Below are 111,186 nucleotides of genomic sequence, written 5' to 3' on the forward strand. Positions count from 1 at the left end.
CATAATGCATTCCTTTATGACATGTGATCGCATTAGCCAATCAGCAGCCAGCACTGTGTAATGGTCAAGCTATAAATGGCGGCCATTTTAGAATTCTCCATTTGCCTCCAGTCATTCAAGAGAGGCAGACCGCTCTGTATTAGGGACAGAGTTAGGGCCACAGAATCGTTACTCAGGGACAGAGAATCGTTACTCAGGGACAGACAGAATCGTTGAATTAAAGAGTATGTCAGACAACATGCAGAGGAGTGGCAGAGGAGGCAATGTTTTAGGAGCGAGCAGACGTGGCAGCAGAGGAAGGGGTCGAGGCAGCACTATTCGCAGCCAGAGGCCAGTGCTCCCGGTGTCATCCAGCGGTCGTGTCTCCACCGACAACCCTGCCGTCATCAATTGGTTGGCTCGGTCGTCTTCCTCTTCCCAGGTCACCTCTGACACCTACAGCCAACGGTCGGTGGGTACGTCAGACACAACCGTTAGTTGGCATGGCCCGGGAGCAAGCCCACTGAAATCACGTGTCCTCTACCTGCCCCTGTCCTTTGCTGTTCCCTCACCAAGCAAAGTATCGCATGCTGTGGGCTCAGCCCCACTGTACAGTGAGGAAGAGCTAACAGAGGGCGGTCAGGAACGGGGGGAGACATCCGCCTTTTCAGCAGCCAGGCGAAGAAGTACTGGCGAGGAGAGTGGCTCGGTAGCCGGTCTAGAGACAGGTCTGTCTCCTGACCCAGACGCAGCCGAGGGGGCTAGTAGTGAGGCGGAGACCCTACTTGATGAGGAGGTTGATCGCACTTGGCAGCCTCATCGTCATCAGGTAATTTCTTCCGCATCATCAGGAGAAGAGGGTGCCAGCTTGGCAGCGAGCGAAACAGTCGGTGGGTTGCCCAGGAGGCAGCAGGGTCGCAGCAGTGTCAGTGGAGCCAAACGGCCACGGAGTAGAGCACCAGCTCCACTGCAGCCTACCACCACGGCCAGTAGTGGTGCCGGTGTGCACGGAGGAAGTAGCAGTCAGCCAGTGAGTAGCGGGGGCAAAGTTTCCTACTCGGTGGTGTGGCAATTTTTCGTCAAGCTGCCCGAGGAAGTAAACGTAGCCGTATGTCGACTATGTGGCCAGAAAGTCAAGCGTGGCCAGGGGGCCCATGTTGGGACTACAGCGTTGCGTCAGCATATGCAGCGTCACCATTCGGTGGCCTGGGAAAACCGTGATAAAGATACGGCGGTTCTGCCTGCCCCAGCCCCCGCTCCGTTACTTGCTCCGTCACCCGACGTCAATCGCCCTCTATCAGCCAGTCAAGGCTCCAACACCTCTGCTGAGGGGAGTTGTCGCTCGTTGGCATCTTCCGCTCGTTCAGATGCTCCTTCTCCTGCTACTCCTCTTCTCGGATTCCGTCAGCAGTCTTTCTTGGAATCCGTTTCCAAGAGACAACAGTTTGCGAGCACGCACCCGACGGTGCAAAAGCTGAACGTCCTCTTGTCCAAGTTGCTGGTGCTGCAGTCCCTCCCTTTCCAAGTGGTGGACTCAGCACCTTTCCGAGAAATGATGGCTTGTGCCGCGCCGCAGTGGAGAGTGCCAAGCCGTCATTTCTTCACCCAAAAGGCAGTGCCAGCCCTGCATTCACATGTAGAAGAGATGGTGGGCCAGTCTTTGAGCATGTCGGTCTCTGCCAAAGTGCACGGCAGCGCCGACGTGTGGAGCTGTAACTACGGTCAGGGACAGTACATGTCATTTACGGCCCACTGGGTGAACGTGGTGCCGGCACAGCCGCACCAGCAACTTGGACAGGTCATGACGCTTTTGCCTCCACGTTTGCACGTCCTTGGTCCAGCAAACATGTCCGCCTCTACCACCTCTTCTTCCGCCGTGTCCTCAGCCGCCACCCCTGTGCCAAGTCCCATTACCTGACCGGCATATCACATGTGCAGGGCGCAACGGTGTCACGCTGTGCTGCACCTGGTATGCCTTGGCGAACGTAGTCACACAGGGGAGGAACCTGAGTGTAATGAACAGAGAAATTGACAGATGGCTGTCTCCGTGCAAACTAAAAATCGGAACCATGTTGACCGACAACGGAAAGAACATGGTGTCTGCTCTGCGTCAAGGAAGGTTGTGCCATGCGCCATGCATGGCTCACGTGTTCAATCTGGTTGTCAAGCGGTTCCTAAAATCCACCATCCCACTGCAAGACATCCTTAAAATGTCACGTAAACTTTGCATGCATTTCAGCCATTCCTACACCGCAAAGCACACCCTCCTTGAGCTGCAGCGGCAGAACGGAATTCCACAGCATCGCCTGATCTGCGACGTTGCAACAAGGTGGAATTCAACCCTACACATGTTAGACCGCCTTTACGAGCAGCGAAAGGCCATCACCGATTTCCTGATGTTACAAGCAGATAAAGGTACTCCCCTGTGTAACTTCGATGTCAGCCATTGGCAGCTCATGCGTGACACCTGCCGCTTGCTCAGGCCCTTTGAGGAGGCCACGCTATTCGTGAGTCGGCAGGACTATGGGATGAACGACGTCATTCCTCTGTTGCACGTCCTGGAACAAATGCTGTTAACAATGGCTGGTCAGGGTGCGGTAGACGTGGCGCACAGATCTCAACGCCACATGACCCCTGTGGGGGCAGGACAGGAAGAAGAGGAGGAGGTAGAGGACATTTGCGCTCAGGAATTATTGAGTGAAATGGGTGGTTTTTCCACTCAGCGGACAGGAGTGGAGGAGCAGGAGCATCTGGGAGAGGAGGAGGAGACAGAGGACCCAGACGCACCGTGGCAGTATGCTGTGGAGATGGAGGCAGGGAGTCCCTCGCATTCCTTGGCACAAATGGCCCATAGCATGCTCGCTTTCTTGCGTAGCGACAGCCGAATAATAACCATCAGACAGAGGGATGACTTTTGGCTGTCCACCTTGTTGGACCCTCGCTACCGTTCAAAAATGGTGGCCTTTCACACCTGCTGAGAGGGAGGCCAAAATAACGTACTATAAAAACCACCCATGTAGTCAGCTGGTCTCTGCCTTTCTGCGCCAACGTCCATCCTCAGACACTGTGGGCCCTGTGCGCTCGCGTTCCGCTGCCATGGCAGCAGGGGAGGGGTGGGGTGGTAGGAGCAGTGGCAGCTCCACCAGCAGCGGCTGCCTCAGTCTGCAGTCGATGATGAGTAGCTTTCTTCACCAGCGCAGTGAGGAAACTACTAACCAGCCGCAGCAGCAGCATCAGGTGGACCTGGAGCAGGACCTCAAACAGGCTTGGGCCAACTTGGACAGCACCCTGCCAACCGAGGTAGACAATCCCCTTGACTACTGGGCAACGAAACTTGACCTTTGGCCCCAACTAGCTGAATTTGCCCTTGAAAGGCTGTCATGCCCGGCCAGTAGCGTGGCATCGGAGCGCGTGTTTAGTGCGGCAGGAGGTATTGTAACTCCGGAGGACACGACTGTCCACCCAAAGTGTGGAGAGCCTCACGTTTGTGAAAATGAATCAGGCGTGGATTAGTCTGGATTTCAAACCACCAGTTCCTGACACAACTGACTAAATCCGCCATGAATCATGCCCCAAACATGTGCCACTTTCAGGTCTCCTCACACTCCTGCGGTTTTCCATTTTGTCATAGTTTGCTGGCAGATTACAGGCCTCCCATAGGTGCTGCCAGGCCCCAAATCTGCCATGGGCCCCCGTACCGCCTGGTCACGCTGCTGCTGGGCCCACAGTGTGACCTGGGTCCCTGTACCGCCTCCCATTGCTCCCACTCTGCCATGTGCCACTTTGAGGTCTCCTCACACTCCTGCTGGTTTCCATTTTGTCATAGGTTGCTGTATGGCCTCCCATTGCTGCTGCCTCCACCGCCACACTGTGGCTCCAAACACTGGTTTTGGCCCCGTGACTGGCCAAATGAGTGAAGTGTGCGGTGATTCTAAGATCGACGGCACTCATCTGCATGTCATACTGCCTGACAGTATTATTTCTCTTCCCCAGCAGACTCCAAGGGCATTTAAATTAAAGGTACAGTGTTCTGCACTAATATTAAGTCTCTCTGAAGCCTAGAAACACCCTTTTTTAAGTTAAATTCACAGCGAATATATTCGACTCGAATCGAATATTTTCCACGAATTTGCCGAATCAGTCGAATCGAATTTTTGAATACTTCGCTCATCTCTAGTTAATAGCTTGGATGGGGTTGAGGGGTGTGGTGCCCAAGGGAACTGTAAACATGAGAACTCAGAGCAACCACGTACAAAAATGTGGATAAAAATAGTATCTTCTCTAAATGCATGAAAAGCTCTCTGGTGTACCTCCTCAGACCCCAGATGAATCCTCCTCTTCACCCAGCTGCCTGAGCGTGTCAAGGGGGCCCAGAAGCTGCCAATTTAAAACTAGCAATCCCAGATGAGAAGCTAGTTGGGCTTTCCACCTGACCGCCCTCTCCCCTTATCTGGTCCACAGGGTTTGAGAATACTCACACTGTCCTTTCCTGTAAGCTTAAAGGGTTAGCAGCAGCTTTCAGGCCTTTTGCTGGGTGGTTTCTTCCACGCTGTATTGGCTTTCCTCCGATTGAGGCGCTGAGGCAGTGGAGATCTTCTCATCCAGCACCAGCCCGTAGGTAGCCACCTCCTCCTTCCTGGGCCCCCCTCCCAGGCTCCACACTCCAGTCTTCCATAGTCCATCTTCCACCCAACAAAGCACACCTCCCCCCATTTGAGGGTTGCCCTGGTCACCATGCCTATCCACCTGCCAGGGAATTAGCAAGGTTCCCTCAAACTTGCAGATATAGACTTCCTCCCCTCCTCCAGAAGGCTCTCAGGTTTCTGGAGAGGAGAGGTGGGAGGGCTCCAGAAGCCCTGACAGAACCTCCCAACCTGTCCTGAGGTAATCTCACTACCTCTTCCCAGGCTGCTACTTACTCAGCCTCTAACAGAAAGCTACCCAACTAACCTAGAAGGCATTACAAAAGGGAACAAAAAAAGGGATGTATTGCTCTTGGACAGGAAAGGAAGCCAATGAGCAACAAAACCCAGGGAGAACACTAGGAAGCACCAGGTCCCCAGTGTTTATGCTGCAGAGGAACATTATGGCAGCAAGGACAGACTTTCAGTCAGTCACTCAGCATCAGATCATACAGTCTGTTGTCCCTAAATTAGGTTCTCCCAGCTCTTCGGGATCACTGTAGCCAAGTCCCCTAGATCAGCCTCTCAATCAGGGTGCCCAGGCAACCTTGGGTGCCTTGAGGTTTCTGCAGGGGTGCCTTGGCAAAATGTCAAAAACTGGCCAAAAGTTGTATACAAGCCAGCAGGCGGAACAAGCCTGCCTTTTAGCTATACAAAGCCACAGGTTTTCATTGTGCACTTTTACAACTTCTAGCCACCAGCATCCTGATAACCGTTGAAATAATCCGATAAGGAGGATTTCAGCTGCCTGCACGGATCCTAGTTGGACCCTCCCCTGCCCCTCTCCATCAGTGCTGGAGTCACATTAGCTCAGTGATAGATCAAAACTGAGGGAGAAGAGAAACACTGGAATACTACTCAGTACCATTGTGCAAAAGTGTATTTGCTTTTGGAAGAATAAATCACCTCTAATATTGGGTGTACTACATCTGTGGATGTTGCTGCATTATATAAAACTATTAGAATAGTTTCACATTTTAGAATGTGTAACATAGCGGTTACAACTATTATCACTGTAACAGCAAAGTGTAAAAAAAAAAATGAACCACCAAACAGATCAACCCCCCCCCCCCTCTGATGAAAGTATGTTAAAAAGATTAGTAAAAAAAATTAAAATTGAATAAAATTTTTTTTTAAACATTGTCATCAGTGTTCCTGATTAGCACCACACCAGCCATATGGCTACGCTGTACTGCACAGGTGACAGTATGTAAAAAACAATTGTGAAAAAAAATGTAATGTCAAAAAAAAAAAATAACTGGTACAAAAATTACAAATAAAAAAAAAAAACTCACCATGCTTTTTACTATTACACAGTATTTATTACTGTATAATAACTAATTAACTCAGACTGTCGACATGCCCAATAGGGGCCATTAGTGGGGTAATTGTACGGTTCTAAAATTTTAAGGGCTTTAAGAAATATGATCGGCTGTCAGGATTGATCAGTTTTCAAATATACCGGATATCGGGGCGGACTGACAACTCATGGGGCCCCTGGGCAATAGGGGATCATGGGGCCACTGTGTCCTTGCCCAAACTCAAAAAAGCCTATAAAAAAGGTACCAGGGGCATCTCATGGGGCCCCCTACTGACCCCGGGCCCTCGGGCAGTGCCCGAGTTTCCAAATTGTCAGTCCGCCCCTGCCGTATATACGGTTTGTAGATGCTATAACTTTCACACAAACATGATCACATGACACAACTTTTTAACCTTATAAAACAGGTAAGAGTTTTCTGAAAGTTCTTAAACTAAGCAAAAGCAGTTATGGTGCTGGCATAGCTATAACTGGATGTCTATAATATTGTATGTTCATACAGCAGGGGCTCTCCAAAGGGCTGAAACAGGACTAGGAGAGCCAACACAAAATATGATGTCATATCAAACTCCTTCCTCAGAGTGCCCTGGGCTTAAAACCATGTCATTGGTGGGAACCCCCTCATGTTTACAACTAGAGTTTAAACAGTAAGTATGCAATTAATGTGATCGCTCATCTGGATCCTGCCACTGGAGTATTACTCACCACAAAATCACCACCACTAGACGTATTTCTATTTCACTAATGGGGCGGCACTGATGAGATACACTGGGCACTGATGGGGCTGCACTGATGATCAGTGCCCTGATTATCTGTGTAAACAAAGCGCTGATAGCCTTGACAGGTATCGGCTGTCTATTCCTCAAAGAGAGTGTGTGAGGGAAGACTGCCGATAACCGGTGATTGGCCACAGCTGATCACATGGTAAAGGGCTGCTCTGATTGGCCCTTTAGACACAGCTGATCACAGGTCATGGTAAAGGAGGCACGTTCTAGGACTTCTACAAATGCCCTCCCAGAATGAGAGAACTGCACTGTAGCTGTCTTTCTGCTATAGCGTGGTACTAAAGTGTTTGTGGAAATACAGTGTTGGACACTTTCTAATACAATGATTGCTGTGCAGACACCATAAATGCTTTGCTTAGTTTCAGAAATTATTTTTACAAGGTCAAAGTTCTGTCACATGACCATGCATCTCTTCTTCCTGATAGGAGGGGGAGGTTTTACAGGTTTTTAGTTGCGATCCCATTGACTTCGTTAGATTGCTAATTTTTGCTGCATTTTCTGAAAGCACACCAAATATGTGGTATGCAAGACTTGATGCACTTTCCGAAAATGTGGCACACAACCTGATAGAAGCCAATGGGCTTGCAGCTAAATACACATGTAAATCACACCTAAACTGTGCATACACCGGCTCTGTGGCCAAAATACAACGCACCAGTGTGATGGCGGCTTAACACTGCACGGTGCATTTATTTACCCTTTGCATTTGCGGGGGGCAGATGAATGACACAAACCCTCCTTGCTGACACCCTTTTCAGCACAATATTAGTTACAAATATCTAAAGTGAGTTTCAGGTGAAGGTAAGATTAAAACCTTTTCAAATGCGGAAAGTTCCAATTTTCTAATGGTTAGTGAGGTCACATTGACGATTGGTTTAAACCATCGTGACACATTTTTCATGAATGAACTAAAAAACTTGTCCAAGAGACTAAATTGGGGTCCCAATCTACTTGTCCTGATACAAAAAATTAATTTTAACCAAAACTGAGCTGCTTTTAGGAATGCCTGGGGCTTTTAAAAATGAGCCGGTAATCAGCATTCCTCAGAGGGGCCATCTATACTGATCATCAGTGCCCTGATGATCAGTGTAGCCCCATACCAGTGCACATCAATGTCACATATCAGTGCTCATCAGAGCTGCCGATCGCTGACCACAAGTGCCGCCGACGTGTGCTGCTTTTCAGTGCTCATCAGTGATGCCTGTCAGTGCTTATCAGTGCCTCCTCATCAATGCCGCCTATCCGTGCCCATCATTGCAGCCTCATTAGCGCACATCAGTGATGGAGAAAGATTCCTCCATACAGCCGGATTGAGGAGCATCTGGGGTTGGAGAGGTACATTGGGAGATCTTGGCTAGCTCTTCAGAAGAGGATTTCTGTGTAAAGACTTGTAATATAGTTCAAGAAGTTTGTCCTCAGTTGCCATTCACTTGGGCATCCCATACACCCCTTCTCCTATCCAAGTTTTAAACCCCTAATAAAACTTCAAAACAAAGTTAAAGGACTGGTTGCTGTCTCCTGGTACAAGTCTGAATGGAAAGTGTGTATTGCCTGCCTGTGCAGGACTATAGGGGGACCCAAAACTCAGCAAGGGGGAAGTGCTGCAAAAGAAAAAAAAATAATTGTGGCAAAACTGGGCTTGTAGTTTAGAGAATGCTTGTGGCCCCAGTGGACAATGGACATTCCCTATGTGAGAGCCTGCAGCAGTAGATCCCTCGCTTACATGAGGGGGAAAGACGACGAGACAGACTTTGCAGATTCCCCCCTCCTTTTTCCTGTGTGTGAGAAACAGGACATTTTTCACCATCCATGAAATGTGTATAACGTATATGTTTAAGTGTGGGTTTTTATAAGATAAGAGGAAATGTTGAAATTTTTTGCAAAATAAAAACCTGATTGAAATTGTTAATTTTTATTATGCAACTCATCAGAAAATTTGAAACAAATAAAAGAAAATGGCTGATTGAGGTTGACGCCTTTTATATGCTGGAAAGCAGCCATTATAATAATTTAAATGTTTAGCTCTCCATTTCAGCCTACTGGGCATAGAAAGGGAAGAAGGCACCTCCCACTGATAAAATTAATGTCACACCCATGTCATTTTCACAAAGTGCTACTAAAAGGTGGATTTTTTCTTAATTAAAAAACAAAACTATTATGCTCACCTGATCTGTGCAGTGGTATTGCACAGAGCGGCCCTGATCCTCCTCTTCTTGGGTCCCCCCACTAAAAATCCTGGCTCCTCTTTTTGTGTCCTCATAGCAAGCCATTTGCTCTGGACATACTACATACTTGCTCCTGACCTGTGTGTCTACAAAGCTGTGCTCTATAGACACAGTGGGACTTAGCCCCACGCCACCCCCACACCCTCTCTACCACATTTGATTGACAGCAGCAAGAGCCAATGGCTCCTGCTGCTGTTTGAGTCCCTTGTGAAGAGGAAGCGAGGGGAGAAAAGATGCAAACCAGCACACGCTGATCTCTTCTCCCCTCTCCTCCCCTTTACATAGGGAAGAGGGAGCACAGGGAAACTAATGCAAACAATGTATATTTAGTATCACTTTAAGTCAGCTAGTAAAGACCAAACTAAGTATTTTGCTTAATAGCATATGATGGGACAATAGTGAATGATCACACTAAAGATGAACATGTATATCAACTTCTAGAATATAAAACTAATGATTTTTAAGTTCTTGTTAATACAGAAGGAACCAGATCTGTTCCTAGACATTAGAATGTTTCCAAGAACTGTGGAAAAAAAAACCCACACAAAAAAAAACAAAACTGTATAAACGTGAAAATATAAATCTCCACAGTCTCTAACACTTGAGGGATCGCAGACTCATAAATCCAATGGTGAAAATAAATATGTGAATCCCTTGATAGGGATAAGATACTATGTATAGGTGATCAGTGCCACACACTTAACCACATAAATAAAAGTCCTCATTAAAAAAATATATTAATTAAATCATGAACACACAAATAAATGATGAACAGTATTGCAAAAGTCCAAATACTTCAAATATAAGCTCGTGCTCCAACTTCAAAATCATGCAGGTAACGTGTAAACGTAGTCACAACAACGGTGTGTATCAGGATACCCTGATGAAGTCACGTGACTAGCATGACATAACACGTTGGTACATGGGGAGGAACTTCCGTTATGTGGTGATGTCGTTTCCGGCGTGGGCGCCATCTTTGTGCACCTTTTCAACCCATACAAGTACACCCATAATATGTGGTGAAAAGTGAATATTTAACATTGTACATGTGAGTGGGCATTTTTTATTTTGGTATTTTGGCTTAAAATAAACAGGTTTACACTATGGAGGATCTTTATGCTTTATTATGAGCCTATTTGGAGAGTGAGCAGTACTACTGGCCAGAGGAGACCTTAAGGAGAGGAGTGAGTCACTATTAATTATATCGAGTGAGGGGATTGACCTGTGACTTAATACCTGTGAGGATCGTGGTGTGATCCTAAAAGCGAGCTGGCCCGTGTTTTCACTGTGAGGGGATGAGAGTGCATTTTGCCCACTTGAGGATTTGCACCTGTGTTGTGACCACGTTGACACGTTAATCACCTTCATTATTGATACTGTTAATCATTTGTGTGTTCATGACTTATTTAATATATTTTTATTTATGTGGTTAAGTGTGTGGCACTGATCACCTATACACAGTATCTTATCCATATCAAGGGATTCACATATTTATTTGCACCATTGGATTTAGGAGTCGGTTATCCCTCAAGTGTTAATTAGAGGGACTGTGGAGATTTATATTTTCACGTGTATACAGTTTTTTTCACTGTCACCATTATTCACTTAAAGATCCATGTAGGCTCTTTGCACTTATTAGTTTCTTTATGTAGTTTTATTATATAGCACTACACTATATTGTATTTTGTTTAGTCACCTATATCTTGGTTTTAGGTTTAAGTGTCAGCAGCTTCGGGTTAGGGAGATTCTTATATGCGCAGGAGGACCCAATACCATTAATTTCCAAGAACTGTATAGCTGAGATTGAACTAGAGGCTGAGATAGAAAAATTGTTATGGATGATGTATAATCTTTGTGCACAAATGTGACGAACAGTATAAATTATCTTGAATGTCATTTCAACCATGGTGAGTTAATGACAACTTTTAATGGACATCATTTAATGAAAATATATGTGGTGATAACTAATAAATGGATATGAGCTCATTAAATATTGTAATAGAGTACACTCACGAGTCAACAAAATAATGGCCATATGTTTTGTACAAAATGTTGTGCAATGTATGTTACGTATGTATTGTGCTATTCGTTTGGTAATTGTAATAATATCACACTAAGACCTTTCATTTGTTTAGTTCCTTGAAAGTACTAAATCGCATCAATCCACATGTCTGGTATGGTTTGATGTCCAAGAACTAAAGTCGAAGATTACAGCCTCCATGGATAATTTGTTTGTTATTTTTATGCAATATGTGAATGTAATGAGAGGTTCTGGTAGAACTGTTCTGGACATTAACCACTTGTTCTCCAGACAATTTACCCCTCTTCCTGACCAGGCCATTTTTTGTGATATGGCACTGCGTTAACTGACAGTTGCACGGTCATGCAACTCCGCACCCAAATTAAATTTATGTCCTTTTTTCACCACAAATAGAGCTCTCTTGTGGTGCCATTTGATCACCATAACAAAAAATTATAAACTAAAAAAAAAAAAGTTTGACTTTTTGCTATAGAACCAGTCAAAAAAAAAAAAAAAAAAAAAAAAAAAAAAATTTAGTCATACATTTAGGCTAAAATGTATTCTGCTACATATATTTGCTAAAAAAAAAAAAAACGCAGTTATTTACCTGTTAACTGTATTTCCAGGAATCTTCTAGGACAGCTCACTTGAGAGATAGGGCTCCTCCCAGGAAACACCTGCTCCACCTTTTTTTTTTCCCTTTATAGGCGTCCTCTCTCCCATTGGCCCCCAGTATAAGAATATGACCGAAGGCCTAGGAGAAAAACAAAGAAGAAAACCAGTAATAAAGATATCCCTCATAGGTTCGCAACATACCTGCACATAATTGTGTGATCAAACAGTAATCGGGGGGGAGTTACGCTGTCCTAGAAGATTCCTGGAAATACAGTTAACAGGTAAATAACTGCGTTTTCCCGAGTCATCTTCTAGGACAGCTCACTTGAGAGGAGTAGAATAGAAATACGTACATTAGGGCGGGCACCCTGCTTGTAGGACCTTCCTGCCAAATGCCTGGTCCTTGCTGCCGATCAGATCCAGCCTGTAATGCTTAGTGAAGGTGGCAAAACTGGACCACGTCGCGGCTCTGCAGATCTGTCCGGGGGAGGCCCCCCCTTTTTCCGCCCAGGAGGCCGCAGTGGCCCTTGTGAAGTGGGCTTTTAGGCCGGGCGGTGGTGACAGGCCTGCCGACTTGTAACCTTCCGAAACTGCCTCCCTGATCCATCTGGCGATGGTGCCCTTGGAGGCACCGTCCCCCTTCCTTGGTCCCTGGAATAGGACGAAAAGCTGGGACGAGTGTCTCCATGTCTTTGTGCGTTCGATGTACGTGATCAAACACCGTCTTACGTCTAACCTGCTACAGTCCTCCGCGCTGCCCAGATCGGCCTCCAGGGAAGGTATTACTATTTCCTGAGATCTATGGAAGTGTGACGCGACCTTAGGTAGGAAGGCCGCGTCCGTGCGGAGGATGATTCTATCCAATAAGATGGTGCAGTACGGCTCGATCACTGAAAGGGCATGCAACTCGCTGACCCTGCGGGCAGAAACTAGTGCCGTGAGGAGGATGGTTTTAAGAGTCAAAGATCTGAGCGAACATTCATCCAGCGGTTCGAAAGGCCCCCGCTGAAAGCTCTTCAGGACTGTGCCCAGGTCCCATGATGGAAGTTTTGGCAAGGACGGGGCACGGCGCCTGGAGATAGCCTTCAGGAATCTGATTACTAATGGGTCTGCCGCCAACCTCAGCTCGAGAAAGTTCGACAGAGCCGCTACCTGTACTTTGAGGGTATTGGCGGCCAGACTCTTATCCGCCCCGGCTTGAAGGAATTCAAGAACTGTATGCAAAATGGGCGTGCCCGGTGCTTCGTTTCTGCCCTTCCAGGCGGAAAACTTCTTCCAGACCTTGTCGTACAAGGCGTTCGTCGACCCCTTCCGGCCATCCAAAAGGGTGGCGACCACTCTTGCCGAGAGCCCCTTTTCCGCTAGCCTGTCCCGCTCAGAAGCCACGCCGCTAAGGACAGCCTTTCTGGATGAGGATGCATCACCCTCCCTTGGTTGAGTAAATCGCGTGTGGGTGGTATCATCCAAGGGTCTGCTAAACTGAGCTCCTTCAACCGGGAGAACCAAGATCTCTTGGGCCAGAATGGCGCAATCAGAATAACTTTGGCTTGAGACACCCGGATCTTCTGAATCACCTTTGGCAGTAGTCTGAATGGAGGGAAGGCATAAAGGAGGTCTCCTTCCCACTGCTGGGCTAGCGCATCTATCCCCTCGCTTTTGGGGTCCTTCTGCAGGCAGAAGTACCTTTCCCGCTTTGTGTTCTGGCCGTTGGCAAATAGATCGATAGAGGGGGAGCCCCACCTGGCGCAAATCTGATCGAACGCTGACTGGCTGAGGCACCATTCTGTCTGGATGACCTCTCTTCGGCTCAGCTGATCCGCCAACTGGTTCAGGTCCCCTTTCAGATGTACTGCCGTGATGAACTCCAGGTTTTCCTCCGCCCAGCTCAGGAGGGATCCGGCCAACTCCATCAGCCTTGGGGACCTTGTGCCTCCCTGCCTGTTCAAATACGCCACTGCAGTGGTATTGTCGGAGAGAATCTGGACACCTCTCCCCCTTATCTTTTCCTGAAAGGTCGTAAGTGCCTTGAAAACTGCCAACAGCTCCCTGTAATTTGATGACCTGCTGGAGTCTACTGCACTCCACGTGCCCTGGGCCAGGCAGTCTTCCATATGGGCGCCCCAACCAGTCATGCTTGCATCCGTGGTGATCCGCAGTGGGTTGGCCAGCCTCCAACTTCTTCCTCGTTCCAAGGTGAGGCTGCTTCCCCACCACCTTAGCGATTCCTTCACTTCGTGCGTGATGCGGATCCTGGAACTCACACCTGCTCGGCTGCCGTCCCAGTGGGAAAGGGTGCGATTTTGCAGCACCCTGGAGTGAAGTTGCGCCCATTGCACCCCTGGTATTGCCGCTGTCATCCGCCCGATTATTCTCATCGCGGTCCTGACCGTGCAGGTCGACATCCTCCGGAGGGCCCTTGTGTCCTGCCGCAGGTTGAGGGCTTTTTCTGATGTTAGGTATGATCGGGCCTGTGCGGAGTCTAGGACGTACCCCAAGTACGTAATCCTCTTGGAGGGGGTTAGCTGTGACTTCTCCTTGTTGATAAGCCACCCCAAACTTTCCAGAAAAGATATCGTACGTTCGATGTGCGATCTCAGGCCTCCCTCTGTGTCCGCAAATAAAAGCAGGTCGTCCAAATAGGGGATAATGTTTATCCCTTCCAGTCTCAAAACTCTTAAAGGCTCCGCTAAAATCTTGGTGAATATCCTCGGGGCCGACGACAGGCCAAAGGGGAGTGTGTTGAACTGAAATAGCACCGGACCCTTTTCTCCTTCCAGCGCAAACCTCAGGAATCTCCTGGAATCCTCTCTTATCGGGACATGTAGGTATGCGTCTTGCAGATCTATCGAGGCCATGAACACCCCAGGTGAAAGGAGTTCCTTCACCGTGTATATGGATTCCATACGGAATTTGCTGGGCCTCACGAACTCGTTCACCTTCCGCAGATTCAATATCATCCTGTAAGTACCTGACGGTTTTTTCCTTAGAAAGAAATGGGAGAAGAATCCACTTCCCCTTTCCTCTTCTCTTAACTGGCAGAGAACGTTCTGACTGAGCATATTTTGTAGGAGGTCCACCAGCGCATCCGCCATAGCCCTGTCCTTTGGCAGGGGTGTTGCAAAGAATCTGAGGGGGGGCCCTTGTGAACTCTATTCTGTACCCCCTGTGGATGGCCTCCAGAATGTAGGTGTTCTGGGTTATCCTTAGCCATTGTGCGTGGAAGCGCCCCAGTCTCGCTCCCACCTGGCCTCTCCAGTCACTTCGGCTGGGTTTTGGGTCTATTCTGGCCGGGGTTGAAAAGGAAACCTCCCCTGCCTCTCGGCTCGTTCCTGCCTCTTCTTGCGCCCCAGCCTGGGCGCTGGGTTTGGAACCTAGCTTCCCTTGACGCGTATCGCCTGGATGGGCGAAACCCCTTCCGTCCAACCTGCCTGCTGGGGACCGGGAAGCTCTTTTTCCTGTCGGCCGACCTTTCCAGGACTGAATTCAGCTCCGGGCCGAAAAGGAGTTTACCTTCAAACGGCAGGCCACAGAGTTTAGATTTGGAGGCCAGATCCCCCTGCCACGATTTCAGCCAGATAGCCCTCCTTGCCGTGTTTATGAGCGCTGTAGATCTAGCAGAGAGTCTGATGGTCTCTGCTGATGCGTCCGCGATGAAGGCTACCGCTTTCTCCAGCACCGGAAGGGACTTCAGAATCTCTTCCCCCGGAGTGCCTTGTTCCAGATGCGAACGGAGCTGCCCCAACCACACATCCAGGGTTCTGGACACACAGGTCGTTGCCACTGCAGGTTTAAAATTCACTGCGGACGCTTCCCATGCCCTCTTCAGGAAGGCTTCCGCTTTCCGATCCATCGGGTCTTTTAGGGACCCACCGTCTTCAAAGGACAGATCCGTGTCCTTCGAGATCCTCGAGAGAGGGGCGTCTGGCTTTGGGCAAGTCTCCCAAACCGAGGCATCTTCCTCCTTAAAGGGGAAACGTCTCTTGAGGTTCTTGGGAAGGAAAGCCTTCTTCTCTGGCTCTTCCCATTCTCTCCTGATCGTGGACCATAGGGCAGGGTGTACTGGGAATGTACGGCTGCTTTTTGCCTGTAGCCCTGCGTACAGTTGGTCGTGGAGGGAGAGGTCCTGCTGTTCTTCCTCCAGATCCAGGGTCTCAGATCACCTTTAACAGGTCCTCCGTGTCTTCCACCTGAAAAAGGAACCTGTCTGCCTTTGGGCCCTGAGCCTCAATCTCACCCTCCTCCGAGTCTGAGGTGTCCGACTGTTCGTCCTCCCAGTCCCTTACCGGCGCTACCAGCTTCCTCTTTTTCCCCCCTTGGGTGCCAGAAGTGCCCGGTTGGGGCTCATCCTGGGCCGGTCCCGGCTTCTGTTCTCTGAAGCTTTGAAATGTCTTGGACATCTCTTGTGTCATATTCTGTAGGAAGTCTTTAAAAAGAGATCCAGACTCCTTGATGAGCTTGTCTATGCACCCCTGGCAGAGCTGCTTCCTCCAGGAGCTCGCCAGTTTCTTCCTACAAGTGGCACACTTCTTTTTCTGCTCACAAGGAGCTTCTTTCTCCCCTCTATCCTCCTCCTGTGGGCCCATCTGGGGACAAGGAGATACACGCGTTCATGCGTCTAACAGCAACGCCTCCCCCCCCTGTGCCACTGTGAAAGCTCCAGCTGTGGGCCTGGGGGGGGGGGGGGGGGGGGAGAGGGGGGCTGTGTGTGCGTGGGGGGTACCCAATCATCCCGGGGAGGGGGGGGGAGGGGGGGGAGGGGGGGGGGGGGGAGGGGGGTAAAAACAAAAGAAAGTTGCCAAACAAAGGCCCTTACCTTACTGCAGGCCTCCCCCGCTCCTGACAGATCTGCCTCCATGCCGCCGCAGACTCTGCCTCGGTGCGACGGTTTTTCAGGGGCTGGTGGGCTCCGCCCCCCCCTGCGATCCCCCCTCGCCGACCCCCCTCTCACGGCCGCCGGTGGAGAAGCGGCCGTGGCATGGGTTCTTTCCACGGCCCGCCGCCCATTTCCAAGATGGCGGCGGCCGTTCCCTGCTCCTGCGCCGGAAGTGACGACACCCGGCGCCCGGAAGTGACGCGATCGCAGCGTCCAGACCCACCGCAGCCGAGCCTCCTGGCCATGCTGCCGGGATCCAGGAGCAGGTAAGACTTACCTGAAACCCCCAGGGAAAGGCACCAATGCCTCGGTCGGCGGAGCAGGCTCTACCCCCCTGGAGAGCCCCGCTGCGACCATCTGGGGCCGACGCCCCCACCCCACAACGGGCATCCCTAGTGAAACTGGCTGAAAGGTCCTGCTTGGAGGAAGGGGGGGGCCCCAGCCAGGGACCCTCTGTACTCCGCCAGAGAGCCCAGATAAAAAATAAAAAACGGGCGTAGCTCCTTCCTGGCCGGAGGAAACACTAAAAACTGGGGGCCAATGGGAGAGAGGACGCCTATAAAGGGGAAAAAGAAAAAAAAAAAAAAAAAAAAAAAAAAAAAAAAAAGGTGGAGCGGGTGTTTCCTGGGAGGAGTCCAATCTCTCAAGTGAGCTGTCCTAGAAGATGACTCGGGAAAATCCCAATACATGTAAAATAGTTTGTTTACATGAACATTATACCATCTACAAATGGCAGTATGTATACTGGAATTCTATTTATTTAATACTTGTAATGGCGGCGATCAGCAACTTATATTGGGACTGCAGCTGGCATTCTGACACTGGGGGGGGCTGATTAACTGCCACTGACATCCCCAGTGACACCAATATAGTGATCAGTGCTAAAAGCAATGACATTGTACTGTCAGTGGGCAGTAATGGGTTAACATCTGGGGCGATCAAATGGTTATTTGTTAGCGGTTTTACTGTGTGCATTTTACTAGGGAAACATGCCGCTTTGTATTGCTCTGCGGAAATGCGAAATCACGTATATATACACACCTGATTTTGCGCAGCTCTGCCGCCCTGTAGCAGTACTTCTGCTATAGAGTGGTCGATAAGCAGTTAATACTGAACATTTTATAGATAGGCAACTCCTATCCTCATATTGATTAGGGGTTCCAAATGAACACCTACTGCAGTAGGGAACACATAAAAAGATACAATCAGCATCTTTCCAAATCACTGTTCTGTTTATTCAGAACAGTTGAAAGTCTTTTATACACATATATACGTAGGTATCACATTAATATTACAATTGTACTTTTATGGTAACAAGGCGCGTTACTTAGGCAGGCTAATTTCTAATCAGAACTTGAAGGAATGCAAACTTAAAACATTAGTGCCATGTGCACAAGGAGTGCTTGGTACAATACATTATTTTATTTATTTCAAGTACTTATACAGGTACTCCTCGCTTAACGACCGAGTTCCGTTTCAACGACTTGGTCGTTAAGCAAATTGGTCGTTAAGTGAGGAACTGCATGTACTGTATACAGTAGTACAATATATGCATAGTATTTGACAACACACTATTCTGAATAAGTAAAACAAGAAAGATCAAACTGAAAACTTCCACTTGTCTTAATTTGCATAGGTTGTGTAATTTACACACAGAACTGGAATGTTGTATTACAGAACATAAAGTTAGCAAAGTACGGTCGTAATGGTGAAGAGATGGTCGTAAGTGCGAGCGGTCGCTAAACAAGTAGGTCGTTAAGCGAGGAGTGTCTGTATAGCGCTGTCAATTTAAGCAGCGCTTTACATATATATTGTACATTCACATCAGTCCCCAACCCTCAAGGGGTGTACAATCCAAGGTCCCTAACTCACATTCATACATATACATAATAGGGCCAATTTGGACAGGAATCAATTCACCTACCAGCATGTCTGGAGTGTGGGAGGAAACCGGAGTACCCAGTGGAAACCCACGAAAGCACAGGGAGAACATGCAAACTCCATGCAGGAGGTGCCATGGTTGGGAATCGAACCCATGACCCATTTATTGCAAGGCAGATGTGCTAACCATTACACCACTGTTCCACCCACATAGGCAAAGCATACAAAATAGAATACAGTTTTATACAGAATTCACAAATTTCCTTTGCAGAACTGATTGTAAAACAGCAACTAATAATCTTGATACAGCATGATGGTTATTTGAGAGTTCTCTGATTAAGTTAAATTTGAAACAAAGAGAAAAACTAGGTGTTTGATTAGCAGACTGTTTTCACATCTGGGAGGGGTTTTATTATTTTTAATAAACATTTAAATTAAAAGTGTTGTTGTATATTTTCCTATATTGTCCTTCCCTGTGTATATTTAAAGTGAAGTTCCAGCTTAAAAAAAAAAAAAAAAAAAGTAAAAGTCAGCAGCTACAAAAACAGCTGCTGACTATTAATACAGACACTTACCTGTCCCTCGGTCCAGTGGTGTCCTCACCATGGCTGGTTTCACTGGATGTCTTCTCTCCCTGGCGCCGCCATCTTCAATGTGGCCACCTGGCTGGGACAGCTTGCAGCTTCACAGTAGGGTGCCCACTGCACATGTGTGAGAAACGCTGCGCTTTGTGAACAGCCCCATAGTCTTCTAGGACCTGTCATGTGTCCCAGAAGACTAGGGGGAGAGGGAAGGAAGAGGGAGAGGACAATTTCCACTTCCAATTGCCTAGGCGATCACAGCGGAAGTGGGAGCGGGTACCTGTCAAATTCAGGTACCCACTCCCCAAAAGGTGCCAATCCTTAATGGGGAGCGGGGTATAGAGGCTTAAAGCAGAACTTCCCCTTTTGGGTGGACCTCTGCTTTAAGTTAGATTATGGCAGCCAATGTACTTTGGTACATTCTGCCATAGTCATTGTAGTGGAACTGAAATGCAGAACCACTGGCAGAGTGAAAAACAGAATCCACAGGATGTACACAGTACAGGGAGAGAGAGCGATACGAAAAGTTTCAATCATGGTAAATCATGAAATAGGTTCCCAGGTTTTTCCCAAACCTTCCATGATTGCTTGGGTGTGGGACTGTCATGTAGAGTATGGTGACACACATGCATGGGCAATTTGTACATACATACTGGGCTCAGTGTAGACAAGAGCCTGTTAGCCTGCCATAATGTCTTTACAGTGTGGGAGGAAACACACATTTGAAGTTGGGCCTGTAGTTTAAGACAGTTTAGATTAGATACAGAGTAGTGTAGAGTTCAGGTGGTAGGTGGGTAAGTGTCCCTGTAACAATGCTTTACCTAGTGATATAACAGGCTAAGTTTTTCCTTTATTGTTAGGCCAGGCCACTAGTGATGATTGATTTACTAGTTCAGAAATCTATAATAGGCTATATGGGCATTGTTGTGAAGTATGGAATGTTGGATCATTAGTCTTGATAACACATGCTTTGATATCAACCAGAGGCATGCTGAGGAGACAAATGCTTCAGACAGCAGCAACCATCTACAAAGACTTTGCCATTTATCAGCAGCTGAACTGTTTGTGCAAGTTCTACCTGTTAGGTCTGTCAAATACCTGAACTGTTCTATCTCCTATGATGGTCAAGTACTCGCTGTACAAATAAACTCAAGTTCCATCAGCCATGGTGGTTAAATGCCTCACATCTATGACTTGTAAATAGCAATAGTCCAGAGCATAAAATGGCCTTTGTAGGCTACAGTTCTGCAGCTGCAATCTGATCATCAGATGTCTTATCTACTATCCATTGTCACAAATTAGCTTGCAGCCTCTTGTGTGTTTGCTCTTACCTCCTTGCTGTTTGTGTTTCCTTCACAGGTGCGTCTCTGCTCAACTATGGGTGTTGTCTGCTATTCCCTGGGTTTTATGGTCTTCCCTTTCATCACTTCCTGGCCCGCCTCCTTGTCTGCCTGTCTATTTAAGACCTGTTCAGTCTGTCCCACATTGCCTGAAAAAGGTGGTTGTCTGTGCTCTCCTGTGGGCTGCTGAATGGCTGTGCTGCTACCCTGATGGCTCTCCTACAGTCACTATCTGTGTATTGACCTTGGTGTTGTTCCTGACCTTGCTTGTCTTCTGGATATTCTGTCCCTACTCCCATTGTAACCTGCTCCTGCTAGCGGTCTCCTCTATCTCAGCTGGGTGTACCTGGGGGCTGCGACCTGGTTCCAGCCTGCTCCATGTCCATCCCCACCATCAGGGGCCCTGGTGAACAAGCAGGCTGGGGCTTAGACTCTGTGCCCTGGGGGTCCCCAAGCTGTGGTTTATAGAGCTTACTACCATAGGTGCTGACATCCATAACTAGATATAGAAGACTTAAACAAGATTCTATGCTTCTAAACTCTTCAAAAAGAGGTTTGGCATTTCCATCTGCTCCAACATGTAGTTTTTTTTATTTTTTTTGGATATTTTTCAGCCTTAACATAGTTGAATGTGATTTTCTGTGTAGGCAAACCAGACAGGGAAAGTAGGTATCTAGACTTTAGATGGATACACGTTAGATCCCCCATTCTCTCATTTAGGAAAAATTTGGCTGGGGGGGGTTAAAAATGTAAACTAGGTGCTTTCCTTCCACTGTTGACATGTAGCCTTTATGTACAGTTGGAAGAATTACCTTTTGATATTTGTGAGCCAGGGGGGTGGAGTGATATGGAAATTGCATATTTCCTAGATCCAATTAAAGTTGTCTCACAATATGTAAGAGCCTCCAAAATGTGGGTACCTTAGCTGACTTCATACCAAAGGAATGTCATAAACTGACCAAGTCCTTAAAAGGTCATTGTTGCTCAAAGGGGGATGTATTGGCCACTCCTTACATTCAAGTCATTAGGCAACAACTAAAATTTGTAATAATTGTTTTGCCTCATAGCTGCCTTCATGCATGCATTTGATTCTGAACCTCTGTGCCACACCATAATGGAGGGACCCATGAGAGAACCAGTATCTTTAGTTAAGTATTCTTGTTACATTTTCTAATATTATGACATTGATTATCTGTATCTGTCATTACTTAACTGTTATACTTACAAGTATTTGTGTAAATTCTCACGTATCCAGGATAAAATAGTATTGCACAATGCACTCATTGCGCACATGGCAGTAATAATGTTTTGATTACATAACCACATTCTTTCGAGCCCTGATAAGAAATTAGCCTGTCTAAGATATGCCCCTTGTTATTGTAAATGTTCAATTGTAATATTAATGTGATTCCTACATAAGCATGTGTATAAAAAAACTTCAATTATGCAGAATATACAGAACTGTGATTTGGAAAGATGCTGAGTGTATCTTTGTTTATTCCCTACTGCAGTAGTTATTAATATGGATCTGTTACAGGATTATCTGGGATCTGACTGCGAGGTATGACAAAGATGCAACCTATAGTATCTGTATTTAAAGAGGAGACAGAAAACACGTTGCTCACTTGCATTCCAAGTTTACTGTGTTAAACAGAAATGGATCACATTCTCCTGATAATTACTTTCTTTATAGTGGTAGCACAGGCCACATGGAAAAGAGCATCAATTTGTATTAGAGAATTACCATTACTAACATATATGATACTAAACAGAGACAGGGAGTATGAGAACAAATACAAAACTAAACAAAGATAGCATAAACAAAGTGTGACTAACCTGTTTTTAAAGAGGAGATGGAAAAACACACTTTGCTCACTTGCATTCCGAATTTAGCTTGTTGGTATAGACCAGGGGTCCTCAAACTACGGGCCACATGCGGCCTGCCAAGCACATTCATCCGGCCTGCTGGCAGGAGACACTAAGTGCAGGGGCGAGCAGGGGGCTGCTGTCTCCTACCTGGCTCCAGTCCCACGACGATCCAGTCCAGGATGCGCAGCTCCGGCCGCTCCCTCACTGGATGTCTGCGCTGCCGCTCGGCTACGCCTCCTCACCGGTGATTGGGTGCCAGTACTGTAGCTCAGGAAAAGCACACAGGCAGCCAATCACCGATGAAGAGGCGGAGCCAAGCGGCCCCGCAAAAATCAAGGGAGGGAGAGACCGAAGTGAAGGCAGGACGACAGCTGACCGCCCGGTAAGTGTGCCGTGCAGATGGTACTGCTGCAACCAGGTATGCTGGCTGCAGCAGCACCATGCTGGAACGGGGGTCGGCTAGTTAAGTGTCAGTGGGAGGAATAGTGCCCCATCATTGGTGTCACTGATGATGGGGCATTATTCCCCCCACTGAAACCAATGATGGGGCACTATTCCTCCCACTGACACCAATGATGGGGCACTATTCCTCCCACTGACACCAATGATGGGGCACTATTCCCCCCATTGACACCAATGATGGGGCACTATTCCACCCCCCCACTGACACCAACGATGGGGCACTATTCCCCCCACTGACACCAACGATGGGGCACTATTCCCCCCACTGACACCAACGATGGGGCACTATTCCCCCCACTGACACCAACGATGGGGCACTATTCCCCCCACTGACACCAACGATGGGGCACTATTCCCCCCACTGACACCAACGATGGGGCACTATTCCCCCCACTGACACCAACGATGGGGCACTATTCCCCCCACTGACACCAACGATGGGGCACTATTCCCCCCACTGACACCAACGATGGGGCACTATTCCCCCCACTGACACCAACGATGGGGCACTATTCCCCCCACTGACACCAACGATGGGGCACTATTCCCCCCACTGACACCAACGATGGGGCACTATTCCCCCCCCCCATTGACAACAATGATGGGGCACGTTTCTTCCCACTGACACCAATGATGGGGCAGGATTCCTCCCACTGACACCAATGATTGGGCACTATTCCTCCCACTGATACCAATGATGGGGCACTTTTCCTCCAACTGGCACCAATGATGTGGCACTATTCTTCCCACTGACACCAATGGTGGGGCACTATTCTTCCCACTGACACCAATGATGGGACACTATTCCTCCCTCTGACACCAATGATTGAGCACTATTCCCCCCACTGACACCAATGATGGGGCACTATTTCCCCCCACTGACACCAATGATGGGACGCTATTCCTCCCACTGACACCAATGATGGGGCACGATTCCTCCCACTGACACCAATGATGAGGCACTATTCCTCCCACTGACACCAATGATGAGGCACTATTCCTCCCACTGACACCAATGATGAGGCACTATTCCTCCCACTGACACCAATGATGTGGCACTATTCCTCCCACTGATACCAATAATGGGGCACTATTCCACTGACACCAATGATGTGGCACTATTCTTCCCACTGACACCAATGATGGGACACTATTTCCCTCCATAAGACACACTTGGGGGGAAATGTCTGTGCGTCTTATAGAGCGGCCGGCCCAGTATTCCCGCCGTCGTTGTATGTCCGCAGTCTCTGAACAAATGCGGACACAGTACAGGAGATGACCATAGTTTTTTTTTTTAAAACTATAGTCCGGCCCTCCAACTGTCTGAGGGACAGTGAACTGGCCCCCTGTTTTAAAAGTTTGAGGACCCCTGGTATAGACTCCTGAAGTCACGCTACAAATCATTAGAGCTCCCTCTAGCTGCAGCATAGTAATAGCATTACTGGGAGGTTAGTGAATTTACTTGTTACAGGTCAATTATTTGAAGTTACTAAGAGTGGTAACTGTTATTCCATACACATATTTTCCTGTCATTTACTGTGCTTACATTTTGACCTCAATACAACCAAAATATCAGTTCACTCTGAACTTTGTGTGAGTCTATTTTATGGTTGCTGGAGGGTTCTTTTGACCAAAGGTCTAAGGTGGTGTCCGTAGGGGATTGGCTTCCAAAGCGGGGGTCGAGAAAAGACAGGGAACCCGAAATTTACTCAGCGACCCCTGAGGGGGTAGTAATATATATATTTATGTGTGTATATGTGTGTATATATATATATATATATATATATATATATATACAGTGGGGATCAAAAGTTTGGGCACCCCAGCTAAAAATTTGTATTAATGTGCATAAAGAAGCCAGGGAAAGATGGAAAAATCTCCAAAAGGCATCAAATTACAGATTAGACATTCGTATAATATGTCAACAAAAGTTAGATTTTATTTCCATCATTTACACTTTCAAAATAACAGAAAACAAAAAAATGGCGTCTGCAAAAGTTTGGGCAACCTGCAGAATTTATAGCATGCACTGCCCCCTTTGCCAAGCTGAGACCTGCCAGTGTCATAGATTGTTCTCAATTATCGTCTGGGAAGACCAGGTGATGTCAATCTCAAAGGTTTTAAATGCCCAGACTCATCTGACCTTGCCCCAACAATCAGCACCATGGGTTCTTCTAAGCAGTTGTCTAGAAAACTGAAACTGAAAATAGTTGACGCTCACAAAGCTGGAGAAGGCTATAAGAAGATAGCAAAGCGTTTTCAGATGTCAATATCCTCTGTTCGGAATGTAATTAAGAAATGGCAGTCATCAGGAACAGTGGAAGTTAAAGCAAGATCTGGAAGACCAAGAAAAATATCAGACAGAACAGCTCGCAGGATTGTGAGAAAAACAATTGAAAACCCACATTTGACTGCACGATCCCTCCAGAAAGATCTGGCAGACACTGGAGTTGTGGTACACTATTCCACTATAAAGAGATACTTGTACAAATATGGTCTTCATGGAAGAGTCATCAGACGAAAACCTCTTCTACGTCCTCACCACAAAAATCATCGTTTGAACTTTGCAAATGAACATATAGACAAGCCTGATGCATTTTGGAAACAAGTTCTGTGGACCGATGAGGTTAAAATTGAACTTTTTGGCCGGAATGAGCAAAGGTACGTTTGGAGAAGAAGGGGCACAGAATTGAATGAAAAGAACCTCTGTCCAACTGTTAAGCATGGGGTTGGATCAATCATGCTTTGGGGTTGTGTTGCAGCCAGTGGCACAGGGAACATCTCACGAGTAGAAGGAAAAATGGATTCAATAAAATTTCAGCAAATTTTGGATGGTAACTTGATGCCATTTGTGAAAAAGCTGAAGTTAAAGAGAGGATGGCTTCTACAAATGGATAATGATCCTAAACACACCTGGAAATCCACGGGGGATTACATCAAGAGGCGTAAACTGAAGGTTTTGCCATGGCCTTCACAATCTCCTGACCTCAACATAATTGAAAATCTATGGATAGACCTTAAAAGAGCAGTGTGTGACAGACAGCCCAGAAATCTCAAAGAACTGGAAGACTTTTGTAAGGAAGAATGGGCAAAGATACCTCAAACAAGAATTGAAAGACTCTTGGCTGGCTACAAAAAGCATTTACAAGCTGTGATACTTGCCAAAGGGGGCAGTACAAGATATTAACTCTGCAGGGTGCCCAAACTTTTGCAGACGCCATTTTTTTGTTTTCTGTTATTTTGAAAGTGTAAATGATGAAAATAAAATCTAACTTTTGTTGACATATTATAAGAATGTCTAATCTGTAATTTGATGCCTTTTGGAGATTTTTCCATCTTTCCCTGGCTTCTTTATGCACATTAATACAAATTTTTAGCTGGGGTGCCCAAACTTTCGATCCCCACTGTATGTATATATACTATATTGCCAAAAGTATTGGGACGTCTTCTTTTACATGCACATGAACTTTAATGGCATCTCAGGCTTAGTCCGTAGGGTTCAATATTGAGTTGGTCCACCCTTTGCAGCTATAACAGCTTCAACTCTCCCAGGAAGGCTGTTCACAAGGTTTAGGAGTGTGTCTATGGCAGGGGTGGGCAAACTTTTTGACTTGAGGGCCCCAATGGGTTCATATAATGGACCGGGGGGCCGGACCAAGAGTAGATGAATGATGTGTATGTTTCATCCATAGCAAGTATAGTAATATTCCCCCATAGTAAGCATAGTAATTCATCCCCCATATAGTAATTCATCCCCCATAGTGTAATTCATCCCCCATAGTGTAATTCATCCCCCATATAGTAATTCACCCCCCATATAGTAATTCACCCCCCATATAGTAATTCACCCCCCCCTATAGTAATTCATCCCCCATAGTAATTCATCCCCCATATAGTAATTCATCCCCCCTATAGTAATTCATTCCCCATATTAATTCATCCCCCATATTAAGTCCCCAAGTCCCCCCTGTGTCAATTCACTTACCTTTGCTCTGTGCGTTCCTCTCGCCCTTTCCCGCGCCGTTCCGGTGTAGCATGAAAATCTGTCTCCTATGAGGATCTGTCCCCCTCGACGTATCTGCGCATGTGCCAGTTTCAGGCATTAGCAGCCGATCGGCGATCTCCGGCACATGCGCAGATACGTCAAGGGGAACAGATCCTCATAGGAGACAGATTTTCATGCTACACCGGTCTTCAGGGCGGACTGTGAGAGGAGCTTGCGGGAGCCTAGCTCCGCGGGCCGGATTAAAAGGTAGTTTGCCCATTGCTGGTCTATGGGAATGTTTGACCATTCTTCCAGAAGTACATTTGTGAGGTCAGGCACTGATGTCTGATGAGAAGGCCTGGCTAGCAGTCTACACTGTCATTCATCCCAAAGGTGTTCTATCAGGTTGAGGTCAGGACTCTGTGCAGGTCGATCAAGTTCCTCCACCCCAAACTTGCTCATCCATATCTTTGGGGGCCTGCTTTGTACTCTAGTGCTCAGTCATGTTGGAACAGGAGCAGTTCCCCAAACTGTTCTCACAAAGTTGGGAGCATGAAATTTTGCAAAATGTCTGTGTACTGATGCCTTAAGGGTCCCCTTTACTGGAATTAAGGGGCTACGCCCAACCCCTGAAAAGCAATTCCACACCGCCCCCTCCACAAGTTTTTACACATGGCACAATGCAGTCAGGCATGTACTGTTCTGGCAACCGCCAAACCAAGACATGACCATCAGATTTGCAAACAGAGAAGTTTGATTTGTCACTGCAGAGAACACATCTACACTGCTCTAGAGTCCAGTGGCGGCGTGCTTTACACCACTGCATCCAATGTTTTGCATTAAACTTGGTGATGTAAGCTTGAATGCAGCTGTCCAGCCATGGAAACCCATTCCATGAAGCTCTCTATGCACTGTTGTACTAATTTGAAGGTAACGTGAAGTTTGGAGGTCTTTAGCTATTGACTCTGCAGATAGTTGGCGACCTCTGCACACTGCGTGCTTCAGCATGTGCTGACCCCGCTCTGTCATTTTACAAAGCCTATCACTTTGTGGTGGAGTTGCTGTTGTTCTCAGTTGCTTCCACTTTGTTATTTTACCAATAACAGTTGACCTTGTAATATTTAGTAGCAAGGAAATTTCACGGATGGACTTATGGACTCACCACGCTTGAATTCACCGAGCTCCTGAGAGCGACCCATTGTTTCACAAATGTTTGTAGAAGCAGTCTGCATGCCTAGGTGCTTGATTGTATATACCTGTGGCCATGGAGGTGATTAGAACACCTGAATCCAATGATTTGGAGTGGTGTCCCAATACTTTTGCCAATATAGTGTGTAAAAAAATATATATGTATATATACATACACACACACTGTTTTACTTGCCAATGGAGTTGTATATCTGTTCATTCAGTACTGAGATTACATAGCTCTGCCACACAGCACAGCTCCGTCTGGCAGAGGAGTCCTGATTTGTCGCTACTCCAGTAAAAAAAAAAATAGTGAAAATAATTTTTTTAATTTTTAATTTTCCAAAAAATTATGAAAAAAAAAATACAACTTCAAAAAACTCGCCATGCCTCTTATGAAGTACGTCGAACTGTCTACTTTGCAAAAAGGGGTCATTTGGGGGATATCTGTACTGTTCTGACATTCTTGGACCTCAAGAAATTAGATTGGCTGTCAGTACTTCAGGATTGATCAATATTCAGATCTATACCATAGTTTGTGAACTCTATAACTTTCCTACAAACTAAAAAATACATCCTAATTTGGGTTATTTTCACCAAAGACATGTAGTAGAATACATCTCGGCCTAAATTTATGAAGAACAATTATTTATTTGTAAACTTTTATAACAGAAACAAAGAAAAACTTTTTTTGTCTTTTTTTGTTAATTTAGCAAAAAATAAAAACCCCGGCGGTGATTAAATACCACCAAAAGAAAGCTCTAGTTGTGTGAAGAAAATGATAAAATTTTAGTTTGGGTACAATGTTGTATGACTGCGCAATTGTCATTCAAAGTGTGAGAGCGCTGAATCCTGAAAAATGGCCTGGGAGGGAAGGGGGTAAAAGTGGCCGGTATGGAAATGGTTAAAAGTGATATTTTATTAATTTTTATTGGCTGTAGCATGATGCAGGGCAATGAATTGCATTGCACCACACTGTGCTGAAAAAGTGCTGCATGGCATACTTTGTTCAGTGTACACCATTGCAATGGGATGGTGAAAACTGGTTTGATAGGAGACAAGGCATTTTGCCTTGTCTTGTGATGGACTATGCTGGACAACTCCCACAACAGCCATTTCATTTATATTCAATTAATATCTGTTTGGAGCTTAGCTTTAGCATACTTTTTGAATCTATTTTGGGAAGCTGCCAAAAACAAACTCATTGAGGCTGTTATATAAGACATTAAGGCCACTTTGACAATGGGCATGCTTAAGGGTTTGCCCGTGTCAGGGCTGTATTTACCCACACGGGGATGCACACGTGTTCCATGCAACCCCATGCAGACAGTTCCATTCATGTCAGTTGGGACAATGGCTGCACAGACACAGCCATGCACCTGCACCCTCACATATTTCAAATTAGGAGCAGCCTCTGTGTCCCACAAGATTGCCCTCTTTACAGTGCTGGGGTGCATTTCTTGGGATTTGGAGTACTCAGCCTTCCTAGGGAGTGGTTCAGAGGCCAGCTTCCATCCCACCCTTGTGTCATATGTACCAACTGTTCTGGTATTGGCAAAGAGTAGCCTACAGCTGGCTTCATTGTTTCCCCAGGTACCAATCCCACAAGTCACAACTTGGGACTTTCCCTGACATTCCTTGCTCACTATACCAATAAAAAAACCCTTAATCTACCATGTGATTGAACTGAATACATCAGTTATGAGTGGAGTTGACCTTTAATAGGTTATTTTAGTGGTTCTTTTACTTTACATAACATATTTCAAATTCAATTACATCAGTTTTACTGGATTGCTACACTAGTGGTTCTGATTTGCACAACATGCTGATCTACAGTTTACTTTGATACAATAAACCACATTCTGAGTGTATTTCTTATAGAAAAAAAGGAAAGAATTATTGCATCGACATTACAAGCTATATTGACATTTATGTGGTTTCATTACAAAATCTGTGTAAATAACATTTCTTTGCATGAAAGGTTTTTATCACTCTATATGCTTCTAGATCAGCATTCTCTATACAGTGAGGAACAGAAGTATTTGAACACCCTGCGATTTTGCAAGTTCTACCACTTAGAAATCATGGAGGGGTCTGAAATTCACATTGTAGGTGCATTCCCACTCTGAGAGACAGAATTAAAAAAAAAATTCAGGAAATCACATTGTATGATTTTTAAAGAATTTATTTGTCTTTATTTATTTATTAAACCAGTTTTGCATAGCAATACAAAAACCTGTATTCTAACATTCTTATAAGATACATAATCATCTAACACTCTAGCTGCCACCAACGTAAGGCTTATGTCAGCAGCAGCACAGGTTTTTAAACAGTTGGCTTTCTGCTGAAAGTGATTTAGATGACTGTAAAGCCCACCTGACCACTTCCCCACATTTTTGAGGGTACAGGCCCCACTACCCTCACGTTGTATTCCAGGCTCCACTGCCTTTCATGTGGGTCTGGAATGAGCATGGCAGGTACAGTGGAGGGAGATAAGGCAAACACATTCTTCACAGATCTCCCCTCTTGTTAAAGAAACCCCAAAACAAGCATTTTGTCACTTCTGGGTTCAGTGCGGTTTCCTGGCCAAGCATTACCCATGCCTGATTAGCCCTTAGGTTAATAGGTCCAGCAGTTGCATTAATACTCTGATAGACCTACCTGCACTTTGTTTTTACACCTGCATAAGATGTGCATTGATCATGTAGTTTCATGGTGTCACTGTTGCCCTGAAAAAGCACAAAAATTACACATGTATTGTCACACACTTGGTATTGTTGCATGCACCAAGGTGAAAGCAATAATTCTATAGCCAGAAATAACATATTACATAATGCCAAAGTAACAATCCTAAAACAAATTGCATAATCATGATCAACCCATGGAAGAAAGGTTCAAACTGGGAAAAGAGAAGAATGGGGCAGGGGAGAACTGGGGGAAGGAGAGGAACATGCACACACCAACACCCCCCAACATCCAACAGAGATATACACTCAAGGGCCACTTTATTAGGTGCCCCTGTTCAATTGCTTGGTGACAAAATGTTAATCAGCCAATCACATAGCAGCAACTCAATTAATTTAGGCATCTAGATGTGGTGAAGACAATTTGCTGAAGTTCAAACCGAGCATCAGAAGGGGGAAAAAGGGGATTTAAGTGACTTTGAACGTAGCATGGTTGTTGGTGCCAGACAGGCTGGTCTAAATATTTATAAAACTGCTGATGTACTGGGATTTTCACACACAACCATCTCTAGGGTTTACAGAGAATGGTCCAAAAAAGAAAAAATATCCAGTGAGCAGCAGTTGTGTGGACAAAAATGCCTTGTTGATGTCAGAGGAGAATGAGCAGACTGGTTGCTGCGAGATTCAGATGGTGGGCTAAGAATTTGACGTAAACAACATGAAAGCATTGATCCATCCTGCATTGTATCAATGGTTCAGGGTGGTAGTGGTGGTGTAATGGTGTGAGGGATATTTTCTTGCCACTAGCAAGTTGTACCTAATAAAGTGGCAAGTAAGTGTAGGTCTCAGACTAAGGGGGACAATATAATGACTAAGGTGCGCCCGTCACCATTCATACCAAAAAAAAAAAAACTCAGAATCTTGGGATAAATGGAGGGTCAGCCCACCAGGACAACATCACAAGTTAGCTAAGTCTAGTAGCGAAGAATAATTGAAAAAATAGACCCATATATGACTTTATTATACAGTCCATATATATTTGGACACAGGCACAATTTTCATACTTTTGGCTCTGTCTGCCACCAGAATTAAAATTAAACAATCCAAATTAATTTGAAGTGCAGACTTTCAGCTTTAATTCAAGGGTTTGAACATAAATATCAAGTACACATTTTAAGAACTACAACCATTTTTATACACAGTTCCTCCATTTTCAGGGGCTCAAATGTAAGTTAATTGGACTAATTAATATAATCATAAATAAAATATTCATTTTTAATATTTTGTTGAGAATCCTTACTGGCAATGACTGCCTGACATCTGGAACCCATGGACATTACCAAAGACTGGGTTTCCTCCTTTCTGATAGTTAACCAGGCTTTAACTGCAGCTGTCTTCAGTTGTTCTTTGTGGGACTTTCTGCCTTTAGTTTTGCCTTCAGCAAGTGAATTACATACACAATTGGGTTGAGATCAGGTGACTGACTCAGGCATTGCAGAATATTCCACTTTTTCTTCAAAAACCCCTAGGTTGATTTTACAGTGTGTTTTGGATCACTATCCATCTGTACTGTGAAGCGCTGTCCAATCAACTTTGCTGCATTTGGCTGAATCTGAGCTGACAGTATCTCTAATAACTGCTTCTGTCACATCATCAATGACCCAGTGCCACTGGAAGCCATGCATGCCTATGCAATCACACTGCCTCCACCAGGTTTTACAGATGACGTTGTGTGCTTTGGACCATGAGCTGTTTCAAGCCTTCGCCACACTTTTTTTTTTTCCCGTCAATCCGGTACAGATTAACCTTAGTTTCATCTGTCCAAAGAATGCTTTTCCAGAACTGGTCTAGCTATTTAGATGTTTTTTGACAAAGTCTAATCTGGCTTTTCTATTCTTTAGGCTTATGAATGGTTTGCATCGTGTGGTGAACCCTCTGTATTTGTTCTTGTGAAGTCTTCTCTTACTTATTTCAGGTACTTATATAGCGCCGTCAATTTACGCAGCGTTTTACATATATATATTATACGTTCACAGCAGCCCTAACCCTCAAGGGGAATACAATTTAAGGTCCCTAACTCATATTCATATACAAGAGCCAATTTAGACAGGATCCAATTAACCTACCAGCATGTCTTTGGAGTGTGGGAGGAAACCCACGCAAGCTGTGCAGTGGAATAACGTCCTTACAGGATGTCTCCAATTTACAAGCCAACCTCAATGCACTGTTTAATTGTGCAACTATGTGGCAAATGAGGTTTAATGTTGATAAATGTAAGGTCATGCATACATCATACATACTGGGGGGGGGGGGGGGGTGTACAACTGGGGAATGAATGGTGGAGGAGGATTTGGGAGTTCTGGTAGATCGCACATTTACTAATGTCATGCCAAGCTGCGGTTTCTAAAGCAAGCAAAATTTTCTCTTGTATCAAAAGTATAGACTCCAGAGAGATATATTACCCCTGTACAAATTAGTGAGACCTCATCTGGAATATGCAGTTCAGTTTTGGGCACCAATTCACAAAAAGAATATTGAGGAACTAGAGAAATTACAGAGAAGGGCAACCAAACTGATGAGGCATGGAGAAGCTCAGCTATTCTGAAAGATTAGAGGAACTGAATTTATTCTCTATTGAGAAGAGATTAAGGGGGATATGATCAACATTTATAAATACATCAGTGGTTCATATGGTGAATAGCTCTCCACCCTGAGGTCATCACCAAGGACCAAAGGGGCACTCTTTACGTCTGGAGGAAAAGAAATTTAATCTCCAAAACACAAAAAGGTTTCTTCACTGTGAGAAGTGTGAAAATGTGGAATAGACTCCCTCAAGAGTTGGTTCTGGCCAGCTCAGTGAATTGCTTTAAAAAAGGCCTGGATTCTTAGTATCCAGTTATATTCTGTGTATCTAACATTTATAGGTACAGCTGATCCAGGGAATATCCAATTGCCTCTCAGGGGATCAGGAAGGCATTTTTTCCCCTGAAAAAGCAAAATTGGACCATGCTTTGCTGGGTTTTTTTGCCCTCCTCTGGATCAAATGTGGGTGTAGGATAATTTTTTTTTTTTATAATGGTTGAACTGGATGGACTTTTGTCTTTCAACCAGATTATTATACAGTATTTATAAAGCGCCAATCGTTCGCTCAGTGCTGTACATTACCAAGAGGGACAGAACATGTGACAGAACAATACCAATACAATGTGATACACAAGGGGTTCAAGGGCCCTGCTCTTTCGAGCTTACAATCTAGGAGATTAACTATGTACTGTAACATCTTTGTGGGAAGTTGTATTCTTACAAGAATTTTTGTAACGCTGTTAACCTATTCATTTTTGATACCAGACTAGCATGCAAAAAATAACAGGTGATCATTCATCCAATATTCTCTTCATGAGTACTAAGCTTAAGTGACACAATAGATTGAAAGGAGAAACAATTGCCTTGAGAAACAAAAGTTTTGCAGATTTTTGTATTAAGGCTCCATGCACACTAGGAGCTGAAAAACCTCTGCTTGTACAGTATTTGAAGCACCCTCCTAGGTTGCTGAGTGTTAGGCAAATTCACTTTGACTCCTCTTTAGGCAGAGGAGCAGGGGTTTGTTTAGGAGGCTGTGCAGTGCTTCACAGATTGCTGGCCTATTACTTCACCCTGTCTTCTGGAGTGTTCCAGAACACAGTGGGAGGGAGAACAGGGCTAGCAGCTTGAAAATCTATGGGATTTCCACTAAACTGGGGAGACAAGCCATAAGCTCTTAATTACTTTGAACTCTGGACTCTCCAAGCTGCCAGGTTACAGGCATCTGGAAGGAACCCCTGTGCTGGGACTGCCACTGCAGCAGAGAGGAAGAGGAGAGCCTCAGGAGACCACACCAGCTTAAAGGTCTCAGCTAGCTCTAAGGTCTAAGCCAGAGAGTCAGAATGAGCCAAAAGTGGAGGAGGCAGTAATAGATCTGGAGTCCAAGAGCTCCAAATTGGGAGAGAGTACTAAACCAGCCATCACTGAAAGGAGAAGAGACAGTGAAGTACAATACCTCATGAGTCTGGACCAAGTATAGCCCAGTGTAGTGCAAGACAGACAGGGGCACACCATTTCTCAATCAGGGGAGCAGAGCAGCCAGGTGTGGTGAAAGACAGCCAGGTGATGTGTCACCACTCCTTTTTAGCAAAGACTGCTTTTTTTGCACTACTACTCCCATAGCTGTGCTATACAACTTGCATCTTATCACAGACAGCCAGAGACTTAACAAGTCCACTGTTTTTCCTGTACAAGGTTCTACAGTTTGGGGTATCCCATGTACCGCTCCATCTAAGTTCATCGTTCCCCAATAAAATACCAAAACCCCTAGACTGATTACCGAGCCAATTGAAAGTGTGCAGAAAATACTGTGTGGGTGCTGTAAGTGGGAAAATGAGCCCAAACCCAGCAGCTCCTTTGGGGATCGCAATACATATTAGTCTTTAACTAGGCTATGAACAGGTACAATGTCTTGAAAACTTATTCATACACCTTGAAATTTTCCACATTTTGTCATGTTAAAATCCCAGTAAACATTTACATGTTTGGTTGTATGTGATAAACCAACACAAAGTGGCAAATAATTGTGAAGTGGAAGGAAAATGATAAATAGTTTTCAGATATTGATTTGTAATAAAATTGGAAAAGTGTGGCGTGCATTTGTATTCAGCCCCCTTTACGCCGATACCCCTAACTAAAATCTAGTGAAACCAATTGCTGTCAAAAGTCACCTAATGAGTAAATAGAGTCCAACTGTGTGTAACTTAATCTCAGTATAAATACAGCTGTTCTGTGAAGCACTGAGGTTTGTTAGAGGATATTAGTGAACAAACTGCATCATGGAGGTCAGGGAACACACCAGACAGGTCAGGGATAAATTTGTGGAGAAGTTTAAAAGCAGGCTTAGCTTAAAAAAAAAAAATCCCAAGCTTCGAACATCTCACAGAGCACTGTTCAATCCATCATCCGAAAATGGTAGTTTGGCAGTTTTGCCATACTCTTCCAAGACATGCCCAGCCTGTCAGTTTAGGTGGACTGTCAAGGAGAGAAGCAGCCAAGAGGCCCACGGTAACTTTAGACTGGAACTGCAGAGATCCACAGCTCAGGTGGGATAATCTGTTCACAGGACAACTATTAGTCGTGCACGCTTCCATAAAGGCCAGATTTGTAGAGTGGCAAGAAGAAAGCCTTTGTTGAAAGAAGCCTGTAAGAAATCCCATTTGCAGTTTGTGAAAAGTTGGTCAGAGTTGATGGGAAGATGGATGGAGCCAAATACAGGGCAATCTTAGAAGAAAATCTATTAATCTGCAAGACTTGAGACAGACTTGAGACTTCCAGCAGGACAGCAACCCTAAATATACATCCAGAGCTACTATGGAATGGTTTAGAATTCAAATCAAAGCATATTCATGTTAGCATGGGCCAGTCATAACCACAGATTCTCAATTGGATTTAGATCTGGACTTTATTTGAAGATTGCCGTTCACAGACACTCTCCATCCAATCTGACAGAGATTAAGCTATTTTGCAAAGAAGAATGGGCAAAAATGTCACTAAATGTGCAAAGCTGGTAGAGACATACCCAAAAGTACTTGCAGCTGTAATTGCAGCCAGAGGTGGTTCTATAAAGTATAGACTCAGGAGGGCTGAATACAAATGCACACCACACTTTTCATATTTGTAAAACATTTTCGAAAACCATTTTCTTCCACTTCACAATTATGTGCCACTTTGTGCTGGTCTAGCACATAAAATCCCAATAAAATACATTTACATTTTTGGTTGTAACATGACATAATGTAGAAAGTTTCAAGGGGTATGAATACACTAATTAGAGCACTAAAAAGGCAGCCCAGTTTGCCCTACCACCACCCTTATTCTAAACAGAAAATAGCAGCAGTACTGGAAGACTCCTCTTCCCAACACCACATCTTAAAGTAGTAGTAAACTGAAGCTTAAAAAAACCCAAAAAAATCCCCTGCAAGGTAATGTATACTAGTACATTATGAAGGACTTGCCTTAAAACGAAGCTCTCCAGCAGTAAGCTGTCACCACTGCAGAGGCTTTTGTCTTCATCCGGTCTTCTTTCCAAGGTCATGAGCTCTGGCCGTCTGACTGGCCAAACAACGATGGTGGCCAGCATATGCATCCCGGGCCACGGTACAGTGCTCTGAAGGAATGGCACGGGTATGCCGTTCCTCCAGAGTGCATGCCCCAACTCTCAAAAGAGTGAATATCTCCTAAACAGTGCACATTTAGGAGATTCATTTTACCTACAGGTAAGCTTTATTATAATCTTGTAGGTAAAAGTATAAAGAGTTTACTACCACTTTAGCTAAAGCCAAATCCCTGCTGAAAAGGATTAACCAACCTAAACTGATGCTTAAGCCCCTTTTTTATGAAAGCAGTACTTGAGTGAACCCAAAACATGATTTTCTTTGAAAAAGTAAAGCATCTAATCCTTTTTTGTATTCATCATGGCAGGATTTTTAATATAGCTTTATATTGATTGATTAATGGACCATTTTAACAAAACAGCAAAGAGATGGTAAATATATTTACATAAAGATATTCCCTGAGAAAGCCTTTATTTCTGTAAAGATTTTGTTTACTGTACATGTGTTACGGTATCATAGCAAATTAAGAGAATGTGAAGATACAAAGCACTGAAAAAACTGAAGAGCAAAATCAGCCAGTATATCCATCATTACTATTAAATGGAGACACTGTTTCCTATCTCACTTGGATCCAGATAGATATAGGGAAGATGCATAGTCTTGTTTCTCTCCTGGATGCATTTGGAGATCTCAGACAGTTGATACTGGAACTTCTTAATGAACTCTTGTGGGGTCTTCTCTGTAAAACGTTCATCAGGGTAATATCCTAGACGCCTCTGTAAAAAAGGAGACCTTGCTATGATTTTCTTTTAATTCATCTGTTCAGTATTAAATAATGACCACATGCTGTAGCAGAGCCTGGAAATGCATTTGATTGTCAGGTTCTATTTGACATAGTTATACAGTTTTTAGGCCCAGAGCATATTTGTGTATTACTTCCCACTACTTCCAGGCACTCACTTTATCCATGGGCTCATTGCTGAGAACCCACACAGAATTTATGCCACCGGTTGTACTGCTTACATCCGGCAATGCCTCCAAAATAGTCTCCATTGTAGTGACACCTTTGGTGCTGGGTGGGGGGCTTTTCATGGTGGTGGGGCCATTAGGCATCCAGGAATAGAAGTCAAACTGCAGAGGAGGCAAACAAAAAAAACATAGGTTAGGATTCCACAACCTGTACACTAAACATGGGAGTTGCCATTGTTTATGAATGTTGCCTGACCCTTTGGCTTCAATACGTTTTCATCAATTCACCAACAACAATTATAAGAAGGATAGTGAGGAGTCCCTATCTGCACACGTTCTAAGAAAGTGACTGAGGCTCCATGCACACTAGGAGCTTAAAAACATTGGATAAAAAGCACTCAATTGCAGCATTTTTTGCCGGCGTGTTTCAGTTTTTGTGCCAGTGTTTATCTGTGAATAGCAGGTTAAGGAGCGGGTGGCTGCCTTATCCTTAACCGATGACTCACCAGCTGTCAGCGGTAATCCCCACTTACAGCTGAATGTCAACAAAAGAATGCCAGCATTAAAAAAAAAAAAAAAAAAAATTAACTGCACGTGGGGTCCCCCCCATTTCATAGTAAGCCCTTTGGGTCTGGAACAGATTTTAAGGGTAAGGGGAACCCCATGCCAAAAAAGGTTTTAAAAAGGATGTGCGGTCCCCTGGGTTGTCGGGAAGAGGGTGTGTAATCACGCTGACGAGCCATCAGTTATTAAGGACGCAGAGTCTTGAAGGGCTGGATTTACTCAAGGCAAATAGACTATCACTTTGCACGTGCAGTTGCACTCAGTCTCCCCAGAGCTTAGTGAATGTGGTGAAGCGCTGCTGGTTTCCATCATCCAATTATGTGCAAGCAAAATGCTGTGAGGTTTGGTTTTTTTCCATGTACCAGATTGGGTATTCTTAACCACTTACCTACCAGGCACTTATACCCCCTTCGGTCACAAGCCAATTTTCACCTTTCAGTGCTGTAGCACTTTGAATGACAATTGTGCAGTCATGCAACGCTATACCCATATTACATTTTTATAATTTTTCACACAAAGCTGTCTTTTGGTGGTATTTACTCACCGCTGGGTGTTTAGATTTATTTAAATTTTGAAAAAAAAAAGTCTGCAAAATTTTATAATAGAAACAAAAAGGTAATTTTTCTCCTTCACTGATGTGCGTTGATGAGGCTGCACCGATAGGCGGCACTTGTGGGCGGCACTGATCATCAGGGCTCTGATCATCAGCGCCCTGATGATCAGTGCCGATCCATCCTCTAACAATTGCTGGTTCTCTGAAGTACTTTACTCATGCTGTGACAGTGTGAGGAAAGTGCAGCAGAAACCCGGCAACTGCATGTAAAAGGTGATCTGCAGTGTCATTGGACACGGCTGATCACGTGGTAAAAGGCTGCTGTGATTGGCCTTTTACCACATGATCAGCTGTGTCCGTAGGACACAGCGTTCACGGAGATTGCTGAGTGCGTGCCCCCGTGAGGGCACGTTCTGGGAGGATGTCATGACATCCTCCCAGAACTAGCTGGTCACGGTGAAGCAGTCATTTGGCTATATGCGGTCGGCAAATGGTTAACAAAGTAAAGCTTCACCACATTCACTAAGCTCTGGGGAAAATGGATGCAAGTGCACTTGCAAAAGTGCACTATTTGCCCCTAGTAAATGTGTTGAAACAAAGTGACAGCCAGGCAACTAACATTTCCAGAATTATTTTTTTTGGATAAATGTTTTGGGTCAATGTCCCAAAGCAAATATGCATAAAGTGTCTGTGAAGGCTCTCCTTTACCCAGGTCATGGTATAGCTAGTAGCTGTTAGTCACATTCAACTGTAGCTTACCCAAGGAACTTTTCCAGTTAAGTTCTAATGAGTTTGAGGAAACATACCCTAGAATTTATATCCATAATGCATTCCCTGTATTGGAGTTCTAACTCAGTCCAGTGCTGTACCTGTCAGCAGCAGTTCTGTCCTCTCTCCCTATTCTCACAGGCTTTGCGGAGGAAGCAGGAGGCCACTGTCAAATCCTATGTAGGGGGTGGGGCTATGTTGTCTATGGACGCAGGCAGTGCAGATCTGTATCGAGCCCACACAAGTGTATCCCCAGCAAGCGGCTTGCTATGGGGGCACTTCAAAGGGAGGAGGGAGGAGTGCTGGCAGGGGACACGAGAAGAGTACGTTTGAGGTAGGCATGTGCACGCTGGAAAATTTGTTTCATTTACATTCATTAAGTGAAGATTTGTTTTTTGGGATTTGTTTATTTTTTTAGTTTTTGGATATTTTTCCCTCTTCAACTTGATTCAAAATTTTGCAGTTTGAGTTTTCGAAATTTTGTTCAAAAAGAAATGAAAAAAAAAAAAAAAAAAAGCGTGGGGTCCTCTTCAAAATCCCAAGACCCTTATCCAAGGATGCAGCCCAGCAGGCCAGGAAAGGAAGGGGAAAGGAAGGGGATGAGTGCCTCCCTCTGAACCAGGCCACATGCCCTCAAAATGGAAGAGTGCTTTGGGGGAGATGGTCTACCCCCCCCCCTCCCCAGGCACCTTGTTTCCATGTTGATGAGGATAAGGGCCTCTTCCCCACAGCCCTGGTGGTTGTTGGGATGCGGAGGGGGGGGGGGTGTGACTCCTCAGAATCTGGATGCTCCCTTTAACAAGTTGGCCCCCAGATCCCAGTCCCCTCCCCATATTTGAATGAGTATGAGGTACGTATTAACCCTACTCTATCAAAGAAAGTGTGAAAAGTATATAAAAACATTTGACAAGTCCTTTATTAAAAACACAGTGGGACCCTTTCACATGTTCCGCAGTGGCCCCCATCCTGCATAGAGGTCAACTTTCCCAAAAAGTTTTCAGGGACCCCTTTTTGTTTGCCAAGTGTCCTGTCAGCCATTGTAGGCAGAGCATGTATCTTAACTGGGGGTGGGGCATTTAAAATGGGTGTGGTTCTGTAACAGCCATATAACGTCATACCCCTTTGCATATCTTTACCCCCCCCCCACAGATTGCCTCAGAACCCCTCAGCATGCCGCCTCCAAATGCTTGTAACTTGCTAAACTTATTGTGTAGGCAAATTACCAACCCAGAATCACCGGTACATAAGGAGAGTACCAGTACTATTATACTCACCTGAGCAGTATTGACAGCTGCATGCTGAGCAGAACATCTGAAGATCACCATTGTCAGGTATTTGATAACAGAATCTTTGGTTGCCAAGAAAGATGGGACTTCTGTCATAAAAGAGAACCAAGTTTTAGTAGAAAGTGATTTCCTCTGCCAATTTAACATGTAATTGTTCTCGGAAGTCTATGGCACATTTTATATACATGTGCATGCATGATCTGACAAGCTTTCAATAGTTTGCAGGCATAGGATTTTCCTCTAAATGGAAATGCTGTAGAAACAGTTGTTCCTGTTTAGGCAATGGCACAAGGAATAGTGAACACTAACTTCTCAGGGGAAATAATAGCATTTATAATAAAGGTTTTCTAACTTGATTTGGTTAACCCTCCCAGAACAGTCAAAGGAATGTCTGAAGATGCCCCACAGACTGCTGCATAACCCACTCAATTTCAGTAGACTGAGAAAGTCTGCTATAGACAGTATTGACCAATCAGGGTTCCTCTGAGGTTGCCAGGGGTTCCTTGAACAATGAGCAATTTCTGCTTCTCAGGTAAGCAACCACTGACAACAATGATTGTAAGAGGGGAATCTTTCCAATGAACACCAATGTGAGGATTATTCTTCCCATGACCACACTAATATACAGTACCATGAACTGTAGATATAATTATTGGCAGGGGTTCCTCTGTGCTAAAAAGGTTGAGAGACTGGTATATTGGAACCGTAATTCAGGAAGTCAGTCAGTCAGGCACACACTTTAAAGTGACTGTAGAGGTAATTTTGTTTTAAAATAAACATGTTATACTTACCTGTTCTGTGCAATAGTTTTGCATGGAGCAGCCCTGATCCTCCTTTTCTTGGGTCCCCTGCTGGTGCTACTGGCCACCCCCCCCCCCCGTTGAATGCCCCCCAGCAAGCCAGTTGCTATGGGGGCACTCATGCATGCTTGCTCACAAGCCCCACTCACAAGCAGTATGCAGTGGCAGGAGAGGCAAGGAGACATTTAGATGACAATTTAGCGTGTGCAATGGCAAATGTGAATAGTCAAGCTGCCCATAGATGGAGTGAAATTTGGCTGGTTCAGTAGGGACCGACTGAATTTTGATCCATCTATGGCACACTTTGACAGAAGTTGATGTAACGATCAACTTCTGTCAGAGGAATGCTGGAAATTTTTAATTTGATCAGTGCTGTTCAGTGTATTCTGACAAGGGAGAAGTCTACGCTGTCAGATTACAATAGCACAGAGTGGAGGATGCCGACATCCACCTTACTTCTGTGGAAGGGGGAATCCATTCTTTTTTTCCCCCCCTAGAACAGCCTGCTGGCTGATCAAAACATGACCCATCTATGAGTAGCTTTAGAACCTCTGCCAAGGTTTTATTGCTGTCTGTGTCCCCGCTAAAAAGATTCTCCCTTTTTGTTTGTCCTGGTGATCATTGTTACTGAGACAGAAAGTGAGAGTATATCCAAAATTGTCACAAGAACAAGAGGTGAGGGTAAGTCTTTCAGTGAACACGACTGTATGAAGGGGGTGCTCTTCTCTTTAGGGACAGAAAGAAGGGAAATCTCAGATGGATACGGAGGCCAAAAAATAAAAAATAAAAATAAATAAACACTTGTCAGGGTGTTTTAATCCTTGCTTAATCCAAAACAAAAAAAGTTTTGGCACTACTCACCCCAGTTATCCTCTTGATCTGTAGGAAGAAACTGGAACACATTGAGAACTCACAGGAACGACAGACCACTTGCTTTGTGTTTATGCAGCACAACCCTCTTTGGGATTGCTGATGAATTTGGGTCGCCCTATAGTTTGACACAGCCAGTCATTCAGCATTTTCCACACAAGCTTCATCCAGAGACAGAAATCAGTCCTTGAGCATTTATTTTGTTATTTTACTGATGGGATTGGAACTTGGATAGGGTAAGGGGGGTATAGGATGCCCAAAGGAACCCATATCTGAGGACAACTTCCTGAACTATTCACAAACTTCTCACCTCTGATGCAGCCTCTGTTGTGCTAGCCAGCAGCACCTAGTTGTACCACCCCAGACCCTAGATTAACTCCTCTTCACCCAGCAATCAGGAGACTCTTCCTGAGCAGGGGACCTGGCTCCTGTTCCTTTAAATGAGGTACAGTCACTAGTAGGGGCTAATCTGGTTTCCCACCATAGCGCTGGTGGGAAATCCTCCTCTCCAGCTCCAGGCAGGTCCCATTTCACTAGGCTTCCTGGCAGCCTTCCTCCTTCAGCCTCACCCCTCTCCCTCCACCTGACTCCTGCTACTAAGCAGGCAGTTACACTTTTAAGAGAGTCCAGCCAATCCCCAATAGAAGGCATGGCAAGGGGCTCGAAGTCCCTCGAGTGCAGCCAGCCACTCCTCAGATCCACCAGTGCCTTCAGGGCCCTCCTCCAAAAGTCTCAGCAGTGGGAAATTCCAGAGGGGCTAGCCTGCAGAGTCTCTCAGCCCTGATCACAATTTGACCCCTCTGGTTATCAAAACTGAGCTGCTAACCAGCTCATGACTAACCATTAGGGTCTAGCTCCCTCTAGCTGCACGAAGAGGGTGCTACATTTACATTAAATAATAAAAGGCTGGAAGGCTGCTAAGACACAGCTGGGAGGGGGAACAAGGGGTGAAGCTGTTGAAGAGTCACTTTTAAAGGGGTAGCAGAGTGAACTGAGCTGCTAAAAGAACCCATTTGATCAACTGCAGTACCGTACTTCTGCTTTCTGCTGTGAAATTTGAAGATGAACGGTTGCACAGTGCGTGCAGCTAAACCTAATTTTTAAAGTCCATTTGCCGCTTGTTATCAATATATAAATACCTGAGTAGGCTGGTCACAGGTTCAATTAAACATCAGTTTACATGCATTTGCCACAAATCAATATGACTAACACATTACATGTTTGCTTCCATATACAACATAAAGATATTGCACAGCACCATTTCCTAAAGTATGAAACAAAACCTTTTTTGTTTTAGATAGCACAAATCTGACAATTATTCTAATCCCTCTCCATTCTGTTTTTTTACTCTGTTAAGGAGATTTGCCCTCTCTATTTTGTTAGCAGGAGTGAAAGCGAAACCCACATTTTGGGTTATCACCAGAACAGTAATAGAGGGGAAAGTTTCCAATGAAGACAAGTTCTGATGACATCCCAGGTTTCCCTCACTCTGAATTTCCCCTCACTTCCTGTTTTGGCTATGGGACAGGAAATGAGAAATCTACCCAATAGTTATATCCTTACTCTAAACAAGATGTGGGAAAAAGTAAAAAAAAAAAAAAAAAAAAAAAAAACTTGTCTTTAGTTTACTTGAACCTGCTTTAATGTGAGTATTACAACGTTGAATGTTTAAGAAAAAAATAAATAATGAGGCTTTAGTGTCAAAAATTCTAAAACATTGTTTTATGTGTGTTAATGTTCCACCTGCTCCACTTCTCTTCACCAGCAGCCACAGTATGTGCTACATTGCAAGAGGTAAACAAGAAAACAGCCTATCAATTTAAAATAATGAAAATAGTGTAAGTGAGGGACAATTCACTATATGAACATTCCCCAGTACTCTAGCATTTGAGGTAGCAAAAGAGGCCCAGTTTAAACCACAATCACAGAGGTACCTGAATGGGTGTGTACACCGGATTTTTACATGGACACAATATAGAAATCATGTTAAGAAAACATTTTTGAATTAGGTGTCTTTTAGTTTTCAGCACTGACTTATGCTAGGTTTACACTTGTGCGTTTTTGCAAACCGGGAAATGCACTGGAAAACGCACAAGTCCATTTAACATTATTTCCTATGGTTCACATTCACATCTGTGTGATTTAGCCAGTGTGTTTTTGGAAGGGTCAGGGACTTTTTCCCTGCAACAGTTTGTTTTTGATGCTGTTCTATTCAACCAAAAACACAGGTATTGCAACAAACTTCCCCAAAAACATAAAATGCATCAAAAACGTGTATTCAGAAATGCACTGCAAAACATGCCAGAAAAATGAATAAAGCGCAACACGCATAGGTGTGAACCAAGGGTAAAGAACGCCAGAGTGGAGATGTACCTGAAGACTTATTATTCAGGAATCCTTCCATGAAGATCTCAGCTACCCAGGCCTGAAGTTCAGGGTCTTCCTTGACCATCACATCACTTGTATAATAGTAATTAATGATGTTGGACACAAAGCTAAAAAAAAAAAAAAAAAAAAAAGTTTATCATGTTTAAACTGATGCTTTTTTAAAGAATACAATTCTGCATTCATCTCTTTTTTTTTATTACACGCAGTGCAAGTACCTGATTGAGCTAGTTGCAGCCCTTAAATGTCATTGTACAGCAGAGCTTAGACTGAGGTTAGGAGAGGCAGCATAAGGAGCCAGTTATTTGTACCACAAGGCCCCTGCGTTATAGAACATACTAATACTAAGAGTGCAAAGTGACAGGTGAGCTCATCAGTCTGCTGCTTTTCTGTTAAACGTCCAGTCATAAGCTGGGACAAGACTTAACTGAAGCAAAAAAGTCAGTTTTCTGTCCTGCCAGACAGGACTGCAGTGGGACAAAGCTATGTAAACTTCAGGACTGGATGGACAAAAATACAGTGCCATTTAACCACTTCATGTTCAGACACTTACACCCTTCCTGTCCAGGCCAATTTTCAGCACTGTCACACTTTGAATGACAATTGCGCAGTCATGCAACACTGTTCCCATATGAATTTTTTGCATTGTTTTGGAACAGATACTTTATTTTGGTGGCATTTATTCACCACTGGGATTTTTTATTTTAACATTTTGCAAATAAATCATTTCTTCATAACTCTTGGCCAAAATGTATTCAGTTATCTTTAGTCAAAAAAAAAGTTAGTTTTTGAAAAATTATAAGTTTTGGTGTTTTTTTTATATTTGTTTTTTTTAACATACTGTCACCCTAGCACTGCTTGCTTTTACACCCATAAAGGCTGTAAAAGCAATAATTTCTCATCTGGCTGCATTCTTGCAACCATTGAGCAATACTGTGTGAGCTGTGATTGGTCACAGCTTGTCACATGGTACAAGGCTGTTGTGAATAGCCTTGTACCATGTGATCTCTGATCATTCACACAAAGTAAGCAATGTCAGAAGTGACATCTTGCTTACTCCTATTCATGTGATCACTGGCCAGTCAGTGATCACTTGATTGGGACCTCACACAGAGGTCCCATACAGCGATAGGTGTTCCCAGGGAGCACGCACAGTCCAAAATGGCGGGTGCCGATTATGAACAGCAACCTGCCCCTGCACTGCCACCGTCCGGCCATTTATATACATGGGCCGGACGGGAAGTGGTTAAAACCGCTCCCATATAAGCATTTCATTTATGTATTTAGCGGTTTACCTAAAGTTTCGCTTAGACACCCCCATGTTTATTTTGTCTCTCTGAATATGGAAGATCTTTACCTTTCCACAGCTTCCCAGATCTTCATGCCATCATCCCTGTACAGGTAATTTGGAACGTCCTCCATTGCTCTGCCATTTATATCATCAGGGAGACAAAGGCTGCTATAGGTCACCTCAGCCATTGCTTTCTTCAGAATTACAGGGACTCCTCCATTCCCAGTCACAGAGGCCTTGAGAGAGAATGCAGAAAAACAAAAATACATGTAAAAATATTGCCAAGTAAACGAAGTATGGTCAAAGTTCTTTTGGCCATAATTCTCTTCTAGGTCAAAGGAGTGCACTAAGGTCTGCCAACTGACATCACGGAGCCTGTCCAGGCTTTGCAGCAATTCCGACAATGTTGGGATCCCTCAGATGCCAACCTCTGAGCGCACTGCTGAGAGCCTGAGCCAGCCGTTCCCAACCCCTGCACAGTCTGGCACTTCTGTGAGCGCTGGAGGGGCAGAACAGAAAGCCAGTGACCGACAGTCATTGGAGACCGATCAGCAAATACACATACAGTACCACAAAACCCCATTGAAATAATGTTTAGTAACCAGTGCTATATCAGAGAAAACAGGCACAAGCCAGATAGCAAAAGTAACTCAATAACTCGGTAATCAGGCAAGCATAAAATGGTTTGAACATAGTATTGACAGTAACTGGCATGTAAGATTATAAATGTACAGTAGGAGGCAAAGTTTGGAATTTGGCGTCCAGATCAGCATAAACAATAATACCACCTGAAGTGCAACAGTGAGCAGAAAGATCTGATCTATAAACTGCTAAGGCTATACTGTCAAGGTGCACTGATGGTGGCTATGCTAGTGTAGCACTATTCCCCTTAGGGGCTGCTGAAGATCTGGGTACTCCATAGTCTTGCACGGCCAGGCAACAAGCATGTTCCACAGATTTGCATTCAAGATACAGTAAAAAACAGTCCTTGGTCTGGTTTTGTTTTTTGGGATTTTATTAAGGGGTTAATAACTTGGATGCCCAAGGGAACTGCAAACTGAGGATAAACTCCTTAGCAACTATATTATTAGTATTATACAGGATTTATATAGCGCCAACAGTTTGCGCAGCGCTTTACAATATAAGGGGGACAGTACAATTACAATACATTTCAGTACAGAAGGCATATGAGGGCCCTGCTTGGGGAGCTTACAATCTAAAAGGAAGGGAGGTGATACAAAAGGTGATGGCTGCGGGGGACGATCTGGTGGAGGTGATTCATGTACAGTTCTTAGGTGGAGGTAGGGTAGGCTTCCCTGAAGAAGTGAGTTTTCAAAGATCGCCTAAAGGCAGACAGGGTGTGGGCTGACCGGACATACTGTGGTAGGGAGTATCAGAGGATGGGAGAGGCTCTGGAGAAGTCCTGGAGGCGAGCATGGGAGGAGGTGATAAGGGAGCTAGAGAGGAAGTTATATTCGGAGGAGCGGAGTGGGCGATATCTGTGGATGAGGTTGGCGATGTAGCTAGGGGCAGTGTTGTGGATGGCTTTGTAAGCTATGGCTAGTATTTTGAATTTTATACGCTGGGTTAGTGGAAGCTAGTGAAGGGATTGGCAGAGAGGCAGCAGTCCCTGATCTGTTGGTAAGGTGTAGGAGTCTAGCAGCAGCATCATAATAGACTGAAGGGGGGATAGCTTGTGTAACGGTAGACCAGTGAGGAGGGAGTTGCAGTAATCAAGGTGGGATAAAACCAAGGAGTGGATAAGTTGTTTTGTGGTGTCATTGGTCAGAAAGGGGCAGATTTTGAAAATGTTCCGGAGGTTGATGCGGCAGGATTTAGCCAGTGATTGGATGTGGGGCCCAAAGGAGAGGTCAGGGTCTAGGATTACGCCTAGCACCCTGGCATGAGGGGAAGGACCAATGGTTGTGATGTTGAGCTTAATGGTAAAGTCGTGAGTGGGGGATCGGGGGGGGAGGAAATATTACAAGCTCGGTTTTGGAAAGATTGAGTTTAAGGTAGTGGTGTGACATTCATGCTATGTCGCTTAGTAGATTTGTGCTACGCAAGGACATAGAGGGGGTGAGCTGGGGAGTGGAGAGATAGATCTGGGTGTCATCAGCATAGAGGTGGTATTGGAAGCCATGGGAGGTTATTAGTTGGAGGTGTAGAGAGCGAAAAGGAGAGGCCCAAGGACAGAACCTACCATTAAGGGTAGAAAAGAGTTGACGAGGATAGGATGAGAGGGTCTTGAGAGAGTGTTGTAGTAAGTTTGCTTAGCAGCATGGAGGCTGGAGTTGTATTTGAGAAGAGCGGATTTGTAGAGGGTAAAGTCTTTCAGGGATTTAGTTTTATGCCATGCTCGCTCAAGAGTGCAGCTGTCTCTCTTGAGACTTCTGGTGTCATCCGTTTGCCAAGGTTGTGACAGACAAGGCCTGGTTCTACTTGGAGAGTGGAGCAAGAGCATCCAGAGAGGATGATCGATAGTTGTAGGCAGATGTGGCCAGTTCTGGGTGTGCAATTTTATCATAGAAGGGCTCAATAGCAGAGTGAAGGTCAGGGCTGAGGTGGTGGAGGTTTCTACAGGTAACCGTTTGCTGGTTAGAGGCATGGGAGGTAGGAGGCAGGGAGAGTGAAGCTGATAAAGTTGTAATCAGAGATAGGAAAGGGGATTTAGAGGTTACAGGGAGTGCACAGGTGGGAGAACACAAGGTCAAGGGTGTTGCCATTGGAGTGGGTGGTGGATTGCGTCCATTGTTTTAGGTTAAAAGTGGAAGTTAGGTTGAGTAGTTGAGGTGGCAGAGGTGTGAACATTGACTGGGATGGTAAAGTCACTGAGGATGATGGCAGGCACCTCAGAGGAGAGAAAGTACAGTAGCCATGCTGAAGTTTCATCAAGTAAGCCTGAAACTGGGCCCAGGGGTTGGTTGATGACTGCGATCCTCAGACAAAACAGGAGAAAAGAGACAATATAGTGCACTTCAAAAAGAGCAGAGGGACAGAGACAGAGGGGCAGGAAGAATCTGGAATGTACTTTGTGGGGAAAGAAGAAGTCTGGACTCGCTTGCCCAGACCCAGTGGATGAAAAGGGGGTGGAGTCAGAGGAGGCCACCATGGGAGAGTGAGAGGAGACAGTCGGAATCCTGGAGCCAGGTTTCAGTGATAGCAAGTGGGTTGAAAGCGTGGGAGAGGAAGAGGTCATTGATAGTAGAAAGTTTGTTAGAGGCTGAGAGGGCATTCCAGGGGGCACAAAAGATGGAGGGGCCAGCACGTGGAAGCAGGGAAATTGAGATGAGTGAGGGTTGCGGCTGTGGCCAGAAAGGGGAGGCTGCTGCTTCTGTGGGTTCGAGTTTGATGGTGCAGGGCCAGGGTTTGGGGCGATGTCCCTGGAAGTTAGTAGTAATAGGAGGGTATGGGAGGTGGATTTATATGAGGGCAAATGCCACAGTGATTTTGTAGTGGTGATATTGTGTGGCCCAAGAAAGCAGGAGAAAAGTGCAATGATATTGAGAGAGCAGAAGTGAGGGTGAAATGTACAGGTTGTGGGGTGGGGAGGAGGGGTAAAAAAAAAAAAAAAAAAAAAGCTTGAGAAGAGAGGGCATTATAGCAACAAAGTTAGCAAGAGCATGCTGGAGAGGAGATATAACAAAGGAAGGCTGATGGAAAGAGGGAAGAGCACTTGCAGACTACTTTGGGTGGAGCACGAATGTTTGTACTTGCCTTAGTCAAAGTGCTGTGTTTAAAGTGCCATGCACTTAGCGCCGTAGTGACACTTTGCGCAGGGAATGCCAGCCTGTTCCCTCACAAGCTGTCCCAAGGACTGACTAAATACAAATCCTTAGAAGGGTTTCATTGAGAACTCTCCAGGCTTTCCCAGTGTACCACCCCAAACCCCAGATCTTCTCTATACAGCTGTCTGAAGGAATTCCTGGCAAGGGGATCCAGTGCCTGGCACTTTAAGATGAAACAGTCCTGGGTAAGGAGCGAATCAGGTTTCCCACCAGCATGCTCTTTCCCCCTTAACTGGCCCAGGGGGTGTAGGATTACTCAGTCTCTTTCCTGTGAGCTGGTGTAGGCAAGTAGCTGCCTTTTGCTTGGCTGGCTCCTTTCCTGGCTCCACAGGTGGTACTCACTCTGGGGGCCAGTGAGGCTGAGCAATCCTCCTGTCCAAGTTCCAGCCTGTAGGTAGGCCCATTCCCCCTGGTTCCCCTTTCTAGGCTCCTGCATCTCAGCCTTCCTCACATCTTTCACCCGAACTCTCCTGGCCTCTGAGCAGGCTCAGTCATACTTATGGGCCAATAGTATTATAAAGTGAAAAAATGCTGCACTACATGAAAAAAATTGCACACTATATATCAAAAGCAAAGTGAAAAAAAAATCTATATCTAGGAATAAAAACAAAAAGGAATTAAAAATGGTATGAAATCGACCAAAGTCATTCCAAAACGCAAGTCCAATCAATAGTGTTCTTCTGTGAACCCTCCTTTTGGATAATGAAAAGTATATGCAGCTGTCACAAATTCCCATGCAAGAACCATCCTCCACCATAGATCTGCTCACCTCATGCAGTGTGACCTCGCATTCTACAATGTTATTGTCTAACTGCATTTTGGTCCCATTTGGACTCCGATCAGCTTGCTGAATGAGGACTCCAAAGTATGCTCCCTCCTGATAAACCTCTTGGTGTCAGCCGTATTCCTCATTAAAAGTGTATGCATCAATTAAACATAAGAAATGCACTCACGTTCAGTAGTTGTATATACTATAACCGCTGTCATGATGAATGGGAACATCGTGACGTCATCCATGGGGATGTTTCCATTTATCGGGACAGCGGTTATAGTGCTCTGGAAACTGCTCTAGGAACAGCATTATAGCAGGCAATTGCATTTACTTAGTGGGCCCATGCTTTGCCTTGCATTACATTACATATGGTGTCAGTTTTGAGCCTGTACAGGATTCTGCTGCTGAGATACTGCCATCTTGTGCCTAATCAGTACATCACTGGATGTTCATCATACCTGGTGCATTACAGACATAAAGTGCCTACATGTATTTATTTTGTTGTATTTTTGCCCAGGTTACCTATTGTGGTGTCATGTATGACTTCCTCTGCAGGTATTTCATATTCTGTGTTCTGGTGTATATACACCATATTGCCAAACGTATTGGGGCACCCCTTCAAAATATTGGATTCAGGTGTTCCAATAACCTCCATGACCACAGGTGTATACAATCAAGCACCTAGGCATGCAGACTGCTTCTGCAAACATTTGTGAAAGAATGGGTCGCTTTTAGGAGCACAGTGTATTCAAGAGTGGCACCATGATGGGTTGCCGCCTGTGTAATAAGCCCATCCATGAAATTTCCTTGCTACTAAATATTTCACGGTCAACTTTTATAGTGCTATTATAACAAAGTGGAAGCAACTGGTAACAGCAACTCGGCCACGAAGTGATAGGCCATGTAAAAATGACAGAGCGGGGTTGCCAACTGTCTGCAGAGTCAATAGCTAAAGACCTCCAAACTTCATATGGCCTTCAGATTAGCACAACAGAGCTTCATGGAATGGGTTTCCATGGCCGAGCAGCTGCATCCAAGCCTTACATCACCAAGAGCAATGCAAAGCGTTGTATGCTGTGGTGTAAAGCACGCCACCACTGGACTATAGAGCAGTGGAGAAGTTCTCTGGAGTGATGAATCACCTCTGTCTGGCAATCCGATGGACGTGTCTTTGGTTTGGTCATTGCCAGGAGAACGGTACTTGCCTGACTGCATTGTGCCAAGTGTAAAGTTTGGTGGAGGGGGATTATGGTGTGGGGTTATCAGGGGTTGGGCTTTACCTCTTCATTCCAGTGAAGGGAACTCCAAAGGCATCAGCATACCAAGACATTTTGGACAATTTCATGCTCCCAGCTTTGTGGGAACAGTTTGGGGATGGCCCCTTCCTGTTCATAAACAAGTTGTCTGTACATGTACGGGGGTTAGACAAAAATATTGACAAACTACATAATTTGCAGGTGTGAGTGATTACATGCTTCGTGTTGAAAGCAAAAGTGTTGTAACATTTCTCTTCTGCTGTGTGGTGAGACACCTAGCTAACAGGTGGGAAGCCGAACGTTAGTCATTCACTGTGTGCGCTGCTAGTAATACAGATGTCAGAGCTAACTGAGCTTCAAAGAGGGAAAATTGTTGGTGCCCACTTATCTGGTGCCTCTGACTGAAGATGCCAATTTGCCGTATCACAAGGTACAGTATCAAAGGTTATGACGGCATATACAGTTTCTGGGAAACATCTGATAAGCATAAGCGCAGTCGTCATAGTCAACTGACCGAAAGAGACGAAGAGGACATTGCACAGGAGTGTGACCTGGAATAAAAAAAAAAAAAAAAAAAACTGCTGCAAGAGTGACTGCAGAGCTTAACCTCAGTCTCCACAATACTGAGATGCTTATAAGACTGTTTTCCCGGAGGTATTGGTTAAAGTATTATGGGGAGGACACAAGTAGTTAGAGACTGGTGAAACCAATCTGAAAAGAAGGTGTAAAAATAATGTCAGGTCGATAGGACGGTTGCTTATGGGGTGTTGGAAAACAGGAAGCGATGTGAAACTTGGGAAGGTCGTGTGGAGTAACTGCTTGCCTGTACGTGGTCCCTCCTTAGACACTGTCCTAGCACACTGGGAAAAAAAGTTCCTGATGGCAATATTGAGCTGTGTAATTCATTCTGGAATGTTGATATTAATGGTAAACAGAATAATGCTTTGCTAAACTCTGTAAAGGGACTACCTCTATATTTATGCTACCAACCTCAGCATTCTTTCATCAGATACAGGGGAAGTAAAAGTATCCCCAAAACCCCAAAGCCAAAAAGGTAGAAGATTTGGTAGAAGGATCAGTGGGACCCTGTTAAAGGTTCAAAAGTACATGTGGATGTACACCCAGAAAAAAATGTTGATAGAGTTCCCCTTTACAGAAGAAAAGTAGTAAAGTCAGACAGGTTTAGCTCCCTGTAAGTGATAGTGGACAGACATGCCAAAAAGGAGGAATTGGTGTGTTTACCCCTCTCGTGTGAAACAAGGGAGGGGAATATGTGGCAGTGAGGTCCTGCCATGGTGTAAAAAGACAGTCTGGGCCAGGTGGGAGAGGGATATGGGGAGGCAATGGAAAGAAGGGGGGGGGGGGGGGGGAGAAGGGTGGTGGGATGAGAGGGGAATGGGTAGGTATTTTTAGTCTCTGCGATATAGTGGGAGATAATATAGCCTGGAGAAGTCATAGAGAACAAAGGAGAAGATAAGAAAGGAGGAGAGAGGGGACGGAGAAGGATAGGAGAATAAGGGAAGAATGGAAGAGATACATTTCGTAACTTGTTAATGGATTAAATAGCCCTGGGAAGAGATTTGGGATATTTAAAGAGATCCAGCATATATTGTCTTTAGTGGTTTTCTTACAGGATACACATTTGGGGAGAGAAACAAATGAAATTAAATTCTAGATATTATCCATTGTGGTTCTATGCAGATTCCACAATTACAAGAGCTAAGGGAGTGGCAATAGGTTTTGTGAAAAGTATAAGGTTTAAGTTGGACAGATTAGTAGATCCTGAAGGGAGATCTGTTTTTGAAGGGAAAACTACAAGAAATAGATTGTACACTAGCAAATATTTATTGTCCAAATAAGAAACCGGAGATACTTAATACTCTGCCTTTTTTGAAAGGCATTCATTTTTTCAGTTTAATTGTGGCAGGAGATTTTAATCTCTGTATGGACCCTCAGATAGGTCTCCTGTGCAGAGGGAGGAAAGTAGGTCTCCGAGATCCTTGAATAAAATGATATTTCAAATGTCAACTTGTAGATATATGGAGAATTAAGCATATGAAGGACAGACTATACGTTTTACTCCCATGCACACAAGATTTATTCAAGATTGGATTATATATTGCTGGAACATCAACTTATTGAGGCTTTAGTTAAAGTAAAAATAGAAGTGATGTCAATATCAGACCATGCTCCCGTCACAATGCAATTATGGGGAAAGGAGTTGAATGGGGGAAAGTATGGAGGTTAAATGAAACACCTCCAGGATCAAGAGACAAATCAAAGAATTAAAAAAAAAAAGAGCAATTTTTTGAAGAAAATGATACAGGGGATGAGTCTGTAGCAATGGTATGGGAGGCTCATAAGGCCTATATTAGAGGAATCCTAATCTCGATTGGAGCAAAGAAGAGGGAAAGAAGAGAAAAAAATGAATGCGCTCCTCAGGGAACTCTGTTTTTGTTGGATTCATTTTCAGAGAATTAAAATCTAAACCTTCCAAATAGAGAGAAAAATAGGATACAAGAGGAATTTCCCTTTGTTTGGAGAGAATAAAATTCAAATATCTAGGAATAAAATTAACTGTTTCCTCCAAGAACTTATGATTAAACTATATCCCATTGTTAAATGAGATCGATGAACTAAGGAAATTAGGTGGGGGAACCCAGTCGTGGATTGGTCGTATAAATTTGATAAAAATGGTGATTGTTCCAAATATTTCATATAAAATTTCAAATGATACCAATTAAACTACCAGAAATACAGAACAATTAAAAAAAATGGATATTTGGAGGAATAAAAAATAAAGAATAAACCATGAAATTTTATGTAGAAATAAAGAGAAAGGTGGACTGGGAGTACCAGATTTGAAAAGATACTATAACTCTGTAATAATGGCGAGAATTTATGACTGGACATAATGGAAAAGGTAAATGCTGGGTTAAAATAGAAAAAATATACCAAGTAATACCAAATTAAGTAGAATTGTATGGTTACCTTTGTAGCATTTGTGCATACAGAGATCAGACGCGGTCACCCATCTTGCTAAGGATCCTCCATCTTGTATCTCTCCTCCCTCTCTGTTGAGAGACACATGGTCCCTGGATGCGGAGTTCAAAAAGGCATCAAGGCCCAGCGGGAGAGCTCATGGTTATAAACCCCAATTAGCCTGGCCCCCGTATGTCTGCCAACTCTTACTGGAAAAGGATTGTAAAGCCAGTCAAGTCCTTCGCTGAGCTTCAAAGATATTCCAGATAAACCGTAAACCAGATACATTCAAAATCCATTTTCCCCCTATGATTTCACATCTTGGAATATGAAAGACTTGTAATAAAGTGACCGGTCTGAATATATGCCTGGTTTTTATGCAAGTCGTCTGATATATTACACCCCCTAGCTGACATCTACAGGAGAGCAGAAAATGATCTCCTTAACAGTCCCAGCAGGTATGTCATATTTCATAGCTAGACGTTTAGCAGATTAATCTACTCGTGGATAGAATGTTGCATGTATCCAGGGAAAGTTATTGCCCTGGTGTCAACTTGGGAGGGATTTTGGTTCTAGCTTGGGTCTCCGCCTGCAACACATATATATATGCTACATCTTTCTCTGTAAATATTTTTATTGCACCCTTTTGACCTTTTAGTAATAATTTACTTTCTGAAAGTGTGGAACTGTTTCTAAAGCTCTTTAATGCAAACTAAGAACCAGTTTCTGAAGAACGCTACTGTGTGTTTAAACCTCTATATACCCTGACTGCGATGACAATGGTATACAGATGATTATTCAACAATCATAGTGTTATTGCTAATATTGCCAAGTTTCCTCTCTGTACAAAAAGGAGGTGGTGGCAGTGTGAAGGGTTAATTGCATAATTAACCTGACCCAGTAACAATCACTCTCAGGCTGAAGACACAGATTGTAGTCCATTAGCTGGAAAATCTTTGTGCAGGGTGCAGCTGGGCATGGCATTGTTACGCACGTGACAGCGTGGTTTTAGATTGGCTAGTCCTTCGGTCACGAGTTTGGTGAGAAGGGCTGGGGTCTGACGCCACGATTGTCACAACCTTCACAATACCGAGGATTAGCAAATAGCACAAGTTTGTTCACATTACAAGTTTCACATTAAATGTTTTAAGAGTTTGGGATGTTTTACACAAACAGATGGGAATTGAAATCATTGTTAAATGCACGTAGGATCAACAGTTCCCCCCCCCCCCCCCAGTGCTTTGGTTCTTACTTGATCAAAGATGCCTCCTGGTCCGAGGAGTTTCGTTCTTGCAAAGGTATTTATTTCCAGTGTGTAGCGAAGGTGTGGAATTATAAGCTAGGAAAAAGAAAAAAAAAAAAACACTGTTCTAAGATCCAGCTGTATACGATGATATTTGCTTTAGGCTAGACATGTAAATCATTTTAGGGTACCTTACTTTGTAATTGCCTTCTAACAATTTAAAGCTGAACTTTTCCCACCATGAAAAATCTATCTAACCTGGTTTCACTAGCATTAGGTATAAATGCCGAATCCCCATTTTAATGGAATGTTTTTGGAAATGTCTCTGAAAAACAGGGTCTCACCAAGCATTTTATCAGTTGAAATGGGTCTGGTTCAAGGGAGGGATTTAGGAACGACCTTGCAGCTATGCCATTTAACAGAACTTGGAGCAACCTTCATTGTGTGAAGCAGGCCATTGAAGGATTGTGATCTCCAGAACAGCAGCTTAGTGTGTCTGTTTATATCTATACCAGCCAGGCTGAGTGTTCCTGCCCAGAGCCCATATACACAGAATATCTGCAGTCTCTAACCATCTCCTGTAGTATGTCCGCAGTCTCTGACTATCTCCAACAATAGGTCCCAGGGAAGCCCAGGCCTAAAGCTGTGCAATGGGACCCAAAATTTCTGATTGCTGCCCTGGCACCATCAAGTAGGAAGTGATATCCAACTGCAGTGGTGTCGCCCCCATCCGTGCCAGCACACTGATCGGCTTGCCAGCACCAACCACATCATTTTCAGGGGTCAGTTTGGGGTGCATACCATGACTGTGCTGCTGACCTGAAACTAGCCTGCCCAGTGGCAGGCTTGACAGAAAAGAGCCTGTGGGGAGGAGGGGGTGGCATCATGATTTACTGTACCAGGTGACACCAACCCTATTGACACCACTAGCAATGACATCACTGTATAGCACATAACCTGTGCAGAGAACATAGCTCTGTAAGGGGTCCAGCAGGTCCACCCACTACAGGCTGCCTGCAGAAAATTACAGGAGCAAGGCAGATGCAAGACCAGTCACCCTGCACAAAAATGAGAGAGCAGCAGTCACTGGTCTTTGTTACTGGTAGATCCTACACACAGGATTACTGAACATATCTAGAAATACACAAAGCACACCAACATTTAAGTAGGAATACACATTCCTATAGTATTTAGACAAAAGCTGCTTTTTCAGTAGTTCAGTTTTAAAGAAGCAGCAATACACTTTCAATACCAAGGAGATATGGGAGCATGACGGTGGCTGTGCTCATGACCTTGACAGGCATTCCTATATAAAAATCGGCCACAGAAGTACACCTGCTACCCTGAAGTGAATGTCAGTAGGGGATGATGGCTGTGGGATTACTGCACACAGGCTGAGATGTTATTAGATTTCAACTTACATTTAAGTTTGAGCAATATACAAAAGATTTTAATTCACACTACAGTTCAGCTTTAAGTAAGAAAATCCTTATAGTTATTAGGCATGCATGTTTGAATTTACATCCAAACAAGTAGTTGAACTTTCAAAATCTTTGTACATCTTCCAACACAATAGCAAGAGAAGCATATTTAGAGAGCATTTTACCCATAACATGATCAAAAACGAATGTTCTTTAGCAAGCAACATACATTCCACATTATTAATTATGCTACTAAAATTAGTGTGTGCTGCAAATTGCCTCCAGCATGGTTTGTTTCTTCTTGCTGGAGGCTGCCATTTTGCTGAAGGGCAGAGTCCAAGCAGCAGTAAAGCTTTAGGCAGATCAGCCTCTACATTTTCAAGACAGTGCCAAATATAGAAAGCAACTGAGCATGTGTAGACCACCATGACACTGTTGGCTGCTGCACCAATAAGACCACTTTAGGTTTGTCCTCATTACAGCTCACTTGGCAATAGGAGACCCCCCCCCCCCCCTCCACATCTACAGGCAACAGCTTCTATCTGCTGGTCATTGTTTCCATAATACAGCACTGCTTTAAGTTGACACTATTACAATCCGGGGAGTACTATGATACACATGTGACCACAATGTTTCTATACCCGGGAACACAGTTTACACACATCTGATATGGTTTATTTTCCTAATTTATGCATTTTTGGAGAGAACATGACATCATGGGGTGGGACCAGGCTCATCTTACTTCTCTCTGATTGGTGGATGGTTTTCTAAAATAGTTCTCCAGCTTCTGTCACAAGCCTGATGAAGCGGTCCTGCGAGACTCTGAAACATTGCCTTGCTGTAACTATGTGATCGTTCAATAAACTATTGGACCCATATTGGTGATCCTTTGTGTGCTGGTGACATCCTCCCTTGCTGATCCTTACGTTCCTAACATTACCCAGTCCATATCAGTATAGATATCCAGCATGATATTTTCCCCCATCTTATGGGTTTCCAAAGGGTTCCTTTAGTTTTTTTGAGCAGTGTATAAATAACACACTAAAACAAATCTGTTCAACCAAAGTTTTGCCTATACACAATTCAACTATTGGACCCTACAATCCTTTACCAAAAGGTCTGCAATTAAGATGATTTGCCTTACACCATGCTATTACACCATGAATTGCTTTCAATTCTACCAATGAACAGTAAAATATCTGTCAAACATCTCAATGAAAGTAATTCCAGACTTTTCACCTTATACACTGGGTGCCCCATTGGAAGTTGCCTCGTAGTTGCAATTGAGAAGACCTCAGCTAAGAGATGGGTGCGGAGAAGGTGAGCGTCAGCTTCATGTACCTGGAAATCAGCACTACGCACCCAGATCTTGGCCAATAACCAGTCATATTCCGAGTCGCTGGGCAAAAAGATGGGAACATTTTTTCCAGGGGTCTGAGATAACTGGAATACAAAAAAGATACAGGATTTACTGGCCACAAAATATGATAAAAAAACAAAACCCTATAGTTTACTTTTAATTGATGTTTATATTACATGGATAGATTTTTATAATGGGTCAGGCATGACAATCTCTGAAAACGTGTTTTACTCAGCAAGGACAGCTGAAGAAAAGGAAGGGAAGAAAGGAGGAACCTAGAACAGGTCAGCCTTGGTAAACAGTCTATAACAGAGCTGCTTGGGCAAGGGGGGCCTTGGAACACATCAGTCTGATTATAAGAGGAGCCTGGAACTAAACAATTTAATGAGTCTGGAACAGAGCAGGCTGGGAAAGAATCTACAAAACAGTGTAGGGAAAGGGGGACCCTAGCCCAGAGCAACATCAGGAGAGGAGTTATTCAGGTGGCAGAGAAATGGTAGCAACATGACAAGTGAAAAAAAGCTAAACTCTCCTTCAGCCTTATCTTAGAAATAACAAAATGGCAGTATAAGATTTTAGTAGTACCTGGGATACCCATGTATTTCCAAAAAGTCTAACATCCTGCTGGTGCCTCTGACCGAAGCAGTGAGGCGAGGATGAAACTCAAACCCCAGCTCCTTACACTAGGTTAGACATTTTTTTAAAAAATCCTACCCCCAGAAAAAAAAAAAAAAAAAAAAGTAGAAAAGCTCCACTTATCAGTGTATAAAAATGGCCTGTTCATTAAGGACAATTTAGGTAATTGTGTTCTTTGCTTAACTGTTCATGAGACTACAGTTTCACCAGCTCTAGCGTGCCTATCCAGCTTCCTGCACATTTCTATGGGCTTATGTGAGAAGTGCCTCACTAACCAGTTGTAAGGAGTGGGGTGCATATAAGTGTGCCATACTAGAGGAGGCAGACTCAGGGTGCTCTTCAGAAATAACAAATGTGATGAAGAGCCTTATATGCAGATTACCCGATTTTATTCCTGGGTGATACCCACTAGCCTCCTTTAGATCACTTACACATTTGGGTTCTCTGAAACAATAGTGGGGATAAATCCACCCTGCTACCCAATGATCCATTGACAACCCCTACCCGACTGTGCTCAGTATATTAAAGTGATATTAGTGGCTTTGTTTTTAAATAACAAACATTTCATACTTATGTGCAACGGTTTTTCACAGAGTAGCCCAAATACTCTTCTCAGGTCCCCTGATGGTGGCTTCTGGCCCCTCCTCACTGCCAAGTGCCCCTATAGCAGAGATCTCATTTATAGGAAGGGCCACTCCAGGATTAGGCGAACAACCCAGCAGCTTCTGAAAGATGAGGGTTGTCTAGCCATCCCACATCAATGGAGTTACTTTGTAGCTTCTCAGCTACAACCAGGGGCGGACTGACAACTCATGGGGCCCCCGGGTCCTTGCCCAAACTCAAAAAAGCTTATGAAAAAGGGTACCAGGGGCATCTCATGGGGCCCCCTACTGACCCCGGGCCCTCGGCAGTGCCCGAGTTTCCAAATGGTCAGTCCGCCCCTGGCTACAACAACTGGTGGGGTCTTCTAGTGTTAATTGGCATAACTAACCAATCAGTACTGTTACCCTGTATGTAAAATACATTGACAAGAAGCCTACTTCTAGGGCCTCCAGTAACAAACAGTTCTGACCACTTGATCCTGTTTCTTTTATTTAGGTTGTAGGCTTCTTTTATATTGGATCTAAATATAAAAGCTTTAATGCTTTCACCCCTGAGAAAAGCACCATTTACCAGAACCCAACATATTATGCATCTCCATCACCTGTATACTGATTCCATTCAAATCATTTCAGAGACTCAGGGAACAATTTCAACTCCCACAAAATAATTTCTCCAATTCAGACATGCATCATCAACGCAATGAAAGACACTTCCTCTGAGACCTCACAATGTTTCCCTATGTAAAGAAGATCTATTTTCTGTCATTGTGGGCTGTAACTCCACCTCTCAAAAAGCTGAAAGATATTAGCTTTCCCATGGGGGGGGGGGGGGGGGGGGGGGTTTACAGCCTGCACTGAGCCTTGACCCCCCTCCCTCCATTCTGCAGCTGCTGTTTCCTCATCTCTCCTCATTTTACAGTGTCCAAAGCTGCAACTTGCTATTCAGTTTACAGACAGACTGGAAACTGTCAGCTTGTGCTGTGAATGATTGCAGCTCGAGAAGACACCAGCTGACAACAGCATACACTGGCTACCACACTAGTCCAATATTGCCTAGTATAATAGCTATTGTTCGGTATTTTCAGCTTGTGATTTTGTGAATGGGACCTCTTTTGTCCAACTGCAATCATTCACAAACACAAGCTGACAGTTTCTACCCTCTATTCCCCTTTATAGCAGGTTGCAGCTTGGAATTCTGTGTAAAATAGAGGAGAGTTGAGGAGACAAGACAGCACAGATGTTGTGGCAGTTTGGGAGAAGCAGGGGTAGGGGCTGTGCAAGCTCTGTGTGCACTGCCTGTCATATCCCTCTAATCCTGAGCTGTCACTCAGAACTCCCTCTCCGTTCCTCAGTGGCATCAGATAACTAGGTGGGTGACCAGGCCATCTGACAACACAGCTCAGCAACCCCTGCACAGATTTAGATGGGGACAAATGCTATGTGCACAGAATCTCCTGGGGTGTTTAATAATCTTTTCTTCTAGTGATCTTTAAGCTAGTAGACCAGACTGAGTACATAAAGACTCATTTCCAATATTTACACCACCATACTTCTTTCAATGCATTATGCATTGAAATTTAATTTATAGTTTCCGAGCATGCAGGGTCTTGGTCACTTAATTGTTTTCGTACAAATACAGTGTTCAAAATAGCAGTGTGTTGAAAAAAGTGAATAAAAGCTCAAAATCCTTCTAATAGCTTTTATTTCCATACACACAAATGCATTGGGAACACTACACATTCTATTCCAAATCAACATGAAGAAAAATATTTGTGTTACTCTAAAAAAAAAAAACAATTGAAGAAAAGTGAATATTAGACTGTTCAAAAAAAAAATAGTAGCGTTTGTATTCTTCTGTACAAACTCAAACATTCACTATATAAACTTAAAAATGTTTGAAAATTTTGCTTTCCTTTGAATCACTTAATATTTAGTTGTATAAGCACTGTTTGACTCCATGCAACACAGATGTATAGCAGTTCTCAACCAACTTCTGGCACCTGTGAACAGGTATTCCAGCCCAGGATGATTGGACTACATTCCACAGATCTTCTTTCTTGGTTTTGCCTCAGAAACTGCATTTTTGATGTCACCCCACAAGTTTTCTATTGGATTAAGATCCAGGGATTGGGCTGGCCACTCCATAATGTCAATCTTGTTGGTCTGGAACCAAGATGTTGCACGTTTACTGGTGTGTTTGGGTTCGTTGTCTTGTTGGAACACCAATTTCAAGGGCATTTCCTCTTCAGCATGGCTTCAAGTATTCTGATGTATTCAAACTGATCCATGATCCCTGGTATGCAATAAATAGGCCGAACACCATAGTATGAGAAACATCCCCATATTATGATGCTTGCGCAACCATGCTTCACTGTCTTCACAGTGTACTGTGGCTTGAATTCAGTGTTTGGGGGTCGTCTGACAAACTGTCTCCGGCCACTAGACCCAAAAAGAACAATCTTACTTTCATCAGTCCACAAAATGTTGCACCATTTCTCTTTAGGCCAGTCAATGTGTTCTTTGGCAAATTGTAACCTCTTCAGCACGTCTTTTTTTCAACAGTGGGAATTTGCGGGGGCTTCTTGCAGACAGCTTGGCTTCACATAGGCATCTAATTGTAACAGTACTCACAGGTAACTTTAGACCTTCTTTGATCTTCCTGGAGCTGATTGTTGGCCGAGTCCTTGCCATTTTGGCTATTCTTCTATCCATTCGAATGGTAGTTTTTTTGGTTTAATCCACATCTTTCAGGTTTTGGTTGCCATTTTAAAGCATATGCGATCATTTTAGCTGAGCAGCCTATCATTTTCTGCACTTCTTGTTACGTTTACCCCTCTCCAATCAACTTTTTAATCCAGGTACGCTGTTCTTCTGAACAATGTCTAGACCGACCCATTTTCCTCAGAATTTGAGAGAAATGCACTGTAACCGCAACATTTCTACAACATTTGCTGCCTTCCTTCCTTAAATAAGGGCAATAATTGCCACCTGTTTTTCAAAGAATGAATGACCTCACTAATAGAACTCCACACTGCTATTATTTTGAACATGCCCCTTTCAATTAGTGATTCAATTACACAGAATCAGCAGCATGCATGTCATGACTGTTGGGTCTGTTGGATTTTTATTACTCTACTACACCTGCTAGTAAATTATTTGCCATGTAGAAATATCATTTCTACCAAAAACAGTGATCAGGTTAGCGATGTCTGACTGCCATTTTGAACACAACTGTACTATACTAATTACAGGAAAAAAAATTAGTTATATTATGAGAAACATTTTTGTGTTTGTCCCTTCTGATGTTTTCACATGAACTGTTCTGATTGGCTTTTGAAAGCTGTGTACTAATGATCAGATTATCGGATATCACTACAAATGCGTTTTTTCCCAACAATATTCTAGTGATGGGTACAAGGCTTAAAGCTATAGATCTTTTTTCAAGTTACAATTTTAAAGTTTAATTATGTACAAATTTAATATTGCAGAAATGCAGTTATGGATATAAATAACTAAGTGAAAATACCTGGATGGCAATTGGGACAAGCTTATCCTGAGGATTCTTCCACAGTAGACACATTGGAGCTGCTATGTATTGTTGTTTTCCATTGATGGTATTAGCAGGAACACCCTGGAGAGCTTCATAATCTGCCAGGAAAATGTGACCATTCTGAAAGGTAACAAATATGAAATCTGCAATGAAGATTTAATTTAGTCTAGTCATGCACAAAAGCAAATTATTTTGTTACGTAGGATCAAACCACTGAGCTAATTTAAAGGGGAACGTTACTCTCAATCACCATTGACTTAACCCTTATGCCGCTAGCATTAAATAGGAAATTATATCATTTACTTCTTTTAAACCTTTTACATTTCTTCAGTTACTTCCTGGTTTCCAGACCTATGCAAATGATGTCATACATACCAGGATCCTTCAGGAAGGATGGAAGGGGTTTTCTTAGCCAAGCACACTCTACTGCCTCCATGCCTGAGCTAAGGGCAGATAGATTCCAGGAAGTAAATGCTACATGAATCTGCCCTTACTTAAGATGGTCATGGCCAGAAATGTTAGGGGGTGTTTTCCAAGTGATTGTTCAGCAAAATAAAGCATGGACACATGGATGGATGGGTAAGTTTGCTTTGAATATTGAAAACAAATTTGTTTTTGGTTTGTTATGGTCACATGCAATGTAGCCCTGCTGTAACCTCCCTGGCTGGTATTCCCCGAGTGTAGCTCGGGGTAAACTTTCAGTACCACAAGCGGTAACCCCAAGCTATACTCGGGCTTATCATGCGGCGCTGCTCCGGGATCTGTTCACTTACCTTGTCCTGCGCTCCTGCGATGTCCCTCCTGCAGTGTCCCCAGCAACGTCCTCAAGCGGATGCCGGCATCTATCTTCTGGGTTTCGTCCCCTGCAACATCGGGATGTACGGGGGACGGAACGGCAGGAAGTTTTAAAGTGACACTAAAATCACATAGCAAAACATTGTATCAAACCATTTCACATACATTTTGTCCCGAGTGCTTTGTCCTGCCTGCATTTTTACTGTTCTTTCTGCCTGGAACAGAAATGTCCATGGCATCCAAAAAGCATCCCTTTAGGTCAAAATCGGTTTTAGACCAGATAGAGAACAGCGATAGTAAATCAGAACCACTTGCAGAATTGAGCGATAATGATTCGTGGGGAAATTAGTCAGACACTGAAAACGATTTTGCAACTATGCTCAGTGATGTGCAAACTTGGCACTATATTTCAAGTTTCAGTGTTTTTGGTTTGATTATATTATTGAATTAAATTTATTATATTTATTAAATTATAATTTATGATTTTGGGTTTCAAATTGTAACATACCCGGGATGTTTACTAGACTCGTTCGGACAGATTTCAGTGAGTTATTCCTAAAAATTACAGGCCTACAATAAAAAAAAAAAAAAAAAGGTACCGCTTTGAGCACAGAAATATGGACATAATCAGACTGCTAGGGAGGTTAAAGCGTATGTAAAGCTAAAACATTTTCTTTTGGATAGAATACATATCGATTAGAACTTCTGAAGATTCAGGTTTCTTCTCACTTCATTTTGTGTCTGAGACAGGAAGTGAATGGAAATCTCCCCAAAAGGGACACAGATGGCAAAACAAAGGGTTTCAAAACTTTACTGTATCCAAATAAAAAAATGTTGGCTATACATACAATACCAGTTTATTTTATAATTACATCCAGAGCTCCACACCAGATAATAACTTCACCTGGAGTTCTCTCTCTAGGTTTGTGCAAGCTCCCAAGAATGGAGCCACCATGTGGTCAGTAACTGGGAAGTTCCCTGGAACTTTAACACATTTCTTTATCAGTGTGGGGTTAATCCCATTTAGATATTGGCTTCCGAAGAAAGAATCCTCCTTCCATATCTTACTCACTATATCTGAAATATAAGAATTGTAAAAATTAAGGCATATCTATGGTCAAAATGTAAAATCAGATATTCATTTCTACATTGAATTCCAGTTATTTCTTGCATACCTCTATTACCCGTTTTCCCGCCGCCCTAGAGCAGAAATACTGCTAAAGCAGGGGTCCTCAAACTTTTTAAAAAGGGGGCCAGTTCACTGTCCCTCAAACCGTTGGAGGGCCAGACTATAGTTTAACAAAAAAACAAAAAACTATGAACAAATGCAGACACGGTACAGGAGATGACCAGAGACTGCGGACACGGTACAGGAGATGACCAGAGACTGCGGACATACAACAGCGGTGGGAATACTGGCCTGGCCGCTCCATAAAAACGCACAGACATTTCTCCCCCCCCCCCCCTCCCCCCAAGTGTGTCTTATGGAGCGAAATACGGTAAATGCAGGACACCATGTTGGGTCAGATCTGTGTACAATGGGGAGAGCGAGGCGGGGGGAGAGAGACAGAGAGACCTCTTGAAGTTTGTAAACTTACTTTGTGAAGTATATGCTCCCACACATTTACTTCCTTGAATTCTATGACACCTTCCCTATGCCCTGTGAGTAAGCATGTGTCACATTTCACAGAGCCTGCCTTCTGAACTACACAGGTGCTGATGGGAGGAGTTTCATCAGGAGGAATCAAAACAGGAATCACTGCTTGCAGGCAGCAAGGTACCATGGGATTTGTAGTCCTTAGAATTTCTGTTTTAACATTAGAGAAGCTGCAAAGCATGCAGGGAATCCTGGAAGTTCTGGAAAGATTGCCAGCTGATAGGCACCACTCACAATATGAAAGGATTTCTCAAGTAATCTTATATTGGATTGTCCAATTTAACTGTCAAGAGATTGGAGTGCAGACCAAAATTATTATTTTGTCCATTAAACTCCCTTATGCATGCTACACTATGGGGTGTGCGTTCTCTCCTTTCTCATTTTACACAGGTTTGCAGCGTCAGCCCACGCAGCTCAGCAGCAGCACCCTCTTAGTTATTGCAACTTTTGGATTGTTTTTTTAATCTAGGCTACCCACTTTTAGACATTATATCCAGGGCTTTTTTCAGTATGACTGCTGTGGAACACAGTTCCGGCACCTCCAGGACTGAATGTATGTAATGGCAGGGGGTGTTGGAGGGTCTATTGATGCTGGCTGCTGGGGGATCTATTGTCACTGGAGTGAATCTATTTTTGCATGGCAGTCTTTCGTTGCTTGGAGGTGGGTAAGGGGTGGAACCAAGTCTTTTGGTGCTTGGAGGTTGGGGGGGGGGGGGCAGAAGTGACTCAAAAGGGGAAAGTTTCTGCACCTAGTCTTAGAAAAAAAAGCCTGATTATAGCCATATTGCTTTTTCACTGTTTGTATATTTTGAGAGTTAGATGTATGTTGAACTCCTGAATTCATTTCTCAGCCTCATTTTTAGGATTTTATGGTTCTTTTTTTATCACTCACACAATCCTAATCAGGCTCTGAAAAGTGCTTAGCTGGTGGAGAGCCTTATTGGGCTCATCACAGCTATTTAAATGACAGGTGATATTTTCCTGGGAGTGAGCGCAGTTTGTCTCACAGGTTCCCTGTCACACTATCCACTTTGGCTTTCCTCCCTCCAATTTAACCGTTTCATTTTATAATATCAGGATTGTAATACAAAGTGCATGTTGTGACTATAGCTTTCCTTTAATGCGATTGTAAACCTAATTTTTTTTTTAATAACAAACATGTCATACTTACCTGCTCTGTGCAAAGGCTTTGTACAAAGCAGCCCTGATTCTCCTCTTTTCAGGTCCCCTGCCAGTGCTCCTGCCTCCTCCGCCTGTCCAGTGCCCCCATAGCAAGTCACCTATGGGGGCACTTGTTCAGGCTCACTCCTGATGTGCGTATCTTGTCCCCATTTAAACACAGCATAGCACTTCCCCGCCCCACACTCTACTTACCGGCTGTGACTTATAGCAGTGGGAGCCAATGGCTCTAGCTACTGCCCTAATGTCCTGTGAGGAAAGAGGAGAGAGCCACTGCTCTTGGGCACAGCTCAAGATCAAGACTGAGTTAAGGTAAGTGCAAAGGTGGCTGGGAGGAAGGGCAGTTCTGCACACAGGTCTTTTACTTTAATGCAGAGAATGTATTAATGTAAAAAACCTTCAGCCTGTACAACCACTAAGATTTCCTTTTTTTAAAGGAGCAGCTACAGAGAGTAGTCAAGTGTACAAGTGGCTTAAAGTGTAACTAAAGGCAAATTTTTTTTCAGGTTAGTTTTGGATAGAGTGGAGAGGGCTTAGATTTGCCTTGCTCCTGTCAGCTAAACAGGGTTTTTAGGGGGCTCAAAAAGGTGAAGATGAATACACTATATTGCCAACAGTATTGGGACACCTGCCTTTACACACGAACTTTAATGGTATCCCAGTCTTAGTCCATAGGGTTCAGTATTGAGTTGGCCTACCCTTTGCAGTTATGTCTTGGTATGCTGATGCCTTAAGAGTTCCCTTCACTGGAACCAAGCCCAACCCCTGAAAAACAACCCCACACCATAACCCCCTCTACCAAACTTGGCACAATGCAGTCAGGCAAGTATCTTTCTCTTGGCAAATGCCAAACCCAAAAAACTGGGGCCAAGGACAACTTCCTGGAAATATGTACAAGTTTACAGCTAAATCCTCTTTGAGAGCTAGCAAGCATCTCCAGTTGTACCATCCCAGAGCCCAGATGAATCCTCCTCTCAACCAGCTGAGGGAAATGCCTGAGCAGGAGATCCAGTGCCTGCCACGTTAAAGTAAGACAGTCCCGGGTAGTTATTCTGGTTTCCCACCAGAGTGCTCCTTCCCTTTTCCGGCCCAGGGGGTGCAGCACTACTCGCTTAGTCCATCTCCTGTGTTTCTGGTGGGTCTGACTGCTACTAGGTCTTCTAGCTGGGCTGCGCCTTCCCTGCTCCACATGGTTCTCTCGGGGTCCTGTTATGTTCCAAGCTTTTCTCCTTCCATGCTCCCTGTCTGGAAGTGAGCTTCTCCCATCTGGGCCCCCTTCCCAGGCTCCTGCTCTCCAGTCTCACTTCCTCTCCATCTTCCACGCGAACTTTCCTGCTGCTGAGCAGGCTCAATTACTCTTAAAGGCTGTCTTGGCCCCTTGCCAAGCCTCCTGTTGGGAATTGGCCAGGACCCTCCAAGAGTACAGACCAGCCGCTGCTTCTAGATCTTTCTCCAAAGTCTTAGAGCAAGGGGACATTCCAGAGAACTGGTCTGCAGAGCCTCTCCGCTGACCCAAATTTGACCTTGACAGCCATCACACCCAGGCTGCTACTCAGCCTCTAACTAGCAATTGGAACTAGAGCTCCCCGTAGCAAACTAGGAGGGTGTTAAATAGATAGTATTTACAGACTGAGTTATTGAATTCATTTTCACATAGCATAACGGAATTTGAGATGCAGATTATACACACCTGAATATTGTGATCTTCGCAGGGAAGACACTAGTTTGATGTCTTCCAGAATATGCCACGAATCAGTGTTGATGGCATATCCATTCAGCTTTGCTTCTAAGCCACTAAGAAGAAGAAATAGGACAATGATTATTAATACCTTCATTATGGATTGATAATGCTGGTGCACAGAAGTCTGTACCTAGGCAATCCCACATGATGTCCAGCCTTTCCCTACAAATCTTTTATCTGAATGGTGAGAACTACTAGACCACAAAACTACAGCCAATAAACCAACCATGGCATGTAACAGCCATTCTGAGGCTTGTACACCAGGGAAATTAAGAGGAACCCTTGCCTTGGGCAAAAAGATTGTTTGGCTGGTTATGACCTTAAAATTCCTCAGTGAGGAGCACCAAACTGTATTTTAACCACATTTATAGACACAACTACACTCCAAAATACTTATTTTGTAAACTGTTGTATCGGTCTTATCTAACCCTGTCTTGCAGCAAAAAAAAGTTCTAGGACAGAGGCTCTTAAAGTTATGGCCACTTTAAACCAAGTCACAGATGCGGTGGAACACCAAAGCCTACAGTCATCATGCAGCTGGTGATGTGTAGGTTACAACTGGTATGGGTGGTGTTAGTGATGCATGAAATCATACGTTGGCACTGGAGTGGATAAAATTGATCACTTATTCAGATGTGATGTTGTGTTGCGGTCTCATGACATTTTAAAATGTAGTTTATTTTTCTCATATATTCTTATAGTTCTATTCCTAGAAATTACTGTAATTTTAAAGATGCATGATGGAATGACAAATGAAGTTCCCTTATTGGATATTTGTTATTTAGCAAGCTGGGAATTTGAAATCATGAAATCAGCCTTACGATTAAAGAATTCTAGGTATGGATATTTTAACAAAATGACATTGGTCCATACCTGGAATTCTTCTTTAAGCACTCGTTCTGTGAAACTTTTAAGCAACATGTGACAACCGCTTATGAGAGGCATGCGATTGATGATAAACCTTCATGTTTGCCATTAAACTGCGTGGAATTTCTCATGATTTGATATTTATGCTGGACCCGCCAACGTGATGGATCTGTGGTGTACATGCCATAAGAAGAGTGGACATTGGCTGGATTTCCCTAGCAGAGCAGTGGCTTAACCTAACAATTGGATATTTAACACATTCAGCAAACTAGGACCACACCGCTAACATTAAAAATCAGTGTATGATAAATTTGACAAGTTCAAGGATTAAAATTGCGCATGTGAGTTAATGTTTGAACAAGTTTGCTCACATATGCATGTAGTTTTCTTCACTGGAGGTGTTGCTCGTTTTGGAGCGGTACTGCACCTGGGAGGGGAAGTTAAGGGAAATTTGGTTTCTCTATGCTTCCATTGAGCAGCATTTTGATTGGCTACACTGCCTTCAAGTGACACTGGTGGCCATCTTGGGTCATGCAGAGTCTTTTTAAGTCCCTGCCCCTGGGTTTTGGTATGCATTTGTGAATCAGTGTAGGGAGAGCATACCGATCTGTCAACACTGATTGCAGGGAGTAGGGAAAGCTCAGGGCCTATGTCTGCACTTCTGCAAACTCCCTTTTGGGTTGGACCTGCCAGGTAGCATTCCACCCCCCTTGGGATGTCTTCAGTTTGGACCCACTACAGCTGACTCTCTGCTGCATTGACTAGGTTCCAGGCTGGTTAAACTTACCAGCCAGTTGTTGTACTGTTGCAAGTTCTTCAATAAATCAGTTACTGCACTCTAGGCCTTTGCGTGTTTACTGCAGTTGCAGCACGCTGCACCTACCCAACATTCACACACAAAATATTCTTGTAATTTTTTATTTTGTTTTTTGTAAATCAGCCTCACCGTCTTTCCAGAAGATACCGCTTTTCCTCTACTACAAGGTTGTCTTTATTTTAGTTTCCTCTGGTCCATATACTTGTTTTGTAAGTGAAAGGGACTATGATTCACTTTTCAAAGTGAATGTTGACTTAGTTTAGCAAATAAGAAAGCAGTGTTCACTTCAGTCTTTGAAGCAAAAATTGGCTAGTTCATACTACCCACACAAGAAAACTGAAAGTTGTATCAAATGTTACCATAGTTTTCCTTTCCTAGCCAATCTATGGAAGCATACATGTGGTATTAGCCCCACCTACTTCTGCCCACAGGACAAGTGCAAAGCTAAAAAGTTAATGCCCACACAACAGTCCATTCTCTGCCCATCACTAAGAACAAACTGGGTGGGTTTAGCATTCCTTTAGCAAAGGAAAATTATGGTAAGTATTTGATACAGATTTCTATTTTCCTGGCGCCAACATGGCAGAATACATGTGAAAGACCAATAACTAGCTACTAGGGTGGAAAGCTTAAGCAAATCCTGTCTTATGAGAAAGTGATTAAGCTACCACCTTTCCGCCAAAGACAGCTTTAGTGAGTACTACTAAGTCTATCAGTATGCTGAAAGAACATGCCAAAAGGACCTGATTGACAGTCATGCCCGTTGGCTGTCATCTCTGCTTAACATGTCCATGATGTCCAGATGCTGCTAGTGGAACATAGTTACATAGTCTGGCTGAAAAAAAAAAAAAAAACACACGACAAAAATCCAGATAGATACACCCACAGTTGATCCAGAGGAAGGCAAAAAAGTTAGAAAAAGTATCATCCAATTTGCTCCTGCAGGGGAAACAATTCCTTCCCGATTCCCCGAGAGGCAGTTTGCCTATAAATGTTAGTAACCATTTATATTCTAAGTTGATCCAGGGAATATCCATGTATCAAAGAAAGAATCCAGACCTTTAAAGCAATCCACTGAGCTGGCCAGAACCAGCTCTACGAGTCTATTCCACATTTTCACAGCTCTTACGGTGAAGAAACCTTTCCATATTTGGAAATTACATTTATTTTCCTCTAGACGTAAAGAGTGCCCCCTTGTCCTCCGATGACCTCAAGGTGAATAACTCCACCTAGTTCACTATATGAACCACTGATTCATTTATACATGTTCATGTCCCTCCATAATCTCTTCGAGAATTCAGCTCCTCTAATCTTTCCACATAGCTGAGCTCCTCCATGCCTCTTATCAGTTTGATTGCACTTCTCTGTACTTTCTCCAGGTCCAATGTTTTTTGTGCAGCACTTACTTCAGGTGGCTGCAGCCCAGCCATATAGCAGGCCCTTAGAATTAACTTAGGAACCACAAGGCTCTTGTGTGCTGGAGCCTTATACCATTGATGGTTTCTAAAGAACTAGGTATAGCTGTTATGGCTAGCTAAATGACTGTTTGCAAGTTTTCTTTTATCTGGATGTATTGAAGGAGTACTTCACCTAAAGTTGGTAAAAGCAAACCCAATATGGGATAGGCAAACAAATGCCCACAGGATCTTGATGTAATGGCACAGCGAAGCTGTCAACTGCTTGCAGCTCAAAGAGCATGCCCAAGGGTTCTTGTACTAGAAGCTAGCCTCAGATGAGGCAAAATGTCCACCTGGTAGAACAATTAAGCACCATCTGCGATACCCTCCCCATCTGCTCCAACATACAAATCCCTAGGACAGGCCCGTGGAGTGTACCACCTCCACAAGGGGCATTCTCTGAAAGGCTGCTCCAAAAGTGCCAGCGCAGATGAAACAAGCACCATGGACAGCACCCAAATGCACCTGTAGCAAGTGCACTAATCTGGCTGCAATCACCTCAAGCCCCAGGTGGAGCACAGGGAAAGTGAGGATAGACGCCTAGGTGGCAGCCTTACCAATCTGAAAAACAGTTGTCTGAGCCTTTGGCTCATACAAAAGTGGAGATCCAGATTCCTCCTGGTCCAGACAGCTTGAATGCAAAGTTATCAATGAGGCACAGCACTCTTGCTTGAGCTGCGAGTAGGACCATTCAAATATTCCCAAGGTGGGTCAGTTCCAGTGATCTATGAAGGTTCTTCAATCATCCAAATTAATGGAATATCTGGAGAACCATGCCAGGTTGCTCGATAGAGCCTGCAGCAATTGTTCACCAACAGGGGATCATCTAAGGATCCTACCATGAGAATGTTTCAGGAAGGCAATACGGTTAGTACTGGGTCCAGCATTCTTATACATGAGGTGCTGATGAGAGGATGAGGGATAGGACCCCAGATTGGTAGTGCATGGGTCCAATAGCAAGGCAAAGAAATTGCTGAAAGGATGGGAACATTAGGTATCTTTGATGCGCACAAAAGCCAGAAAGTATCCATGGCTCATTTTGTTCTTCTCCACTGGTAAACTTACCTGCCTTAATGGAAAATAGTCAGCAGAGGCAAAGATTAAACAAAGTACCAGCTTACCCTCTGTTCCTCCTTGCCAACTGAAGTTGGCCTGCTCTCTGCTGTGGGAGGATGTATGTTGTTGGTAGTAACTAGAGATGAGCGAATCGAACATGGCGAAGTGGAATTTGTTTCGAAGATTAGGAAAAATTCGATTCGCGACGAATCCGAAAATTAGCAGACTTCGGATGCACGAATCGAATTTTTCCAAAAATGGCGGCGACATGTGTGGCGACGGATCGGGGATCTCTGGGAAGGCGCGCAGACAAGGCGCACTGACCCATAATGCATTCATTCATGACATGTGATCGCATTAGCCAATCAGCAGCCAGCCAGCCAGCACTGTGTAATGGTGGAGCTATAAATCGTGGCCATCTTACAATTCTCCATTAGCCTCAGGTCATTCAAGAGAGACAGACCTGTCTGTATTGAGGGACAGAGTTAGGGCCACAGAGACTTTAGGGCCACAGAATCGTTACTCAGGGACAGACACAGAATCGTTACTCAGGGACACAGAATCGTTGAATTAAAGAGTGTCAGACAACACGCAGAGGAGTGGCAGAGGAGGCAATGTTTCTGGAGCGAGCAGACGTGGCAGCAGAGGAAGGGGTCGAGGCAGCACTAGTCGCAGCCAGAGGCCAGTGCTCCCGGTGTCATCCAGCGGTCGTGTCTCCACCGACAACCCTGCCATCATCGATTGGTTGGCTCGGTCGTCTTCCTCTTCCCAGGTCACCTCTGACACCTACAGCCAACGGTCGGTGGGTACGTCAGACACAACCGTTAGTTGGCATGGCCCGGGAGCAAGCCCACTGAAATCACGTGTCCTCTACCTGCCCCTGTCCTTTGGTGTTCCCTCACCAAGCGAAGTATCGCATGCTGTGGGCTCAGCCCCACTGTACAGTGAGGAAGAGCCAACAGAGGGCGGTCAGGAACGGGGGAGACATCCGCCTCTTCAGCAGCCAGGCGAAGAAGTACTGGCGAGGAGAGTGGCTCGGTAGCCGGTCTAGAGACAGGACTGTCTCCTGACCCACACGCAGCCGAGGGGGCTAGTAATGAGGCGGAGACCCTAATTGATGATGAGGCTGATCGCACTTGGCAGCCTCGTCGTCAGGCTATTGCTTCCGCATCATCAGGAGAAGAGGGTGCCAGCTTGGCAGCGAGCAAAACAGTCGGTGGGTTGCCCAGGAGGCAGCAGGGTCGCAGCAGTGTCAGTGGAGCCAAACGGCCACGGAGTAGAGCACCAGCTCCACTGCAACCTACCACCACGGCCAGTAGTGGTGCCGGTGTGCACGGAGGAAGTAGCAGTCAGCCAGTGAAGAGAAGCGGGGGCAAAGTTTCCTACTCGGCGGTGTGGCAATTTTTCGTCAAGCCGCCCGAGGAAGTAAACTTAGCCGTATGTCGACTATGTGGCCAGAAAGTCAAGCGTGGCCAGGGGGCCCATGTTGGGACTACAGCGTTGCGTCAGCATATGCAGCGTCGCCATTCGGTGGCCTGGGAAAACCGTGATAAAGATACGGCGGTTCTGCCTGCCCCAGCCCCATCACCCGCTCCGTTACTTGCTCCGTCAATCGCCCTCTATCAGCCAGTCAAGGCTCCAACACCTCTGCTGAGGGGAGTTGTCGCTCGTTGGCATCTTCCGCTCGTTCAGATGCTCCTTCTCCTGCTACTCCTCTTCTCGGATTCCATCAGCAGTCTTTCTTGGAATCCGTTTCCAAGAGACAACAGTTTGCGAGCACGCACCAGACGGTGCAGAAGCTGAACGTCCTCCTGTCCAAGTTGCTGGTGCTGCAGTCCCTCCCTTTCCAAGTGGTGGACTCAGCACCTTTCCGAGAAATGATGGCTTGTGCCGCGCCGCGGTGGAGAGTGCCAAGCCGTCATTTCTAAGCCAAAAAGGCAGTGCCAGCCCTGCATTCACATGTAGAAGAGATGGTGGGCCAGTCTTTGAGCATGTCGGTCTCTGCCAAAGTGCACGGCAGCGCCGACGTGTGGAGCTGTAACTACGGTCAGGGACAGTACATGTCATTTACGGCCCACTGGGTGAACGTGGTGCCGGCACAGCCGCACCAGCAACTTGGACAGGTCACGACGCTTTTGCCTCCACGTTTGCACGTCCTTGGTCCAGCAAAGATGTCCGCTTCTACCACCTCTTCTTCTGCCGTGTCCTCAGCCGCCACCCCCGTGCCAAGTCCCATTACCCGACTGGCATATCACATGTGCAGGGCGCAACGGTGTCACGCTGTGCTGCACCTGGTATGCCTTGGCGAACGTAGTCACACAAGGGAGGAACTTCTGAGTGTAATGAACAGAGAAATCGACAGATGGCGGTCTCCACGCAAACTGAAAATCGGAACCATGTTGACCAACAACGGAAAGAACATGGTGTCTGCTCTGCGTCAAGGAAGGTTGTGCCATGCGCCATGCATGGCTCACGTGTTCAATCTGGTTGTCAAGCGGTTCCTAAAATCCACCATCCCACTGCAAGACATCCTTAAAATGTCACGTAAACTTTGCATGCATTTCAGCCATTCCTACACCGCAAAGCACACCCTTCTTGAGCTGCAGCGGCAGAACGGAATTCCACAGCATCGCCTGATCTGCGACGTTGCAACAAGGTGGAATTCAACCCTACATATGTTAGACCGCCTTTACGAACAGCGAAAGGCCATCACCGATTTCCTGATGTTACAAGCGGATAAAGGTACTCCCCTGTGTAACTTAGATGTCAGCCATTGGCAGCTCATGCGCGACACCTGCCGCTTGCTCAGGCCCTTTGAGGAGGCCACGCTATTCGTGAGTCGGCAGGACTATGGGATGAACGACGTCATTCCTCTGTTGCACGTCCTGGAACAAATGCTGTTAACAATGGCTGGTCAGGGTGCGGTAGACGTGGCGCACAGATCTCAACGCCACATGACCCCTGTGGGGGCAGGACAGGAAGAAGAGGAGGAGGTAGAGGAGGACATTGGTGCTTAGGAATTATTGAGTGAAATGGGTGGTTTTTCCACTCAGCAGACAGGAGTGGAGGAGCAGGAGCATCTGGTAGAGGAGGAGGAGACAGAGGACCCAGACGCACCGTGGCAGTATGCTGTGGAGATGGAGGCAGGGAGTCCCTCGCATTCCTTGGCACAAATGGCCCATAGCATGCTCGCTTGCTTGCGTAGCGACAGCCGAATAACCATCAGACAGAGGGATGACTTTTGGCTGTCCACCTTGTTGGACCCTCGCTACCGTTCAAAAATGGTGGCCTTTTTCACACCTGCTGAGAGGGAGGCCAAAATAACGTACTATAAAAACCACCTATGTAGTCAGTTGGTCTCTGCCTTTCTGCACCAACGTCCATCCTCACACTGTGGGCCCTGTGCGCTTGCGTTCCGCTGCCATGGCAGCAGGGGAGGGGTGGGGTGGTAGGAGCAGTGGCAGCTCCACCAGCAGCGGCTGCCTCAGTCTGCAGTCGATGATGAGTAGCTTTCTTCACCAGCGCAGTGAGGAAACTACTAACCAGCCGCAGCAGCAGCATCAGGTGGACCTGGAGCAGGAGCTCAAACAGGCTTGGGCCTACTTGGACAGCACCCTGCCAACCGAGGTAGACAATCCCCTTGACTACTGGGCAACGAAACTTGACCTTTGGCCCCAACTAGCTGAATTTGCCCTTGAAAGGCTGTCATGCCCGGCCAGTAGCGTGGCATCGGAGCGCGTGTTTAGTGCGGCAGGAGGTATTGTAACTCGAGGACACGACTGTCCACCCAAAGTGTGGAGAGACTCACGTTTGTGAAAATGAATCAGGCGTGAATTAGTCTGGATTTCAAACCACCAGTTCCTGACACAACTGACTAAATCTGCCATGAATCATGCCCCAAACATGTTATTTTTAACATAGGCCTCTGTATGGCCTTCAATTTAAGCTGCTTACGCTTCGCCACTCTGCCATGGGCCCCTGTACCGCCTCCTCTTGCTGCTGCCAGGTCCAGAGTGTGTCATGGGTCCCTGTACGGCCTCCCATTGCTGCTGTCTCCATTGCCACACTCTGCCATGTGCCACTTTCAGGTCTCCTCACACTGCTGGTGGGTTCCATTTTGTCATAGGGTGCTGTATGGCCTCCCATTGCTGCTGCCTCCACCGCCACACTGTGGCTCCACACTCTGGTTTTGGCCCCGTGACTGCCCAAATGAGTGAAGTGTGCGGTGATTCTAAGATCGACGGCACTCATCTGCATGTCATACTGACTGACAGTATTATTTCTCTTCCCCAGCAGACTCCAAGGGCATTTAAATTAAAGGTACAGTGTTCTGCACTAATATAAAGGCTCTCTGAAGCCTAGAAACGCCCTTTTTATAAGTTAAATTTGCAGCGAATATATTCGACTCGAATCAAATTTATTCCACGAATTCGCCGAATCGAATTTTTGAATAATTCGCTCATCTCTAGTAGTAACAGTACTGGATTGTAGCTTAAGTTATTCACAATAACCTGGCTATGGAAACTTCACACAGGCTCACAGCAGTCCTTTGCAACTATGAATAGTGGGTAGCAGAGCTTCTGTGCCTTGAAGCCATCTTGGAAATGGGCAAAGAGGTAGTCTTGCCCAACTCCAAGATGGCCAACGGCGAGGTAGTTGCCCAGACCAAAGATAGCAACCATGTTCCATGTGAATCTTTATGCATCATTCCCTTGAATGTAAACACCCAACTTTTCTTCCACAATGGCCACTAGAATGTACACTGGACATGGACATTCACATAAATTCCAAAAAACTAGAAAACACACTTGTCTTGGAAATGTATCACAGTTCTATGGATCCACTCACTTCTGAAAGGCAGGCTCCAAACAATGAGAGCACGTTTGACAAACATAGCTCTGGCTACACCCAACATTTCACCCCAAAAGAACAGAAGGGGTTCCCTGCATTTATCAGAGCTTTTAGCATTCCGAAGTCAGGGACTGTGCTACAAGAGGCTGAACCTGCATGGAAACCACCAAGGTGGCAGATAAGGGTTTCTTCTCTTCACACTGGCTGTGAGTTCCATGAGGAAAAAAAGGGAATGGGCTGTCGTGTAGGTATTAATTCTTTATAGCTTTACACTGGTCCTGTGTGAGGAAGCAGGCAGGGATACTACCACATGTATGATACCATATTGGTGCCAGGAAAATGAGCCATAACACTATGAATTGCTACCATGCATAACATATGCAGGCAACCTTAGAAAATTGGTGTAAACCCACTCTAAATCCCTCCATGCATTTATATTGAACATTGTTTAGCTGTAGTCATGCAATCAACTTGAATGTTGATTCTGACTGAAGTCAGCTTTGTGCTAAACCTTGTCACAATTATTTGACAGAACTGTACAGTAACCATCAGGATCATGGCCAACTTTCAGTTTTGGAGATTTGAAGTCTGCTATGTATTAATAATAAAGAATATAAATTTATAAATATGCTGGTGAGTTACTATATTTAATTTTTATTATATGTGTAGCACCCCTGTCCTGAGCTGGCTACATTTTATGGCTCAGCTCAAGCCAGCTGAGCTGCAATTAATTTCTCAGGTCTGCTCAGGTTTTCCCAAAACCTGGTGGCTGATTGCTTCTGTCTGCTGCTGGAATATTCCAGCAATAGAGTGGGAAGATCAATCATTGGGGTTATTGACCCAGAAGGCGTGGCTGGGGAGGATTTGATCAGTCTCTTCTCCCTGCGACTTCCCCCCCTGGGAGGAGGGGGGGGGTGTTCTATTGAAACTAATGCTACTAGGCCTCAGCAGGTAGTTTGGGCTGAGGGCCTGAAGGAAACTTGCATGTGGAAGCTTGGCTGGAGAAATGGAGGCCCTTTTAACTGTAGCTCCAGGTATGCAAGTACGTCTTGAGGGTGACACACCAGAAGGTATTGCTGAAGGATTGTGACATAGAAGAGGACAGCCAGTAAATCTGTAACCCTATCAGCATTATTTTTAAGGCTGCTACTACAGGATCTAATACTTCTGGAACAAGATAGCGGTCCAAGTTTTGTGAGTGCCTTAGTTATCCTGCACCCTCAACCCTCCTCCCTGCACTTTGTTCAAGACCTGCAGTAAACCATAAAAACACCTTTAAACTGGAACCCGGTTTTGTCATTTTGGGACTGGAAATGGGGCAGGCAGCCTCTGAACAGTAAAGGGGGAATCCGTTATTTCCAACAGCTCCTTCGGGGTCACTGCTACATATGAAATTCATGGATATTAAATAACTACGTTTTCTGGGTTAGAATAAAAGCATTGATATATACGGTATTTGTTGGAGTATCCGCAGAAATATGTCTGATGCATGAATGAATGCAGAGCATGAAAACAAAACTCTACAAGAATGATTATCTTGCCCTCCTGAGGATTTACCCCCCTTCCTGGTCAGGCCATTTTTTGCGTTACGGCGCTGTGTTACTTTGACAATTGCGCAGTCATGCAACACTGCACCCAAATGAAATTTACATCATCCCCACAAATTGAGCTTTTTGGTGGTATTTGATCACTTCTGCATTTTTGTTTTTTGTGCTATAATAGACAATTGAGAAAAAAATTTGACTTTTTGCTATTAAACATGTCCAGTAAAAAAATCAAATTTAGGCCAAAATGTATTCCGCTACATGTCTTTGGGGAAAAAAAATCCCAATACATATAAAATTATAATGGTTTACGTGATGTTAGCATTTACAAATGGTGGTATAGATATTGACTTTTTCTCTTCTATTTTTACTAGTAATGGCAGTGATCAGTGACTTATAGCGGGACTGCAGCAGGCTCTGACACTGGGAGGAACTAACTGTCACTGACATCCCCAGTGAAACCAATACAGTGATCAGCGCTAAAAAAAGCACTGACACTGTACTAAGGGCACTGGGCAGGAAGGGGTTAGCATGAGGGGCAATCAGAGGGTTAACTGTGTGCTGTTTTACTTGTCTGCTTCATTGTAATCACACTGCTTTGCATCTCTGTGCTTCGCTTGTGCCCCCCTACCCGGAGATTCAAAATCACATACATATGTGATTTTACGCAGCTGTGCCGCCCTGTAGCAGTATATCATCTATAGGGCGGTTGTGAAGTGGTTAATCACGATTCAGGAGTGAATTTAGCAGAGACAGGCCCCCATATGACTGCAAAGTGTTGGCTCTGTGCAGGCATGGGAAAACAGGGAATTTCCGTCAGTGAAATCTGCTGGATGCGTCAAAAGGTTTCCCGATTGCTTTACCCACTGATCTCAAAGTGCAATGTGTAGCAAGTTAAATAAGATCACATGACCGCAGTATGTACTGTACAAAATAAGGTACTAGGTAACAATATTGTCATGTTTTCTAAAAACTGTAGCTTATATTGCCTTATCATACCCATGGTATTTGCTTTATCTGCGCTTTGGGAAAGTCAACTACCCATCAATGTTAATATTTAATGTCTAGGGTTTCTAGCAGATCAGTAGATGTTTGATACATACGTGGAATATGATGTAAACGTAAAACTGGCGCGCTTCAGGAAGGAGAACTGTTCATTAGGAGGCAGATTCTGAGGATCATCATTGGCTAGATCAATGCAGTGAGGGGTACCTTCTGCATAAACTTTCCACCTACAGAATAGAATATTATTAAAGGTCCAGCTACTAGAACCAAGTCAGTGTTTAGTCACAGCGGTTATAAAATGACAGGTTTAAAGTCCACCTCCAGACAGAATTTCCATTTTGTTTTGGATAGAACGTGGAAGTGTTGGAGCCTCTGTCAGGTTTTTATTATTGCCTGTCTCCCCATTGGGACTGGCAAGACAAAATATCTCTTCAAAGAGGACAGAAACAAAAACAGTTTAGTAGATTGGGTTGAGTTAGGTCGGATCTTCAGACAAATGTTTTATAGCTACCACTGTCCCATTTTATGGTTTCATGGATGTCAAAGACAAAAACAGTAAAGGGGAAATCTGTCCAGTGGGGTCACAGGCAGAAATAAAAACCTGATAGGAATTTCAACTTTTCCATAATGTATCCTAAAACCAAAAGTTAGGCATTAGTCTAATGAAAATATTGCTGCTACAGAATTCATTAGCTTTATAGCAGCTTTGCGCTAACTGAAAGTCACTTTTCACAATGCACTGGCAGATATGTAATCTGTTAAAGAAAATTGAGAGACCAGAGATGAGATCACTTTTCTATTTGAAATGTTTTAATGGGAACGTGTTCCAGTTAAAACTTTACATTGTGAAGGTGCCACACACCAACAGCTCAGTGTGTAATAACGAGAAGTTGCCTCAGCTTCCCAAGCCAGGTCCATTGACACATTTTGCCCCGCCTCTGGGGCTTAGTCATAGAAATGGGATTGTGGAGCAAGAGAAATGCTCTACAGCCATGACTGATTTGAGTGCATATACAGTACACAAGAATTTAGCAAAAAGGTTGAAAAAAGTGAATAGGCATTTTAAAAATGGTTGTAAATCTCTATAATGAAAAAATGGAACAGTATACTCTTTAGAGTGTACTAGCCTCAATCCATAGCACCAAATGTGATTTTTGTCCCCTCTCTTTCATCTGCTATCTGCATTAGTCAATTCTGACAGGTTATCCCCACACCACAACATTTCTGGAGATAGTCCTGCCCTCCAGACATAGATAATTGACAGCCTCAGCTATGCATGTTTCCCTATGAGGCTGTGTAGAGGGGGTGTCCTTTCCCTCCACTCAGGTCTCAGATTACACTCAGCTCTTGCCTGTGCGTTGCAGTGTGACACATCAGATCCCTGTCCCATCATGAGGGAGCTGAGAAATGGTCTTTGATCTAGGTTTTAGAAGGCTTCAGAGAAGAAGACAATGATTAGTTTCATGTGCATCAGCCGAGGCTAGTTACTTCAATGGGTACACTCCCTCTACAGAATCTCATAGGGAAACATAGCAAAGGCTGTCAACCACCTTCTCTGTGCTGAAGGATGGGCAGGGCTATTGATGAACAATGCAAATAACATATCCTATAGTGGACAACCCCCTCCCACCATACAGAGATAGGATGCATGTGCTAACCACTCACTTGTATGTATCTCTATTCATCTCCAGTTCTAATTTTCTTTGTTGCTTGATAACAGGGTGTGTATTCTTAGTTATCACAACACCTAAAACAGAACAAGTTATGCATTCACATTTACTACTACAACACCACTATGTAACGCATCAATCCAATATGGGTACCAAACAGCCAATCCCAGTGAACACTGAACTCTAATGCTATTAATGTTTGTGCTCTACAGAATCAGATACACAATTATCAAAATTTCACTGTAACCCTTAGCAGCTTGGCATTAGATGTTCCAAGTCTGGTGCAGTTATTACAATAAAGATTGTGTAACTGGTTGTGTTAATAAACTAATACAGTGTCATGGGCTGAACTACAAATATACTAGAATAATAAAAACAGTAGTTATAGTAAAGTTCTTACAAATGCCCCCCTTCCCTCCAGCAAACCTCCAATTGTTACACTTACCTGTCTCCACCATTCTCCAAGATGTTTGGGTACGGTATACTGAGAGCCACAGCTTATTTTCCAAAAGTCCCAAAGCCAGGCTCTGCTTTTTCTGCACATGTGTGAAAAACCCTCGATAGAAAAGCTGTCCATTGCAGAGACAAATAGCAGATGGCCTTTAGCTATTAGTGGTGGTTACTAATTGTTTTTTATCTGTGTACCTTTTTGGCAGTCCATTTCAATAAATTGTACCCATTATGGGAGGGAGCAAAGGCTGAACTATGGGACAGAGATAATAGAAGCATACATAGTGCACCATACTGAGGGGTGGATGAGGCTGGATTGCACTAACATTGGGAGGTGCTTAAACAGTTATAGCAAAATAAAGCCCAGGTATACTTTGCAGGGGTCTGGAAAGAATATTGCATGTGCAAAACTATCAATAAAAAAAAAAAATGAAATAAAGTTTTGTAGCTGGGTGTCGCCCGCTGTGTGCGTGCATATTGCGCTTTTATTCCCCCCTTCCAGAGGTGATGCAGCCAGGCACAGGACACTTGGAGATGTAGTCCTAAAGAGGTGCTGTACAATGGAAGCTATTGGGGTTGGACTCTTTGCGAACAAAGAACTTTTTTGCAGGCATTCTGAGAGCGATCGGAAGTACAGTGTTGAGAGTCAGGAAATGCATACCTGTTGCTGTCTGGGTCTGCGCTCCCACTGACAGCTTTTGAGCGTTTCTTGCTGTTGGAGACCAGAGCTGGGGGAACCAGTTGCTGTGTGTACCTAAATCAGTGAGGACTAGAGCTGAAAGCCTACTTGCGAGGACATACTTGTGAGGACCTGATCCCGACGACTGAGCCTTCTAGGACAACTGATTGCCGAGTATAATGGGACCAGATCTGTTGCATACCGGGAGTGGCGAGTGGAACTACTGAGCTTACCCCCCCCCTACTGCCTACAGTTAATGCTAATAGAGACTCCCCTTACAGCTGAACAGCCATCCATTGAGTACAGCCTTAGAGGGACAGCAGAACATGTAGCACTACCCCCTTAGGAGTCACCGAGTTATTTTTGGGCTCCCTGTCATTCCGGATCCCTCTCTGAAAGCTCAACCCCTGCCGACACCACAAGATTCCTTTAACCAGAGTAAACAGCGGAAAGTAAACACACAGATTGGAGTAAACTGATATGAGGTTTATATTAAACTTCAATGTGAACGTGGTTGAACAATACAAATTGGTATTGATACTTGGAATGGCAATAATTACTCTTGGCAACTCTAAGCAAAGAAGTAACACAAAGCAGTTTAATCAATGTTAGCAGGCCTGCTTTTCAGAAATTAACCCAATGCCTTCGACCAGAGGTGGTGGCATCCCCAGTGAGCAATACGATCTAGCAATAATGGGACTAGCTCACTTTGGGCCCTCAGTCTGACGACAGTTTAAATCTGAGGCAAGAGCTCTTTGACCAGGGTAGTCAATGTCCCTTTAAGTGCAGTGAGGACTTGTTTGCACGCTCGCTGGGGCCCAGTTAGTGCACAAGTAGGCAGGGATATAGGTGATAGTTCCTGATTGGATTGATACAAAGGGAGAGAAGAAAAGACAAGACCTTTCCCTTTAGTGACACGTGTTGTCTCCTTTAATTCGCTGGGAAAAGAGCAGCTTTTAAGCAAAGTGTTAAACTGGCAAATGGGCTTGTTAGCAAAAGGGCAACTCCATTCTGGGATGCGGTGGCCAATGCCAATGGTGATAGAAATTCCTTTAAGAGGATAGGCCAATGGTTCAGGGAGCACTGATGTGGTATGGCCTGCAGAAGGTCAGCTCTGATCTGACTGTACTGCAAATGTGTTCAACAGTGGCTATGGGAACTAGGACGCAACACATGTTAACTGAATGCAATGTGCACAACTGTGTGCAGGTAAAGTAGCAGGTATGAGGAGGCTGTCAGTATTCTCTTGCTTAACCGGTGTATTGGACTCACCCCCAATCAGTAGCTTTCAGCACGTCCTGGTTGTGTCTCTTGGCGGATGGGGGCCCCCCCCACAGGTTCTCCAGCTTCACGTGCAGCATTCCGTCCAGCCACTGTTCTCCGGGTCACCTGCTAGTAGACGGTCTTGCTGAACAAGGCGGAAATGTCCTTGCTTCTCCCCTCTCTGCAGCCTGGTCTGGTTCTCCAGCAGTCAGTACAACACTCATTCGGCTTATGCTTTCCAGCTCTCTCCCATCTCACTTCCTGTCCAGTCTCCCAGGACTTGGTATATATCTGCCCCCCGCCCACATGCCAGCACTTCTGGGAAAAGTAGTCCTTTGATACACTGCTCCCCAGCAAAGTCTTGTGATTCAGTATATAAGGTCCATGGGGCTGCTCTGCAGAATGTGAGTGCCACTGAATTTACAGGACACTGAAAAAGTGTTGGTTTTAACATCTTGCAGCTGACATAGCAAGGGTGTTACACATTCACCACCTTACAGACAGGCCCCAGCAATAGCTAACACTGGCAATTAGGTGGCAGCACTTTATGGCCACCTCCAAGGGTTTCCTTTTGTCAGGAATGCATACACCCCACCCACTATTGGGATTGTATGTGTAGTGTGCACATGAGGACCTGTAGTTGATGCCCTTACTATTAACCGTTTGCACCAGTTATTCAGATTAGCATTACCACAGTTCAGTTATTTTATGAGCCAATATTCATATCTAGTGCTGAATCTTTAAACCTAACAATTGCTAATCAACACATATTTAGTACATGTGCGAGCACCCATGTGACCTGCCTTTTAGAATGTCCTTGTAAATTGCAATGTGTGGGGAGAACAAAAAGGAAAACTTTGAGTGCATTTGAGTGAACACATCACATATTGAAAACATCAAAAAGGATTCAGGCATCATAGCTTATCTAATCATTTTAGAAAGTTTCATAATAAGGACCCTAAACTTTTAAAATTCTGTGGGATTGACAAGGTAGAGCCCTTTTGGAGAGGGGGTGATTTAAAAAAATTCATCACAGAATGAAAATAGATGGATTCAAAAATTAGATACTTTGATTCCCAAAAGGATAAAATGTAGAAATAGATTTGAATGGTTTCCTGTCCAACTGGTAAAAGATATCAAAGTTCACCTGGAGCGAACCTTATTGACTGTCAGAATGCATAATTTTGGGGGTATTTTTATTACACATATAATTTAATATTTATTATTTTTTTAAGATTAAATTCATATTTTTATTATTTTATCATAAAAAACCTAAATGTTTATGTAATGTGATGTACTCAGCAATGGTTAGGTGTATGAAATGCAATATTACATTATAGGTTTTGAAGCCAGTACACCCTTCAGGAAGTATATAGTAGGAAGTGGGACACCAGAATGGGAGGTTCTTAGGAATGAGATAAAGACAAGAACCAGAGATCATGGTCTATGAGGGGCAAAATGCGTTGATGCAATTTCCGGCTGTTTGGAGTGCCGCCACGTCCTGTGAGTGGAGCGCACGTGAACCAGCGGCTCTCCGGAACCATCTTTAGCCCACTGCATTACCTTTGTTGAGGCTACCCAAAAACAACATATTACAAGGCGATTTGTTATTTTTGGAATGCGAGTGTAATATATAGTTATTCATAGCTAATAAATGGCATGACATTATACTATTAGTGTTCCTTTTGCTTCCCTTTGGTATCTTAGTAAATGGAATACATTGACAGAGTGAACCTTTCATATTATAACCATGGGTCTGGTACTCCTGGAAACATGATCACATCCCACAAAAAAAAAAAAAGCTTTTGACTTTTAAGCCCATAAAGCTAGTAGTCCACTGTCTGGTGAGTGAGGAATGCACAGGGGAGGGAGCACTAACGTGATTGATATTTCTTTCAAGGTACGGGATATTCATTTTGGATATTTTTTCAGAGCACATAGCACTAGACATAGGGACTTTATTTTGTAATGTGTTGTGTTTATTAGCAATTATGTAGAACTGTATTTCACTTTTGAGCAGCAGCATTCTTTAATACAATATTTGTGCAGTTGGCACAAATGGTTTGGTATAGAATAGCACGGGTTATTTGTTTAGTTTGTATCTTTAAACCGGTTCTGTCTTATTGATTCATGCACCACTTTGCCTTAACACCTGTACTATCCAGTTGCTGTGTCCCATTTTTTGTGTACTATTATAGAGTGGTAGCTTACTAAAATTTAACAGACACTAAGGAAAAAAACTTTTCAAAAGTTCAGGTTTGTTTAGCAAAAAATAAGACGCAGTGGTGATTAAATGCCGCCAAAAAAAAGCTCTATTGGTCTCAAAAAAAATTATACAAAATGTGTTTGAGTGACAATTGCGTGATCATGCCACACTACCCAAAGTGCAACAGCGCTGAAAGCTGAAGATTGGCCTTGGCAGGAAGGGGGTAAAAGTGCCCAGTAGGCAAGTGGTTAATTACAAAGGTGTGAAAGGCCTTCAACCTATAAATAGGTGTGTGTGGAGACCAAGCAGCTTAGAGTCCTGGCAGAGCAGAGAAGCTATTATCAGCAGCGGCTTCTGAGGCGGCGGCAGGGGGGGGGGGGGAATTCAATAGAATAGGAATGATAAAGTCATCTCACCCTTCCCCTCTGGGATCTCCACAGATTTTAATATCCACTGATGCAATGGGAATCGGTAGAGCTGGCCTTTGGGGCAGGTCACAGTAACATAGCTGCAGTACCAGGGATCCAGAATGAAATTCAGGTAGCGCTCCATGTAGATCCTAATCAGCAGGAGTTCTCCAAGGACTTTATTTTCAGCGATATTAAACTCTGTCACCTGGAAAAGCCAGAAGTGCAATCTAAGTGGTCTGAACACACTACAAATCCAAACACGAGTCATGGATAATTCAAAGAGCATGCCGGTAGAGATAAAATGACTCAGTAAAGCAGATTAAAGATCAATTAAGATATGTTTTGTACTGAACATTTGACAAAGTGTCAGTATCATGAAGATACAAGAGTAAAGATGCAATATGGCTGAGGAAAATTCTTACTGGTTTGCTCTTATACCCAGAATGCTGTCACCAATAACTTACTATACACATTTGATCAGCAACCCCAACTTCCACTTTTATCGGATGAGGTTTCAGATTAGACAACAAACTGCCCATCAGAGCCAAATATTTAAATACAGCCATGTTGCCCCATTGACAGTCCTGCAAATGTCTGTTGATCCTTCAGTGTAGTCTACTTAATGCAGCTTCCTCTGATGGGGTGGCAATGATGCTGCAACAATGCTGCCAATCTCATACGGGCTGTCCTGGATTACACTATAGTGGGATGAAAAAAAAAAATGTTGCGGGGCATAGCTTTTAGCATTGTCACTCCTGATTTAAAAACGCGTTTGTCAGTCAGCACTGGATCACACTTACTCCTGCCCACTTCTCTCGATTGGCAGCACTGCCTCTGTTCCTGAGATCTTCCCACAGTAAGCTGCAGTATCTGGGAGGTGGAGCACGTGAGACTCAAATGAAGGATTTGGCTCAGTCAGGAAAGGTAAAGGAAGTTGTGTTTACTTTATGGGGCTTGTGCATCACATAGTAAATGGGTTTGAAACTTGTTCAGACTGTCATACAGGAGTCATTAGTTGTTACATGGTACAAGGCTGTTGTGAATAGCCTTGTAGCATGTGACATCTTGCTTACTACTATTAATGTGATCACCTATTGGCAAATCAGGGATCACATGAATCGGGACCTCAGAGGTCCCGTACAGCGATCGGTATTCTGCTGTTTCCTGAGGACACAGTGGAGACCTGATCGCAGTGCTGCACATTCCCAGGGAGCGTGCACAGGCAGTTAATGGGGGCGCCGTTTATAAAAGACAACCCGCTTCAGCACTGCTCCCGTCCGGCTGTTTATGTACATGGCCAGATAGGAAGTAGTTAATACCTTCCCATACAGCCTCCTCCTGAGTTGGTGTCATACAACGTCCTATCAGTAGGTCCCGCTCACACGGCTGCGGGGCCACGCAGCAGTGTGATCAGTCACCAGCTGCGTCCACAGGACACAGCCGATAACAGATTACTACACCGGCCCATTGGTCACATGACACTGCCAATCAGATCACATGACAATTGTATACAATGGATGGCTTCCTTTCATGCCATCCATTGTATACAATTGTGTTAGCAGTGATTGGTCAACACAGTCACATGGTACAGACAGGGCCAATCATAGCCCATCTGTATCATGCTCAATCACAGCTAATCACAACAAAAGACTGAAAGAATCAGTTTCATTCATTAACAATGGTTGCAAAGATCTATGAAATACATTGGTATTTGCAAGTGATCAGGAATTTTAGTTTTGTTTTCACATTATGATTGCTTAGAGCACACTCTCAACCAGGGTGCCTTGAGGTTTCTTCAGGAATACCTTTGCAAAAATGTCTAAAAATTGCCCAAAACATGTATATAGGCCAGTGAGTGGAACAAGCCAGCCTCTTAGCTACACAAAGCCACAGGTTTTCATTGTGCAACCTTCTAGCTGCTGACATCCTGACAACCAATGACATCAATTGACAAGGAGAATGTCAGCTGCCTGCACAGCATCCTACTTTGCCCCCCCCCCCTCTCCATCAGTGCTGGGATCACATTAGCTCAGTGATGGAGAAAAACAGAGGGAGAAGAGAAACATCGGCATACTAGTCAGTACCAGTGTGCAAAGATGTATTTGCTTTGGAAGAATAAATATACTCTAATGTTGGGTGACCTACATGTGTGAATTTTGTTGTGATATAAAAAACTTTTAGAACAGTTTCACATTTAGAATGGGGTGCCTCAAGACTGCCCATAATTTTAAAGGGTACTTTGGGAACAAGGCTGCTCTTAGAAACCATGGGGCCCCATAAAGCCAACCTGACAGTCCCGCTCCCCCCCAATAAAATTCCAGTTTACAATGCTTCAGCTATGAATGAGCACAGTGAGTAATTGGTACTGATCACTCATTATGTTCATTCAGGAAATGGGCTGGTAAATGTGACATTTACCGGACCTTCCCCCCCACTCTATCCTGAAGGATCCTATTGTGTACTTGCAGCTGCCAACAGCAAATAGAGGGGAAGCCAGCAGCACTGTGGGGGCACACAGGGGGGCCTGGACAGCAGGGGGAAAAGTAGAGTGCACAGGGAGGGTGATGGGTGTGGCAGGAGGCAATTACTGGAACCGATCCCCAATATGGCTATCTCTGCAGACGCTGAAACCTGGCATGAGAGAGAGAAGAGACAATCTTCCAGCTGCTGCAGAGAGCCACACAGGGGATTGGTTCCAGTAGTTGCCCCCCCCCAGCCGATTCACCCATCTACCTGGGCCCCGTACAGGACAGGTGGTACCCCCTTATTCACAGCTCTGCTCAGGACTGTCCATAATTTTAAAGAGTGCCTTGTCTGAAAAAAGGTTGAAAAACACTGGCCTAGAGTAGTTCAATGCTACTATGGTATCATTGTATTGCTCTGGTCCCAGTGTGTTGGAAAAAGTGAAAATAAAAAAAAAAGTGTGATTATTTTTTACATACTGTCACCAGTCAGTATCCCTTATCACTGCCACACCAGTTATATAATAATGCTGTAGTGGATTAGTGACAACATAACAAAAATTTGGAAGTTTCTTCATTTTCAAAAAATTCACCATGCCTCTTACTAACGACCTTGGACTGTATTCTCCAAAAATGGGTAATTTCATGGAGATATCCATCTTTCCTACAGACTAAATAATGTATACTAGTTTAGGGTATTTTCACCAAAGAAATGTAGCAGAATACATTTTGACCTAATGTTATTTATTTGCAAGATGTTATACCAGAAACGAAGAAAAATGTGGGGTTTTTTCAAAGTTTCTGGTATTTGTTTATTTAGCAAAATATGATCAACTCAGTGCTGATTAAATACCACCAAAAGAAAGCTATATTTGTGTGAAAATAAAAAAATGTTTATGAATGTACATGTCCTGAACTGAGATGAAGAAAATAAGCGGTGAAAAATGCAATGAAGCACATCAAAAATGCATCCACAATGTAGAAATTGTGGTGTGCCCTGACAGTACCCTGCTAACAAGCAAAAATATGTCTGCAGTGGCACAGTACAGTCAGTCACATATTGACACCCCCTGAAACGTGTACAGTGACACAGTCAGTAACTTGACACAACCAGCAACCCAAAAGGTATTTAGAATGGCCTGGGTGGGTGAAAAAAAATTTGATGGGGCCCCATGGCAGCCTCTCTATGGCACTTAGCAGTGTCAACCATGACAGTATTGTCACTGATATTTATAATATGCCTAAATCAAAGACAGATAACAGGCGGTTAAAAGTTGTCCTTGAATAGGGGACAGCACTGCAGGGAATTACTTTTGAAATTTTTAACTTTGAAGTGTGGGCAACAAACTTTAGCTAGGTACCAATAAGGTCCCTCTAATATGTGCCCTGCTAATAGCTGCTGCTTCTTACATGAAACCTGTTACAAATATACAGTTTCTGACAACGATGTCATTGCTGAAGTTCTGGAGATGAAACTGACAGTCAGGGCTGAAGGACTGTGATCAGCATGGGTTCTTTTCAAATAAAACAGTGTTCTTTGATTGGATAAGAAGCGTATGAAAATGACATTCTGCCCTTATCCATTCACAGAACAACTTCTATTCTTTAAAAAGAATACAAGAAGTTTTCCGCATGGAGGAGCTGCACAGGAGTAACTCGTCATTGTTGTGCTCCACCCCCAACTGTTAGCTTTGGAGGCTACATGTAGTTAACATGTTCCAAGAAAGAAGCAGCAGCCACCAGCAGGCAACACATCTGTAGAGGTACCTTATGGGTACCTAGCTAATGCCCCAATAAAGTTTGTCTGTATTTCAGCTTTAATTTTCCAGGTGACCAATCTGTCCACAATAGCTCACCAGCCTTTTTAAGCATCTCAGATCTCAGGGCCTTAGTGTAAATTCTAAATCCTCCCACCAGTACTAGTGCCATTGCAAGAAAGCTTTGGAAGAGGTAGTCTAGTAGTTAAAAACCCAAGTTGTAGTAGTTTCAATAATCATTGCAATATTTTATATTACATAATTGTTAATACTCCTGCACACAATTACTTTATAACCCTTCTGCAACAAAGACCCCCACAGTTTGAAGATTGTACAACTACAAACCTCAGCTGCCTCAGTTTTTCTCTAAAGAAATGCTAAACAAATTCTCCTTACTGCAACAACTACAAAGCAGAATCTTTGACTACGTCCTGAAAATTCTTCCAGTCTGCTCCTCTTGATTGGAAATGTCACAGGGTTTACAGAATCAGTGTCAACAGCAGTCTCTCCAAGTCCTAATGATACAGCACTGGATTTGTATCTACACATTCACAGATTTTCAATGTTTATTTTCCAGTAACAGCCTTCCTAATGGGTCCCCCTCCCACCTCCAGGTCCCATAGCAGCTGTGTTGGCTGTTGTATTGCCATTGTAATCTATTACAAATAATGCCAGCACTGCTTAGTGATACTCACAGCTCCGGATATGAAGTTGGACCAATGATGGGGCAGTTGGTGTACTTCACTTTCTCCATGTACTCCCACAAGGACAATAGAGACATTACTACAAGTGCTAGCAGCCAAGTCTGTCCCTGTGGCTACCTTCAACTTATACATCTTCAGGACTTCAGGAGATGACCCTTAAGGAAGCAGTTCTGCTAGACACAAGTAAAGTTTGAACAGTTAGCTATATCATCCTCTTATGCAATTTACAACTAGTTCACACCTATATTTAGTTTCAACATCAGCAGAATCAACCACTCCGGTTTTGACATAGGGCATAGATAATTCAATCCAAAAATACAGCCCAACATGCATGTGATAAATGCTAGTTTTATATCCTACTATACTACTTTATTACACCCAGATAAGGAAACATCAGTATGATACTTACAGGGTTTTCTTTTTCTGCCCTGAAACATGACAGGGGTCAGGAATAAATAAATGCACCCTTCCAGATTTAGGTTGACCAATAATCCCTTTTAGTATGCTTTGTGGTGCTCTGACTAGGGATTCTGAACAGGATACATAGTCTAGTTGAAAAAAGACAAGTCCATCTAGTTCAACCAATAAAAAGGAAAAAATAAAAAATTATACAATCCTATACCAACGGTTTATCCAGAGGAAGGCAATATAACCCCAGTATACTCCAATTTGCTCCAGCAAGGGAAAATATTCCATCCAGATCCTCCAAAAGGCAATTGGACTTTACCTATAAATATTAGTATCCAGTTATGTTATGTACATTTAGGAAATAATCCAGTCCCTTTACATTTTCACAGCTCCTACTGTGAGGTAGCCCCTATTTACATGTTTTTTCTAGGGATGGAACATACTCAGGGCTAAGGTGCTAGTACTAAGAAAAGGGATCATAGCAAAGTCAATGCAGGCCAACAACCTCAGTTATGGTCAAGTGGGTGAAAGCTATCCTTCCAGCACAATCACGACACTCAAGAAATGCTTGCCCATAACCATTGTGGTGAACCAGGCACCTAAGGGCATAAAAAGGTGTAGCACTCCCCCCTTAGGAGTCTGAGTTTTAGGCTCCCCTAAAGCTCTGCACAGCCAGGTAACACGCATTTTCTTCCACACTTTGAATTCAGAGCCCGTAAATAGTCCTTGAACTTGGTTTTGTGATTTTTTTTTTAGGGTTAATAGCTTGGATGGGGTTGAGGGGTGTGGTGCCCAAGGGAACTGTAAACATGAGAACTCAGAGCAAAATGTGGATAAAAATAGTATCTTCTCTAAATGCATGAAAAGCTCTGGTGTACCTCCTCAGACCCCAGATGAATCCTCTTCACCCAGCTGCCTGAGCGTGTCAAGGGGGCCCAGAAGCTGCCAATTTAAAACTAGCAATCCCAGATGAGAAGCTAGTTGGGCTTTCCACCTGACCGCCCTCTCCCCTTATCCGGTCCACAGGGTTTGAGAATACTTACACTGTCCTTTCCTGTAAGCTTAAAGGGTTAGCGGCAGCTTTCAGGCCTTTTGCTGGGTGGTTTCTTCCACGCTGTATTGGCTTTCCTCCGATGGAGGCGCTGAGGCAGTGGAGATCTTCTCATCCAGCACCAGCCCGTAAGTAGCCACCTTCTCCTTCCTGGGGCCCCCCTCCCAGGCTCCACACTCCAGTCTTCCATAGTCCATCTTCCACCCAACAAAGCACACCTCCCCCCCCATTTGAGGGTTGCCTTGGTCACCATGCCTAGCCACCTGCCAGGGAATTAGCAAGGTTCCCTCAAACTTGCAGATATAGACTTCCTCCCCTCCACCAGAAGGCTCTCAGGTTTCTGGAGAGGAGAGGTGGGAGGGCTCCAGAACCCCTGACAGAACCTCCCAACCTGTCCTGAGGTAACCTCACTACCTCTTCCCAGGCTGCTACTCACTCAGCCTCTAACAGAAAGCTACCCAACTAACCTGGAAGGCATTACAAAAGGGAACAAAGGGATGTATTGCTCTTGGACAGGAAAGGAAGCCAATGAGCAACAAGACCCAGGGAGAACACTAGGAAGCACCAGGTCCCCAGTGTTTATGCTGCAGAGGAACATTATGGCAGCAAGGACAGACTTGCAGTCAGTCACTCAGCATCAGATCATACAATCTGTTGTCCATAAATTAGGTTCTCCCAGCTCTTCGGGATCACTGTAGCTAAGTCCCCTAGATCAGCCTCTCAATCAGGGTGCCCAGGCAACCTTGGGTGCCTTGAGGTTTCTGCAGGGGTGCCTTGGCAAAATGTCAAAAACTGGCCAAAAGTTGTATACAAGCCAGCAGGTGGAACAAGCCTGCCTTTTAGCTATACAAAGCCACAGGTTTTCATTGTGCACTTTTACAACCTTCTAGCCACCAGCATCCTGATAACCATTGAAATAATCCGATAAGGAGGATTTCAGCTGCCTGCACGGATCCTAGTTGGACCCTCCCCTGCCCCTCTCCATCAGTGCTGGAGTCACATTAGCTCAGTGAGAGATCAAAACTGAGGGAGAAGAGAAACACTGGAATACTACTCAGTACCATTGTGCAAAAGTGTATTTGCTTTTGGAAGAATAAATCACCTCTAATATTGGGTGTACTACATCTGTGGATGTTGCTGCATTATATAAAACTATTATAATAGTTTTTCACATTTTAGAATGTGTAACATAGCGGTTACAACTATTATCACTGCAACAGCAAAGTGTAAAAAAAAAAAAAACAAACAGATTAACCCCCCCCCCCCCCGATGAAAGTATGGTAAAAAGATTAGTAAAAAAAAAAATTTAAAAAATTGAATAAAATTTTTTTTTTAAACATTGTCAGTGTTCCTGATTAGCACCACACCAGCCATATGGCTACACTGTACTGCACAGGTGACAGTATGTAAAAAACAATTGTGAAAAAAAATGTAATGTCAAAAAAAAAAATAAACTGGTACAAAAATTACAAATAAAAAAAACTCACCATGCTTTTTACTATTACACAGTATTTATTACTGTATAATAACTAATTAACTCAGACTGTCAACATGCCCAATAGGGGCCATTAGTGGGGTAATTGTACTGTTCTAAAATTTTAAGGGCTTTAAGAAATATGATCGGCTGTCAGGATTGATCAGTTTTCAAATATACCGTATATCGGGGCGGACTGACAACTCATGGGGCCCCCGGGCAATAGGGGATCATGGGGCCACTGTGTCCTTTCCCAAACTCAAAAAAGCCTAGGTACCAGGGGCATCTCATGGGACCCCCTACTGACCCCGGGCCCTCGGGCAGTGCCCGAGTTTCCAAATGGTCAGTCCGCCCCTGTCGTATATACGGTTTGTAGATGCTATAACTTTCACACAAACATGATCACATGACAAAACTTTTTCACCTTGTAAAACCGGTAAGAGTTTTCTGAAAGTTCTTAAACTAAGCAAAAGCAGTTATGGTGCTGGCATAGCTATAACTGGATGTCTATAATATTGTATGTTCATACAGCAGGGGCTCTCCAAAGGGCTGAAACAGGACTAGGAGAGCCAACACAAAATATGATGTCATATCAAACTCCTTCCTCAGAGTGCCCTGGGCTTAAAACCATGTCATTGGTGGGAACCCCCTCATATTTACAACTAGAGTTTAAACAGTAAGTATGCAATTAATGTGATCGCTCATCTGGATCCTGCCACTGGAGTATTACTCACCACAAAATCACCACCACTAGACATATTTCTATTTCACTAATGGGGCGGCACTGATGAGATACACTGGGCACTGATGGGGCTGCACTGATGATCAGTGCCCTGATTATCTGTGTAAACAAAGCGCTGATAGCCTTGACAGGTATCGGCTGTCTATTCCTCAAAGAGTGTGTGAGGGAAGACTGCCGATAACCGGTGATTGGCCACAGCTGATCACAGGTCATGGTAAAGGAGGCATGTTCTAGGACTTCTATAAATGCCCTCCCAGAATGAGAGAACCGCACTGTAGCTGTCTTTCTGCTATAGCGCGGTACTAAAGTGTTTGTGGAAGTACAGTGTTGGACACTTTCTAATACAATGATTGCTGTGCAGACACCATAAATGCTTTGCTTAGTTTCAGAAATTATTTTTACAAGGTCAAAGTTCTGTCACATGACCATGCATCTCTTCTTCCTGATAGGAGGGGGAGGTTTTACAGGTTTTTAGTTGCGATCCCATTGACTTCGTTAGGTTGCTAATTTTTGCTGCATTTTCTGAAAGCACACCAAATATGTGGTATGCAAGACTTGATGCACTTTCCGAAAATGTGGCACACAACCTGATAGAAGCCAATGGGCTTGCAGCTAAATACACATGTAAATCACACCTAAACTGTGCATACACCGGCTCTGTGGCCAAAATACAACGCACCAGTGTGATGGCGGCTTAACACTGCACGGTGCGTTTATTTACCCTTTGCATTTGCGGGGGGCAGATGAATGACACAAACCCTCCTTGCTGACACCCTTTTCAGCACAATATTAGTTACAAATATCTAAAGTGAGTTTCAGGTGAAGGTAAGATTAAAACATTTTCAAATGCGGAAAGTTCCAATTTTCTAATGGTTAGTGAGGTCACATTGACGATTGGTTTAAAGCATAGTGACAAATTTTTCATGAATGAACTAAAAAAAAAACTTGTCCAAGAGACTAAATTGGGGTCCCAATCTACTTGTCCTGATACAAAAAAATAATTTTAACCAAAACTGAGGTGCTTTTAGGAATGCCTGGGGCTTTTAAAAATGAGCCGGTAATCAGCATTCCTCAGAGGGGCCATCTATACTGATCATCAGTGCCCTGATGATCAGTGTAGCCCCATACCAGTGCACATCAATGTCACATATCAGTGCTCATCAGAGCTGCCGATCGCTGACCACAAGTGCCACTGACGTGTGCTGCTTTTCAGTGCTCATCAGTGATGCCTGTCAATGCTTATCAGTGCCTCCTCATCAATGCCGCCTATCAGTGCCCATCATTGCAGCCTCATTAGCGCACATCAGTGATGGAGAAAGATCCCTGCATACAGCCCGATTGAGGAGCATCTGGGGTTGGAGAGGTACATTGGGAGATCTTGGCTAGCTCTTCAGAAGAGGATTTCTGTGTAAAGACACTTGATATAGTTCAAGAAGTTTGTCCTCAGTTGCCATTCACTTGGGCATCCAATACACCCCTTCTCCTATCCAAGTTTTAAACCCCTAATAAAACTTCAAAAACAAAGTAGGACTGGTTGCTGTCTCCTGGTACAAGTCTGAATGGAAAGTGTGTATTGCCTGGCTGTGCAGGACTATAGGGGGACCCAAAACTCAGCAAGGGGGAAGTGCTGCAAAAGAAAATAATAATTGTGGCAAAACTGGGCTTGTAGTTTAGAGAATGCTTGTGGCCCCAGTGGACAATGGACATTCCCTATGTGAGAGCCTGCAGCAGTAGATCCCTCGCTTACATGAGGGGGAAAGACGACGAGACAGACTTTGCAGATTCCCCCCCTCCTTTTTCCTGTGTGTGAGAAACAGCACATTTTTCACCATCCATGAAATATGTATAATGTATGTTTAAGTGTGGGTTTTTATAAGACAAGAGGAAATGTTGAAATATTTTTTGCAAAATAAAAACCTGATTGAAATTGTTAATTTTTATTATGTAACTCATCAGAAAATTTGAAACAAATAAAAGAAAATGGCTGATTGAGGTTGACGCCTTTTATATGCTGGAAAGCAGCCATTATAATAATTTAAATGTTTAGCTCTCCATTTCAGCCTACTGGGCATAGAAAGGGAAGAAGGCACCTCCCACTGATAAAATTAATGTCACATCCATGTCATTTTCACAAAGTGCTACTAAAAAGGTAGATTTTTTCCTAATTAAAAAACAAAACTATTATGCTCACCTGATCTGTGCAGTGGTGTTGCACAGAGCGGCCCTGATCCTCCTCTTCTTGGGTCCCCCCACTGAAAATCCTGGCTCCTCTTTTTGTGTCCTCATAGCAAGCCATTTGCTCTGGACACACTACATACTCGCTCCTGACCTGTGTGTCTACAAAGCTGTGCTCTATAGACACAGTGGGACTTAGCCCCACCCCCCCACATCCTCTTTACCACATTTGATTGACAGCAGCAAGAGCCAATGGCTCCTGCTGCTGTTTGAGTCCCTTGTGAAGAGAAAGCGAGGGGAGAAAAGATGCAAACCAGCACAGCGCTGATCTCTTCTCCCCTCCCCTTTACATAGGGAAGAGGGCGCACAGGGAAACTAATGCAAACAATGTATTTTTAGTATCACTTTAAGTCAGCTAGTAAAGACCAAACTAAGTATTTTGCTTAATAGCATATGATGGGACAATAATGAATGATCACACTAAAGATGAACATGTATATCAACTTCTAGAATATAAAACTAATGATTTTTAAGTTCTTGTTAATACAGAAGGAACCAGATCTGTTCCTAGACATTAGAATGTTTCCAAGAACTGTGGAAAAAAAAAAAAAAAAAACTGTATACACGTGAATATAAATCTCCACGGTCCCTCTAACACTTGAGGGATCGCAGACTCATAAATCCAATGGTGAAAATAAATATGTGAATCCCTTGATAGGGATAAGATACTATGTATAGGTGATCAGTGCCACACACTTAACCACATAAATAAAAGTCCTCAAAAAAATATATTAAATAAATCATGAACACACAAATAAATGAACAGTATTGCAAAAGTCCAAATACTTCAAATATAAGCTCGTGCTCCAACTTCAAAATCATGCAGGTGATAACGTGTAAACGTTATCACAACAACGGTGTGTATCAGGATACCCTGATGAAGTCACGTGACTAGCGTGACATAACACGTTGGTACACGGGGAGGAACTTCCGGTATGTGGTGATGTAGTTTCCGGCGTGGGCGCCATCTTTGTGCACCTTTTCAACCCATACAAGTACACCCATAGTATGTGGTGAAAAGTGAATATTTAACATTGTACATGAGTGGGCATTTTTTATTTTGGCTTAAAATAAACAGGTTTACACTATGGAGGATCTTTATGCTTTATTATGAGCCTATTTGGAGAGTGAGCAGTACTACTGGCCGGAGGAGACCTTAAGGAGAGGAGTGAGTCACTATTGATATTGAGTGAGGGGATTGACCTGTGACTATTAATACCTGTGAGGATCGTGGTGTGATCCTAAAAGCGAGCTGGCCCGTGTTTTCACTGTAAGGAGGTGAGGGGGCATTTTGCCCACTTGAGGATTTGCACCTGTGTTGTGACCACGTTGACACGTTATCACCTTCATTATTGATACTGTTCATCATTTGTGTGTTCATGACTTATTTAATATATTTTTATTTATGTGGTTAAGTGTGTGGCACTGATCACCTATACATAGTATCTTATCCGTATCAAGGGATTCACATTTATTTGCACCATTGGATTTAGGAGTCTGTTATCCCTTAAGTGTTAGAGGGACTGTGGAGATTTATATTTTCACGTGTATACAGTTTTTTTCACTGTCACCATTATTCACTTAAAGATCCATGTAGGCTCTTCGCACTTATTAGTTTCTTTATGTAGTTTTATTATATAGCACTACACTATATTGTATTTTGTTTAGTCACCTATATCTTGGGTTTAGGTTTACGTGTCAGCAGCTTCGGGTTAGAGAGATTCTTATATGCGCAGGAGGACCCAATACCATTAATTTCCAAGAGCTGTATAGCTGAGATTGAACTAGAGGCTGAGATAGAAAAATCGTTATGGATGATGTATAATCTTTGTGCACAAATGTGACGAACAGTATAAATTATCTTGAATGTCATTTCAACCATGGTGAGTTAATGACAACTTTTAATGGACATCATTTAATGAAAATATATGTGGCGATAACTAATTAATGATATGAGCTCATTAAATATTGTAATAGAGTACACTCACGAGTCAACAAAATAATGGCCATATGTTTTGTACAAAATGTTTTGTGTAATGTATGTTTTGTGCTAATCATTCATTTGGAAATTGTAATATCACACTAAGACCTTTCATTTGTTTAGTTCCTTGAAAGTACTAAACCGCATCAATCCACATGTCTGGTATGGTTTGATGTCCAAGAACTAAAGTCGAAGATTACAGCCTCCATGGATAATTTGTTATTTTTATGTAATATGTGAATGTAATGAGAGGTTCTGGTAGAACTGTTCTGGACATTAACCACTTGTTCTCCAGACAATTTACCCCTCTTCCTGACCAGGCCATTTTTTGTGATATGGCACTGCGTTAACTGACAGTTGCGCGGTCATGCAACTCTGCACCCAAATTAAATTTATGTCCTTTTTTCACCACAAAGAGAGCTCTCTTGTGGTGCCATTTGATCACCATAACAAAAAATTATAAACTATAAACAAAAAAAAAAAAAAAAATTTTGACTTTTTGCTATAGAACCAGTCAAAAAAAATTAAAAATTTAGTCATACATTTAGGCTAAAATGTATTCTGCTACATATCTTTGCTAAAAAAAATCCCAATACATGTAAAATAGTTTGTTTACATGAAAATTATAGCATCTACAAATGGCAGTATGTATACTGGAATTCTATTTATTTAATACTTGTAATGGCGGCGATCAGCAACTTATATTGGGACTGCAGCTGGCATTCTGACACTGGGGGGGGCTGATTAACTGCCACTGACATCCCCAGTGACACCAATATAGTGATCAGTGCTAAAAGCAATGACCTTGTACTGTCAGTGGGCAGTAATGGGTTAACATCTGGGGCGATCAAATGGTTATTTGTTAGCGGTTTTACTGTGTGCATTTTACTAGGGAAACATGCCGCTTTGTATTGCTCTGCGGAAATGCGAAATCACGTATATATGCACACACCTGATTTTGCGCAGCTCTGCCGCCATGTAGCAGTACTTCTGCTATAGAGTGGTCGATAAGCAGTTAATACTGAAAATTTTATAGATAGGCAACTCCTATCCTCGTATTGATTAGGGGTTCCAAATGAATACCTACTGCAGTAGGGAACACATAAAAAGATACAATCAGCATCTTTCCAAATCACTGTTCTGTTTATTCAGCACAGTTAAAAGTCTTTTATACACATATATACGTAGGTATCACATTAATATTACAATTGTACTTTTATGGTAAAAAGGCGCATTACTTAGGCAGGCTAATTTCTAATCAGAACTTGAAGGAATGCAAACTTAAAACATTATTAGTGCCGTGTGCACAAGGAGTGCTTGGTACAATACATTATTTTATTTATTTCAAGTACTTATACAGGTACTCCTCGCTTAACGACAGAGTTCCGTTTCAACGACTTGGTCGTTAAGCGAATTGGTCGTTAAGTGAGGAACTGCATGTACTGTATACAGTAGTACAATATATGCATAGTATTTGACAACACAGTATTCTGAATAAGTAAAACAAGAAAGATCAAACTGAAAACTTCCACTTGTCTTAATTTGCATAGGTTGTGTAATTTACACACAGTACTGGAATGTTGTATTACAGAACATAAAGCTAGCAAAGTACGGTCGTAACGGTGAAGAGATGGTCGTAAGTGCGAGCGGTCGCTAAACAAGTAGGTCGTTAAACGGAGTGTCTGTATAGCGCTGTCAATTTAAGCAGCGCTTTACATATATATTGTACATTGACATCAGTCCCCAACCCTCAAAGGGTGTACAATCTAAGGTCCCTAACTCACATTCATACATATACATAATAGGGCCAATATGGACAGGAATCAATTCACGTCTGCATGTCTGGAGTGTGGGAGGAAAGTGCTAACCATTACGCCACTGTGCCACCCACATAGGCAAAGCATACAAAATAGAATACAGTTTTATACAGAATTCACAAATTTCCTTTGCAGAACTGATTGCAAAACAGCAACTAATAATCTTGATACAGCATGATGGTTATTTGAGAGTTCTCTGATTAAATTAAATTTGAAACAAAAAGAGAAAAAACTAGGTGTTTGATTAACAGACTGTTTTCACATCTGGGAGGGGTTTTATTATTTTTAATAAACATTTATATTAAAAATGTTGTTGTATATCTTCCTATATTGTCCTTCCCTGTGTATTTAAAGTGAAGTTCCAGCTAAAAAAATTAAAAAAAAATAAAAAAATATAAAAAAAATGTAAAAGTCAGCAGCTACAAAAACAGCTGCTGACTATTAATACAGACACTTACCTGTCCCTTGGTCCAGTGGTGTCCTCACCATGGCTGGTTTCACTGGACATCTTCTCTCCCTGGCACCGCCATCTTCAATGTGGCCACCTGGCTGTGACAGCTTGCAGCTTCACAGTAGGGTGCCCACTGCACATGTGTGAGAAGCGCTGCGCTTTGTGAACAGCCCCATAGTCTTCTAGGACTTGTCATGTGTCCCAGAAGACTAGGGGGAGAGGGAAGGAAGAGGGAGAGGACAATTTCCACTTCCAATTGCCTAGGCGATCACAGCGGAAGTGGGAGCGGGTACCTGTCAAATTCAGGTACCCACTCCCCAAAAGGTGCCAATCCTTAATGGGGAGCAGGGGATAAAAGGCTTAAAGCAGAACTTCCCCTTTTGGGTGGACCTCTGCTTTAAGTTAGATTATGGCAGCCAATGTACTTTGGTACATTCTGCCATAGTCATTGTAGTGGAACTGAAATGCAGAACCACTGGCAGAGTGAAAAACAGAATCCAAAGGATGTACACAGTACAGGGAGAGAGAGTGATATGAAAAGTTTCAATCATGGTAAATCATGAAATAGGTTCCCAGGTTTTTCCCAAACCTTCCATGATTGCTTGGGTGTGGGACTGTCATGTAGAGTATGGTGACACACATGCATGGGCAATTTATACATACATACTGGGCTCAGTGTAGACAAGAGCCTGTTAGCCTGCCATAATGTCTTTAGAGTGTGGGAGGAAACACACATTTGAAGTTGGGCCTGTAGTTTAAGACAGTTTAGATTAGATACAGAGTAGTGTAGAGTTCAGGTGGTAGGTGGGTAAGTGTCCCTGTAACAATGCTTTACCTAGTGATATAACAGGCTAAGTTTTTCCTTTATTGTTAGGCCAGGCCACTAGTGATGATTGATTTACTAGTTCAGTACTCTCTGTACAAATAAACCCAAGTTCCATCAGCCATGGTGGTTAAATGCCTCACATCTATGACTTGTAAATAGCAATAGTCCAGAGCATAAAATGGCCTTTGTAGGCTACAGTTCTGCAGCTGCAATCTGATCATCAGATGTCTTATCTACTATCCATTGTCACAAGTTAGCTTGCAGCCTCTTGTGTGTTTGCTCTTACCTCCTTGCTGTTTGTGTTTCCTTCACAGGTGTGTCTCTGCTCAACTATGGGTGTTGTCTGCTATTCCCTGGGTTTTATGGTCTTCCCTTTCATCACTTCCTGGCCCGCCTCCTTGTCTGCCTGTCTATTTAAGACCTGTTCAGTCTGTCCCACATTGCCTGAAAAAGGTGGTTGTGCTCCCCTGTGGGCTGCTGAATGGCTGTGCCTCTACCCTGATGGTGCTCCTACATTGTCTATCTGTGTATTGACCTTGGCGTTGTTCCTGACCTTGCTTGTTTTCTGGATATTCTGTTCCTACTCCCATTGTACCCTGCTCCTGCTAGCGGTCTCTTCTATCTCAGCTGGGTGTACCTGGGGGCTGTGACCTGGTTCCAGCCTGCTCCACGTCCATCCCCACCATCGGGGGCCCTGGTGAACAAGCAGGCTGGGGCTTAGACTCTGTGCCCTGGGGATCCCCAAGCTGTGGTTTATAGAGCTTACTACCATAGGTGCTGACATCCATAACTAGATATAGAAGACTTAGACAAGATTCTATGCTTCTAAACTCTTCAAAAAGAGGTTTGGCATTTCCATCTGCTCCAACATGTAGTTTTTTTTTATTTTTTTTGGGATATTTTTCAGCCTTAACATAGTTGAATGTGATTTTCTGTGTAGGCAAACCAGACAGGGAAAGTAGGTATCTAGACTTTAGATGGATACACTTTAGATCCCCCATTCTCTCATTTAGGAAAAATTTGGCTGGGGGGGTTAAAAATGTAAACTAGGTGCTTTCCTTCCACTGTTGACATGTAGCCTTTATGTACAGTTTGAAGAATTACCTTTTGATATTTGTGAGCCAGGGGGGTGGAGTGATATGGAAATTGCATATTTCCTAGATCCTATTAAAGTTGTCTCACAATATGTAAGAGCCTCCAAAACGTGGGTACCTTAGCTGACTTCATACCAAAGGAATGTCATAAACTGACCAAGTCCTTAAAAGGTCATTGTTGCTCAAAGGGGGATGTATTGGCCACTCCTTACATTCAAGTCATTAATCAACAGCTAAAATTTGTAATAATTGTTTTGCCTCATAGCTGCCTTCATGCATGCATTTGATTCTGAACCTCTGTGCCACACCATAATGGAGGGACCCATGAGAGAATCAGTATCTTTAGTTAAGTATTCTTGTTACATTTTCTAATATGACATTGATTATCTGTATCTGTCATTACTTAATTAAATGTTCTACTTATAAGTATTTGTGTAAATTCTCGCGTATCCAGGATAAAATAGTATTGCACAATGCACTCATTGCGCACATGGCAGTAATAATGTTTTGATTACATAACCACTTTCTTTCGAGCCCTGATAAGAAATTAGCCTGTCTAAGATATGCCCCTTGTTATTGTAAATGTTCAATTGTAATATTAATGTGATTCCTACATAAGCATGTGTATAAAAAAACTTCAATTATGCAGAATATACAGAACTGTGATTTGGAAAGATGCTGAGTGTATCTTTGTTTATTCCCTACTGCAGTAGTTATTAATATGGATCTGTTACAGGATTATCTGGGATCTGACTGCGAGGTATGACAAAGATGCAACCTATAGTATCTGTATTTAAAGAGGAGACAGAAAACACGTTGCTCACTTGCATTCCAAGTTTACTGTGTTAAACAGAAATGGATCACATTCTCCTGATAATTACTTTCTTTATAGTGGTAGCACAGGCCACATGGAAAAGAGCATCAATTTGTATTAGAGAATTACCATTACTAACATATATGATACTAAACAGAGACAGAGGGTATGAGAACAAACACAAAACTAAACAAAGATAGCATAAACAAAGTGTGACTAACCTGTTTTTAAAGAGGAGACGGAAAAACACACTTTGCTCACTTGCATTCCGAATTTAGCTTGTTGGTATAGACCAGGGGTCCTCAAACTACGGGCCACATGCGGCCCGCCAAGCACATTCATCTGGCCCGCTGGCAGGGGACACTAAGTACAGGGGCGAGCAGGGGGCTGCTGTCTCCTACCTGGCTCCAGTCCCACGACGATCCAGTCCAGGATGCGCAGCTCCTTCGCTCCGGCCGCTCCCTCACTGGATGTCTGCGCTGCCGCTCGGCTACGCCTCCTCACCGGTGATTGGGTGCCAGTACTGTAGCTCCGGAAAAGCACACAGGCAGCCAATCACCGGCAAAGAGGCGGAGCCGAGCGGCCCCGCGAAAATCAAGGGAGGGAGAGACCGAAGTGAAGGCAGGACGACAGCTGACCGCCCGGTAAGTGTGCCGTGCAGATGGTACTGCTGCAACCAGGTATGCTGACTGCAGCAGCACCATGCTGGAACAGGGGTCGGCTAGTTAAGTGTCAGTGGGAGGAATAGTGCCCCATCATTGGTGTCACTGATGATGGGGCACTATTCCCCACACTGACACCAATGATGGGGCACTATTCCCCCCACTGACACCAATGATGGGGCACTATTCCCCCCACTGACACCAATGATGGGGCACTATTCCCCCCACTGACACCAATGATGGGGCACTATTCCCCCCACTGACACCAATGATGGGGCACTATTCCCCCCACTGACACCAATGATGGGGCACTATTCCCCCCACTGACACCAATGATGGGGCACTATTCCCCCCACTGACACCAATGATGGGGCACTATTCCACCCCCCCACTGACACCAATGATGGGGCACAATTCCCCCCACTGACACCAATGATGGGGTACAATTCCCCCCACTGACACCAATGATGAGGCACTATTCCCCCCACTGACACCAATGATGGGGCACTATTTCTCCCTATGACACCAATGATGGGGCACTATTCCCCCCACTGACACCAACGATGGGGCACTATTCCCCCCACTGACACCAACGATGGGGCACTATTCCCCCCACTGACACCAACGATAAGGCACTATTCCCCCCACTGACACCAACGATGGGGCACTATTCCACCCCCCCTATTGACACCAATGATGGGGCACGATTCTTCCCACTGACACCAATGATGGGGCACGATTCTTCCAAATGACACCAATGATGGGGCACTATTCCTCCCACTGATACCAATGATGGGGCACTTTTCCTCCCACTGACACCAATGATGTGGCACTATTCCCACTGACACCAATGGTGGGGCACTATTCTTCCCACTGACACCAATGATGGGACACTATTCCTCCCACTGACACCAATGATGGGACACTATTCCTCCCTCTGACACCAATGATGGGGCACTATTTCCCCCACTGACACCAATGATGGGGCACTATTTCCTCCCACTGACACCAATGATGGGGCACTATTCCCCCCACTGACACCAACGATGGGGCACTATTCCACCCCCCCCACTGACACCAATGATGGGGCACGATTCTTCCCACTGACACCAATGATGGAGCACTATTCCTCCCACTGACACCAATGATGAGGCACTATTCCTCCCACTGATACCAATGATGGGGCACTATTCCTCCCACTGACACCAATGATGTGGCACTATTCTTCCCACTGACACCAATGGTGGGGCACTATTCTTCCCACTGACACCAATGATGGGGCACTATTCCTCCCTCTGACACCAATGATGGGACACTATTTCCCTCCATAAGACACACTTGGGGGGAAATGTCTGTGCGTCTTATAGAGCGGCCGGCCCAGTATTCCCGCCATCGTTGTATGTCCGCAGTCTCTGAACAAATGCAGACACAGTACAGGAGATGACCATAGTTTTTTTTTTTAAAACTATAGTCCGGCCCTCCAACTGTCTGAGGGACAGTGAACTGGCCCCCTGTTTTAAAAGTTTGAGGACCCCTGGTATAGACTCCTGAAGTCACACTACAAATCATTAGAGCTCCCTCTAGCTGCAGCATAGTAATAGCATTACTGGGAGGTTAGTGAATTTACTTGTTACAGGTCAATTATTTGAAGTTACTAAGAGTGGTAACTGTTATTCCATGCACATATTTTCCTGTCATTTACTGTGCTTACATTTTGACCTCAATACAACCAAAATATCAGTTCACTCTGAACTTTGTGTGAGTCTATTTTATGGTTGCTGGAGGGTTCTTCTGGCCAAAGGTCTAAGGTGGTGTCCGTAGGGGATTGGCTTCCAAAGCGGGGTCGAGAAAAGACAGGTAACCCGAAATTTACTCAGCGACCCCTGAGGGGGTAGTAATATATATATTTATGTGTGTATATGTATATATATATATATATGTATATATACTATATTGCCAAAAGTATTGGGACGTCTTCTTTTACATGCACATGAACTTTAATGGCATCTCAGTCTTAGTCCGTAGGGTTCAATATTGAGTTGGTCCACCCTTTGCAGCTATAACAGCTTCAACTCTCCCAGGAAGGCTGTTCACAAGGTTTAGGAGTGTGTCTATGGGAATGTTTGACCATTCTTCCAGAAGTACATTTGTGAGGTCAGGCACTGATGTCTGATGAGAAGGCCTGGCTAGCAGTCTACACTGTCATTCATCCCAAAGGTGTTCTATCAGGTTGAGGTCAGGACTCTGTGCAGGTCGATCAAGTTCCTCCACCCCAAACATGCTCATCCATATCTTTGGGGGCCTGCTTTGTACTCTAGTGCTCAGTCATGTTGGAACAGGAGCAGTTCTCCAAACTGTTCACACAAAGTTGGGAGCATGAAATTTAGCAAAATGTCTGTGTGCTGATGCCTTAAGGGTCCCCTTTACTGGAATTAAGGGGCTATGCCCAACCCCTGAAAAGCAATTCCACACCGCCCCCTCCACAAGTTTTTACACATGGCACAATGCAGTCAGGCATGTACTGTTCTGGCAACTGCCAAACCAAGATATGACCATCAGATTTGCAAACAGAGAAGTTTGATTTGTCACTGCAGAGAACACATCTACACTGCTCTAGAGTCCAGTGGCGGCGTGCTTTACACTACTGCATCCAATGTTTTGCATTGCACTTGGTGATGTAAGCTTGAATGCAGCTGTCCAGCCATGGAAACCCATTCCATGAAGCTCTCTATGCACTGTTGTACTAATTTGAAGTTGGCGACTTCTGCACACTGTGTGCTTCAGCATGTGCTGACCCCGCTCTGTCATTTTACAAAGCCTACCACTTTGTGGTGGAGTTGCTGTTGTTCTCAGTTGCTTCCACTTTGTTATTTTACCAATAACAGTTGACCTTGTAATATTTAGTAGCAAGGAAATTTCACGGATGGACTTATGGACTCACCACGCTTGAATTCACTGAGCTCCTGAGAGCGACCCATTGTTTCACAAATGTTTGTAGAAGCAGTCTGCATGCCTAGGTGCTTGATTGTATATACCTGTGGCCATGGAGGTGATTAGAACACCTGAATCCAATGATTTGAAGTGGTGTCCCAATACTTTTGCCAATATAGTGTGTAAAAAAAATATATTTATATATACATACACACACACTGTTTTACTTGCCAATGGAGTTGTATATCTGTTCATTCAGTACTGAGATTACATAGCTCTGCCACACAGCACAGCTCCGTCTGGCAGAGGAGTCCTGATTTGTCGGTACTCCAGTTAAGAAACAGTTACAGGTATTGTCTCTCCCTTAGCTAATGGCTGGACAGTGAAAGAATATGCAGCCTATCAGCATGCTCCTTGTTAGCACATGTGAGCACTGCAATGCTACTGACTGGCTCCTTGTGCTGTTATCCCCTCCTATCAGCCTGAGTTCTGCTATACAGAGGAATTGAAAGAGATGATACCAGGTCAAGTTCATTCAAGCACTTAAGGCTGATCACACCAGCAACTGCTCTAGAACACAGCCGTTAGTGTGCAGTAGGATGATAGTGGTGCTGATGTGCCAATCCTGGCGCATCACACTGTTTGGCCAATAGCCGTTTGGCGGCCGGCAAAATGCTGTAGATTTCCGGGTGGACGCCATGTGGCGTCCTCCCGGGCATGCACAGTTTTTGCGCTTGCGCAGCGACGCGATCTGTCACCGGATGTGTACCTCGGACACGGCCGATGACAGATCTGAGTTGCCGGTACCATGTGACCTGCTGTGACCATGTCATGTGATTAGCTGTGGCCAAATCACAGCTAAGCACAAAAAAAAAAAAAAAACCCTGAATGAATCGATGTTATTCAGGTAAATGCTTGCTTATAGCAAAGTAATTCTTTGCTATAAGCAAATTATGTAAAAAAAACAAAACAAAATACTGATCACTTCCCCAAAAGTAGTACAATGTTACTATGGTAACATTGTACTACTTTGGACATCGTGAAATATGAAAGAAAAATCTTAAAAAAAGAAAAAAAATGTAATAAAAAATTAAAAATATTTTTTTTTTTAAAAAATATATATTTTTTCATACTGCCAACAGTTAGTGTCCCTGATCACCGCCATGCCAGTTATATGATGATGCTGTACTGCACTGGTGACCGTATGTAAAAAAAAAAAAAATAGTGAAAATAATTTTTTTAATTTTTTCATTTTCCAAAAAATTATGAAAAAAAAATACAACTTCAAAAAACTCGCCATGCCTCTTATGAAGTACGTCGGACTGTCTACTTTGCAAAAATGGGTCATTTGGGGGATATCTGTACTGTTCTGACATTCTTGGACCTCAAGAAATTAGATTGGCTGTCAGTACTTCAGGATTGATCAATATTCAGATCTATACCATAGTTTGTGAACTCTATAACTTTCCTACAAACTAAAAAATACATCCTAATTTGGGTTATTTTCACCAAAGACATGTAGTAGAATATATCTTGGCCTAAATTTATGAAGAACAATTATTTATTTGTAAACTTTTATAACAGAAACAAAGAAAAACTTTTTTTGTCTTTTTTTGTTAATTTAGCAAAAAATAAAAACCCCGGCGGTGATTAAATACCACCAAAAGAAAGCTCTAGTTGTGTGAAGAAAATGATAACATTTTAGTTTGGGTACAATATTGTATGACTGTGCAATTGTCATTCAAAGTGTGAGAGCGCTGAAACCTGAAAAATGGCCTGGGAGGGAAGGGGGTAAAAGTGGCCGGTATGGAAATGGTTAAAAGTGATATTTTATTAATTTTATTGGCTGTAGCATGATGCAGGGCAATGAATTGCATTGCACCACACTGTGCTGAAAAAAGTGCTGCATGGCATACTTTGTTCAGTGTACACCATTGCAATGGGATGGTGAAAACTGGTTTGATAGGAGACAAGGCATTTTGCCTTGTCTTGTGATGGACTATGCTGGACAACTCCCACAACAGCCATTTCATTTATATTCAATTAATATCTGTTTGGAGCTTAGCTTTAGCATACTTTTTGAATCTATTTTGGGAAGCTGCCAAAAACAAACTCATTGAGGCTGTTATATAAGACATTAAGGCCACTTTGACAATGGGCATGCTTAAGGGTTTGCCCGTGTCAGGGCTGTATTTACCCACACGGGGATGCACACGTGTTCCATGCAACCCCATGCAGACAGTTCCATTCATGTCAGTTGGGACAATGGCTGCACAGACACAGCCATGCACCTGCACCCTCACATATTTCAAATTAGGAGCAGCCTCTGTGTCCCACAAGATTGCCCTCTTTACAGTGCTGGGGTGCATTTCTTGGGATTTGGAGTACTCAGCCTTCCTAGGGAGTGGTT

At 44.0% G+C, this 111,186-nt stretch overlaps 1 protein-coding gene across 1 annotated transcript; it reads right to left on the minus strand.

Annotated features, from left to right (window-relative positions):
- Nucleotides 1-37,220: 37,220 nt before the first annotated feature.
- LOC149450861 (hydroperoxide isomerase ALOXE3-like) lies at nt 37,221-92,431 on the minus strand. The gene is made up of 14 exons (XM_089691360.1): nt 92,282-92,431; nt 87,374-87,572; nt 82,355-82,436; nt 80,788-80,916; nt 69,042-69,145; nt 65,420-65,592; nt 63,697-63,840; nt 58,812-59,015; nt 56,161-56,247; nt 46,177-46,346; nt 44,808-44,929; nt 40,753-40,853; nt 37,585-37,755; nt 37,221-37,400 (listed from the first exon to the last, which is right to left on the minus strand). Exons 1-14 carry the CDS (start codon nt 92,420-92,422, stop codon nt 37,221-37,223), a joined length of 2,007 nt encoding a protein of 668 aa, XP_089547486.1. The 5' UTR covers nt 92,423-92,431.
- Between the last annotated feature and the right edge of the window lie 18,755 nt (nt 92,432-111,186).

Source organism: Staurois parvus, unplaced genomic scaffold, assembly GCF_062004578.1.
Source record: "Staurois parvus isolate SC_StPar_1 unplaced genomic scaffold, SC_StPar_1.0 ptg000562l, whole genome shotgun sequence".
NCBI classification, from domain to species: Eukaryota; Metazoa; Chordata; class Amphibia; order Anura; family Ranidae; genus Staurois; species Staurois parvus.

Coding starts and splice junctions, on each gene's coding strand:
- LOC149450861 (XM_089691360.1), bottom strand. CDS start 92,422: ATGTATAAGTTGAAGGTAGCCACAGGGACAGACTTGGCTGCTAGCACT. Junction 63,841..65,419: donor ACCTAGAGAGAGAACTCCAG/GTGAAGTTATTA, acceptor GTTACCTTTCAG/AATGGTCACATTTTCCTGGC. Junction 37,756..40,752: donor CAGCTGTCAATACTGCTCAG/GTGAGTATAATA, acceptor CCTCCTCTGCAG/TTTGACTTCTATTCCTGGAT.